Source organism: Mytilus californianus, unplaced genomic scaffold, assembly GCF_021869535.1.
Source record: "Mytilus californianus isolate M0D057914Y unplaced genomic scaffold, xbMytCali1.0.p SCAF_5, whole genome shotgun sequence".
NCBI lineage: Eukaryota > Metazoa > Mollusca > Bivalvia > Mytilida > Mytilidae > Mytilus > Mytilus californianus.
In genome coordinates, this window is record NW_026262701.1 from 91,730,301 (window position 1) to 91,874,479 (window position 144,179).

Genomic DNA, 144,179 nt, shown 5'->3' on the forward strand with positions numbered 1-144,179 from the left:
TTTGGTTCTGGGGTTCATGTTGCTCAGTCTTTAGTTTTCTATGTTGTGTTTTATAGACTGTTATTTGTCCTTTGGTCGTTTTTCGATTTATTTGCCATGGCATTATCAGTTCGTTTTTTACTTATGATATTGAATATTCCTTTGGTATCTTTCGCCTCTCATTGAAAAGAATTTAACACACCTGTTTATGTATTGAAACTCTCTGACAATATATCGAGACATAGTTCACAAAATGAAAACCAAAACAGTATAGAAAGGGGATGTTTTTATTTGTCCGTCACTTTTCAGTCTTTAGTTTTTGTATGTTGTGTATTGTTTACTGTTGTTTGTCGTTATTTTCTCATTTTTGCCATGTCATTGTCAGTTTGGCATCGACTTATAAGTTTGAATATCCCTTTTGATATATTCCGCCTCTCTTTTCGTGCAATTCGGAAATTTCTATCAATCCTATGCAGCATATCGTTGTTATGTTGAAAGGGGATTTTGTTTGTTCAACCAAAAGGGGAAACAAAAACGATGTATACAGTTAAAACATGGATAGATATCTTCATTGCTTTTATTAGATTTTAATGTTTTGATCCTTAGAATCAATCTTCAAACTATTCAAAAATGAATAAACACATTCCGTTTAGGTGTAAAACGTTATGTTTACTTTGGTTGGTAAATCTACGAATAACAGTATGTTGCCAAAGGCTCGGGATCCTACAAGTTGTCGGGTTTTTATTGATCCTAAAAGATTGTTGTTACATATAACAATATGTCAAGATCCTAACAAAGGCTATGCTTTTAGAACCTTTTCTAAAAAAAATCACATTTGAAATGTTTAAAGAAGTTCATCGACTACAAGTTAAAACTGTAAGATATGGCAAACCAAGAACTATAACACAGATGTCTTACATATGCATAACACCAATAAAGTATACTAATATTTTCTATTAAATTGTTACAGAATAATAGCAATCAAGAGGATGCTGATTTGTTAATTTTCCAATAAATTGTTCTTTTATTTAAACATTGGTGGACATATAGTGAAAACTAATGCTATCTGAATTATGACTTATATAAGTCAGCATGTATTCAGATTTCAAGAAACATCCTATTTACATAAAACTTTGTATAAATTAGCGCGACAGCTTGCATAGAAACAAAGTTCTTTATTTTCACTTCCCTCTTTAGAATATAGACTGAATGTTGCCCGCATATTTACAAGTCATAGCATTACAGTTTAAAACAATATGTTGGTGGTGACTCTCATTAAACTGTTATATAGCAATATACATTATTTATGTGGCAATATTTGCATCAAAATACTTCATTAGCATAAACGTTTTCTTTTGGTCCTGAAATAAAAAAAAAACAAAAAACTAGAAAATATGTGCAGTAACTGAAAATTGTACTACAAAAGTAAGCTTCTAGAATTGTCCACAAAACACAAACTATTATTTTAGGGATTATGAAAAAAAATGTCAAATAACGTTCACCATTAATTTTATAATATTCATATGTATAATGCCAAACGACTAGGACTAGATCTCAATTGAAATTGAAAACCAGGAAGAAAACTCGAATATTCCAAAAAAAAAAATTATGAACATTTGTCATATTTATATTCATCATTATACCCCGTCACACTAGGCCACGATCGCACTACGATCTCTGAAATAAATACAAATTTTGACGTTCGTAGTGAGATCGTCTAGATCGCAGTAAGGTCGTGTTACGGTCGTGGTGAGGTCTTCATGATCGTGATGAACATGGACCAACTTTGAACATGTTCAAAAAATCGTGGTGCGGTCGTGGCGAAATCAGGTTGTAGTAGAAGCGTAGTAAGAGCGCAGTGAGGTCGTGGTAAGACCGCAAAGGTCGCTGTACCAACGTAGCGAGAGCGTAGCGAAAGCGCAATTCTAGTCGGAGAGACTGCGCTACGATATCACAGCGACGTTACTACGACCTCACTACGACCATCACGTTCTCACCGCGACCTAACCACGCTTCTACTACAACTATACCACGTTTATACCACGCTGTTCATAGTACGATTCTAGCACCCTCATGCCGTCTTCATCACCCTTTTTTTACGCCCTGACTACGTTCATACTACGACCATTTCGATTTATAGTCATGCTCATTGTCATTGTCACATAAAATATATAAAAGCTCAAGGTTTTGTTTGAAGCACCAATTTCAATTGAACCATGGAAACACAAGACCATGTACATGTAGTAATGCTTCTACAATCATTAACACAGATACAAAATCTTAACGACCAGGCCATGATATTGTTATTGAGAGAGCGAAAAAGAAGAATAAGAAGAAATTTTAGACGGCGTAGGTCCTGTTTGGTTCGTCCTTGGTTATCAACCGAAAGGAGACTCCAGTTTGGTCATTATGATCAGTTGATGAACGAGTTACGAATTGAGGATGAACCTTCCTTCTTTATTATTTTTTTAGAATGCCATCAGAGATGTTCCATGAACTTCTTAACAGAGTTGGTCATAGAATCAAGAAGACAGATACTCTATTCAGAAGAGCCCTGTCGCCTGGTCTTAAACTTGCCATCACTTTAAGACATTTAGCTACTGGTGACAAGTATTCGACCTTGCAGTATGACTTTAGAATTGCTCGGAATACTATAAGCACAAATTTACCCGAGGTTTGCCGAGCAAAGGTTGAAGAATATAAAGATGAGGTGTTTTCATGTCCAACTGACCCAAATGATTGGAGGGCTATTGCAGACGAATTTCAGAAGAGATGGAACGTTCCACATGCGTGTGGTGCATTATATGGCAAACATGTTGCTATTAGATGCCCACCTAAAACTGGATCCCTTTACCACAATTACAAGGGTTTTTTCTCACTGGTATTCCTTGCCTTGGTTGATGCTGACTACAAGTTTTTAAGGATTGATGTTGGCGGATACGGTTCCAATTCAGATGCCCAAATATACAATGCATCCGAACTGAAGGAAGGTTTAGAAGATGGGACAATTGGATTTCCAGAACCGGATCCATTGCTTAATAATGATCAGAACATGCCATACTTTCTATTAGGTAACGAGGCATTTGGGTTGAGGACATATTTGATGAAGCCATATTCCATACGTGGAATGTCAAAAGAACAAGCAATAACAAATTACAGAATTTCCAGGGGAAGACGAGTGGTGGAAAATGCATTCGGTATTTTGGCACAGACATGGTAAATATTTCTTTTCACTTTGATGAAAGTACCAGACACAGTGAGTGTCATACTAGTAATAGAGACTTGTGTATGTTTGCACAATTTAATGAGGATGAGATATCCAAACCTGCAAAATGTCCAACTTGACATGGAAGACGACCTTCACAATCTTGTACCGGGTCTTCGGCGAGCTAATGCAAACATGCATGAGTTCAACAGTGTAGTAGGCCCAAATAGGGACACGGTTGCAGCAACCTCATGAGATATCTCATCCTCATTAAATTGTGCAGCAAAGAAACAGAGAGAATTTTTTTATTATATTTCAATAGCCCCGCTGGATCTGTACCATGGCAGGAACGCATGGTACCATCACAATAAATTTATATAACTTTTATCCTTAATTGTGTTTGTCATAATGATTTTTTGTTGTATTCAATAAATATTGTAATAAAGCTGAAACATATGAATACCTAAAAATATGAATAAAAAAATAGTTACTAAAATATTATCAAAACACATATGAATACTAGTAACCAAAAGAAATGTTCTTTACACAACATATCCTCTAAGCTTTATAAAAAAAGTACATACATCCGTCAATTGTATATCCCCCCAAACCCAAATAGAAGTTATCCCTTATAATATACACATCTTCATATAATTATCTAACATCTCAACAATTTTTATAACAATCTTCAAATTGTTTCTAATATCATTTATGGATAACACATTTCGGATAGACAGACATACAGACGGACGGACAGACAGATAGGTTTTAATCTATACACAGGAAATATCTTTTGCGGAGAAAAATAAAAGTTTTGCAATTTTTCCTTAACGGGAAACTGCGTGTACGTATATGCATGTGTGTGAGTGTTTTTGTTTGTTTAGTGATTGATAATCGCGATGTACGTTGAAGACCCATGGATGGTCTTTTACATGTATCAAATCATGGGCGTTGTTTGTATATCCCTTGATTATCTTTCCTATTGTATAATGTATATATCAGCGGATATCCGGGTGCTGCATTCGGTCATGTATACAAGATGTCTTCAAGATTATGTTGTGAAGTCCATTAAATATCAAAAGGTGGTAAATGGGGAATAAAAGCTAAATAGAATTCAACTTGTCAATTTTCAATCTAATCTGTCACGTAGTCACCGTTTTGATGTTATGGTTAACCCTTCTGTAAGTTGACACGTTTCTTTTTTTCTTTTCTTTAAATCATAGTATGCATCTCCGTAGTTTCGATAAAAAGCATACCATAAAAATAAAAATCAGCAAAAACCGTACACTTTATTTCTTTCTAAAGAATACACAATCAACTTTATGATTAATCCCAGTATAATGACTGTCTAGACTTTAAAGACTCTCTGTCTGAATGAATAACAAAAAATGAGATACTAATACAAATACATAGTATTGTGTCTAAGCATTGTCTGGATCCGGGTCTGAAATCATTCAGGTGAAAAGAAGACTGACTGGTGCGCGAATTATCTGCTTGTCTTGTGGGGGAAGGTAATACAATCATAGATCTGTTGGCGATACCATTCCATCCCGATACTGGCACACTTGGACCGGCGGAAGAAGATCGAATAGGCTGAAGTTGGGACATGTTTTGTCGCGGTTGAGGAAACTGTTGTGAAACCCAATTGACATCTTGTGACTGCCACACAGAAACGTTTGACGAAGGCTGAGCATGCCATTGAGATGTTGGTGGTTGTCATTAAGCAGATTAGATGATAGATGGTGCTTGCAGAGGTTGCATCTGTTGTCTTAGTTGCGGTTGTATCACTGGAGTCGGGACGCTTTGTGCTCTCTTTATCTGTAGAGAGTGTAACTGATGTCTTGCTGACATCGCCGCCCTACGAAGTGATCTAGCTCAGTAATTACCGTGCGTATCAAGTCAACAAATACGTCTCGTTCCCTGTCGGAGCTGACTGGTCGCAATCTCTCTGGCACTTGCTGATGGAGGGCCATCATCTTATTGCTGCGGTCTTCAATGCCAGCTAGAAGAACATCCTCAGTTTCTGATGTATCATGCGTATGTTTGTGAGCTTTTGCTTTCAGTCCTGTCGTTTTCGAAATGCTTGGAATATCACCTGGGGTTTCATCGATTTCATCAGCAGATGTGGCCGAGGAAGCACAGTTTTCAGCTGCTAGTAATTTTTTCTTCATCTTAAAAGGAAAAAGCAAAATCGATTAAAAACTTATCGAATTATTCGTTTAAACTATAATAATAACAGAGTCCCATCTTATTGCTCTATTCCTTGACATTTTTGTTGTCATATGGATTTGTAGACCGCATATAAATTAAAAACAAAAAAAAACAAAACAAAAAAAAACCTAGAAATATGACACTGCCATGAAGATCCACTAACCTCAGTCTGATTTCTCGAAAACGAAAATCGAAATTGCTCCCAGGGGAGTTTTCTCTAGTGGTAATTTATTTTATCTAATAGATATGAATTAAATCTGTCAACTTGAAAGCAAACTTGAGTTATCGTACAACGACGAAAGTACTGACGGACAGACGGACGAATGGATAAGGTGATTACTATTGGCCAGTACTCTGCAGGGCCTTAAATATGTATTATCATATTTCATGCTGATGCATTACGGCTTTACTAATCTCAATCGATGGTTTTGAGATGCTGGGCAGCAGACTCGGTAAGTAATGCATCGTATTGAACAACTTTTATATTTGAAAATAAGGCGTCTTAGATTTGTGCTTTTTTTCGATATTTGATTTTAAATAAATACATTTGAAAAAGAATTCTATGGGATAAGGAATACGTTGTCCAACACTTCAATGCATTCTTCTTTCTATTTTTTTTTTCATTTCGTTTGTTTTCCTTCGATTTACACTTCAAAAATCAATTCAAATCAATAAAGTCTTTACAATATCATTACTATACTTACACTTACTAATGTCTTTTCTTGTACCTCATGAACATGAGGATGGAGGATTTGAAGTTCCTTATCATCCAATCATCTCTCTCTGTTAATTCTTTGTCACCATCGCCGGATTTTGTTTTTTTTAAGTGTTCGTTTTAATGAGAAATAGAAGGAATGGAACAGTATTTATATGGAACACGATGTTGACTTTATTGCTGAGAGTGTAGTAAGATCGCGGTATGAACGTGGTATGATCGTAGTATGATCGTGGTAAGAGCGTGCTATAATCGCAGTAGAAGCGTGGTAAGATCGTGTTGCAATCGTATAAATCGTGGTATGGTCGTAGTAAGAACGTGATGAGCGTAGTAAGATCATGATAATCGTAGTGAGGTCGCAGAATAAGCGTGGTGAGAACGTGGTATAATCGTAGCGGGATCTTTGTAGAAGCGATATGAGGACGTAGTAGCATCGTGAAAACAACTGCTCATACCGCGACCTCACCACGATCTGAATTTATTTTAGATCGCGGTGAGCGTGGTGCGATCGTGGTCTAGGTTGACGGGGGCTATACGTTATTGAAAAAAATATATGTATTAATCTCTTCATCTTTAATAACAACAATGGTTAGATATTGTACGATGTATTTGAAATTGTATCTACTATGGCAGTATCGAAATAGAAATAATACACTCTGAATGCAAAAAGCTAATTCTGATTTTATGCATGATATTGTCTTGATTTAAAATTTAAAAACTAAAAAAAACATGCTTTTGAATATTTTATAACTTAATTGAAAAGACCGTTATACATATTGATTAAACCTCAAAAGTCTAAATAAATATCACCATTTTAAAAACAGAGCTTTAACAGATGTCGCAACGATTGACAGCTACGAAAGTAATTATAAACGTTCAATATTTTAAGAGCTTAGAGGACCCACTCTTCTCACTTTAACATTACTTTTGCACAAATCTACACTTACCTATAATGCTTATTCTAACACAAAATTCGCAAGAAAATATAAAAAATAGGTTCTACTATCTTTTTATTTTGATAATAGACATATGTTTTTGATTTCAAATTATATATGGCTACGGTAGAAAGCAATTCAAATTTAAGCTACAGAGATATAGTTCTTCGCTCCAATATTATCATTACAAAAACACTTACCTTGTGTTGTATTTAGTTTACGACCTTCTTTATGATTATTTGATGCTTTAAGTATATTTTTCTCTGCCGGTTGTCTACAACAAATAACACATGTTCTTTTGTGATAATCTATTGTATATGTACTTTAAATAGAAAACTTTTGGTGTAATCATCATTCTTTCAAATCTCTTCCGATCGTTGATTGAGATTATTCCTTTTAGACAATGTGCGATTTAGAAGTTAAATACTTTTAAATACCGGTACACTTTTTGACTAATAAAGACCTATTGCTGATCTGGTGGTGTCTTTTTGTGTCATTAAATTGCTGGCTCATTGGCGTATACCAGATATATCATGCATACTATTCGTTCTATTAAATAGTAAACATTCAAACAACTATAATTCTCTTCTCAAAACAGTAACACAAGAGGAATATATAATCAGCACACAATATCAAGATATACAAATCTCTAACAATAGTAGAAAAAGTTTGGATGAAAATAAGCATAAAATAAGATAAAATAGCTGTTTATTTTAGTATACTGTACATCTAAAAAAGTAATATGATTCAAATGTGTACATACTTATTTCATTGCCCTTACCTTAACGATGTTAATGACAAGGAGTAAATGAAATATGTATGAAAGGTATTTTGGACAAAAAATGCTTACACATACAATAATTTGTTTTGATACGATGTGTCGGGATCTCGCCTCAAGATAGACTTCTTTTGCAGTCTTATATCACAACTTGTCTTATCCTTTAATTGACCGATTGCGTCTTATTATCCATCGTTTTATTTTGAATGATTTGCATGGCGGGTGATACATGTATAGCAGGAGATGCCATGTCGACGCACCGGATTCATTCCCGTTTGGAGGTCATGCGAAATTCCAAAGACGCGTTGGAAATTTGTCAAAGGTTGCCAATATGAAACAATCTTATACGATTAAACTGGCACTTTATGTCAGTGTTTAATTAATCTGATACATATTTTTATGAACTAAAGGTATCGCAATCGCCAAATTCGAATGTTTGATCTGGTGTTGCAGAAAGTAAATACAAATAGTGTGTGTATAACATTTGCATTCCAGAATAATAAAAAAAAAATAACTGCTCAACCATAGATTAATACTAGAAATATATACAAAAATCAAAATGACAATATCTTGAAACTTTTTCAGACGAAATATAACTACTAAGATGCAAATAGTACTTACTCCTTTAGCTGTATCTCTTCTAAAATGATAACAAAAGTATCTCATTAATGACAACTGAAAAATGTTTTTGTCTTTATATCTTATTTCGTTTTAAAAGAATTTCAAGTTGAATATGCTACACGGGAAAGGAAAATGTCAAACCAAGCAAGTGTTATATTTAAACATGTTAGATATTATATGATTAGCAATTCTAAATACCTTTCTGGTTTTCTAGTTCAGAATAAATGCAAGGTTTATCTTGAATACCTAAAGCTTCGTAATGGTCCAACGAGCTAAAATAGAAAAAAAGTGAAAAATAAGGAAAAAATATAAATCAAACTAATAAACTTAATAATTTTTTTTTAACATGTAAGCTTCAGTTTTCATACATGTAAAATTGAGAATGGAAATGGGGAATATGTCAAAGAGAGAACAACCCGATCAAAGAGCAGACAACAGCCGAAGGCCACCAATGGGTCTTCAACGCAGCCAGAAAATCCAGCACCCGGAGGTGGTCCTCAGCTGGCCCCTAAATAAAATTGTGTACTAGTTCAGTGAAAATGGACGTCACACTAAACTCCAAAACATATAAATGTACATATTTCTTCATGTTTTTGCCTAACAATTTACATATCATTTGCATACATTTTCACCGTGTAGAAAACCACACGTGAGGGTGTCGGCTACATTTGACGCGGGGTGTCGACTGAGAAGAAAATAAAAAAGGTTTAAGGTAAGTCCAAATTTTCTGTTTTGAAAATTTTAACGCCAAATAATTTAGTGCACGGACAGTAGTCCATTCCGAGCAAGAAGAAGGAGACGCTCCCAAATACATCCCTCCCCAGTTTCTCATGTCGCAAATGCAAGTTTAAGGATAAATTAATTTTCCCAGTCAAAATATCTTGGTTTTAAAGATTTTTAAATATTTTTCATCGAAATGTGATGTTTTGTGCGGGGTGACATATTAAGTATCTCATGGTAATTAGGCATACCAATCATACCAATATTTCGGACCTAATTTCTATTTCAAAAAACAACGGCAGACATTATCTGTTAACAAAGCTCTGTTCATTACCGGTTAATAAGTTAAATAAAATTTTAGAGGATTGCAACACAATTTCATATAGCAGTCCTAAGTATGAAATCGTTCAAATTATAATGGCATATTGTTATTCTAAACTGTTTCCCAAAATTGATCGCCCTGAAGATCATAAAAAACAGTTTATTAAAATAAAGTATGTCAATAAAGGTTTTGATTTTGTAAATATTGCCGGTATTTTTAACGACCATTCTGTTAAAGAACAAATTCCGGGATATTTTGATAATACTGAGCTCCCTCTTATTTGTTATATTTACAAGAAATCTACCCGGAAATTTGTGTTTAATTATAGCCAATTGTGTAAAGATGTTAATGTCAGTGAAAATACACCTACTTCATGTAATTGCAGTAATTCCGAATACATTTATGGACCCATTTCCCATGTTATAACAGGAGATCTTAACATCGTTCAAGACCGAGAGTTAAAATCATTCCTCAATAAAGGACCTAAATATCGTCCCCCGTCAATTATTAATTGGAATGAGTGTCGTAATATCATCCACGACTCACTCCATACTTACTGTTTGAAATGGATAAAACGGGAAAAAGCTGACAAAAAATCTTTGGACTCTTTTTTTAAATCAGTAATGAACATAGTTGATATACGTATTCAACATTTTAAAGAACATTTTACTCTTAACAATAACCACAATAAACCTATTTCTCGTATCAAACATAAACTAAAAGATCTAGCCAAGGAATTTGTTTTTGTCCCGGCCGATAAAGCTGCTAATAATATTATTATTGTTTGACGTAAATTTTACATTGAGGTTCTGAAAATCACCAATTCACCAACATTCCAACTGACTCCATTTTCAGAAAACGACATCTGTAACAAACATAAACTTTTAGCTACCGCTTTACAAGCAGAACCAAATACAATGAAAGTCCCAACTATGTATCGGCTTCCGAAGCTACACAAAACACCTTACAAATATAGATTCATTTCGTCTTCAAGCCATTGTTCCACTACTACATTGTCTATTCTTCTTACCAGTACACTTGGTACAATCAAAAACCTGATAATAAATTGTTCAAATAAGGCCTTCGAAAATAGTGGAATTAATTACTTTTGGAGTGTCAAGAACTCGTTGGAAGTACTTGATAAATTGCATGCATATATTGGTGATTTTGAATCTGTTCAAAGTTTTGATTTTTCTACCCTATATACTACATTGCCTCACATTCTCATTAAGAAAAAATTCACACACCTAATTAAATGGGCATTTAAAAAGTCAAAATGTGAATATATATGTTCAAACTCTTTTAGGTCATTTTTTAGTAGCAAAAAACAAAAAAAACTATGTCAATTGGACATGCTTTGATACTATATATGCCCTTGAATTTTTACTAGATAACATTTTTGTTCGCTTTGGAGATTCCGTATATCGTCAGGTTATCGGAATTCCAATGGGGACTAACTGTGCACCACTTATTGCGGACCTTTTTTTGTATTGCTATGAGTTACAATTTATGACAAAAATCAGTAAAGACCCATCGAAACAACATCTGATACACAAATTTAATAATACTTTTAGATATTTGGATGATATTTTGGCTCTCAATAATGACGACTTCAGTATGTATACTAAAGAAATTTATCCTGTTGAACTTACTTTAAATAAAGCTAATACTAACAATGACCACTGCCCTTTCCTCGATCTTGATATCTATATCATTAACGGAAAGCTTAATACTAAAATATATGATAAAAGAGATGATTTTTCATTTCCTATCGTTAATAATCCATTTTTAGATGGTGACGTTCCCTTGTCACCATCTTACGGTGTTTATATATCTCAACTTGTACGATTCGCTCGTGTATGTAACAATGTTTTAGATTTTAGCGAGAGAAATTTATGTATTACTGAAAAATTATTACACCAGGGTTTTCGATATCACAAACTAGTCAAAACATTTGCTAAATTTTATCATCGGTATAAGGACATCATTCGTAAATATAGCTCAACATGCAGACTTCTTATACGTTCAGGTATTTCACATCCGATTTTTTATGAAAATATTCTTTATAAAGCACAAAAATGTCAGTATTCACCTCTGAAACTAACAAAACCTTTAAATAGACTTATTAAGAAGGGATATAGTTACGATACTGTTGTCAGGTCATTAAAGATTGCATATTTTGGCGTTAATATTGATTCACTTATAGGGTCTTTGCATCGGCACTAAACACATTTATTTAAAAACCAGTTGTTGGCATGACACGGGTTATGTTCTTCTCATATATGTTATGATGGTATGATACTAAACCCCTAACGGGAAGGACTGTGCCTGATACTCATATGATGAAGACATAATCTTTCAATCAGTTTAATTGAAGTCTGGAGCTGGCATGTCAGTTAACTGCTAGTAGTCTGTTGTTATTTATGTATTATTGTCATTTTGTTTATTTTCTTTGGTTACATCTTCTGACATCAGACTCGGACTTCTCTTGAACTGAATTTTAATGTGCGTATTGTTATGCGTTTACTTTTCTACATTGGCTAGAGGTATAGGGGGAGGGTTGAGATCTCATAAACATGTTTAACCCCGCCGCAATTTTGCGCCTGTCCCAAGTCAGGAGCCTCTAGCCTTTGTTAGTCTTGTATTATTTTTAATTTTAGTTTCTTGTGTACAATTTCGAGTTTAGTATGGCGTTCATTATCACTGAACTAGTATATATATTTGTTTAGGTGCCAGCTGAAGGACGCCTCCGGGTGCGGGAATTTCTCGCTGCATTGAAGACCTGTTGATGGCCTTCTGCTGTTGTCTGCTCTGTGGTCGGGTTGTTGTCTCTTTGACACATTCCCCATTTCCATTCTCAATTTTATTAGTTAAAAGATCCGAGCTGTTGCCATTACTTGGCGTCCGCCTTCGTCGTTGTGGCCCGTAAACGTTTCACATTGCAGATATTTTTTTTAAAAACTTCTGTACCAATTGTAAACAAATGTGGTATGAATTATGTAATAAAGTCGCCTTCAAGATTGGTCAAAACCCATGGCCACTGTAAATCTTTGATTTTGATTGACTAATTTTGAAAATTCGTCTCTCTTAAAAATTTTATATGAATTGCTTTGAAACATAAATGGATTGATGATTTTGAGACCAACCTACAACAGTTCTCATGTACAACTGATTGGGTGGCATCGGAGGCATTAGTGACATGTAACTCCCATTAAAACCATTCGGAAAATCGCAATTCCATCAAATGTTGGAATTGATAACATGCATTTATTATAAAAAAAAAAGCTTTTAAAAGACTTATTTGCAACTTCTTGTTTGAAAGTACAAGGCCAAAATTAACAACATTTATCAGGAATAATATGGGTGTCAAATCAATATTCCATTAAATTCTTTTATCAACATCCCAGTTACGGAATAGGCCACTTGTTGCTACTCTTAAATTTTCTTGTTTACAACAAAAGTAATGAAGTTGAGCCTCTAGTTGTTGTAATGGTTGATTGTTTAATTTTGCAGTTGACAATTTAACACTTTTAACTCTAGAGGTAATACATGTAAGTATGTGACATTCAGCTGTGATTGATTTGTTATTTTGACTTTTTTCATACATGTTTGCCTTTTTGTATCAGTTTTCATTTGCAGAAATAACATTTTTTATACATTTTGTTATTTTTTTCTTTTTTGCTGAGATGTTACAAATAGAAAATCTTGAATCAAAGTATCTTTCAACTCCTTAAAACATTTCTTTGGCAGAATTTATATTCTTCCTTGCGATGGTACAGGCGCATCGACAATACACCTCGAGCTAGTTGTATATGTGCTTATATTTCTGCGAATTTTATTTTTCGTGTTCTTGTTCCTATGGCTGGATGGTCAAATTCGACAACAACATTAACATCATTCAACTTAGAGAATCAGTGTTGAATGCATTAGTTCTTAAGTCTTAGCACGGTTTGGACGACAACTAGATATTAAATAAAGGTCATGGATTAAATGCATGTAAAATACAGGTGCCCATTTATTCTTGCTAATTAAACAATGAAACATAAAAACAGCAACAATGCCTACATGATCACCAACTATTCTACATCAGACCAAGAATGCAGAACAATTTGTCACTTCAAAATGTGACAATTTGTTTTACAAGATTTTTTTGAAAATTGGTTATTGCCTTCACGGCATTTAACCTTAAGGTCATGATGTTATGTCTATTACCTGTAGATGAAGACCGAATCAAAGGCAAAATAATTCTTCATTTAGTTAATGCCTCTCCCCGTGAGATGAGAAATTGACACCCCGTGCGACACATTACATAGGAATGAAAATTAACTTTAAAACTAAGAAATTTTGACTTGGAAGCTGGTATTAAGTCTAGATCTATGACATGAAAAATATATACGGTAATAGGTCGCCGAAAAGTAGTTTTAATCATGAAATTTGCATTTGAAGTCTCAATAAAAATCTGTGACTCAGAAAACTAGGGTGTCTTAGAAAAAAGAGCAGTGAGGATGTGCATATTTCATGTCTTCTCAGGTAGACTCTGTGGCCGAGTGGTCTGAGAAGTTCATCTACAGTGATCACAAGCCTTTTAACACTGATGAGGTTGGACATTCATCGACTAACAAAACCTAGATTATCTATAGGCTTTTCTGTGGAGCTGTATATGGCACAGAAATAGCCGTTCGAGTCCTGCTTAGCAAAGAACAAAAATTTTCCGTCTCAAATATGCAAATCTACCATTGTTAGGCTGAATTTAAAACGAAGTATTTATATATATATATATCAAATTTACAGATCTAACATTGTTGGGCTGATGTTTAGACGAATTATATATATATATATATATACAGATTATTTTAAATTTGTTTGTTGTGCAAATCGGAATAATTTCTTTCATTTTATCAATAGATATTGTTGCTTATTAAGTTACATTATGTATACTAGTTTACCATTAAGTGGAAGGTTAATTTGGTGTAGTTCTAAAGTTTCTGTACTAAGTGAAAACAATAACAGTCAATCGAAAATCAATCTTTTTTCGTCTTTTGAATAGATTGAAAATACATTGTTTTACATATGTTTATACAGGATATGATATTTCAAAATCAAATTAAACACCCTTCTTAAAGGCTTTCTTTATGTATACAGGAAAGAAACATTAATTAATATGCTCATTAATTTTCAGTCTTACATAGGACATCATGCTGAAACTTACGATTTAGATGGTGTCAGACCTAAAAGTAAAAAGTGTTATTAAATATATTACAACTTCTCGATCACATATAAAATGAGTTGTCGTTATAGATATCCATTGGACTGCAACTCATGAACGGAATCAGATAATCTATAAATCAAACTTGATGACACCATAATATTTGTAATCATGTACAAGAGTCCACACAATAGTAATATCTCTACGTTTTATGGAATTTTACACCAAAATAATGGCTGAAATGGACATGTTTGTTTATTTTGCATTAGAATAGAAATAACCGTATTGTATTTGAAGCTTGGCCTACCTAAAACTTGGTTTTGCTTTCACATATATCGGTTTACCAGCTCCGCTCCGCATTGCCAGGTAAATTCAATATACGACAGTAAAACCCACGTTTTACGTAGGCCAAGCTTCAAATACAAGACAGTTATCTCTTAAATAATGTGCACAGAAAAAATTGCCTTTTGCTGTCTAGAACAAACATTCAGTAAAAAATAAATACACAGTCTAGCTACCAACAGGATGACGCAAAGGAGCCTGAACCAGTCATCTGGTAAAAATATGCCAGATCGATATTAAAAATAAAATCTGGACAATCTGAAATATTTTATATAGCGGATGATTTTTGCTTTATTATTTTATATCTGATATATAAAAATATAAAATAAACGGCAAATAAGCTAATATTTGTCAAAGAAAACAAAACGTTTAACAATGGCTCATCATAAAATTTTAACATAATCGGGACAATTTTTGGGAGGCTATTAAATATCTTAAATCTTCAGACGTAAAATTTCTAGAACGATTCGGTTGTTACTGATTGATGTAGTATGAATCGCTTTCCAGTATATTCGCTATCCTTATTACACATGTTTTACCATGCCTGGCAAGTTTCTGCAGTGATTTGAGTTATACCACACTGCATAACCTGCATTTTTTTAAATGTCTTTTTCTTATCGATCATGTTATGCGTGGAATATTTATCACTGAAGAATTCAAACTCATTATAAAAGTTTCAAACTAACATGAAATTCCAAAGTAACGATACTAGTAGAAATCATATTCTAAAGGTTTTATTTCAAGAGTTCGTGGTTTAAGATCAGCTATTTGAAAGATAAAAACATCAATTAAAATGCTGTTCGTTTGAAATATTGGTCATTTGAATTATCTCTAGGGTATGATATATCCTGGACATTCAGTCAGTTTACATACATACAATGAATATTATAACAAATTAACAAAGACATATGATTATAAATACTGCTATCGAAATATTTTCTTTGAAGCATGCAATGATATTAGTCGATAGGTAACTAAATTTTGTTATCTAAAAGTGTTTGCAGCTGATACATCCTCTATCATTTACAAATTTGTATAATCTTTCGCACATTAGAGACATTTTTTTTTATATTTCAACACTGCCTTCAAAAAATGAAAATAACACAGTTATAAATTTCATGCGTCCGAAGCGCTTTTCTAGATTTACCTTCATCAGGAATGCTCAATGCCGAATATTTGAAAGCCAAGAAAGAATACTTACCTTTTGGATTCTCTAAATCATCATAAACGTTAATCTTGTCTTTGATACCAAGTGATTCGTAGGTTTTAATAGATCTGTTATACATAAATAAAGGCAACAGTAGTATACCGCTGTTCAATATTCATAAATCGGTTAAGAGAAAACAAATCCGGGTCATAAACCAAAACCGAGGGAAACACAGCAACTATAAGAGGAAAACAACGGAAAAACAGAAACACTGAACTGCAACAAAAATAAACGCCAACATACATAGAAACGGAATATTTGATAACAACTGCCATATTCCTGACTTGGTACAGGACATTTTAAGAAAAAATGGTGGGTTGAACCTGGTTTTCGGCTAGCCAAACCTCCCGCATAAAAACATAAAAAAAATAACATAAAAATTATAATTTTTTTGAAGATATTCAATATAAGAATATAGGGTTAGACAATTGATGTGAAAAGGAAAACTCGTATATGAAATCAAAATAAACTGAGAGAATGTAATCAAACTTAAGGTGATAAAGCATAGGGAATAACCGACGTGGAATTAAATATTGTCCTGGTATGCAAAATCAAAAGTAAAACACATCAAAGATACCATGCTTAAAATTTTGTATGCCAAACACGCGTTTCGACTACTAAGAATCATCAGTGATGCTCGAATAAACAAATTAATAGGCCAAATAAAGAACAAAGAGGGAGCACAAGGGACCTCAAAACTCCGATAGGCTTTGCAGAATACAGCTCAGGTTATATTTTCATATGCTAGAAAATCCTTAGAATTTCAAAATATTCAAAGTTTTGTTAACAGTTAATATCAATGATATTTCAGATCACCACAGAAGTTCTGACTACTGGACATGAAACACCCAGTGGTTGTAAAAAAACAAATAAAAACAGGCCTATAATTGTGTACCCCAGACGCACGTTTTGTCTACAAAAGACTCATCGGTGGAGTTTGAATCAACAGTTTGAAACCCAAATCAAATACGAAGTTGAAGAGTATTAAACATCCAAAATTCCGAAACATTGTGCCAAATTCGACGAAACGGACGCACAATAAAGTAAGAACAATCGGACTTAAAACAGAATAAAGTTAGGAATCAAAGCAAGTTTTCTTGATATGTCGTTTCTTGTCACAAGTTTTCTTTTGAGTGTTTTTAATTTTGCGTTTGGGTTTTTATTTGAATGCTTTTTTTTCTAAAATGTTATATCGTTTTGATATGTAAAATCAAAACATCGGAAAAATGTTATTTTCAATTTTGAAATTTAAATAGACTGAATAAAATGGAAAAAAAAAGATTTTCTAGTTTTGCTCTTATTTTGACCAAAGTGTCCATAAATTCTGCATAGAAAAATAGTTTCTTAACTTGTTTGTTGATAAGTGATAAAACCGTAAAAACTTGATGTGAATTTACACTTTCAATTAAATTCCTGGGATCATACTTTAGGAAAGCATCTTTTTATTTTTTATACATTAGCTTCCTGTTGCAACTATATATAGTTTTGTATATTATAATGTTAATATGTATATGCTTAGCTCGAACAATCGAGAAGAGGAAATTTGTGTGTGAACCTTTGGATCATATGTCATGCATATTGTGAACATTGTATTTGAAGTTAATTTTCTTCAACATCTCAATTTTTGTTAAACGAAGCACATCATTCACGAATACAGATGAACCATACATGTATATTTCAGACATTCTGCAAACAAAACGAAATACAGTTTTGCACTGCATTTAAATTTTTAAGATTTCATTTGTTTTGTTGTTAATCGGAAAAAAAGAGAGGCTGAAGATACCAAAGGGATAATCAAACTCATTAGTCGAAAACGAACTGATAATGCCATGGCAAAAAATGAAAAACAACAAAAAGACAAACAGCAGTCTACAAACCACAATATAAAGAAATAAGGACTGAGCAACACTACTCCCATCAAAAACCATGGGATAACCTCATTTATTATACTTCATGTCAAAATGTCAGATTTTGATTGGTTGATAAGAGGGAGACAATTTACTCTATGCCATGGCAAACACTTTATTACCCTTCACGGAGACGCTTGATCAAGTGTGCGCTTAAATGAATACGGATGATTGCTATGTACAAGACGTCACAGTTTGTTTCTTTGAATTTGAAATTTAATACACAGTAATAACAGAACATTTATTATATGTAATTAATTAAATAACACATATCTGAGAGGGTGATAGAGCAGATTGTTACCCCTCGAAAAGACATTGTCAACCTTGTCTTCGCCTCAGTTGACAATGTTTTCTCGGGGTAACAATCTGCTCTATCACCCTCTCAGATATGTGTTATTTATATAGTGCTCTGGAAGAGTAGGCAGATCCTGTTCCACATGTGGCACCATCGTGTTGCTCATTAAAGTACAAACCCGGTGATCAGTCTAATTGGGTAGGTCACATTCGATGAAAAGAGGACTGGATTGAGTTTACGACAATTGAAACAAATCTGTCGTCATCTGTAAAACAGATATTCCACAACGGTCAACCAACTCGTGATGGGTCTTTCGCAAAGTTCAATATTTGTTGAAATGTTTTGTAAACTTTAATACTTTAAATAACTGTTATTTTTAGCAACAAAATGATAAAAAAAACTGTAAACAGTGTGAAATACAAAAAAATGCCTGTCCGCAGTATTGGTTCATTTCAAAGTTGATTGAATCAAAGAATTCAATAGCAAAAGAAAAAAAGCAAGTTTGCAAGGTTCTTGTATAGTCATGTTTTTATATATAATTCTCTGTGCAGTGATGTTGGACATGTTGTTATTTTAACAAGTCAACAGATATTCAGATTGACCATTTCTGTTGATTTGAAGAGCAGATGACCATAGAATGAAGGTATAAAACAATGGAGTTAATCAATGTTTGCAAAGAACTGTATTTTCAGAAAACTGTTTGTGTTAAATAGGGCTTTTTACCACGAGGAAATGCATTACAAAATACTTTTTTGAGGTGTATTAATTTCACTTCGTACCCCGATTATTTAACCTCACATGTAAAAATGCCTCAGCTGCGAAATGGGCAATCATATCTATCAAAGTTAACGATATGGGCAGAGAAATTGAAAAAAAAATAATTATCATTATCGATTACGTGAAATGAATTGCGCATATTGACCCACTTCTAAAATTGTGTGTTTTCAAACGATTATAATTCTCAATCAAATATTATATATACTCACTGTTTTTGTTTTACAGCTGAAACAATAAACATCACTGAATGAATTAACATGTAATAGATAAAGTAGTGTCTTGAAAATAACAGAGTCGTGAACAAGTTGTTTTTAGTATCACTTGATTTTATCGAAATATTATCTAGTATTACGGATCATAATTTTGAAATCTAACTTACCACATTTATTTCCAACTTCTTCGTACTCATCCTCCTTTTGCCTTTCCTGGAAGCCAGTGTTTTCATAAGATTTTTCATTTCTTAAAGACAAAATGAACAATGGTCAAAGAAATAAGTTAGCACTGTATTAGTGAAGCCTGAATTTTTTTTTCAATGATAAATTATTTAGATGTGGAATGATTGCCAATGAGACGACTGTCCACCAGACCGAAGATCGTAAATATAAGCAACTATATGTCCATCGTTAGGTCTTCAACAATGAGAAAAAATCTCCTACTGTATAGTAAGCTATAACAGGTCCCGACATGACAAAATGTTAAACGATTCAAAGGAGAACCCAACGGCCTTATTCATGTTACTACAATAAACGACAGACAAATGTATGTTTTGAAGAAATCGAAGCAAAGTTTCAGTATGTGATAACTATAATGTGTACTTGTTTTCTGTTTTTTATGAAGTATGTTTCTACTTTTGCCGTAAATCTATCAATTAAGCGATTCTAGTATTGTTTTCATTATGAATATAGGTTTAATTTTTACCTGTCTTTGGAAATACAGTAACATCACTGAATAGTTTACAAACACAAATGAAGCAATCCATATAAACACGTTTCAAAATAATATAGTTTTCGACCTTTTATTTGGTAACTTAAAAGTTTGTGCATAAATAATAACTTACTTTTCCGTTTGATTATGTCCTGCAAATAAAAGAACATCAAAATACGTGTGTTAACAAATTCAACTTACCCTTTCATATTATAAATAGAAAACCTTCAAACAAAAATAATGTCGGCATTGAAGGCCAGCTTATTAATTGTTTTTTTTTTTCTTTTATATAAAGTGCATAGAAAGATTTTTTTTCTGTGCAATTTATACTTCCAAAAAATTATCTAGAACGTATATTATTACTCTCTCCGCTATTCCGTTATTCCATCATTCTCCTATTTCGTCTTTCCATTGTTGTAAAATCAAGCAGTTGTCCGGACATTTTTCATTATCGTTGCTTATATTGATATGATTGTATGTACATCACTGAAGTAAAAATCTCGAAAATAAACAACACATATCGTAGAAACTGTAAATTGAAGTTACTGTCGTTTTACTTGGATACGGCTGCTTAAAGATAACCAAAACACACTGCAAAATAATTATACCTCACAGCAAAGTCAAAACAGTCCCTAATGACGACTTAATATAAAATGAAGAGATGTAGTATTATTGCCTATGACTAAAACATGTATATATCCTCTAGAGACAAACAGACGAGGATGTAAAAATAAGTATTGGTCATCGTACAATCTTCGACAAAAGGGATTGCTGTTTTATTAATTTTTAGCTTATATTAACCTTTGCATACGCTCATACCTTTTCTTCTTCTGAAGAACACGAGCACCATAACAGAAGCACATACAATCCCTAACGAAACAACAGCACCTACCGTGCCACCAATAAAATCACTTGATGATGTCAAAGTTTCTGTAATGAATAAATAAGAAGTAATAAGTTTGTAGATATTGATTATTTTATGTCGTTGAAATGCAATGTAAGTAACAAATATTTCGATGAATTCAATTTGTCACAGAAACATTATTCCATTACCTTCTTTAAGATCAAATCGCAAATGTAAACAACTAGGTTATTACTTCCATTTTACAGTTGCCTAACAAAAACGTTTTATTTTCTGAGTAAAATGACAACAGGTTTTTCGCTAGGTAAAGATATGGCAATATTTTGAATTTATTTTGCCAAAATAGACCTATCCCTTACACTATTTAAACTAAGTTGTTTTCCTTGACTGTTTACAGCCATTTTCGTTTCACTGCATTTCAAAGGATGAAACACGTCTTTTGTAATGACCTGGAAGCAGTGAACAGTTAATAATACAACCCACATAATAAAAGTCAGATACATTCATGTTATTTTTGTAACGATCCTGAATATGTGTTGCAGGAAAAGGGCCGATAATGCCAAGCAGCAAACAATAGGGAACAAAGTCAACAAAATCACCAGAACTGCAAAACTGTAAGCCTTTATTGAACAAATGTCAATGCTATTGTAACGTGTACGCAGGGTAAGCGTGTTTATTTCTATTACGTACAAAGTTTGTTACCAGTTTGATATTGGACTCGAAATTTTCTATTTTCAAATTATCCAACAAGTAATCTTTATTCATAAATTGACATCAATGAAATAAAGTATGTACAACTGCTCTTTGCGTTCTCTAATGAACTAGCTATAACTATTCTATTTCAAATATTTACAACTGGTACAAATTTGTTCTATTACAAATGTGTCCTGGGTCAGGAACACACTTGTCCTTTTGGTACAGTTATGTACCCTACAAGCTATAACACTTGTCTAAATACGGTACAACTTTTGAAGCTCTTACTTGTACAAGTCCGTAAATTTCCTAACAGGCACCGAACTATTCTTTATTACACTTTAATGTTATAGTATCCTATATATACGAGACTTCGATCTCGAATTTCCACGTACCGTACCTTGGTCTTATGTCTCCGTAGACTTATGACAATGACAATGAGCAAGGAATCGCACCTCCTTATATACCACAATGGTAGCCGTACCATTCTTGAAGGAGGGGTGTTCTTCCAAAGTGCCTTATTACCCGTATTAGAGTTTCCTTTGGAACACCCCTTCACATTTGACCTGACCCAAGGTTTACCCACCAAATATCTTCTTCTTTTCTATGTTTTATTAAAGTATATACAAATACATAAAATTAGGCTTCTGCCGAACTGTAACTTAGGTAAACTATCTAATCTAAGATACAAAATCATCATACTATGCATGCAATGAGTCGTCCAAAAAAAAATTATCATTTAGTCTGTAAAATACAAATTGTAGTTCAACCAGATCTTGTCTTCCTAAGTTAAGTTGAGTTGATGTGTAAAATCATCTATAAAGTACAGCAACCGGTATTAAGTGCAGGACGTCATGATCTCCTATTGACATGTTATATACTTTGAGCTTGCTTTAAAAAACAGCAATTATTCTTAAATATCATGGCATTTATTTGATATTAATTTGTGTGTTTTTGTTACCTTTTATACAACTATGTAAGAAATAAATGTAATCACTCTACTGGGTTTCCCTCTGTTCTGTTAATCTACTGATCGATATTGAAAGGCTAGGGTAGGGATCTTAATCAAATACCCCCACCATATTTTCATGTGTACGTCACAGATGAATAATCTTGGTAAAAGATGTTGTTATTTATAGAAGTCGTTGTTAATGGCACAATTATTATTGTTTTTGTTAATTTCATTAAATTTTGTTAAATCTATTCAAATATTCTATAGAGTCTGGATGATCTAAAGCTTGCCATATTATATATATGTCTATTGTTGAAGACTGTGTGTTGGCCTCTAGATGCTTTTTGATATTTTTGAAGTAAGATGTCTGTCTCTTTGACGTTACCTCCACAGCTCCTTTGATTCAATTAAACAATTTATTCTAAAGTTACGAACAGTATGCAAAACTGAAATGTTTTACGTGCAAGGAGGTAGACATGTATATGTGTTTACATACTCCTTGTTTTATTCTGTTATGAATATTGTCTCATTGGCAAGCGTACCACATCACCTTTTCTTAATTAAAAAAGATATCATATTTGACAAACAGTAATATATGTATATATTCTTTTTAAGTGAAACCCCTATTGGCCAAAATAAATTAAAAGTACTTCCAGTGCCGACTTTTATCATCTACCTTGCAAGATATTAACACTGACTGTTGACCATTTTCTCAGTAAATCCATTAAGAAATTAATAAGGTAGAGACTTCACTTTCAATTTAAATTCCAATGAAGTTGATTTAATATTAGGACTTTAAGTTTAAGTATATTTCTAAATAAGGAGTGAAACACTATTTGCACAAAATTGTCAAGAAAATGTGTATAGGAAAAATGAAATTTAGCACATTAACCCTGAAAAACACAAAAACAACATAAAAATGCTGAATACATATAAGAGAAAAAAATGAAAAGATATATACATGATGTTATATGAATTGATTATTTGCCACTGGGCGTTACACTGGAGATTCATACAGGCATTTTTAATACAAATTTTGTACCTGAACTTTTAGTAAAGGCAGTCAACACGTCTGTGAAATTACTTCTTTTTCCTGCTGTATTCTCAGAAAACATTCGTATCTCATAGGTCTTTCCTTCCTGTAAGACTGTTACTTCATATGTTCTTCGACTCTTTGGTTCGTTCATACTTTTCTCACCAGCTGATACTGTAGTCCATTCAGAAGATCCTTGGACCCTATATTGTATGTAAAATGATTGTTTATAACCGTCACCACTTTTTGGATTCCATTGAATTGTTATACTAGTAGTTGATGTTGTTATCGTACTAAAATTACCCGGAGTCTCTGGTACACCTAGATAATAAACCGTTGAAATATTCATGTAGTTTACATTTGTTTTGTGTGAAGCAGTATGAAAAAATTAAGGCCACACCAATTTGATTATAAGTTTTTTGTATTTTTCCGCTTCTGTTTTGGAGAAATTGACTTTTCAATAAAATAAATAACTACCGCTTCGCAATTTTTTGGTCCGCATGCCGCTCCAAAATTAGTTTCTCCTTGATTTTTTTTTTTCACATAGACTTTTTTTTAATAATATTGCATATATTGCTCCGATCGATTCAAACGCACGTGTGATAAATCAATTCAAGAAAAGTAAATAAAAGGTCAAAAATCGGGATGTCAACATGCAGTTGTGTCAGCTCATTGCCGTGGACAAGTAGTTATTGAACACACAGTTATCCGAAATGCATCTAGTTTTACCTTTGAAGACCTGTTCCAGGAGGCAAAAATTAAAAATCTTTCGTTAGATGACCACAATCACATCAATATGTGTTAGAACCATCGTCACCCCGATCCTTGTTTCAACAGGCATAGACCCAGCTATCTAACTTGGATGAAATTAATTGTAAATTCACATGAACTTTTTTAAAAAATCACAGAATTATCTTATTTTGATGAAACCTCATTTTCCCTTGTTAGTCTATTGGCATGTAAGCAGAACTCTTTTGTAACGGGAAAGGAGGTCCAACGTTCGAAACCAAGATGGTGGTATTGTGATTGGCATGCTCATAATAATTAGGGATATTTAATTGGTTCAACCACTTCTAGTCAAGCTAAAGAGTTTTAAACGCATTGCATCTTTAAGGAGCAAAAGGAAAGAGTATTTTGCTCAGTCAGAATAATGCATGTGAACGTTCATTAGAGCATGTTTCTCCTCGTTTTTCTAGAAAGTAACCCAGTTATAACATGTACATAAATTCTAAATCGCACAATTTAAAAAAAATTATACCGCTCGCTTCACTTGTAGAGCACTCGCCTAAAAAACTCATTTCTAAGAAAAAAATAAAATAAAAAATATTTATTGGGCAAAGTAAGAAAATTGGAGTACAAATATTATCTGTTCAGTGTTTGGTATAACTAGTAGATCAGGGGCCTCGGTAGCCGGGTGTCACTAGCCTGTCAACGCTGAGGTTGTGAGTTCGAACTCCGTGGGTAGCACGTGGGTTCGCTCCAATCTTGATTGACCAGGATTGTATCAAAGTGCCTTTAACAGCAACAAATCATGTAGCGCTAAATTATATTTCAATTTTATGATACATACAAAATTGTTGAAAAGTGTTTTAAGTATTGATATGCTCTCAAATATTCAAAGGCCAGAATGGTTCGACAACTTTTGGCCTTGTGTGTGAAAGAAATACAGAGAAATTTGACCTTTAATACTTAACACAGCGGGGCCATGTGCAATAACAAATAAACAGTATGTTGGGGGAAAAGCCTTTTTTGAATACATAGAGGTTGCACTTTGTAAATACAGCTGTTTCTCAAACCATGCCTCTTTTGGGGAGATATAGAATATTCATAGATAGTTAATTTTGTTTACATACTTGTTCCCAGTTATGATCTCTAGGTTTCATAGAGACATAACTTGGGAATGTTACCAGTAAATATACATATGCATATTGTCTATATAGAAATTTGTGGTAATCCTACAGTCAAGGTAGGGATAGTTAAGAAATTTAGTGTTAGTGTTAGTTTAAACTCTTAGAAGTTCGGGGCATATACACGTTGAAAATATGCCGCACAGCCCTATATTTTGACCTTTGAAAAAAATTGTAGTGCATATGAACTTTCCATTCTAGGATATGATTTTTTTTAAACTTCATAGTAAAAATGGTACAGTTTTAGCCGTAAAAGGAGTTCCTATGGGAAATTGCATTGTCAATATTTACAGAAATGCAAAATCCATTCTTTCTCTTTGTCAAATGCTTCGTTTAGCTGCAATGGCATCCGAAAATACAAGTCTAAAGTGTAGTAATCCTGCATCGCTGAAATAACCTGAATATTTCTTTATTTTTTCGCCTATGCTTACGTTGTTGTAGTCTCCAATTTTTAAAACGTTATCTAACGGTGTCCTCCCTTCGAAGTCAAAGTACTTCAAACTATTTGCATCGCTTCTACAGAATTTGACAGAGAAATTTTCAATTCAATTTTAAGTAATATGCATGGAAAAAGAGGCGGGAGAGACCAAAAGGGTGTTCAAAGTCATAAGTTGAAGACAAACTGACATCGCCATGGCAAATAGATAGAAAAATGGAGAAAGACAAATAACAATCTTCAAAACTCAACATAGAAAACTAAATGTATTCACTTCAAATTACTTCTAGTTTACGGTAAACTGTTGTGAACATTTCTCATGTACAGTTAATTACACCTGGTGTACAGGTGAGAACAAAAATGTGCAAACAGTTTTCATTACATGAAACTGATTGTACAGGTTCACAGTCCGCCACGTCAGTTGTGAAAACGACCTAATATAATGTACATATAATGATGATTTTAACAAATGATTTGGTATATTACATTTTTCTTTACGTGAAACAACAGAAATCTAAATTTTTCGGAGTGGACGAAATAAGTATGATGATTAACTTGTGTCCAATCAATTTTACATTAAGTAAATAAAATATATTTAACCTATACAATTTCCACACCTTAAAAAGTAGACGGTTTTTCGTCCCTAACAATAGAAATGGTAATATTCTAACACACGCATTATCCAAAATATTATAATATTGACTATTATTATGCATTGATTGATTAAAGTAATATTCTTTCGACATTGAACCATTCGTGTACTACTCATTTTTCTCACAACTTTTATACATTTTTGTTAAAATAGGCAAAATGTTGCTGAACTGATCATTCATTTGCTAAATAGAACAGAAATAAATCAAATAATTTAAAAGATAAATAGGTAGTAAAACCACTTTAATTTAATTAAACTAAAAAGAAAATTATGTTTTTTTTTGCAGCTATAAAAAATTATACATGTGTATAAATGTCCTATATTTAGAAAGTATATCAAAACTGTCCTTTTCAAAGATTTGTACACTTAGAGCATTTGAGTATATAGAGAAGAGGATTAAAACTTAAATTTTAAGTATGATGGACGGATGGATAATATCTGAAAAACTTGAACGTTTCTTAAAATGAAGAACTAAGTTATACTTAACCAACATATTTACCGGCATATTCTAATACAATCGTGTGCTTTACAGTTCCAAATACACTGTTAAGTGTAACAGTATAATTAGCAAAGTCCTCTGCTATCAAGTCACGTATTGTCAATGTTACATTGAAACCATCTAGTTGTACTTCCTTCCCATGAACCTTATCCTTAACAATAGTAGGAAAACTTGATGTTTTATATTTTGCTGAATTTTGTGTTATTATTGATGTTCCATCACGAGACCATATATAACTGGTGAATTTTGGAACGCTATAAACATTAACATATATATCTACTGCTTTACTGATTTCACCAAACTGTTTGACCATGTCAATGTTATCAGATGTAAACACTGGCTGAGCTGAAATAATGCATAATATTATATGTATAATTTACATAAATAAATCATAATTAGAAGTGAACACACTGCCAGAAAATAGCAAACTATTTACCTTACTTAATATTTCCATTGCAATTATTTATAATTAATTGGTTTTAATAGATATTGGGCATGATTTAGAGTTATTTTGTTCTGATATTTAATTAACTCTTGAACATCTGGTTCTTTTACTACAAATGAAAAAGAGAATAACAAAATCTTGAACATCAAGTACTTTACCTCCTAAGGAAAGAGAGGATAACAAAGTATTGGCAATCTGGACTTTTACTCCAAAGGAAATGGCATGATATCATTATAAATGTTTGTGGCCCTATAGAAATGGTTCAGTCTCTTGATTAATGATTAGCCCTTCGTGAATAAACAGAATTTAAATGTACATCAGTGGACAAAACCAGTCATTTAAGACTTTTGAAATTATCATTGATAACGTTTACTTTGAAAAATAACAATTAGTTAGAACAGATAAATACAATATAACTTGCCTTATCAAATAATGATAATATATATTATTACCTTTCACAATTACATATCCAGAACCAGTCCGTTCAAACTTATTGTATTTGTCCTTTATACCATTATTGACTGTACAAACATATTCTCCACTATCCTGGTATCTATTCAACACTGAATCATCTGGTAACTTCAAGGTTTTATTCCCATCAAACTCTTGTATCAGCTTCCCATATTTGGACTTGTGTTGCCATTTTTGGTATGTATAACTGTCTGGGTTACCATTAGGATAACATGTTACTGTTCTGACGGCATCAGTCTGTATATATGTAGGACTGTTAACTGTTATGTCTGGAGCATCTGTCATAATAATTCATATATTCAGTATGCTAATAACTAGTTCATAGGTTTTTTAGCTAGTCTGACATTTTTTCTGATCTCATACTCAAAATATTTTTCTTTATACCTGAACACCCCACAAAAAAACTTTTCATGACAGCCATCAAAACTTAGAAAATAAGAGAGTTGTAAACTGACCCAAAGTGAAACTGTTATATTGTTCGGATGCAACCTTTTTATTGGATTATACATTCTTTTTTTCTGTCCTGAATTTTGGGGTTAAACTACTGTCCAATTCACGTTTCAAATGGAAATATGTATGATCATTTCTCCAAAGTATGCAAGCTATACTGCTTCATCAAATAAGAATGCTTTATATATATTGGTTACAGAAGTGGATTTTTGAAAATGTTTAACAATGAACAGACTGAAGGCCATTTGGAATAATATGGCTTTTCATGCCAGTCAAAGTATCAATGAATACTCTATTTATAATATGCATATAAAAAGAAGTACCAAAACACCAATGTTTAAATATGCAAAAATATGAAGAGAACAATAAAGTAAGAGTTAGGACTTCAATGAAGCCCAAAGTAGATCACTGAAAATATGCGCTTTACATGGTATGTCACTGTAATTAATGCACGTAAAGACATACAATACTTGACTGCATTCTTTGATAAAAAATGAATGCAATAACACATAGTTTGAATGTTAATATAAACTGATCTATATTGATAGCTTCATTTTAATCATTGATTGGAGGCAACTGTTACTATTTCTTTTGCAAAAAAGAGGAAATGCACAGTTTGAAAATTTTAGAGAAACGGTGCATACCATACCTTTACTTAAATTAAAGAAAAGACTCCTTTAAATCTCTTTGTATAATCCTCCTAATTTCAATCAGAAAATATTTCAATCACTTATAATTTTTATCTTTGCACAGTACACTTTTCTTGCAATCGATTGATTGATGAACGAAAAAGGATGTTGTCGTTGGTGCATGTCTGTCATATTTGTATGTCATAAACTAGGCTGTTGGTTTTCTCGTTTGAATTGTTTCTCATTTTTCATGTAGGGGCCTTTTATAGTAGTCTTATAGTATATCACTTCAACAAACTCATATCTGCCATAATGGATATTTGGTGTTCACGACGTTTGTAAAATTTACACAAAAAAGAAATCATTTGATGTCAATTTTAAGTAAAATATAACAGGAAACTTGAATTTCAGCTCTTCAAACTAGGCTATACGTAATACCTTTTATGTCAATGTTTTACAAAAATGTGAAAATTTGTAATTTTATCAAGAACATTTATTTTTCGCTATCATATGCAAAAAGTAAAATCACAAAAATACTGAACTCCAAAGAAAATTCAAAAAGGAAAGTCCCTAATCAAATGGCGAAATCAAAAGCTCAAACACATCAAACAAATGGATAACAACTGTCATATTCCTGATTTCGTACAGGCATTTTCTTGTGTAGAAAATGGTGGATTGAAACTTGTTATATAGCTAGCTAAACCTCTCGCTTGTATGACACAATAGGTAAAAATGTCAAAAATAGGGATACAGCAGTCAACATTGTGTTATCATCCTAATCACTATAAAAACAAACAAATGTAACAAAGAAACACAAAAAGGCATACATCAAATTTAACATCCTCATTTTGCTTTTTCATTATACGATTTTTTTATCTATTTAAAATATCCTTCTTTGACTGTACTGGATGTATATAAACAAGCAGCCACATCTATTTAGAATGGGGATGTTAAATCGGATGCATGGTGTAGAGAAAATGCCAAGCTCTCTACACATTAAGAGCCCTTGCAACAACTCTTTTGAGGGTCCGTTGGTGGCCTGTTGCACAAGAAATTTTCTGTCCCTATCCAATATATCCTCATTTTCCAATAGCTGTCCGAATCTCCCCTTCATTCCGGTCGATCCCTACTACAGGACCTACCTATTGATTTTATTGTTAATTTGTTTTAACCTGAACATGCATGAAATAATTGCCACTGGACGTAAATCAAACAACAATCAATAACTCATTCATCCTGTAATACGAATGAAAGGAGATATGTATTCAGCAACAAGACAGTAACATTACCACAAAAAAAAACAGAATCTAACAATAGAAATTTAAAAATAAACACAAATCTAGGCATGTTTCATCATATGCATTACGCACATAATTTGTTTTTCATATATTGCTGAGGAAATTCAGCAATGACAGCAGAGCCTTGAATAAAATGAATTGTATAGCTAGAGTTTTGTCACAACTAACATCTTATATCTTTGCCATTCTTTAAAAGTGTAACTTGATAAAGATCTCATTATTACATTTACAAAACTTATATGATTAACTTGTATATAATCCTATTCAAATATTATATATCTCATCAATTCTGTTTTGATCAGTGAATAAAACAAAGCAAACCAAAAGCTTTGAAAAAAAAGATATGTATAATTGCTTCAAGTTATGAGGGCCAGGATGGGGTTCTTCATTTCTGTATACTTTGATTTTTTAGGCCATGTTAGTTTATTTTTTATTTTTTCTCCCATTATTCTCTCATCTTTATATTTCAGCACCCCATTATTCTCTATTCTTTATTTTTGTCCTATTTTGCTGTATTCTTTATAATCTTTGGCCTTTATTCTGCATTTTGTGCCCATTATTCCCTATTCTGTAAACCCCATCCCGACCCTCAGTTATGATTCCTAATGCTTAATATATCTATTTTTACTGCCTCAGGTCTAGAAATCCTCAAGGTTAATGTAGAGAGCTTATTTTCTTTGATTTTATCTTATTAAGAAATGGAAGAAAGAAGGGGCAGTCCTTCCCTCCCAGACCGACCCACCAACTGCCTTCTGCATCCATAAAGTGTAGCCTTATTAAACACTTAATACACTTCTAAAACCAAACACTACTCTTTGTAGGTTAAAATCATTTGGTTAAATAGTACATGTAAGTAAGCAAAATCAAAATATTTGCAAATTTCGTTTCTCAATGTTTTGTAGAAATTGATAAAGTTTCTCATGTTTCCTGCCCTAAACACGATTTTGATATACAATTATCATACCGCGAGTCCGTATGGTTGCCTATAATTGCTAGCATCCACTTTATTTGAACTCTGGTAGATAGTTGTCTCATTGGCAATCATACCACATATCCTTATTTCTAGATTGGCATACACACTAGCCTTGTGGGCTAGGTGAGGGCCAGGTGAGCAAAAAAAAAAAACAAGAATGTGTCCATAGTACACAGATTCCCCACTCGCACTATCATTTTCTATGTTCAGTGGACCGTGAAATTGGGATCAGAACTCTAATTTGGCATTAAAATTAAAAAGATCATATCATAGGAAACAAGTGTACTAAGTTTCAAGTTGATTGGACTTCAACTTCATCAAAAACTACCTTGACCAAAAACTTTAACCTGAAGCGGGACAGACGGTCGCACTATCATTTTCTATGTTCAGTGGACCGTGAAATTGGGATTAAAACTCTTATTTGGCAGTAAAATTAGAAACATCATACTATAGTAAACATGTGTACTAAGTTTCAAGTTGATTGGACTTCAACTTCATCAAAAACTACCTCGGCCTAAAACTTCAACCTGAAGCGGGACAGACGGAAGGACGGACGAACGGACGGAAGAACGAACGGACGCAGAGACCAGAAAACATGATGCCCCTACTACTATCGTAGGTGGGGCATACAAAAAGAACCCAGAGGCTCTTAAGAGCTGTGTCTCTCAACTTGGTCTATAAGCATCTTCAACAATGGACACTCTCCAACATTGTAAACTAGAATATAATACATGACTAAAATTTCTTTTTTGTTGATCTTGTATTGCAGATCATTTTTTTGTTTACAGTTTCTCTTTATCTTTTATAGTTTTTGCCCAAAACACAAAATCGGTAAAAAATTGTCATTTAAGGTGAAAACAACTGACAAATTTCATCTATACTGACCTATTTGCAGATCTTGTCCTACTGATAATGTTTACTTTTAAAGTTTCTACCTATCTATAATAGTACTAAAATAATAGGCGCTTACACAAAACTAGAGGCTGTAAAGAGCCTGTGTCGCTCACCTATGTCTATGAGCATCCTCAACAATGGACTCTCTCCAACATTTTAGACTAGAATCATGAGAATGGAATTCATGACAAAAATCCTTTTTTTTTTTTTTTTGATCTTGTATTGCTGATATTTGTTCTGTTTACATTTTCTCTCTATATTCATTAGCTTTTGCCCAAAACAAAAAATGGTAAAAAATATCAATTGAGGCAATCACTCCTATAAAGAGTAAACCAACAATTTCGGCAAGATAAGATAGTAGGCAAAAACGTACAATGTTGGTAAAAATCGTCATTAAGGACCAAATACTCCTACAAGGAGTAAACTGATGATTTAGGCTATTTCACTTATTTGTAGATCAAGTCTTGCGAATCGTTTTTGCTTATTTAAGTTTCTATCTATCTATTATAGTTTTTCAGATAATATGCAAAAACGCAACCAAATGGTAAAAATCATTGTCAAAGGGCAATAAATGGCTAAACTGTAATGTACAGTACAAGTAGTTCCTTACCCAATTACATATTCATACAGCAGCAAAGATATGTATGAGACCTGTATCAAATATTATGTATACCTATTTGTTAATAAATAAAAATAATGTACACAGAGGACTAAGTTTAGAATATATGCATGCATGCATTGGTTTAATAGTTTCCCAAACATTATGATCACCAGAAACGTGTTTCATATGACTTCAATAAAGGAAGAATTGTTCAGAATCTACCTACTATAGATATAAGAAGATGTGGTATGAGTGCCAATGAGACAACTCTCCATAGAGTAAAAATTTATAAAATTAAACCATTACTACTGTCCATTTTCATGAAAACTGTCAGCCAACTTGTTTTAGAAACTATTTCCCCTAAAGAATTTTACCAATGTTTTTCGTATTTACCTATTATCTTGGAAAATATAATAGATATACAAAACACTTCATATAGCAAAATGTATCAGCAAGACATGATTAAAAAATTAGCAACATGGCTGAAATTATCTTGAAAACTATAAAAAAAAAAAATAGATTGAATTTTAAATAGCAAAAAAGACCAGCAAGACAAGATCTACAAATAAGTCAACATGGCCGAAATCATCAGTCGACTCCTTATAGAAGTTATTGCCCATACATGACCATTTTGACTATTTTAGCTCACCTGGCCTAAAAGTCCAAGTGAGCTTTTATCATCACTTGGCGTCCGTAGTCTGTCGTCCGTCGTCGTCGTCGCCGTCGTTAACATTTACAAAAATCTTCTTATATGAAACGACTGGGTCAAATTTAACCAAACTTGGCCACAATCATCATTAGGGTATCTAATTTAAAAATGTGTCTGATGACCCAACCTGCCAACCAACATCGCCGACATGGCTAAAAATAGAACAAAGGGGTAAAATGCAAGTTATCAAGTCGATTATCTTGAAAACCACATTGAATGGAGAAAATCTGTTAGGGCAAAAATGTTCAGAGTATTAAGATCTACTGTAACATATTGTCTATTTTCTTCAAAACTGTGAGATGACTTCTTATAGGAGTGATTGCCCTTAAATGACGATATTTATCAATTTTTTGCATTTTTGCCTGTCGTAATTTTATAATGACTATGAACATGGAAAAATAACGTTAAAAGAAACTTCAAGGTGGACTACAATGTAGAGGCTATGGTCAGTTTTTTTTTCTAATTTATCATGCAGACAAAACTGATTATGCGATGTATACGTTGTGCTCAGGAGATTGGTAACATTTTGTCTTCATTTGTTTCATCGTATTAATCAAACGTACCAGGTAATCAGAATTTTCTTTTTGATTTATCAATTTGCTTGTCATGATCATCACTATCGTTGACGTTGTCGTCATCGTCGGCGTCGTCGTCTTCGTCGTCGTCATCATCATCATCATTATCATCATCTTCATCATCATCATCATCATCATCATCATCATCATCATTTAGAAATCAGAGGTTTATATTTTTATCATTTATCGAAAGAGTGTTATGGTGTGCATCTTACAGGTTTTGTCCTAATATTTTAATTGATTTCATCATTTTCTTTATCTTATTATTTTTTATTCTTTAGTTTTATCTTCCATATATACATTTTAGATGTCAGGAGAGAAACATATGAAAACAGATCAGACATTACTCAAGAAGAAAGAAGATAAATATTCACTAGCACCAATATATTTTTTCGGACGCTGATTTGTTGTTTTCTTTCGAAATCTACGAAAGGTTCTTTTTTACGTGCGATTGAGCGTGGTATTCTTTTGATACACACAGATCCGCAGACAGACTATTCGTAATATAATATTACGGTAAACGAGGAACTCATGATGGGAACAAAGTAAAGATAAAACATTATAACAGAATTATGTCAACAGACATAAAATCAAAGTGAACGATCTTTCAACAGTTTTCAACTGTAACTAAGTACATACATAGACAATAATGGATGCAAATTTATACACTAACTATTTAAAAAATTCTCATAATAATTGCACATCTGCAGGTTTTAATTAGCCATCTAGCGTCATAAAGACTATCGCACATCAGCGAACGGACCATCACACTTCGGCGAAGACTATCGCACTTCAGCGTGACCATCGCACTTCAGCGTCCACATCGCACCCCAGAGTCCTACATATGTTTGGAATTATTGTTGAGTAAACAATCATAATTGTATAACACATGAAACGGCTGACACAAGTTTTCTCATGACTGAGACCATGAATTTTCTAAACCTCATGGATATAAAAGAAAAAGATACGATTCCCTTTTAAAACATTTCAACAACTTATTCAGTTATGAATCACCATTTCTTTTTATCGCACATAAAGTATACAACTTGATGCTTAACTTACATGTAACATTTAGTGTTTTAGAAGTCTCGACACTACCTCCATGTTCAGATGTTGCCTCATTACTGGCGCCACAAATCAGATGTTGACCGTTTTGTGTCCTATTAACACTGGATGTTAATGTAGATGTTACACTATATGTGTCAGTTGTTTGATCATGAGAGTGTGATGGTTGCGTTGCATTAGTTGTAACATTAGTTTTGCCATTTCCAAGTAACCAGTATATCGAAGCCGTTGGACGGCTTCCAGTTGGTGTACATGATATTACAAGTGGTTTGGTTTCCTCTGTGATTACTGATCCAGAGCTGAATATAGGAGGATATGGTTTTACTGAAAATAATAAGGATAAGGTAAGTAGATCAGAAAAAGGTGTAAAATTAACAAAATCTTTTTTTGCGACATAAACATGATTACTAAAAAGAACTTTACACTTTCAAAAAGTAATAACAAAAATACCAAATTCCAATGCAAATTCAAAAAAGGGGAATTACATAAAACTGACAAAAGCAAATGTTATACTTTATCAACCAACGGAACAAATCGAAAACAGCTGTCATATTCCGGACTTGGTACGTGCATTTTCAAAAGAAGTGTAGTTAAAACCTGAGTTAATAGCTAGCTATAAAACTCCTTCTTCTATGACAGATGTTTAAAGTTCCGTTATATTGAAAAAAAAATATTCAAAAGTATCTTTTATCTACATGTGTATTAAAGATTCTATACTTGAAAATTAAACTTCTAAAATTGGTTTCGGTCAATTGGTAGCTATTTAATCAAGGGTAATTGACGGTACCGATGCAGTCATAACTTTGAAAGTTTTATGGACACAAGCATGACTTTGCTGACCAATAAATGTCTACGACACCGATATGTGCTATTGTTCATGTCTTCTTTCCACTAGATACTTACACGTGCACTGATTGATATTTTAGTTTAGAAGAACATGATGTATTGGTTAGTTGTAAAAAATGAAAACAATACGTCATAAATGTCATGCGTCCGAAGCGCTATTCTGGATTTGCCTTCATCAGAAACGCTCAAAGTCGAATATTTGAAAGCCAAGGATGTATAAAACCGAAACAGTTGAAGAGATTTATAACTAAAAAGAGCTTACAAAATAGCCAAATCCTTCTAAGGCCAACTTAGCATAAGGGAGTTGAAACCTTAGTTTCTTTTTAATTTCAAAATTTATAAACAGACAATTTTAGAAAGGTTTGTTCTAAATCCTTCCAGTACCGAAGTACTGACTACTGAGCTGAGGATACCCTCGGGGACTGATAGTCACCAAGCAGAGGTATCGACCCAGTGATATTAAAAATAAAAACAACACGTTATAAATTTCATGCGTCCGAAGAGCTTTTCTTGATTTACCTTCATCAGGAACGCTCAAAGCCGAATATTTGAAAGGCAAGGATGAATAAAACAGAAACAGTTGAAGAGCTATATAACTTAAAAGGGCCTAGAAATAGCCAAATCCATCTAAGACCAACTTTGCCTGAGGGTGTTGAAACCTTATAAACTTTGTAACTGTCTTTGAACTAGCTTTCAGTAACTGCAAGATCCTACATCGGTACTTTATGTCTTTTGTTCTTTTGATTGTTGTGTTTGTGTTTCGTGTCAACTTGATGCTTCAAGCCATTTAGTGTAAGGTTGAGCTCTCATTCAAATGTTTTACCCCGTCTCGTTCTGCAGGAGCTAGTAATTCAGTAGTTGTCGCTAGTTGGTGTCAGTCATATTTTTTGTGTGTGTATTATTGTAGAAAAAGTCTTTTGGTTTAATTAACAATTATTCTAAATGCAAAAGAATGGTGTTTGACGCAAACATTGGTCACCATACGTCTTCAACAATGAGCAGAGATCAAAACATAAACTGTAGAGTCAGCTATTTAATGCCCCGAAATGAAGAAATGAGAAACAGTTAAAACGAGAAAACCAACTGTCTGATTTATGTTAAAACAATAAACGAGAAACAAATATGACAGACAACAAATAACGACAACCGCTGAATTACAGGCTTTTATAGTTTACATTTTTTGATAATGTATGTATATATTAGGTTACGTACTTTGATGTAACTTTCAGTAGCTGTGAGCATTCTTTAATATGGTGTAACTTGTTATTTTCTTCTGTGTAACCTATTATACTGTTGTTTTGGAGATTTGTTTTCATCTACTGGTTTTTATCTATCTTCTTTTGTGTACATTTTTTTTATCAACTGATAGGGATTAAAAAGGGATGGTTGAGATGATAATAAAAAAGATTTAACCAATCTAGATTGTGTGCCTTTGTTAAGTCCGAATGTCAGTATGTGTTGTTAGTTATATTGAATTAATGCTTTGTTATAAGGAGCATTGGGTTCTAAATCTTTGGGGTTTTTTTGTGCTAAATTTATTCACAACTTTAATAGACTCGGAATGATTTAATGATTTACATATCGTATAGAAACCTGTCTATTGCTGGAGACTGTATATTGCTCTCCTGGTGTCTTTTTGGTGTTTATTGTAGTTGTGTTATAGTCGGATTGGCGGATACCTTCACCTTGTACTCATCTGTATATGTATCATATTTATTTAGCTTACTGAAGTATGTTCACAATAAATTTGATTTATAATTTGTTATCAGAATCCACTAAACTTACTCACATTTCAGATAGATTCTTGCTGAATCATTCAGCGGAAAATAAAGAATCTCTTCATAACCTGCCAAACATGTAACATTCTGCCCATCATAAGATCTGTTTACTGATGATAATGTATACTGTACATATTGTTTGGCTACTTTAACGACAGTCTCTGATATCAGTAACTTCACATCAGGTGTGGGGTCTCCACCTACCACAAAACATCTTATATTCAGATTCCGTCCCTCTGTACTATTTAATTTCTTGTCCAACCCAACATTTTCTATAGCCACACTTGTTGGTATATTGGCTGAAACAGTAGTTATAGTAATTGATATTTTAAATCTAGCCTAGAATGCTTAAGATATTTTACTATCGTTTATAACCTGGAATACAGCACACGTTTTGGTGACCTCCAAAAGCATAAATTTAACCTGGTATACACATGCATGTATAAAAGTGCAGATTTTTGTGTCAAGAATGACCTTCTACAGGTAAGCTAGTAAGAGTTCATCGATATGTAACTAAAATGTTATCAGATGTGGAATCATGCTCATTGTCAACAACTTTTTTTCATGAAATCTAAATTAATAGAAAAAGAACAAATAAAAGTCTTCAAACGATACAAAATGTTTTATGACGACCTCTTTTTATAATTATTGTCTGTCCTTACATTTCAAAATCCTCAGATTACATATCAGCTTTAACCAACTCATCAAAGACACCATAATTATATTACAGTAAGCCAGACTTTTGTTTCGTCTACATAATATTAATCGATAGCGCTCAAATCAAAACATGGAATATATTAGCATGTCCTTCCTTTTGTTGGTGTTGAAATCAATTAAATTAATTGTATGAGATATGTACGTTGGTAAAGTTACACAAAACAATGCGTTCACGACAATTAAGGAATGGTTTTGCTTTGGCGTAAGTCAAGACAACAATATAAAAAGCCTTATATATTTTTTTATGTATCTATTTTCAAGGAGCACATGATCTTAGTAAAAACGTCCTCATTTTTCAGTGTCTTTTAAAATCATCGAGTACTTTGAATACCATGATTTCCGATGACTTGGTTTTATCAAACATATTAGTATAAAACAGCAGATATTATGTTCAATGATCAATTTCCCTAAACACATAATTTAATGGACTTCAATAACCTTGCACATGGACTAAGAATAAGACGTTTAACGCACGAAATTTTGCATACTTCATAATGGAAATTTAACAGACAGCTTAAATAGAGTTGAATATGTTTTATATACATTTATGTACTTGGATGGCTTATATAATATAAAACAAGTGTACGTTGACTTTTTTTTAACCGAAAGAAAATCCATTATCTAATCAAAATCTTTAAAATTGTACTGATAATTAATCATTGTCTTCCCGCTCTCTTATTCGCCGATTTATTTCCGTATGCAGTATTCTTAGCTACGAAATCTATCGTTAGGGAAAAAACGTGATGAAAGAATGCAAAAAAACGTGCAATGGGAGGTAAATAGAATTAATTCATTCATAAGGAACAAATCAGTTAACAACTGTTATTGAAAAGTTTAATTAACAAATAGGAAAGCATGGGAAAAAATTTACACCGCTCTATCAAATGATTTATTTACATTGTGCTCCTGTATTCTGTGTTGATTGTTTATGAATGTCACGATGCGGTAAACTTCGGCAACTAACTAGAAAGTTACTTAGCTTGTGGTCAACAATCACCGAACGAAATATCATTTGTCGATAGTCGATAATACGTCATAGATTCGTACTCATAACAACAAAACTGTTATATTTATATTTACATGTGTACGTTATTTTATTTAACGCCATTTTGTCCAAGGTTATAGTTGTCTTTTTGACTTTGTTTCTTGGATCAAATTTATTCGTTCAGTGTATTTTTGCTTTTTTTTTTTTTTTTGTTAATATGTCTTTTTGATTGAGTTAAGCCATTTCAATTGATATTTTATAGTGTGTCTTTCTATGTTATAATTTTACACTACTATTTTAGGTTAGGGTGAAGGTTGGCGCCTGTTAAAACGTTAAAACCCGCTGCATTTGTTTCCACCTGTCCTAATTCAGGAACCTGTTTAAGTGGTTGTCGTTTGTTGATTTGATTCTTGTGTGTTCCTCGTTTCTCGTTTTTTTATATAGATAAGACCGTTGGTTTTCCTGTTTGAATTGTTTTACACTAGTCATTTTGGGGCCCTTTATAGCTTGCTGTTTGGTGTGAGCTAAGGCTCCGTGTTGAAGGCCGTACTTTGACCTATAATTGTTTACTTTTTACACATTGTGACTTGGATTGAGAGTTCTCTCATTGGCACTCATACCACATCTTCCTATTTCTTGAACATCGATTAATCGTTTTAACATGATTATTCCAGATTCTGTATTCATCTATTATCAGCCCCAAATGTTTGGGCTACTCATCTTTTCTGATAAAATTATTATTCATATGAACTTTTTGGTGATGAGGCTTAGTGTGCCTCGTATATATAGTCATTAATTCTATATCAATGTGTATTGTTGAGTTGAAATTAATAAGCTATTAATTAGACCAAATATGTATCTTCTCAATATCTTTGTATAATTTTTCTGCCGTTTTATGTTCGTTATCAATCACTATATAAATTGATGTGTCGTCAGCAAAAAGGTTAGAATCACAAGATAGACTCCTGAGGTAACCAAGCTGATACATGCTCAGTGTTTGACGTTTTTTCCACAAATTACAATTTCTTGTCTTCTTAAGTTTCAGTAGCTCTCACACTATAATAACAACATTTCATTTTTCCAATTTTTTAGCTTATAACGTTAGCTTTAATACCAAACATGGTCGAATGCATGACTTTTGTCGCAAAGAACTAGCCTTACCAATTTTCCTGTATCCAATTCTTTACTAAAATCGTTAATAATATGAGCAGTTGGTTTCATATCGAATCACCAGTGATTAAACCAGACTGGTATTTTATTAGAGAATTTGTGATAATGAGGTTAAAAAGGTCTTTGAAAATGCACCTCTGCATTGTCATCCCAATATTTTGATACCAAAGATATTGGTTTATGATTCAGTAAAAATGTTGGGATACCCTTATTCGTATAAACGGATATAATATTTGCTAGTTTCCACACACACCTGCCGTATCAGCAGGGATAGATAAAAGAGTTTTGCAAACGGATACTTCAAGACAGTTGGTGCCGACCTCAGGAGCCTTGGGTTAATTAAATCAAGCCATGTAGCTTTTGCGATACTATGATCCAAGAGCACATTATTATCAATTCCTCTAGTTCATGAATTTCAACATAATATTCTAGTGTTGTTAATATATAATTTGAATCATCAGCAAGAGATGATGCACGCAGAAATAATTGTCTAAATTCTTAGCTTAATCGTTATCTTTTAATATCCAAAATATTGAATGTTAATGATTAAAAATTAAAGTAGAATAGATTAAATTTTATTTGGTAAACCTTTAAAATCTTTAAGAGTTTTTGTGGGTTTGTTTGAATACTTTCAACTTTTTTAGTTGCTTTTCTAAGAATATTTTTTACGTGATCGAACGTGTCTTTTACATTTATTCCTTGTTAGTCTAAAATTTATCCAATCGTTTTCTTTGTTAGTAAGTTTTGCTTTTTTATGTAACCTTTTACGTTTCCCAATCATTTTCCGAATATTGGAATTCACCCAGGGTTGACCATGTTCCTAACCTAAACCAGTTTGTTGGAAAATGATATAACTGCTGCTTCATGATTTTGTTGTAACATTTAGTGCCACAGTATTTAAGATTTGATTATCAATTCGAATATCTCAGTTTATTCAAAGAAGTTTGTTTTTAAACAAATCATAATTGTCTAAATTTTACAGCCTTTATTTTTAATTTTACAGGTTTTTGTTATTTGTTTCTCAATAGTTATTACTACATTTATACGACAATGATACAGAACAGAATTTTCAAGGTTTTTTTTCACCAACTTCTGAGTATAAAATTATGTCGGGATCACTGACCATTGTTTGATCTAGTCACGACACTGTCCTCTCACTAAAATATTAACAATCAGTAATTATATGATACATATAAAAATTAGGAGATGTAAATAATTGCCAATGAAACCAACTTTCCACCAAAGTTCAAGTGAAGTAGATGTAAGCAATAATTAAAGGCAACCGTACTGCCCATTATATGTTTTTGTTACATATTTTTCTTAGTTTTTGTTTTCCATGATTCAGTTAAAATCACCGTATATTATGATCTTTATCTGCATTCGAATTTATGGCTAGATCTATTGAGTAATTATTCTTTAATTTCCCAGATTTGATTATCTGAATCTGGCGGTCTATAAACATCTCAAGTCAATATATTAAGTCCTAATAATACATGATGGTCTTGAAGTATAGATTCTTGGTTCTGAAGTTATTTATTATCTTAATTACTAGTTATAGTGTTCTTTTTATTTATCGCTGTATATTTTAAAACTTTACTGTTTAGTTCTATTTTTTGCTAGTATACTTTTTGCGTTGCTCGGTATTTATACATCACGCCATTGTGTTATTGTAATATGTCATCTTTTGTATTGTTGTATTTCATTTTGGCTTATGTGCTTTGTCTATTGAGTGTCTATATGCCATTTTGTTTTTCTTTGTTAAAATAGTTACATGTATTTGTTTTATAGTGATTAAGATTATAACACAATGTTGACTACTGTACCCAAATTTTTGACATTTTTACCTATTACTGTATGTTTGTGTTGCTCACACAATGTTGTCAATATAAAGGAATTCTAGATCTATGCAACAGTTATACAAGTGAGAGGTTTAGCTGGCTATAAAACCAGGTTTACACCCTGCCACGACCTGTCTGTGTTTTTGTTTTTCTTTGTATCGATCTGATGAGTTAAGTCTCTTTTAACTGATTTTTATAGATTGTTCTTATGTTTTGCTGTTACACTACTATCCCAGGTTAGGTAGGGGGGGATCGAACGCTCATAAACATGTTTAACCCCGCCATATTATTTATGTACCTGTCCCAAATCAGGAGCCTGTAGTTCAGTGGTTGTCCTTGCTTCATGTCTGTCATATTTATTTATCGTAAATTGTTTTGTTATAACTTAGGCCGTAAGTTTTTTCTAAATTGAATGGTTTCATAATTTTCATGTCGGGGCCTTTTATAACCGACTATACGGTATGGGGTTTTCTCATTGTTGAAGGCCACACGGTTGCCAATAATTGCTTACATCCACCTCATTTTAACTTTGATAGATAGTTGTCTCATTGAAAATCATACCACATCTCCTTATATTTATATTAATCAACCATTTTCTACATAAGAAAAGGCCTGCCATCTAAGGTCAACTTTGCCCGAGAGAGTTGAAACCTTAGTTTCTTTATATTTTTCTAAATTTTTAAACGGACTATTTTAGAAAGGTTTTTTGTCAATCATGTCAGTACCGAAGTGAGCTCATGATACCCTCGGGGACTGATAGCAGTAGAGGTATCGACCCAGCGATATTAAAAATGAAAACAACACGTTATAAATTTCATGCGTCCGAAACGCTTTTTTTTATTTTTCTACTGTTTGTATGGTAAACAAGATTTAGATTAATAACAAAATATCTCTATCGCTAAACTCATGATCAACTTGAACTATATTTCGTTTCGGTCGGAGTCTTTGTGTATTTTAACATGTAAAGGTTCGACAAAGATTACCAGTGAGCAATGTGTCAGCATGTGCTGAACAACTTCTACAACTACTTGTAATTTTTCGGTTTAACTGGGATTTTTTTCACCGAATCTATACAAAAAAACACGTAGTATTAATTTTTGATTGAAAGTCGACAGTAAAGTCAAAAACAACTGATAATACTCTCTTTTTAATGTTATGACTAGGCAATTGGTTTGATTGATAATTCAATCTAGCATTTAATCAAGTGCAAGTTAGCTTTATTACTTGAATGGTGTATTTTATTCGACATAAAACATATATATCTACACCAAAATATCTATAATCTAAAATAAGGAGTAACACTACAAGTTGATCAAGGGTTAAATTAACTCATTTGCGCTTAGGTAAACAAGTAAACTGCAAGTAATTTTATCCTACGCGTGCCCTTAATGCACATTGTATTTTAAATACGGTCAACGTTTGGCATAGCGGTAAGATAGTATAATATTTTTCATAATACTGGACACGCTTTGGGATTCAGTGGGCACATAAAATACTATAAACTGATTTTTGTATATTTGTGGCAACAGTGACTGTCAGAAATCGAAAAAGATTATCTTAATTAATGCGTCTAAGCTGTTAAAGAGAGGCGAAAGATACCAAAAGGACTTTCAAAGTCATATGTCGAAAATAAACTAACAACGCCATTGCTAAAAACAAGACCAACAGACAAACAGACAAACAACAGTTCACAAAACAAAACATAGAAAACTAAAGACTGAGCAACACGAACCCCACCAAATAATATACATTTTACGCAGTTTTGTCCATGTTTTACCATACATTCATGGTCATTTTACTTATGTTTGATAACGTAGGTAAAACAGAAGTTTCAATTTACATGTACATAAGACGCTCGATCGGTGCTAATGTTAATTAACAAGCTTCTCCTGCATTTATATAGCCAGTTGATAGCATGTTTTAATGTGAACAGTCACCCAATTGCATCAAAAGCTAAGAACCCTGTCGTTGAGTTGGTTGCATTATATTTGCAAAATGGTTACATGATTTGAATAAAAGAAGTCTCAACACACTTTTAACTATATCCCAACTATTGAGAGTGAAAGGCCATTACTTACCTGATCAGAACGTTACAGAGATGTCATATATATTACAAATAATAATGAGTGATGTACAATTGGTTATCCCTCTGTACTTACTAATAACAGTAAGTTGTTGTATATTGCCACCAGTTGTACCAGACTGTGAACACTCGTAATTTCCTTCATCACTCTTTCTGACATCAGATATACTCAGATGGTATTCTCCTATAGTATGATCACCTGTGACTTTTAGTCTGAACTTTAATTCTGATGGTATTGTTGGGTTTATCTGTGTCGCAATTGTGTATATTATTGATGTGCCACCATCTTTTTTATACCAAGAGATTCGTTTTTCTCCAGAAGCGCTAGCCCTGTATGGACATTGTAACTGTATACCTGATCCCTTTACTGTTGAAATTGCTTCTACTTTATTATATCCTTAAATGACATCACATATTTTGAGGTCTTTACAAATATAAATATAAAATGTCTTAATTCAAGTAAATCTATTTAAAAAATATGTTAGAATATTATCGAAAATTATCGTCTAAAATATATACATGGATTCAAATAAAGTATCTTAAAGAGGTAAGTAAATGTTTTTACCATTTAGAAGCTATATCAAGAGCAGTGATCGATCACGGATTTACAGGGACGACCAGACACAATAGGTTTTCTAAATGTTTGCTTTCTTTCTTTGGTGACGTAAATAGGCATTGTCGAGAATTTTTTTCTACAAAAATCACGCTTATAAAATATTTTGTCAAATGCTCAAGAGTAATGATTGTATTCATTTTGGTATTGGCTTATTAATGTTATAGTTTTACATAATAATTTAATTCGGGAGAATTGTTTATACAAATTATGGACAAGAATATATTATCCATAACTTAGCTATTTCAGAGAACATCAATATGAATGAAAAAGAGAAACGAAAGATACAAAAGGGAATTTCAAAGTGGTGAAAACGTAGACTTCCGCTAGAAAAAATATATATATATGCTGCGTAGGAGCTAAAATTCAGCCTTCGAACAGCTTAGTAATCAAATTAGAAGGTTTCTTTTACTTATGTATATATATGTAAAGACCATGGACAGGACAATGCTGTGCATCAAAATAGGCTGCAATGCCAAACAAACGTTCGTTCAGCACGATTCTTCCTGCAGGAAAGAGAATGACAGGTTTAGATACTATCTTCATATTCAATTGTAGAAGCTATCTCTAGTACTTTAACAGCAAATCGAGGGGTCAGTGTAAGGAAAAGATGTTAAAAACAAATGGTTAGTATTGAATGCATATCAGGTCGATAACTTGTTAAGACTTTATGAATATGAACCGACACGCAAAGCTGGATTTTAAACGTGTTATCTCACAAGGAAACAGTTCGCAGGAAAACAAGTCATTCTATTCAGACACTTTATTATGACGCCGAACTTAGCAGTTGTTGTTTTTACTCATAAATGTTGTATACTTATCAGATAAGCAACAAACCAATTTTCAATATCTGGTATAACTCGGTCGTCCATCAAAATCATGACCTCTCGCTTTCGAAGCGAGCAAACTACCAAATAATCTCCGATACGGTTTCAATGATTAGTTTTTTTTCCTTGTATTTCAAAACGTTAGAATATACTGCGTCGATCACATAATAATATTTGTTATGATTGTATTTCATAAAAAATCTTATTATTAATATACACCTTCATTTTAAATCTCAAAAGCCAGTGTCATGAAATCAAAAAAAAAGTGTTGTGACTGTGCGATACTGAAAGAGAAAACAACGAAAAAGAAGAAATAGGACTAAGCAAACCAGTAGCCAGTAATTCAGTGATTGGTCTGTCATCCTTTTTTTTTTGCGTTTAAAAAGAATATTAACCAGGCCGTTGGTTTTCTCGTTTGAATTGTTGCACGTTTTGTCGTGCCGTGGCCTGTTATAGCTGACTACACGGTATGGGTTTTTCTCATCGTTGAAGGCCGCACTGTGAATTAAAAAAGCGAAGCAGAAGATAACAAAGGGACATTCCAACTCTTATTTTGAAAACAAACTGACAACAACGTAATCTTATTTACTTATCTTATTCATGAACCATCGATAACTATTAGTTATTTAACCCTACATAATAGTCGACAGCAGTTTATGGATGCCTAAACCTCGAAATACCTGAGAAAATCACATTAACTCCAATCTAAACCGACATGGTAGCATCTCATGCTATGCATGCTTCATCCGCCATGCTACTTCATGACATACTCACGTGCAGTCAAGAACGTTTCGACCGGGAATAGGACACAATCGTTAAATTTTATTCAAACATATTCTGGTGCCTCTATTTCGATTGATCATAAACTTTTCTCTCGTGGGCTATGATACAGACACATAATATCGGACAACCAATTTGTATTGAAGACACAACAGAGAAAACTAAAGAATTAGCATCATGAACCCCACCGACAACCGGGGGATCTCATGTCCTCCGGGAGGTTTCTCAGTTCTTGCTTCACATGTGACACCCGTCGTATTACTTTTTAAAAATAAATTGATGATGTATATCGCAGAATCGAATTAAAATGGAATCTTATCCTACCCAAAGACATCACAAAATTTGGAAACCATCGGTCATATAAATTTTCTAACCATGAAACTTGACGGAATGTGAAATTTTGAATCGAAACACGTTTTTCATGACAAAGCCACATCCAGGCCTGTAGCAAGGGGGTTCGAGGGGTTCGTAAGAACCCCTTCGAAAACAAATAAGTACTGTTAAAGTCGAAATTCTGTTTGAACTGTTACTATTAACGTTGAGATTTTGTTTGTCAGGAGTCGATGTAAACCCCCTTGAAAATTCCTGGCTACGGGTCTGACGTCATTAGGATTCTGGTGTATTGTTGTCTCATTAGCCATATCTCCTTATTTTTATATTCAAATATCATACGAATTAATTATCAAAACAAAACTGGTACCTCCTATTAGAAAACAAATTTTGACAGACGCTCTGATCATACGTATTGACGAAGAAAAGCTAACAAATACATAAAAAATTGTTAATGTGTACATATTTTACTTACGGAATACAATAAGACAAAAAGTTAAACAAATCGACATCAACACCACCGTTCTGTCTGAACTTCCTGATTGGACCTATATTTAACTGGTCTATATTTTTTCTAACTAAAACGGAAATAAAACAGGCTATTTGAAAAGATAGTAATAATAATATTCGATGTAAGTTAATAATGTAGAAAAACATGTATATCATAAATTCACATGCAGTTTTTTATAGATTAAAATACTGTTTTTAAGCATCTTTTCGTTGATCATTCCCATCCCTGTGAATTTCTTCTGGATTTAAAAGGAAATTGACCAATTAATGAAATTTTTTTATTCAATATTCAATACCCAACCGACTGAAGTTAGTTCGATATTCAAATGTTTCTTAGTCAGAAGTAATAAAAAATGAACCTTTTAATATGATGGTACATTACGTGTAATACACACACTGTACCACCAATTCAAGTATGTGAACTTTTAGCAATCATTTAGAATCCATTTCAAGTATTCTTTTTTTGTCTACTGTAAATAAGTTTCATTTCTGGAATAAATTATTAAAGTATCGTAATAAATCGTAATAAACAACACCGAAGATGTGTTTCATATAGTCTACTTTGTACTCAATGCTTATTGATTAATTTAGTTTTATGAAATATGGAGGATTGTACATTTTATTCCCTCTTTTCAATGTACATTGATTATATCACATGCAATTGTTATCTTTGAATTCAGAATTATTTTACCTTTGTTTCATTAAAGTTCAGAAACATGTTACTGTTCATGAAAACGGAAGGTGATATTCCTTTGGCCCCATGATTGTAGTGACGTTATATTTTAATGAACGTAATCTATGCATCACTGGTAAAGTATTAATTCGGGGATTTCGTTACCACAAATTTATAAAAACTTGAATTAAAACATAATAGTAACTAATTTATGTATTGTTATGTAGTTTTTAACACTTACAGTTCTACATCCAGTCGATACTTATATTTTGGCATTGTACAAGGTCACGTTTTCCAAGACTGTTTATGATGTATTTACACACTATTAATTGGATGTGTACTGATTGATATTTTGTCTTAAATACATATTTTTTTTTTATTAGTTCGTATTGGCTTTGAACTAGCTTTCAGTAACTGTGAGTACTCAAAGATCGGTACTTTGTGTCTTTAGTATTTTTGTTAGTTGTTTTTGTGCTTTGTATCGATGTAACCTTTTTCAGCTGATTTTTAAAGTTTGTTCTTTTGTTGTGCTGTTTCACTACTGTCCGAGATTAGGGGAGGGGCGTTGCGCCATCAAACATGTTTAACCCCGCCAAATTCCGCATTTTCCTGTTCATGGCCAGGAGCATGTTATTCAGTGGTTGTCGTTTGTTGCTTTATATCATATTTCTTTTCATTTGTTGTATTTTACATAATCAGGCCGTTTACTTCTCCCTTTCGAATCATTGTACATTTGGTCATGTCGCAGCCTTTTATAGCTTGCTATGTGGAATAGATTTTGTTCGTCGTTAAATACTATACGGTGATCTATTGTCGCTAGTATTTACGTCATTTGGAATCTGATGGGTAGTTATTTATATATGTTGTTTTTATTAAAAGTCTAAGTTTGTAATGGAATATGTTGAAATAATCCAATTGTGCAATATTAGTGACTGTATCGTTTCATGCATGGTTCTTTCATTGTTTAGTAAAGTACAAAATGAATATAAAAATAAGAAGATGTGGTATGATTGCCAATGAGACAACTCTCCACAAGAGACAAAATGAAACAGAAATTAACAACTATAGGTCACCGTACGGCCTTCAACGACGAACTAAAACCATTCCACATAGCAAGCTATAAAAGGCTGCCACATGACTAAATGCGGAATTTGTGCAAAGCAGCAAAAATAACTGGCTTAATAGCCTTATTTTGAGATATTTTCATTATCATTTAGATATGAGTAACAGCTTTACCCAAAAAGATATTTTGCTACAAAATGTATTATACAAAGATGTTAATTTGTGTAAAATATATTTTTGGGTTGCTCATATATGATCTAACCAAAAACTATATCCCAATGGCCATTTAGGGTCAAATACGTAAATTTCGTCATGTTTATGACGTCATAATGAAATAATAAGTGAGCTTTATGCACAGATGTGTCCAGATTATATCAACCTATTCATTTATATATAAAATGAATATCCTGGCCTGGAAAAAGCAAAAACAAAATAATCTTACTCAAGATAGTCTGAAAATGGAAATCCCTGTAAGCAGACGACCATATTATTTTCGGAGGTGTTTTGGGAATGCAAATATCTTGGCCTGGTAAAAACTAAAAATAACATCATCTTGACAAAGTCATCATGAAACTAAATAATCTGCAATAAATCTTGTCAACGAATCTCCTGTGACACCTTTTGAAAGAGAGCTTTCATACTTGGTAATCCTATTAGATCTCTATAAGATGAAAACAATCATGATAAATGTTTTCCCAGATGTCAACACTTCATCATGTCTATATTTTACTCATACCTCGCATGAAAACCATTCTTTGAAGTGTCTACTAATTGTTAAAAACAAACTCTTTGTACTGTCAACTTAGTTTGGTATATAATGGAATTTATGATTCAGCATAAATTCGGTTATTAGCGTAAGCATAGATTACTTGTGTTATTAGCTGTTTCACCCCTATTAAATGTAGGCTATCAGATGTGTGTTTGTCAATGCGCAATATGACTGCGCACGCGATCTTTTACATTTCGACATTTGAAAGAAACAGACGGAATATAATTTGGTGATTTAAAGACCCACCCACCCACCACTTTGTCTTATACTACCTAGCATAATATATCATGAACATATTCTTGCTGTGTCTTTATTATATTTTTCAGGATGATCCTTGTACAACAGTTCGGATGAACCGTCAACTAAGCAGTATATGTGGAACATCCGATTATTATCTACAGTGTACTTGTTCGTTCTTTGCTAGTATAGCTATGCCATCTCAACGTGTGTTGTGTTTTAAGACTATTTATTCTTAGACATTTATAAATACAGTAATCTGTGACTTCGTTCGTACATGTATCATGTAAGAACAATTTTTGTATGTGCCGGTTTATATGAACATTCCGTAGTGATATTTAGTTATGGGCACATTTTGCAGCGTTTCCTTTAAATATGCGTCATTTGGCGTCATATTTCATTTAGCATCCAAAACATTAGATATTGTGGGTCTCTGTATCCCAGGACCACCACACAAAAATTTACGAATCTCTGTTTCCCAGGATTCATTTAATTGGATGCTTCATTTATTGTAAATAATTTGTTATCTAGTTATCTATTTAGTTATCTTTTTGTAGTCTGCCAATATAAAAGGTGACTACGTTTAATTAATTATCTATATACTATATATATATATCTTAATTATTTATCTATTTAGTTATCTAGTTATCGTGTCGCAGTTTGCCAATATGAAAGGTGACTACGTTCATTCAAATATCTATTTACTATACATATATATATATATCTTAACTGTTTACCTAATTATATGTGTTTATAATTTTATAATAAATCTGTGGCCAAATACTGCCAATACCGTGTTTCTAATCATTGCGCATCAACAATAATAGAATTTATGATTCAGCATAAATTCGGTTATTAGTGTAGGCATAGATTACTTGTGTTATTAGCTATTTCACCCCTATTAAATGTAGGCTATCAGATGTGTATTTGTCAATGCGCAATATGACTGCGAACGCGATCTTTTACATTCCGACATTTGAAAGAAACAGACGGAATATTATTTGGTGATTTAAAGAATTATCCACCCACCACTTTGTCTTATACTACCTAGCATAATGAACATATTCTTGCTGTGTCTTTATTATATTTTTCAGGATGATCCTTGTACAACAGTTCGGATGAACCGTCAACTAAGCAGTATATGTGGAACATAAGATTATTATCTACAGTGTTCATGTTCGTTGTTTGCTAGTAAAGCTATGCCATCTCAACGCGTGTTGTGTTTTAAGACTATTTATTCTTAGACATTTATAAATACAGTAATCTGTGACTTCGTTCCTACATGTATCAAATTTTGTATGTGCCGGTTTATATGAACATTCCGTAGTGATATTTAGTTATGGGCACAATTCGCTGCGTTTCCTTTAAATATGCGTCATTTGGCGTCATATTTCAATTAGCATCCAAAACATTTGATATTGTGGGTCTCTGTATCCCAGGACCACCACACAAAAATTAACGAATCTCTGTTTCCCAGGATTCATTTAATTGGATGCTTCGTTTATTGTAAATAATTAGTTATCTAGTTATCTATCTAGTTATCTTTTTGTAGTCTGCCAATATGAAAGGTTACTACGTTTAATTAATTATCTATTTACTATATATATATCTTAATTATTTATCTATTTAGTTATCTTGTTATCGTGTCGTAGTTTGCCAATATGAAAGGTGACTACGTTCATTCAAATATCTATTTACTATACATATATATATCTTAACTGTTTACCTAGTTATATGTGTTTATAATTTTATGATAAAGCTGTGGCCAAATACTGCCAATACCGTGTTTCTAATCATTGCGCATCAACAATAATTCTTTAGATAACCAACATAGTTTTACTACTTCATTACAATAGTTTAAAGGTTATAAAAAAATTTTAAATTTGAGAAAAACATATTTGTCCACTTAATAGATATAAGAAGGTGTGGTATGAGTGCCAATGAGACAACTCTCCGTCCAAGTCAAAATTTATAAAAGTAAACCATTATAGGTCACAATACGGTCTTCAACACGGAGCCTTGGCTCACACCGAACAGTAAGCTATAAAGGGCCCCAAAAAATTACTAGTGTTAAACCATTCAAACGGGAAAACCAACGGCCTAATCTATATAAAAAACGAGAAACGAGAAACACTTATGAACCACATCAACAAACAACAACTACTGAACATAAGATTCCTGACTTAGGACAGGGGCAAACAAATGCAGCGGGTTTAAACGTTTTAATGGTACCAAACCTTCACCCTTTTTCCTGAAACAATAGTGTAACATCACAACATAGAAAGACACACTATAAAATATAAATCCAGTTACATGTAAAATGATGCATAAGGTGATAAGTGGTAAAACTAAATTTTGTAGATTTGGTCATAATTTATTTTCCATGCTAAGAGTTTCCATATAACAATGATATTTTACTTATATTCTATTTATGGTGTTGGACATGACACAAACTATCATTATATAATTACCTTCAAGGCCGTACGGTGACCTATAGTTGTTAATTTCTGTGTCATTTGGTCTCTTGTGAAGAGTTGTCTCATTGATAATCATACCACATCTTCTTTTTTATATCCAAGATTCATTTTTAGGCAAATTCAATAACGTTTTACGCGGTGTACTGATTTTTTGTACTGAAATCGCACAAATCCTGTATACACCTTTATATGAATGCGAGGGACATCCCGGGTTCTGTACCATTATCAAATGGGTTAATATGATTCAGAGATTGATTGCTTAATGTTTGCTTTATGCTGAATCAGCGCAAAAAGGCTATATTACGTTGAGACATGCTTCAGAGATCAGCAATACATATTTTCTAAGTATTAGTTTCGAGGAACTGATTATATTTCTGATATTGCACTTAAATACTCAAATAATATATATAGTTTTTTATATTTCACTTCGCTTTCTTAAAAGGTCCGTAAAGATTAGGCTCATTGACAAATATTCGTTTCACGACTAAAAAACAATGCACAGCATAAAATGCTTTGTACCTCGACCAAACTAACTATTAGTAGCTTGTCAACTGTAAAGCTTTTGACAAGAAATAAATATCATAATTATATAAATGTTTATATTATTGTAGTCCCCTTTTTAAAAGAATGTTGTTTCTTAATCAATAGTATATATCTCGACCCCCTTTCCCCGCCACAATATGCTCACAATTCGCTGTTTACATTTGGTGAGTATGCAAATACAACAAAACCCAACGAATTCAATGTGACATATATTACTTTGTTTTTACATTTTAAGAAAATATATATTCCTGTAACTTCAAAAAAGTAACACGCAGGATCTGCACACACATCATTAACTAATAACGACAAAACTCTCTCTTCAAAATGCAGTCCAACACAGATTTGGATTAGTTTGTATTAATGAACTATTAAATATATCTGTATCTTGCAATTGAATCAAAAATGTCAAAAATCATAACTTTTTCCGTATTCAAATATTGTTTTCAAACAAGTTTTATATAATCAAAAAAACTGCAGGAAATACGGATAAACATAGATAACGTGGGGTTTTAGTAATATTTTTATTCGTTTCTGTTAAGGTTACAGTGATATGCAATACATTGTTTCCGGGTTCAGTAGTTAAAAGTTATACATTTCAAAAGATAACGGGATATTTAGTAATTTTTTATCGTTGTTCGCTTCAGTTAAGGGTACAATTGCTTCCGGGTTCAATAGGTATATATACTTGTAGTTTATAACGTTATAATGCATATCACAAATGATTTAATTGCTACCATGTTTAACAATAACTCGGTACCAGACAAAAAATGTATTTCGTAAACGGGGAACACTAGTCATTTCAACTATGTCAACAGCAATTTGAAAACTGGAAGTCGCGAAACATTGATTCTCTTTTCAAGATAACTTTTAAGAACTACCTTTCCAGTGCTCCAAGGTTTGACTTACTATAGTGCTTTCTATAAAGATTTGATAATGGAATGTATCATAAAATTAATGCCTTGATTTTGGGGAAATAGTGTATTTCACATTCCTGGGAGGAACACTGTGTTCTTTATACAATGTCGCACTACTCGCAATAGTTCAGTGATTGCGAAAACTTGGTCTTAACCCTAATTTGTCATATTGTTTAAAATTTAAAATTACCTCAAAATGACCATGTGTACTAAGTTTCAAGTTGACGTGATAAACACAATTTAACCTAAATTTCAACATGATGCAGGACTAACGAATAGCCATCCTTATATGCAGAGGGACGATCCACCTACCGGACAACATAATGCGCCCCCTTACTATCGCGGAGCTAAAATAGACGAACAAGTTTTTATCAGTTATATCCTACGAACCTTAAAATTTTAAATTGTAGACATCATTTTAAATTAAAAAAAAACAATAATAGCTGAAACTAAGTTGTGAATAAACAAAACGGATTTTATCTACTTTTCAGTTGGATAAATTTCGTGTAGGTTACAATTTCAAAAGTCCTGAAAACAAATCGTTACCACTCAAGGATTCCGATGTCTGAAGCTATTGAGAGAAATCAAAACTCAAATGAATCTCCCTTTCACGCATGCGCGCTACTACTGGACACCCGAAGTAGAATTGAGATCGGGGATACTGAATTTACATCATTCTATGAAAAACATTTATCATTAGTTGCATTTGTACCATACCTCTGAAATCTAATGGAATCATTTTGAATCATTAATCAACTCAATTTTAAAATTTTGCAAGGAAGAAAATTGAAATATGTTATTGTTGTCAACCTTGTGAATGAATATTCCAATAGGGTCACCTGTTATGATTTTCTTTGCCAGATACGGTTTAAACTGATGGTCAAATGTACGCTTTGCCTATTGCAAATAATAAACCAATTTTGTACTGTAAAATATACATTAATAACGTAGCATTTTATGTGAATGAGTGACATTCAGATAAAATGAGTTATGATTTGTTGAGCTTTAATTGCATTTTATGTTTCTGATATTCATTACTATACTTGCCTCATGATGACCATGTGTGCAAAGGTTCTTCTACATCCTTTGCTTTTTTAATTGTCCGTTTATAAAATTATGAACCAATAAGAAACTAAAGGTTTCAACTCTTTCACATGTTTCATGCCAAAATGACTTGAGATGGATTTGGATATTATTTTTAGGTTCTTAATGGTCATGTAAGTCTTCAACTGTTTAAATTCTTATACATATTATGCTTTCAAATATTCAGCTTTGAGCGTTCATGATGAAGGTAAGTCTGGAAAGGCGCTTACTACACGTGAAATTTATAGAACTTATTAGTGCTGTTTTCTTTTGTTTACAGAACTGGCTTGATACCACTGATGGTATACAATCAGTTTTCGAGGGTATAATCAGCTCAGCAGACACTGGTACTGACATGACTTATAACAAACCTTTTCAAATTGTCAGTTATAACTTAAGAAATTATTAAGAAACAAAAGGTTTCATCTCCCTCAGGCAAGGTTGACCTTAGAAGGATATGGCTATTTTTTTAAGTCGTTTTTACTAGTATTCAAAATCAAGAACTTTCCTGAGATGCTTCCCTTAATAAAAAAAACATGTCAAACAAGTAAGACAGAAGTTAAAGTTAACCTATACCATCGACTAAGTTAGCGTGTATACTGGATAGAACTTTCCCTGAAACAAGCAAGTAGTATACATTTTGTATATATGTAAATACTTTAGCTTGTCTTTGGAAGTGTTCGCGATGGCAGTTGAGTGGTAGATTGCGGGTTCCTAGGCTAAATACCCAACTGGGTCAAACTAAAGAAATGTACTTCTCCGCAAAGCATGCGGCATTATGAAGTAATAGCATACACCGATATATAAGGTCGGAAGAATAGGTCCAGGTTACAATCAATAAATTTTCATCTATGATCAAAGATGGTAAACAGCAATTCATTGTAGTGTAGGGTTTTTCTGTGTTAAACAAATAATCAATTCAGTCAAATGTGTTGCTCGAGTTTCGATAGTCCTATAATACATTCTTATAATTTTTCTAATGTTGATATTTTCTTTTTTTGATGCAAATTCGGTTTGGCACATTGATAGTAAAATACAGAAAATAAAAAATAAAATGATTAAAAATAGCAAAATATGAAAAAAGAAAATATCAGAAATAAAAAAAAACAGTACCCCCGAGGTCATATGTTAGAGGACTAGAGTTCCGGAAATGATCGAATTATGATGAGATAATTTGTTAGATATCCTCTTTACGCTTACAAATATCATAAAATAAAACCTTCCAGGTTAGAAGACAGTGGTTGCTTTAAAGTGCTTTAAAGTGACCATGTCAGATTTGATAAAGAATGTAAATGTGTAAAAATTAAAATGTTGGATGTGACTGTCAAGTATTAATTCTTTGCTTTAAAATTGTTATATTCGAACCGAAATATATAACTATTACAACAAATTTTGAAGTGTATCTAATATTCGGAATAAACTCCTGACCATTACTTGAACATGAAGATATTTCAAGTCAAAAAAGATTAATGACAGCACAAAACGTATTAATATGCAAACTGAAAGCGTGCAGATTACCCCTCGATACCTTTTCTAGCATACTATATTGGTTTTACTGGTGGTTGAAAGCCGTGCGGTGACATGCAGTTGTTTACATCGCTGTTCTTTGTTTACGGTTAAACGTTGCGTCATTCGCAGTCTGTGTCAATATTTCAATTTTCATTTCTTTTTTAATGTTCAAAACATTGCTTATATTTTTGTCCTTTTAAAATTTTATGTGAAAAAATTAAAACTACTGTGTATTCCTGACCGTATTTCCTGTTTTGGTAAAACAAAAAGTTTTGTACCGCTTGTTGATATTGGAAAAGGTGCTTTCAGACACGTCCGTGTTCTAATGTTGTTAAAATTATTTTTAATAAAACCCCTCAAATCGATCGTTTCCAAGATGAAGAGCCCGCGCTCGTCGTAAGAAACATGCGTTAAAAATGCGCACTGTTAGAGTACCGAGCCACTTTAATCAACGTATTTTATAGAAGTAACGTATTAATATTTTATAGAAGTAACGTATTAATATGCAAACGGGTGTCACATATGGAGCAGAATCTGCTAGTCTTTTCGACCACCTGGGATCAACTCTGGGTTTTGGTGGAGTTCGTGTTGCTCAGTCTTTAGTTTTCTATGTTGTGTATTGTAGACTGTTGTTTGTCATTTGGTCGTTTTTCGTTTTTTTTTTGTTATGGGATTGTCAGTTCGGTTTTTACTTATGAGTTTGAAAATACCTTTGGTATCTTCTACCTCTCTCCTATCAGACAATAACACATCTGTTTATGATTTGAGACTCTCTGACTATATATCAAGACATATTTCACCAAGATTTTATTGGGAATGTTTTATTTGTCCGTGACCTTTCAGTCTTTAGTTTTCTATGTTGAGTTGTGTTTTGTATACTGTTATTTGTCTTTTGTTCGTTTGTCATGTTTGCCATGATATTCAGTTTGTCATCGACTTGAATAATCCTTTGGTATATAACGCCTCTTTTTTTGTACAATTTGGCAATTTCTAGCAATCTTAAGCAGCATCATGCTGTTATGGTGCAAGGCGACTTTGTTATTCAACCAAAACGGGACGCAGCAACGATGGATACAGCTGAAACATGGATATATACCTTCATTGTTTTTATTGGTATTTAATATTTAAATCCTAAGAGGGATGAGTTATGGCCCTTGAACTAAGGTGACTAGTGTTTCATAGCTCCGTAAAAAAATTGATATTCTGAAGATTTCAACAAAAGTATGGTATGAATTTTGTGTATCGTGTATGCAACATATAATTTCCGTACTAAAACGACTAAAACTTTCCATTTTGATAACCAATTGTAATACTTATTGATGTGTACTGACAAAGAAAACCCAAACGAAGAAAACAAAATGGCTGCCTCTTATGCTAAAGCAGCAAGTAGTGAAGACAAAAACGATGATTACAAGATTGGTAGTGTTAAACCAATATTTCTCTTAGAGTCCGATGTCTTTGGTGAAAATGCTACAAACTATAGAGGCCAGCGACTATTTCTGACACATCCTGAGGTGTACAGAGCAATAAATGAGCAAGTACCTGTAAAAGCCTTAATTGGGTTACAGAGAGTTCGTGGTACGTGGCGAATATATTTTGACAATGAATACGCACAAAAAGATCTACTGTCTGTAGGTCTAACAATCAGAACAAAATCTGTAACTTTGTACACCAGAAACCCAAATGTAACAATGAACGAGCAAGAAGATACAATTAAGGTACGCGTAAAAAATGTACCCCTATCAGCAGATGATGAGCAGATTATAAGATCCCTTGAGCTTTCAGCTAGCAAATGTGAGGTACTCAACCACTTCAGGGAGAGGCTAAGAATAGATTTCCTCCTCACAAATTGCAGGACAGGTGATCGCATTGTTGTGTGCAAACCATTTGATCCACCGCTTCCAAAGTCATTAAAGATTGGAAAATACTGGGCCACAATCAACCATTATGGTCAGCAACAAACAAACAGACCAAATATGAAATGTAGTAAGTGCTTATCCGAAGGTCATACAGCAAATGTCTGTCCGAATGGATGGAAGTGCAAAAAATGTGGTCAAACAGGCCATAAGCAGTATGAATGCGACGAAAACTCAGAAGGAGAATTTGAAGGTAATGATTCATATATGACTAACACTGATGGCGATAATAAACAAGATAATTCTAATGTTCACGACAATAGTGAGAATTATGAGCAGAATCAAGACCATGATGATATCGACAAGCCAAGTCAGGAGAGTGAGGTCCATTTCCGGAGTTCGACACAACCTCTCATGAGTACCGAGGATAAGAGTAGGTCAGAGAGTGACACAGAACATTCACAATCGATCCTCGATAATCACGATAGGGTGTCCGCCAGAAAAGACAATTCACCAAAAAAGAAGGAAAAACCAAAACATCCTAAAAGTGATGACAGGAGACCTGGCATCTCAAGATATTTAATAAAACCTGGTCATGAGCAGGCTAATGCAACAAACAAAACGCCTAACAAGTCAAGAACAAGAACTCAAAACATTGAAAAATCACCAGTAACGCCAACTGAAAATTTACACGACGCTACAAGAGAGGAAGCTGCAAAGAAGCAGAAAAAGAAACCATAAACTGTATATGTGTGTAAAGAACTACAAAAAATAAAGACTAAAATTTATTTATTATAACAATAATAAAAAAAAATAAAAAAAATCGAAAAACCAAAATGCATTATAAAAATCACATTCCTCACAATACTGTCTGTATAGCACTGTTTTTACTTATTTTTAACTGTATATATTATCCAGAATATCATTTAAACTGTTTGAGTGGTATAGCTGTTGAAGGTTATCCACAATCAATTCAGGTAGTTGTTATCCTGAAAAAGACAAATAAAACAATTAATCAATTTGTAAATGGAAATAAAAACAATATGTATGAAATTATGTATAAGAATGTAAAAATATGTAAGAAAAAGGGAAAGAAGTGTTACTCTGAAAGCCTAGCTAATAAAGTAGTATGCTGTGTAAAAGTAGTTATTTGTTTAATAACTTTGATAATCATGTTATACAAAATGTATGTGTGGAGTATATTGTATTTTAATGTACTAAATAGGTGTTTATGTATCATCTTACAAATAAACATAAAAAGCTCTATTCACAACAAATTAAGCAAAGTTAAAATGAACTCCTCAAAACTAGATGAAATAACATTGACCAGACAGGCTATAAATAGGATGAGGTCAAAATATAGATCGAATACAATTGTAAATAGAGAACTAGTATACCTGGAGAGCAGGTGTTTAAATTTCTTACAGAGTAAACATTATAAAAGTGATAAATATATTAATCACAGATTATCAAAAACTAAGTACAAAAAAAATCAAGTAAGATATGTTAATGCTTGTGATAAAGAACTGCTCAAAATATTAGACAGCCATTTAAAGAATTATATGAACAAAGATGTAGATTTCAACTCCACAGGTAAATATCTCAGATCTGATAATCTAATAGAAATCATCCAAGCATGTAAAGTCTATGAAACGGATAAAAGGAAAAAAATAAAAGAATTCAAAGTTAAAATAAATGTAGGCACAATCAAAAGTAATAAACAAATAATGCTGAAGATAAAATACTACAGAGATAATAAGAATAATTACTCACCATGCTTGGAGTTCAGGAAGATAAATAAATTTAACTATAATCCACCATGAATAAATATCTGCATATATGCACGGTCAATGCTAATGGCCTGCAGCAACCTGACAAAATAATTAAAATAGTTAGTTGGGCAAATCAACAAAAATGTGATATAATATTTATTCAAGAAACTCATTTCACAAATTTAATGCAAGATACTTTGAATAAAGAATTTGGTGAAAATCTTTTAAGAAGTGATGGAACAAGTAATTCGCGTGGGGTAGCAATATGGTTAAGGGATGGAATTCATTTCAAAATTATAGATGAACACAAGGATTCTGAAGGGAGATTTATCTTAATTAACATTGAAATTAATGAAAATATCTACACACTAGTTAATATCTATGCTCCAAATAGATTAAGAGAAAGAAATAGTTTTTTCAAAAAAGTTAAATCTTATATAAATAAAAATGGACTAGGCCAAACTATCCTTGGGGGCGATTTCAATGATATTTGGTCATTGACTGATACAAAAAACAAAACTAAATCCTCCAAAAAATTTGATAAACCAGTAACAAGTTTGAAAGGGCTGATAAAATCATCCAAATTAATAGATATTTGGAGAATCAAAAATAAAAACACAAGACAATTTACCTGGTGTAGAAAAGATAGATCAGAAGCCACAAGGATTGATTATTTCTTTATATCAAAAGAAGTACAAAAAAATTGTAAAAGTTGTGACATTAGACCTATAATCCAAAAACTAACTGATCATAATGCGGTATCATTAAAAATTAATACTGACAGAGGAAATAAGGGACGAGGCTATTGGAAATTAAATTCAAGTGTTTTAAATAATGAAGATTACACAATTTTAATCAAAAAGTTGATATCTAAATATGAAAAAGATTCATTCAACTGCAATGATCTGGGGATACTATGGGATAACCTGAAAATAGAAGTAAGGGATGCAAGTTTAGACTACTGTAAAATTAAAGCTAAATTAAAAAAGGATGAAATTAATATTCTAGAAAAACAACTGAATAATCTTAATAATGAAATAGATAATGGTATTGATAAAAGTCAAAACTTAAAAATAGAAATTGAGAAGGTTGAAAATAAGTTAGAGGGTTTGTATAAAGATAAAATTAAAGGGCAAAAAATTAGGTCAAGGGTAAAATGGTTTGAAGAAGGGGAAAAAAATAGTGCATACTTCTTGGGACTAGAAAAAAGTCGTCAAACAAAAAAGATCATAACTGAATTATATGATGAAAATGGATCTACGACAACTGACCAAGATAAAATTCTAAATTTACAAGTGAAATACTACAAAAAGCTTTACGAGTCAACTAATCCTAATGATAATGATGTTAAAATGTATATTAAAGAAACAGAAATACCAAAAAAACTAAAAGACTCGGATAGTATTCAATGTGAAGGGAATGTAACAGAAACTGAATGTACAGATGCAATATTTAAAATGAAATTAAATAAATCCCCTGGTCTGGATGGGCTGACAGTAGAATTTTATAGACAATTTTGGGGTAGTCTAAAGAATATTATGGTCAAGGTTTTCAATAATAATTTTGAAAAAAAAGAATTAACAAATTCTCAAAAGAAAGGTGCTATTTCGCTTATTTTTAAAAAGAATGACCCTTTTTCATTAAATAACTACCGTCCTATAACATTATTGAATATTGATACGAAATTACTAGCTTATGTGTTGGCACAGAGACTGAAAAATGTTCTTCCTTCTATAATTAGTCTAGATCAAACTGGATATGTCAAAAATAGGTACATAGGTTTTAATATTAGACAAATACAAGACATTATAGATTACTCTGAAAAATTTAATATAGAAGGAGCAATACTTTTTTTGGATTTTAGTAAAGCTTTTGACTCTTTGGAATGGACATTTATGACAGAAACGCTAAAAAAGTTTGGATTTAAAAATGGCTTTATCAGATGGGTGGAAACTATGTATAATGGCATTAAAGGCTGTATTTTAAATAATGGGTGGGTTTCAGGTCCGTTTAAAATATATCGTGGTATACGACAAGGGTGTCCGATTTCTGCTCTTCTTTTTGTCATAACAGTAGAATTAATGGCAATAAGGCTAAGAAGTAATAAAGATTTTAAAGGAATAACAATAAAATTAGATGGAAAATCATGTAATTTAAAAATTTGTCAATTAGCTGATGACACAACTCTTTTTTTTCAGTCACGAAAAGAAATAAGTCTGGCTCTTAGTATAATTGAAACATTCGGCAGCTTTTCAGGATTAAAACTAAATAGAAATAAAACAGAGGGGATATGGTTAGGAAAATTAAAAAGTTCAAAAGATAAATATGAAAATATAAATTGGACAAATAAACCAATTAAAAGCTTAGGTATTTACTTTGGTTATGACAGAAAAGAATGTGACACACTGAATATGGAAAAAGTCATGGATAAAATAGCGAAACTTGTAGATAGATGGTCAAAACGAAGATTAACCCAATTGGGAAAAATATTAATCGTAAAAGCTCTTTTGCTACCAAATATAACTTACATTGCAACTAATAGTATCATAAGTAAAGATAAACTACAAAATATTAATAATTTAATATATAAATTTATTTGGAATGGAGGAAAAGATAAAATAAAAAGGTCAATAATTACTAAAAAATTTTCAGAGGGGGGTTTAAATATGATTGATATCGAGTCGTATATAAAATCAATACATATAAAATGGATTATAAAAATAATACAATCAGGGAATGCAAATTGGGCTGTATTACCAAAGCTATACCTCAATAAATTTGGCAAAAACTTACTTATTTTCAAGATAAATTTGAATAAAATAAAAATGCTAGATAAAAAAATATGGAACGAAACACCAATTTTCTATCAAGAGATGATAAAAACATGGATAAATGTTAACAATTGTAACAATATTAATCATGATCAAATTGAGAATTATTTAGATATGAGAAAACAAATAATATGGGGAAATAGGTTTATAAAATTTCAAGGAAAATGTTTGTTCTTTGATAACTGGATTGACAGCGATATATTATATATTAATGACATAATCGATAAAAGGGGGAAGATATCAGAAGAAAAAATTATTTCAAAATTGAAAAATAAAAGTAATTGGATTGCAGAAATCTTAAAAATTAAAAATTCCATACCAAAACGATGGGTCAACATATTAAAATCAGAAGAATCATTCAAAACTAATGTTCATATTAACCGAACTAGAATCAAATTTCGAGACAATACTGATATCCTTACTATCAATAATAAAGACATATATAAAATAGTGCTAGGTCAAGTAATAACAGAAACGCCAATTGGATTTGCTAAATGGGAAAGACTCTTTGGTAATGGAAGTCTCAAAAATGAATTAAAAGACTCTATTAAATTCACTTTTGAGTATCTAAAAGATAATAAAATAAAAATGTTCAGATGGAAATTAATGCATTTTATTTTACCAAATGAACAGCTGCTTTTCCAGTGGAAAATTGCACAAAATGACCTATGTACTTATTGCAATGAACTAGATAACTATAACCATTTCTTCATTACATGTCAATATCATAAAATATTTTGGAAATCAATGAAAGATTTACTCAAAAGAGTTGGCATAGAAGAACATGTTATAAGTCTCCGTTCTCTTGTCATAGGATACAAAATTAATGATAAAGCTTACTTTGCACTTAATCATTTGCTTAGTTTAATGTTCTTTTCAGTCTATAAGGCACACTATGTTTCGAATAAAAAATCTAAATGGGTAGATACAATGAAAATATTTAAATATGAAATAAATAATATAGTAGAATTATATAGTTTGGTAAACATGAAGATAAACTGTTTATTAACAAAAGTGTATAACATTTTGAGAAAAAACTAAGGTAATGTTATAGAAATGTGAAAATATACATGTAGCATAAAGTATTTTGTAATATCAATATGCTGTCAATGTGCTTATAAATACACCTGATACCTTAAATGTTAAGGTATACAAGTACTTATTATCTACTTATAATATATATATGAAAAGATCTGTACTTGGTGTGTGTGTGTGTGTGTGTTGGTGTGTGTGTCTACATTGTACAAGTATGTATATATGGGTGTGGATACTTTATTTGCTTCAAAATAATTGGCTAAGAAATAAAGAAAAAGGGGTAAAAATAAAGAACAATATAACTAATACCATGTTACTGGGCAGATATAGTAACTAAGTGTACAGAATTTGATGCTATTCTTGAAAATTTGAGGCAATTAATATTTTATAGCCTATCTGCATATAATTTCAAATGTGATGCTTAAAATGTATAAAACATGCAACTATGAAGGAGTTTTGTGTGTGTATCTTGGATGTTTGAATCTGTCTGTGTGTGTGTAGTACGAATATGACTTCAGAAAATTCAAGTATGTGTATGTTTACAAAATAGCTGATAGGTATTTTAAGGTCACGACACGGGATCATGTTCAATTGTTCATAACGTTATGTAGGTCAAATAAATAACACATTTATTTCAAATCATTTGATTTATAACAGATAAAAACATATAATTAAAACATCTCACCTTTTCGTATTTTTATTCCAAATTACAAAACATTGCAGAATTGTGTAAATCCCAACTTGAAGCACAAAAAACGTGCGAGGTCATCGACCAGTGACCGCATTTAGTTTCTGGAACATTAGATAGTATACAAAAACTCATTCCGAAATAAATAGTGATAAATTCCGTAATATATTGACGAACTTGTGTGATAACGTGTGTAATGTTACATGAATATATAGTATTTTATATAGAAAAAAATAAACATATTTTGTAGTAGACTATTTAAAACAGCTATTTGTAATAGCTATTTATTTATTTAGATATTGATAGAATTTTTTTTTGTTAATTCTACTGAATATTCTCCCTGGATATTCGGTGGCACTATTAACAGGGATACTTGATGGAATGCTGTACATCAAGTGTTATTGTTAACAGCAAGTTGTGCAATAAAGTATCAATTTGAGTGTTAAAAAAAAAAAAATCCTAAGAATCAATCTTCAAACTATTTAAAATACATCAACACATTCCGTTTACGAGTATAACGGTGTGTTGGTTTTGGTTGATAAATCTATGATTAACAGTATGTTGACAAAATCTCAGAATCCCATAAGTTGTCGGGCTTTTATTGTTCAAGAAAGGTTATCACTCCATATATTAATATGTCAAAGTATTAATAAAGGCTGCACCTTTAGAAATTAACCTTTCTCAAAATTCCAAACTTGAAATGTTTATAGAAGTTCCTCGACTAACAAATTAAACATGTAAGATATGGCATAAGACAACCAATGAGGAGGTTAACTATTTAGAAATGCACATGGATATGTAATGGCGTTAAACTAGGTTTTCAGATATCAAACCACTTTTTTTCACTGTTGTTCAGTGTACTTACAATAGCTACATCAAACAAAGAACAATAAAAATCAGTACACCAGAAACACTTCAATGTAAAATAACGGTATGATAGATCCTAGCAAAAAGACATAGACATGTAAACAAAAAATAAACAATATTATACCGTAACAAATAATGCTTAAACTGAAAGCAAGGCGAGAGCTCTCAACCTTCTGATACATGTGATATGAATTATAACGTCTTTCACTCTAAACTTGATTTTTCTACTTAATAGAAATATTTCATACATCATTTTGTCCTTATTATGATAAACGAAAACAGACAAGAACTTGTTGCACAGTTATGGTTCATAGGCATGGCATCAATTAAATCAGATTTTTAAGATTTCCATTAAATAGGCTCAGATTTAAATTGTTTTTAACAATACACTGGTATGCCTCCAAGGGTTCCAGGACTACAAATACCTTTATTTCTGCCTAACTCCAAAGATCGACAATAAGAGTCAAATTATAACGGACCTTTTTCGGTAGATGAGATTAGATTAAAAACTTTTAGATTAGAAGCATTGTAATTTACCGATGTTCAGATCTCATAAATTCACTGAAAATATAAAAGTTACGGTAAACAAAACCTGATGTAATTGCATGAACTCCAAAAAGAGCGAGATGATGACAGTGTTAGCGTCTTCAGATATGTATGCATCACCTGTAATGCGAATAGACCCGAAACGTATACTCGACACAAGCCATTGATTTAAAGATAGCCAAGATTTTGAAAAATGTAATTTTTCCATGCATTTTTAGCTTGAGAGAGGATAAGGTAATATATGGCCACATTTTTGGTCCCATTATTCGAAAATGTATTATAAATCTAGCAAATAACATCTTCAAAAGTTAATAAGACAATATCCTGTGAGACATCAGTATTTTTAACATGAATGGTTATTTTATCTTTGTTCTTCGAGGGAGTTAACTTCTGTTATTTTTATAGGTTAGATCACTATCGAATCCCGCCGTTGATCGCTTCTCATAGAATGGGAGGAACTCAAACCAGTACAGTAACTTCCATATCAGAAGATGGCAACACACTGTCTGGCTGCACCTCCTTGGACTAGTATATAATGAAAGAGAAAAAATGTAATTAAAATAACCATACATTTTTCTACTGTCATTTAGGTTGGATATCTGTTTTTATCCTGTCAGAGTTAATATTCCGAAAATATATGTCACTAGATGTTTAGTCATATTCTCCATTTCAATTTAAAGGTAGAATTTCCAGCAGGTTGTCGGCATTCCTATGGGAACCAACTGTGCATCTCTCCTGGTCGACCTTTTCTTATTTTTACTCGAGTCGGAGTTCCTTCAGACACTTGTTAAAAGCAAGAAGATCAAAAAGCAAGATCATTTATTTTCACAAACAGGTATATGTATATTGGTGATGTTCTTTCCATTAATAATCCAAACTTGTCTGATTGGTCCAGTTAATATATCCTCCTATACTAGATATTAAAGAAACAACAGATACAGCTTCCTCCGCCTCATTTCTAGTCTTTTACCTGGAATTTGACAACAGCGGTCATGTCAGTACCAGAATCTATGACAAACAAGACGATTTCAATTTTGAAATTATTAAATTTCCTCTTCTCAGCAGCAATATACCAACTTCAACCGCGCATGGGGTATACATTTTTCAACTCATACGATTTTCAAGAGCTTGCAGCTGCTTTTCAGACTTTGTAAAACGTCATCAGTGTCGGAGAAAAGAAAGATGAGCCAGGATTTTGTCAAAGTACGTCTCGTCCTTTTTCACAAAAGGATCATTGGAAAGTACCAAGACCTAATAGATAGATATTTAGTGTCTACTTCGCAAATAATACAAGATAGTCTTGAGTTAAAGATTCTAGGTATGTATCTTTTTATTAACTTTACAGTTTTACCTATATTATATAGATATAAAAAGATGTGGTATGAGTGCCAATGAGACAACTCTCCATCCAAGTCAAAATTTATAAAAGTAAACCATTATAGGTCAAAGTACGGTCTTCAACACGGAGCCTTGGCTCCAACCGAACAGCAAGCTATAAAGGGCCCAAAAATTACTAGTGTAAACCCATTCAAACGGGAAAACCAACGGTCTAATCTATATAAAAAACGAGAAACGAGAAACACTTATGAACCACATCAACAAACGACAACTACTGAACATCAGATTCCTGACTTAGGACAGGTGCAAACAAATGCAGCGGGTTTAAACGTTTTAATGGTACCAAACCTTCACCCTTTTTCTGAAGCAATAGTGTAACATCACAACATAGAAAGACACACTATAAAATATCAACTGAAATGGCTTAACTCAATCAAAGGACATATTAACATCAGTGAACATACACTGAACAAATAATTTTGACCTATGATACAATGTAAATACAAAATAAATAAACTAAGGGAAGAATAATAAAAGTAACATGTTATACCGCTATAAAATGTTAAACAATTTAAGAAAAACAATATGCTCGAACAAAAATATTAGCCATTTGCAATTACTTTAAACAAAGGTAAATGAAAATAATTTTGTTGTTAGGTATACGTGTACAGTTCAAACAGAGAAAGGAAATATTTTTACAAAATAAATAAATTTGATGTTCATAGTACGAAGTGAAAATTAATAGTAATACCAACCACTTATCAAAGCTGCTATATAGACCAGATATAACCCTGAAAAACATTAAATAACAAAAAAAGCATTACAATTAGTATCAACAGGTCAAATAAACAAGAAAGTACGATCTGAGAGTACTCGCAGTTACAGACAGCTAGTTAAAAGCCAGAAACAATTAATAATAAAAAATCATGCATCAGAGACTAAAATCAACTAATACACATCCCAGGGATTTAGTATTTTAACTTCATGGACAGTCAAAGAAGACATGACTTGTGCAATGTCAAAAATAAATATATCGACAGGCAGTAGGATAGTTAGGAGTTTAACATCTTTATAGATCAAAATGAACGTGGGTGTGTCTTTATACATCCCGTTTGAAAAGAATACAAATTTAGTTATGTTTTAATTTGCTAATGACAAAATCGATATTAGTGCCAATGTAAACTGTTTTCAAAGATCTAATTACAACATTGGTAAGATAACCTTTACTAATAAGTTTGTTTAAAGGTTCGATGAGTTTACACGGATCACATAGTGATTTCCGCGCTTAAAGTACAATATTACCGTAAAATTTAGGATGTGAAATACCGTTTTTAATCAGTTTTCTACAGGTACAGCCAAATTTACTAATCAAATCTTTGTATCTATGAAAGAATTTAGTAAAAGTTTTACGTAATTTATGGTAACAAAATCCCTGACTTAATAATTTACCAGTGATGCATTGATTACGTTCGTTAAAATCTATGACATCACTACAAACACGGGCATAACAAACGAGTTGGGATATATAAACACCGTATGATGGAGCCAAAGGAACATCGCCGTCTAAAAAAGGAAAATTAACAATAGGGAATGAAAAGTCGTCTCTTTTGTCGTAAATTTTCGTATGGAGTTTTCCTTTAGAGATTGAAATGTCCAAATCTAGAAAAGGACAACTACTGTTGTTTATGTTAGATTTAGTTAAAGTAAGTTCTATTGGGTAAATGTTGGTAGTATATTTAGAGAACTCTGGATTATTTAACGAAAAAATATCATCTAGATAACGGAAGGTATTGTTGAATGTATCAACCAAATGTAACAATGACGTGTCTTTACTGAGTTTGGTCATAAACTGAGATTCATAGCAATACAGGAATAAATCTGCTATTAAAGGGGCGCAGTTAGTGCCCATAGGAATACCTACTACTTGTCGATACACTTTATCGCCGAAACGTACATATATGTTGTCCAGGAGAAAATTTAAAGCTTCAATCATATCTTCACATTTCCAGTAAGTGTATCTAGCATACTTTCATTTTTCGTTACAGAAAAAGGCTTCAAACGAGTTACAGCAAATAAATTTGTAATGAGATTTTTCAAAAGACCATTTAATTAAATATGAAAACTTTTTCTTGATAAGATTGTGTGGAAGTGTAGTATAGAGAGTAGAAAAATCATAGCTGTCAACAGAATTAAAAGGACCATCAAAAGCATGTATTTTATCTAAAACCTCTAAAGAATTTTTAACACTCCAAAAATAATTAATACCATTATTTTCATAAGCTTTATTACAAAAGTTAATAACAAGTTCTTTGATAGTAGTAAGGGAGGTAGTTAGAAGCACTGATAATTTGGTAGTAGAACACTTACTAGATGCGAAGATGAAACGGAATTTAAATGTTTGTTTGTGCTATTTAGGTAACTAGTACATAGTAGGGACTTTCAAATGTTCGGAAGAGGCTTTAAGCTGGGTAGTGGCAGCGATATGCTTGTTTACAATTTGACTCTCTGTGGAGCGTACGGACCTGAATGTAGATGAATTAGTAATTTCGTTTTGGAGAACTTCCGTGTAGTATATGCGTCACACCACCACTACATTATTTGCTGCTTTGTCTGCCGGTACGAACACAAACCGCTTTGTGAGTACTTGGAGTTTATTTTTTATTCTAGAAATGGGAATATCATGGACCCTATTACTAATTTCAGAATTGTTTTCAAAATGAGATATACGAATATTAACAGTATTCAAATAACTGTCTAGAGATTTTTTATCAGATTTTTCACGTCTACTGTAAGGACATGACCATAGGGAACATATCTAAAACTAGATGTTTCACAGTCTCAAGTGGAAGGAACATTATTTTCTATATTGACGTCTGATGTAACTGACGTATAATTAAAAATCAAACTTCTGCTGGGTTTTTTATAAGACTACGAAATAATAGTTGGTTCTATATTATCAAAATATGGAGGTATTTGGCTTTGGATGGTAGAGTCATTGAATATACTAGATAAGTTAATAAAATCAATACTTCAACTTATATATTTTAATTTAAGAAAATGCCGTTTATGATTTTCAGGTTTATCAATACTAGGAAATAGCCTATGATGACAAAAGGCTGTAATAATACGGGTGTATTCATACATTGGGCTAAAAAAAGAAGTTTTATCACACTCCAGAAAAATAGCATATAATTTACTTATTGGTATCTGACCCAGTTTGCATAATACTTGATGTCTGCCATTATTTTTTATTATAGATAACAGATCAGCAAGTTTATAATTTATACGATGTTTAATACGTTGATTACGGTTTTTGCGTTTGCCACGAGACCTTTTATTTCTAAGTAGTCTTCTTGCTATTACGTTTCTTTTGATATTATGACTTGACGTGACTCGGTATTTGTGCATCTCGCTATTGTTTTTTTTTTTTTTACTTTTAGCGTTCCTATCGCAGGTGGGTCATGGTGCGATTCGGACACAAGAGGTTTTTACAGTGTTGTTTTCTTTTGCTTACCCTTGTATTAGTATTTAACTTATCTGTATTTTATCGACACTGTATACTTCATCTGTTGGTAGATTCATCCGTTATCGGAGCACCCGTTTCACACGGTATTAAAAGCCCTTAATTTTACTAGATTAAGAATTAATATTCTATAATAAAAAGAGAATATACAGTCTTTCATCAAATATTCATGTCCTGAAAAAAATATACAGAGATGTACAAACCACAATTGAATCCTATTCAAACCTATTAGGCCGAGTGAATTATTTACATAATGCATATATATATATATACAAATAGAATCTCAGTTTAATCCCTGTATTCCTTATGGAATAGAGGTTTAGAAACTTATAAAACTTGGAGTTTGTTTATCTATTTCCTTGAATCATTGCCTGATACTTGATGCAGGTATAGGTTTATCATTATAAACATTTATTATACAGTCTTTATGGTTCTAAAATATATTCGCCATTTCATGTTTTAGTCTATTTAAACATGTTAAAAGTTAAAAGAATAGTTAAAACTTTTAAAATCGAAAATATCGTATTTGATTTAGATTTTGTATCCTTTAACAATACATTTTATGTAAGTGTCTTTGTTAGATTTTGGTTTTTTTACGTTTGTTTGAGTTTTTAAGTCAGTTATGTTGTATGTCCGTGATGTATGTTTACACAGTTTTGGCTGCTGGATCCTAATCATTGTCATATTAACCTATTTTGTCTGTTTGGGTTGCTCATCCAAATTTGTCAATATACATTTGTAACCGAGCTTTAAACAAACCATCAAACAAGTGGAAGGTTTAGTTAGCTATAAAACAAGGTTTAACCCACCATTTTCCTCGGAAAATGCCTGTGTACCAAGTCAGGAAAATGACAGTTGTTTTTCACTCGTTCCGTTAGTTGATAACGTTTTATTTTGTCAGTTTTTATGGACTTCACTTTTTAGATTTTACCTTGAAGTGCGGTATTTTTGTTATACTTTTTTTTACAAAGGTCTATCTCCGTGAATAGAACATGCTTCAAATATTTGTCCCTGAACCTTGTGCAATCAACAACTAATCAACTAACCGATCTGTTTTCAGTTGTTGGAAATGGAAGAATAATATAACCTTAAAAATTAGTTTCAAAATGTGTCCTTCTTATCACAATGTTTAAATTCTTTGAATCCACACATCCTTTTTGGGGCTCGAAAGCAGATACGCATAACAAAAAATTGCAGTACCCCCTTTTTCCCTTTGCTTTTCGTGCATTAAAGACGTTAATTTGTAAAAAGCGTGCTATATGTAACTTATTTGTAGAGGAGTGCATTAACTAAATTGACCTTTCGTTAGAGCAATATCGAATCCCGACTTTGGCCGCTTTTTATTGGTATAGGAAAGAACGGGAGGAGTTTAAACCAGCACTCTAACTTTTATCTAATAGCTGTTAATGCACTGCTTGGCTCCGCCTCCTTGGACTAGTAAATAATGAAAGAATAAACCAAAATATGATAAAAATTACCATAACTGTTCATACTGTCATTTTTGTTGGATACCTGTTTTTATCGTGTCGGAATTAATATTTCAAAAATATATGTCACTGGATGTTTAGTTATTTCTTCATTTAACAAAGACATGTTTGAAATATATGTCCCTGGACTTTACGCACTTTACGCACTCAATTAATTAACCGATCTTTTCCAGTTGTTGGGAATGGAAAGTATTACCATCATTATTGTTTTTAAAGCATGTTTCTTATCACAACGTTTAACTCCTTTGAAACTACATGTCCTATTTGGGTTCGAAGGCAGATAAACATGAATTCAATTTTGCATCTATCACCTCTCAAGAATTTTCGGGGAGAATAAACTATTCAATAACAGATTAGTAAATGGCTCTCGGTTCTGTAAACTTGCATCTGAAATACAAATCCTACTGACATCTGCTACATGTGTTTATTTTTCTGCAAATGAGACATAGTAATCACGCCACAATTTGATTGACATAGTAAATTCATGAAAAGCACTGTTAAGTTTTATTTGTCATCATTTAAACTTTGGCATGTGTCATCGATCATTAATGTTACAAATCAAAATAGCCAAGCCTTACTCATTAACATATTTTATCCACCCAAAGCTACGCATTTCGTGCATTAAATACGTTAATTCGTTAACGGCGTGCTATATATTTAACTTATATTTTGATTTTTGTCATACAGATTGGTATTAGGGTTTCAAACTTTTTTGCCTCATTTTCGAATCTTGCGTTTAATATCTAGATCTAAGCTTCAGCTTTACCCTAAAAATAATTTGCTACAAAATGTATTTTATTAACATATAATGGAGTGTACAATATCCTTTTGATTAATGCTTTTGCTCATTATACAACTATGGAGATGTGGTATGATTGACAATGAGTCAATTATCCAGCAAAGTTCAAATGAAGTGAATGTAAGCAATTATAGGCAACTATACAGCCGTCAACAATGAGAAAACCCATACCGTATAGTCGGCTACAAAAGACCGTGGCAAGAAAAACATGAAAACTAACGGCCTAAAAAGTAAAATAACAAATATACCGAGCTCCAAGAAAATTCAAAACAGAAAGTCCCTTATCAAATGGAAAAATCAAAAGCTCAAATACATCAATCGAATGGAAACAACTGTCATATTCCAGACTTGGTACAGGCATATCCTTATGTAGAAAATGGTGAATTAAACCTGGTTTTATAGCTAGCCAAACCTCTCACTTGTATGGCAGTCGCATGGAATTCCATTACATTGACCACAATAAAACAAACAGACATAATAGGTAAAAATATCAAAATTTGGGGTACAGCAGTCATCATTGTGTTATAATCTTAATCACTATAAAAACAAACAACTATGTCAACAAAGAAAAACAAAATGGAATATAGACACTCTATAGACAAAGCACATAAGCAAAATGAAAGAAAGGAATACAAAAAATGACCATAGCAAATAACACAATGGCGGGATGTATAAATACCGAGCCATGCCAAAAGTATATTACCAAAAATGGACTAAACAGTAAAATTTAAAAATATACAAAGACAAATAAAAAGAGCACTATAACACGTAATTAAGATGATAAGCAACGTCAGTACCAAGAATCTATATTTCAAGACCATCATGTATTATTTGTGAAGTTGATACGGAATATTTATCAATAAGGTCTTTGTATCTTCCGATGAACATTTTTAGAAAAAGGACGAGACGTTCTTTGACATAACCTGGTTCATCAACTTTCTGCGCAGTCTGGTGATGTTTTATAAAGTCTGAGTAGCAGCTGCAAGCTCTTGAATACCGAATGAGTTGGGAAATGTATATCCCATATGCAGGTGAAGTTGGTATTTTACTGCTAAGGTGGGGGAAATTTATAATTTCAGAATTAATATCGTCTTTGTTTGTCATAGATTCTGGTAATGAGATGACCGCTTATGTCAAATTCGAGGTTTAAATTAAAATGAGGCGGAGGAAGCCGTGTCTGTTGTTTCTTTAATATCTAGTTCTGGAGGATAAATTAATGGAACCTAATCAGAAAAGTTTGGATTGTTAATGGAAAGAACATCATCAATATATCTGAATGTGAAATTAAATGATCTTGCTTCTTTGATCTTCTTGTTTTTGACAAGTGTCTGAAGGAACTTCAACTAATAGGAAAATACGAAGAGGTCGGCAAGTAGAGGCGCACAGTTCGTTCCCATAGGAATGCCGACAATTTGTTGAAAAATTCTACCTCCAAATTCAACTTAAGGTTATCACTAAGAAACTCCAGCATACTGATCACTTGTTCCTCTGTTTAGCATGCATGTTTAACCTTTTTGTTCACTATTAACAAAATATGCCGTATGGTATCCCAAAGCAATACATGTATATCGTATGCTACCATTCTTATATTGAATAGCATTGTGGATTATTTCTTTTAGACGATTTTTCAATTTCAAATTGGAAATGGTGGTATACAGAGTTGAAAAATGAAAAGTTTTGATTGAATTAATTCAGAGAAAGATCGAGATTTAAAATAATCCAGAAGTTCTTTGTAGTTTTTTAAAACCCAAAAATGGTTAATTTGTCAATCTAATAGACAATTCCTTTGTAGAACATGCAAATGAGCCGGCAATGTACCGTTATTTGTACGGAATCTTATGAAGCTTTGGTATCCAATACATACAAGGTAAGTCCTCAGATTTGCTGTTCAATGTAATATTTTCATTGAAGCCATGAAGGACATATGATTTGCAAAAAACTCATCCTTGTCAAATGATATGTTTTTATATGTGGGATTACCTGAGTGCTCATTTATTCCTAATTCTTTTACACGACACTTGTAGTAGTACGATTTACAAACGAAGACAATATTATTTGAACCTTTGTCCGTAGGAACAACAACATATTTATCGTGAAGAGATGATAGACATTTCACAGCTCATTGTCTCTGAAAACAGACGATGATCGATCATTCACACAGTTTTTCAACTTATGAATTTGACGTTTTATCGGAGATCTGATTGTTTTGACCCATTCTGACAAAGTGTCCAGTTTAACTTCTTCTCGTTTAGCCCATGCTCTGGCGTAGTCCACGTTGGAATCCATAATTATTTTGATGTTATGGTTCCAAATGATGGGTTGGGGTTCTGTGAACTTAGGACCATGATATGTCACCTTTCGGAGATGTTAATGTTGACTTATGGTTAGATCCCCAGTTATAACATGGCTAAAGGGACTGTAAATATAAGCCGAGTGGGAACAGTCACATGTCAGGGTTTGTTTTAGGTATTCTCCCAAATCAAGGTCCTGTAATGTTTACTTTTAGTTTAATCAGTCTGTTCCTATTGTATTCTTAAGTATTTAATTGAAAGTAAACAAGTGGAATTTTAGATGTTACCTCCTTGTGATGAAGAACGTTGATGATGTTGATATCATCAATTTCTTTATTAAAAAAACTGAACTGGAAGGAATTTCCTCTTTTCGTCATGTAAAGGTTCCGATCTTACTGGTTTAAAAAGACGGAAAAGAACAACATCACAAATTATACTGACCAGTCTGTATATTGGAGACAATGTATTTATGCATCTATTGTCAAGTGCATAATCTCTCACACATTTTAGAAAAAATCTCCTAAAGGGCGATCTAGATTTGGAAGACTTTTTCACATTGGGCCGATGGTAATGTTTTCGCCCATGACTACGCTGGTGTCTTAAGTTAGTATTAAATAAGCTCATTACATTTACATGACTGCAGGTTGGACTTGACAAATTTCCTACTCCTTTGATGTTTTCATTGCAACCATATGGAATTGCAGTACCTGGTTTACTTTTCCAGATTTTTTTTTTATCTTTTCGGAAAGGAGTACTTAGTATAGGGCTATTGGTGTGGTGATTAAAATGGTTATAAAGAACCCTGAATTACGGATTTTTATTTTCTCAAGACTGGTGTTGATTCATCCTTTTACGCAAAGTTTGTCGAGTTTCACCAACATAAAGTAGCCCACACAAAGTACAGTCTATTCCGTAAACGACATTGTCCATGGAACAGTCCAGAGGCTCAAAAGGTTTTGTATAATAATTTTTTCCTGTTAAGTAACTAGTAAAGTCTGGAGAAGTGATTAACATATAACATGTCTTACATGTGTTCTTCTCTCTTTTTTTATGTTTACAAGAAGAAATGATAGAGCTGATGCACTAGTAGCGGGTGTCTTCAAACAGTCGAAAATATTAACAGTACATGGTTTTATTTTTTTTTTAAAGTATCTGTATAATTACCTTCTGGCTGTATATGAGTCAAATCAGGGATATCCCGAAGGATGTTCCGTGGAACACAAATCAAATGCTACAGAATTTCGTGAAGCAGAAGAGGACCTTGGTTACACGGGCGACCTCCTAGCCGGTTTGTTCTTTGTGTTGCTATTATTCATCATGCATTAAGCTACCAAGTTAATGATGCCCTCGGGGAATTATCCACCAGGAGTAAAGTTTCTTCTACGAAGATACTTGAAATCGACTTGGTTGTAGTGAAAAGTAAAATAACAAAAATACCGAACTCCAAGGAAAATTCAAAACGGAAAGTCCTTTATCTAATGGCAAAATCAAAAGCTCAAACACATCAAACGAATGGAAAACAACTGTCATATTCCTGACTTGGTACAGGCATTTCCATTGTCATGAAATCTTTGAATTGAGAAAAAGAATTGAAATACAACTTGAAAGATAACGGTTTTTAATTTCAAGTATTGTTATTATCATAAACAAATAAAAAATAATTTAATACAATTTATTGGTGGAATAAGATATTTCATCTGCCAGATAAGCTACTTAGTATACAATGAAAAATAATAGCGATTCCTAAAGATATCACTTAATTTAATGGATCACTAGATGTCAACAAATTATTTCAATTTAACTTAATGACTGTTGATTTAAAATAAACCAAAAAAATTGATGAACAAACGTAATGATGCAAGATTTTTCAGTTTACATATTTGTATTTGATTGCTTTCGAAATGACTTTTACTTTATGTGTTTGTATTCCAACATTGTTGACATATAGGGAAATATAATTGCTATTTGCATTATGACTTATTTAAGTCAGCATGCATTCAGATTTCAAGGAACATCATATTTACATATATACAGTCTATATATTAATTTGCGCGAAAGCTTGCATAGAAACAAAGGACTTTATTTTCCTATTTAGCATACTGAATATTTATTCATTAAGCATAGCATAACAGTAATAAAATATATTATTGAACTGTTATATTTTCTATACAAATTCTTCATGTTGCTATATTTTCATCAGAACCCTTCATTAGCATAAACGTTTTCTATTGGTCCTGAAATGAAATCAAAGCACTAGAAAATGAGTGTAGTGTTATTAAGATTGTTTTATCAGAGTACGCTTCTAGGATTGCCCCAAAATAATAAAGTAATTATTTTGAAATTGTGAAAAAAAAATGACAAATAACGTTCAACATAATTAATGTTTGGATATTCAAAATTGCAAAAGACTATGACTAGATCTACTGAAATTGAACATCGGGACGATAAGGTAGACTATTCCAACTAAAAAAATGTAACGAAATGATTATGAACATTTGTCATATTTGTATTCATCATAATGTTTTTGAGAATAATATGTATTAGTCTATATACTTTAATATCAACAATGGTTAGATTTTGTACGATTTATTTGACATTGTATATTCTCTGCCAATATTGACATAAAAAAAATACACTTTGCATACAAAAATTCTGGTTTTATGCATGATACCGTCTGAATTTAAATTCTAAAATACAAACAAAAAAAGCCTAAATAAACATCACCTGAATAATACAACTTGTACGGATGTCACCACGATCGACAATTACGAAACTAATTCTCAAATTTCGAATATTTGAGAAGCTTAGACAACCTACTCCTCGCACTTAAACATAACTTTTGCACATATCTACACTTACCTGTGATGTTATTTTTTACAAAAAAGTCGCCAAAAAATATAAAAAAAATAAACAGATTCCTCTTCTTAGTTTGGTATTATACATATGTTATTGGTTTCAAATTATGTAGGGCTAGAAGGCAACTCACATTAAAGCTACTGAGAGGAAGTTCTGCTCTTCGATATTATCATTATAAAACACTTACCGTGTGTTGTTTTTAGGTCCAGATATTCGTTAGGATTATTTGATGCCTTTAATGGATTTTTTTCTGTCGGTTGTCTACAACAATTAAAATAATGAGTTTTTGTGATTAAATATTATTGAATAGCAATCATTTCTGTGTTTTTTAAAAATCATTCGATTATTGATTAAAATGATTCCCGACCTTTAAGCCAAGGGGCGATTTAGAACTTGTATCTTTTTATATATACTTGTCGACTAATGAAGACCTTTCGGTGATCTGGTGGTGTCATTTAATTGCTGGTTCATTGGCGTATTCTATACTTTATTTCAACACATGTTTTTTTTTTCTATTTTGAATAACAATGATTAACAAATAAACAAAACTTATTATCTTCTCAGAACTTTAACAAATGAGGAATATGTCATCAACAGACAATGTCAAAATTTAGAAAAAATTACAATAATTGTAGTAAAAGTTTGCATGAAAATAAGATTAAATAGTGGCTGTATTTTAGAATACTGTACACATAGGCAAGTTATGAGTTTACTGACAGGGAGTAAATGAAACCTGTGTGGAATAGATTGTGGACAGAAATGCCTACACATACACTAATTAGTTTAGTACGATGAGTCTCCGGTACGATGTGTCGTGATCCCGCCTCGAGATAGGCGTACTTTCCGGTCGTATTTCTTAATATGCCAAGACATTCGTCTTATCCGTTGATATACCAGTTGGGTCCTATTCTATATTGTGATATTTTGAATTATTCTTAATTCGCATGGCGGATGGTGCATGTATAGAAAGTGATCCCATGCCGACGCACTCGATTCGCCCAGTTCGGAGTTTATGCAAACTTTGACACCATCTAATTCGATTAAATTGGCGCTTTTATGTCAGTGTTAAAACTCGTTTGATGTCACAATCCCCAAATTCGAACGTTTGTACTGGTGTTTCGAAATGTTGTGTACATGATATTTTTATTGAATATATAAAAAATAACTGTTCAACTATATTTTAATACTAGAAATATATGACAGATTCAAAATGAAAAGACATTTGTACCTTGCAATTTGAATAGTACTGTTTTAGACTAAATATATCTACTAAGATGCAAATAGTACTTACTGTCTTAGTTGTGTCTGTTCTAAAAGGATAAAGAAAGTATCTCATTAATGTCAACTGTACAGAGTGACAACCGTTTTACTATATATTATTTATACTTAATTAAACGAAACAACGACGACAAATAATTTTGTTTGTATAGCTAATTTCGTTTTCAAAGAAATTCAAATTGAATATGCCACAACGAAAAAGGATGAAGCAAGTATTAGATTTATACATCTTATATATTTTATAATTAGTAATTCTTGTCATAATTTTCTAAATACCTTTCTGGTTTTCTAGTTCAGAATAAATGTTAGGTTTATCTTGAACGCCTAATGCTTCGTAATGGCCCAACGAGCTAAAATTAAAAAAAAGTGAAAAATATGAAAATATGTAAAAATAACACTAATGAACTTAATATTATTAGCAAATGGAATTAATTTTTTTTTGTTACATGTAGCCTTCAGTTTCCAAAAATGTACATATTTTTCATTTTTGCCTTCCAATTTGCAAAATAATGTATATATTTTCACCGCGTAGAACACCACAAGCGGTGTGTTGGCTATGTTCTACGCAGGGTGGCGACTTCGAAGCAAAGAAAAATGTTTAAGGTGGGGAAAAATACCAATTGTTCTTCTTTGAGAAGAAATAATGTATTGTACAGATAGTAGTCTAGCGAGAAAAAGCAGAGGTCCCCGGTACTTTATTTTATCAAACACCCCTCCGTCAGTTTTTCATGTCGCAGATTTTGAGACTTCAAAAGCAGGTTTCAGGACTAAGGAATCTTTACAGTCAAAATGTATTGTGTCGCATATTAAATCTAAATGGGAATGAGGCATCTGTTAAAAGATCCGAACTATTTCCATTACTTAACGTCCGCCATCGTCGTTGTGGACCGTAAACTTTTCATATTTTCATATAGTTTTCCAAAGACCTCTGTATCAATTGTAAACAAATTTGGTATGAATTATGTTATAAAGTCGCTATCGAGATTTGACAAAAAACCTGAACGCTGCAAATCTTTGATTTTGATTGGCTAATTGTGAAAATTCGTCTGTCTTAAACTACTATGTAAATTGCTTTTAAACATAAAGGGATTGATGATTCTAAGTCCCACCTCAGCAGTCTTTATTTAAGTCTGATTGGGCGTCATTGATGGCATTGATGACATATAGCTCTCATTGAAACCGTACGGAAAATCAAAGTTTCCTTACATGATGACATTGGTATCATTTAAACTATCATAAAAAATCTTTTAAAAGACACATTCGCAACTATCTTTTAAAGTACCAGGCCAAATTTGACGACATTAATTTGAAATGATTCTACAAGGAAAGCTATAGGCGCCAAATTAATATTCCATTCATATATTCTTTTAATGGAATAAGCCATATGTTACTACTATTATATTTTCTTGTTTACAAACAAAGTAATGTAGTCGAACCTCTAGTTGATGTCTGTTGATTGTGTTATTTTGCAGTTGACGATTCAAGATTTCTAGCTGTAGAGAATTTACATGAACATGATGTAGGTATGTAGCATTCAGGTGTGATTTATTTGTTATTTGACTTTATTCATACAGGTTTTTTTTTTATTTTCTTTATCAGATCTTTGAAGACAACACATTTTTCATACATTTTGTTATTTTTTCCTTTGAATAATGCCCAGTCTGAAATGTTACAAATGAAAATCTAAGTACAATCATTGTATGTATCTTTCATGTCCTTAAATTCCTTTCTCACACGTTTTGTTTTGGCAAAATTTTTATTCCTACTTGCAATGGTACTGATGCACTAAATGCTCCTCAAGCTGGCCTCATATTACCTAATATTTCTTCGAAATTTATATTACGATCTCTTGTTCCTCTGGCTTGACGGTCAAATTTGTCGAAAACAACTTTAATATCACCCAACCAAGAGAATCAGTTTTGCACGTAGGTGTTCAGCAAGTCTTAGCAGTGTTTAAACAAAGACAGTCAATTTAGATATCTAATATTGGTAAAGAATTAGATCCATGTAAAATAAAGGTGCGTATTTATTTTTTCTAACGAGGAAACAAAACTTGAGGCTCTAAAGAGCCAGTGTCGCTCACCTAGGTATATGTGCATATTCAACAATGACACTCTTGAATTGTTGATTATTTTGTCTGTTTTGTTTCTATCTATCTTCTTTAGTTTTTGCTCAAAACACATAAGAGGGTTCCTCATTTAGGGCAATCACTTCTATAAAGAGTAACAGTCTACTAACTATATCGGCAAAATATATTTTTTTCGTAGATCTTGCCTTGCTGATCATTTTTGTTATTTAAAGTTTCTATCTATCTATTCTATATTTTAAGATATTTGGTAAAAATTGTCATCAAAGGGCAATCACTCTAATAAGAGGTCAACTGACGATTTCGAACATGTTGACTTATTTGTATATCGTGTCTTGCTGATCATTTTTTGCAATTATAGTGTCTTTCTATCTATTATAATTTTCAAGATAATAATAGGCAAATTTGAAAAAGAAAATGGTAAAATTTGACATTTAAGGGCAATAACTCATATAAGAAGTTGCTTGACAGTTTTGACGTAAAATACATAGTCGATAAAGTTCAACATTCTGAACATTTTTGCCCCTGACAGATTTATTTTAATATTTATAACGGTTTCAAAATAATAGACAAAACTTGCATTTTACCCCTATGTTTTATTTTTAGAATTTGGTTAGGTAGTTTCAGAGGGGAAGATTTTGGTAAAAGTTACCGGACGACGGACGCCAAGTGATGAGAAAATCTCACTTGGCCCTCTGGGCAAGGTGAGCTAAAAAGCAATGCCTATTTGCAACCAATATTCAATATTAGAGCAGGAATGCAGAACATCTAGTCACTTCAAAATTGATTCTTTTGCTAATACCAAGTCAGGAATATGACTGTTGTTTTCCATTCGTTTGATGTGTTTGAGCTTTTGATTTTGCCAAGGGACTTTCTGATTTGAATTTTCATTGGATTTCGGTATTTTTTTTTTATTTTACTTTTTGGTTATTATCTTCTAAGCATTTAAACTTGAGGTTATATAATCTTTACACATAGTTATGCATATTATTTTTAGTTAAAGATCGAATTAAATTAATGCCTATCCCCGTTAGATGCGACAGGACAAGATTCACTTAAGTCAAATATTATTGTCCTTGAATTTCAACTTTATAATAAATTTCAAAATCGACATAATTTCGTTCTTAAATGGGTCAATTTTAAAAGCCTTACTACTTGAATAAACAAAACTCTCATGAACTTACTTATTTAGCACCCCGTGTGAAACATTTCTTTTCGATACCAATTAACTTACAAAATAAGAAATTTTGACTGGGAAGCTAGTTTTAGGTCTAATTCTATGATATTCATACATTTCTATATAAAATATACGGTAATAGGTCGCCGAAAAGTACTTTTTATTCTGAAACTTGCATTCGAAGTTTCAATTAAAATCTGCTACACGGATATAAGTGAGGAGGGGTGTCTGAAAAATAGAGCATTTGGGACGTCTGCTTCAACCTGCTGGAAATAGATTATAAGTCGGTATCTTTTGTGCAAAATATTAATTTGGGCTATGAATTCTCAAAAAAGAACAATTGACACTTGTCCTTGGTTATTTTTTCTGTGCTTCGAAACCGCTTCCCCGTGTCAAAAAGAAACAACACACATAAAGCGTTTTACATGATGAGTTTTAACTGAACTAAACTGTCTGCCTGTCACAGTTTTATTTGTTATTCACGTATCACTAACACAGTAATATTTTCTCAAGCCCATATTTCAAGTCAAATACGGTGGAATCTATGTTCGATTGGTCTATGTAGTTTATCTACAGTGATTTTTATCTTATCAACACTGAGGTTTGGCATTAAACGAAAGCTAGATTTTATTTATTTTTGTTGGTCGAGTTGCCTAGGGCACATGAGCACGCGTTCGAATCCCGATGAGGTAAAAAAAATAAAAATGTCTCACTACAAATTTGCAGATCTAACATGGTTGGGCTAAATTTAAAACAACGTATATTTATACAGATTGTTTAGCTGTTTGTTGTGCAAATCAGAATCATTTCTGTCAATTTATCAATAAATATTGTAACTCATTAAATTCCATTCTGTCTAGTATACTTATGGATTATTAAGACGAAGGTTTGTTGGGGCTTTGAAATTCCTTTACTCAGTGTCGTAAATGTTAAATAATGCAGTAATATCTTTGAGTGAACGTAACGTTGTTCCCGGAAAAGCACTTGCAGATTTTGCGTTACGAACATGACGACATTCCGCCAACATGTGGCATTCCAATTTACATCTTTGTTTTCTAGCTTGTTATTACTGCTACATTTCTTTAGTTACTGCTACTTACATGTTTATATTGCTAAATCGGTGTCAAGACGGATGAAATCGTGCTTGCTTTCTATATAATCCAATATTAATGTATGTATTGACAGTGATTTACATGATTAACCTTGAACATTAGCGACCTATTTTCTTGCACGCAACATTATTGTGTGATTTGGCGTATTAAAGGGAATTTCCCATGGTAAACATGATTATGATTTGAATTCGAACTGAGCATCACAGAATATAGGTAAATACTTTGACATACAAGCACAGTGATATCATACTTTAACTTTGTTTAAACCTGTTTATTTACTTTTGACTTTAATTATTTATCCCTTGTAACTTTTTATTAACTGTGTATTTGCATTCAGGTGTCACAGGTCAAATTTATTCGTTCATTGTGTGTTAATTTACGTTTTTTGATTGAGTTAAGCCTTCCAATTGATATTTTATAGTGTGTTTTTCTATGTTGTGATGTTATACTATTGTTTCAGAAAAGGGAGAAGGTTTGGTACCATTAAAACGTTTAATCCCGCTGCAAATGTTTGCACCTTTCCTAAGTCAGGAATCTGATTACAGTAGTTGTCGTCTGTTTATGTAGTTCATACGTGTTTCTCGTTTCTCGTTTTTATATAGATTAGACCGTTGGTTTTTCCGTTTGAATGGTTTTACACTAGAAATTTTTTGGGGCCCTTTATAGCTTGCTGTTCGATGTGAGCCAATGCTCCGTGTTGAAGGCCGTACCTTGACCTATAATGGTTTACTTTTATAAATTGTAACTTGGATGGAGAGTTGTCTCATTGGCACTCATACCACATCTTCCTATATCTACATATATCAAAAAACCATTGAAACATATTTATTGTACTTCTATTAGTTGTCTTGATTTAATGATAATATAATTTCTATTTCCTGAAGATAGCTTAGTTATCATTTTGTAAGAAAATACTGGCAAAGGTATTTCCGCATTGATTGAATATATCTAAAAACTATTGTTGTCTTAAGTATGAGGCAACAATTATAACATTCAGTAAGAACAATAACAGTCAATTAAAAATCATTCCTTTGTCGTCGTTTAAAGAACGAAATAAATGCATGATTTTAGATATTTTTATACTTGTGATTATTTTTTTCAAAATACACACAAATAACATTTTAGGCTTACATAAATCATACATAACTTACGATTTAGATGGTGTCAGACCTAAAATTATAAAGTTCTATTATATATATAACAACTTTTTGATCACATATAAAATTAGTTGTCGGTATAAATATAAATAGCTGCCCATGAACGGAATTAGATATTGTAAAAGTCAAACTAGATGACGCCATAATATATGCAATTATGTACAAGAGTCCAAACCATAGTAATACCTTTGAAATCCCTGCAATCTGAAGAAATCTCTACTAAATGTACTCCAACATAACGACTAACAATTTGGTAGTCGATTTCCTATTTGCATGAAAGTGTTAAATACAATGCCCTTACGTTTGGAGGGTTCAAGAACCCTTCGCACAGCCTTTAAAGAAACCCTGAGTTGATGTATGCCACTCCTTTGCACACATTTTTATGCATTATTGACCATGTGTTGTTCGCTGTTTATATAGATATAGATATATGATATAACTAACAGAATCACATAAATTACTAGACATTTCAACAGACCACACTAACCGCCAACACCTGACTGCACTGAAAAAAATAGACATACACGCAGATGAAATTAATTAACAACGGACAACATATGGCTGAGATAGCCTGACTTGGTTAAGGCACAAACAATTTGCTATGCTTAACCAATTATGTGCACACAAATGTCCCAATGCCTGCCTAGAACTAACATTCAGTTAATAATAACCTTCACAGTCTAGCTACCAAAAGGATTACCACAAATTTGAGCAAGGAAATACAGTTAGGACATAGTTTTGAAAGAAGGGTAAAGCTATGATCGCTACTACAGAAAGTTAGCAACCTGTTGGTTGACAATACAAACTGGAGGCGCAAAGTAGCCTGAATCTGTTACGTGGTAAAATTATACCAGATTGATATTAAAATCAAAATCTGGACAAAGGAAAATTTGCATATAGTGGACCATTTTTGCTTTTTTAAGTTTCTGTCTATCTGTTATATTTTTCAAAATAAACGGCAAACATGCTAAAATTTGACAAACAAACAACAGAAGTGTTTTATGAAGGCTCATTATAAAATTTTAAGAAAGTTGGGACTATTTGTGAGGGGCCATTAATTATTTCAAATCGTCAGACGTCAATTCTTCCGAACGATTTGGTTGTCACTAATTGATGAGGTATACATCGCTGTCCAGTGTACATGCTATCCTTTTACTATTTCTGGCAATTTCCTGCAGTAATTCAAGTCATAACACACTGCAAAGCCCGCCTTTTGTTTAATGTCTACTTCGTTTCGATCTGGATATACGCGGAATATTTATCACTGAAGAAAATCTATCAGAGAGAATCCAAACTCAAGATAAAAGCTATGAAACACGAATGGTCAAATTACCGATATAAGTAATTTACTCGTTTTAAATATTGGTAATTTGAATAATCTCATAGGCTTGACATGTTCGGGAAATTCAGTCAGTTTCCATTCATATAATGTATGAACTGACAAATTAACAAAGACATATGATAATAAATACTACTATCGAATTTTTTTTATTAAAGCAGCAAAAAGATATTAGTCAATTGGCAAAAATAAGTTTGGTTATTTCTAAAGTTTTTGCAACTGCAATATCCTATCATTTACAAATTTCTATTATCTCTTGCACATTGGAGATATTTTTATCATTTCAACACTGTATTCAATACACACCTTTAGAAGTATCTAAACCATCATAAACGTTAAGCGTGTCTTTGGTACCAAGTGTTTCGTAGGTTTTACTAGATCTGTAATACATAAAATTCACTTGAAGATAATCCATATAGGAAACTAGAGTTTAAAAACTGATATAAAAAGGAAACCCGTAGATGAAACCAAATTATACTGAGAGATAGAAACTTCAGGTAATAAAGCATAAAAGTAGTAGACCTACGTTCACTTAAATCTTGTCCTTGTATGAAAAAAACATTTAAAAATACAAAGATACCAGGCTTATAATTTTGTACGCCAGACGCGCATTTCGTCTACCAAAGACTCATCAGTGAAGTTCAAATAACAAAAGTTAAAAGGCCAAATAAAGAACGAAGTTGAACAGCATTGAGGACCAAAAAATTCCAAAGGTTTTGCAACATAGAGCTAAGGTAATCTATTCCTGGGGTAGAAATTCCTTAGAATTTCGAACAATTCAAAGTTTTGTAAACAGCGAATGTATATGGTCCATATCAATGATAATTCATATCAACACAGAAGTGCTGACTACTGACTGGACTGGCGATACCCTCGTGGGGGAAACCGCACCAACAGTGCCATTAACCCAGTTGTTGTAAACAAAACTTATCAAAGATACTAGGCTTATATTTTGTATACCAGACGCGCGTTTCATCTCCACAAGACTCATCAGTGGCATTGGAATCAACACAGTTTGAAACCCAAATCAAATACGAAATTGAATAGAATAAAAAACCGAAAATGCTGAATAGTTTTGCCAAATTCGACGAAAATGACACATATTGCAGCTAAAACAATCAGACTACAAACATAAGAGGGTGATGCTTTATCGTTAAAATGTCTTGCTAAAACTACATTTTCCAAAATAACTCTGAACGAAGTTTTAAAAATAAGCGAGATTTCATCGTCGATGCAACTTAATAAAGAACGCGCAGATGATGGAAAGTACCTGCATCGGTATACAGACCTGAAATTCTGACCTAGGAATGACAAGTATTGCACGAACTTAATTTTCCAATGAATCAACACTCCACCAGAGACCAAATGACATAGAAGTTAACTACTGTATGTGCCCGTACGGCCTTCAACAATTAGCAAACCCATACCACATAGTCAGCGTAAAGAACACAGAAATGAAAAATGTAAAACAATTCAAACGAGAATTATAACGACCTAATTTATGTACAAAACAATGAACGTCAAAAAAATATAATATACAGTAACAAACGACAACCACTGAATTACAGGATCCTTACTTGAGACAGGCACATACAGAATGTGGCGGGGTTAAACATGTTTACGGGCGCCTAACCCTCCCTAACATGGGACAGTGGTGTAGCAGAACAACATATGAACAAACTATAAACATCTGTTGCAAAGGGCTTAACTCACCAGATCGATACAAAGCAGAAAAACTAGTAACAAAACATACACCGAACGTGTATTTCAAACACTTTACAAATATAAGAGATACTGTTTTTCACTGTATTGTCATTCTTGTAGATTTTATTTGTTGTAAATCGAGATAAAAGAGAGGAGGAAAATACCAAAAGTATAGTCAAAATCAAAAACAAACTGACAATGCCATGGCAAAAAAACGAAATGCAGCCAAAAGACAATTAACAGTCTACAAAACACAACATGGAAAACTAAAGACTAAGCAACTAGAACCCCACCAAAAAACAGAGGTGATCTCAGGTACCCCGGAAGGGTAAGCAGATTTTGCTCCATATATGGCACCCGTCGTGTTGCTCATGTAAGAACAAACCCGGTGATAAGACTAATTCGGTAAGCCACTTTCGAGGAAAAGAGGACGGGATTGTGGTTACGACAATTCAAACATATCTGTCGTCATTTGTAAAACAGCTATTCCTTCACGGTCAACAAACCCTTGGAGATGCTTTTTCGACATATACATGTATAAGGTTCACTATTTGAAATTTTTATAATTTTGTTAAAATGTTTTGTAAACTTTGATATTTCAATAACTGGTAGTTTTAGCAATATAATGATTATAAAAAACTAAAAAATAGGAAATAGGAAACAAATGCCTGTCCGCAGTATTGGTTATTTCAAAACTGATTGAACTTAAAAATTTAATAACAAAAGAAAAAAGGAATTTTGCAAGGCTCTTGTATTGTCATTTTTGAATACGCAAACAAAACATAGCTGTGCAGTGATATTGAACATGTTGGATTTTGAACAAGTCTTTAAGCTTAACCAGTTTTGTTGATTTGAAGAGCAGATGACCAAAGAATAAAGGTGTAAATATAATGGAGTTTTTAAATGTTTCAAAGAGCTGTATTTTCAGAGAACTCTTTGTGTGAAAATAGGGACTTTTTACCACGAGGAAGCGCATCACAAAGGCTTTTTTTGGGTGTGCAAAGTTGTTGGAAAATGAATCTCACTTCATATCCTGAATATTTAACCTCACATGTGAAAATGGATCAGCTTCGAAACGAGCCATCATACATATCAAAGTTTACGATATGGGCAGAGGAGTAAAGAAAATATTATCATTATCATAGTTGCGCATATTGATCCCTCTGTAAAATTGTGTGTCTTCAAAACGATTTTTAATCCTCAAGCAAATCTTACATATACTCACTGTTTTTGCTGCACATCTGAAACAATAAACATCAATGAATGAATTCACATTGGATAGATAAAGTATTGTCTTGAAAATTACAGAGTTGTGTACTAGCATTTTAAAGCACTTTTGATGTATCACTTTTATTTATCGATATTGACGGATTATTATATTAAAATCAAGCTTACCACATTTATTTCTAACTTCTTCGTACTCATCATCTTTTTGTCTTTCCTGGAATCCAGTATTTTCATAAGATTTATTATTTCTTAAAGATAAAACGAACATTGGTCAAGGAAATAAGTTAGCCATGTTTTAGTGAAGCATGCATTATTTTTTTCTTTAAAAAACAAGTAGAGATGTGGTAGGATTGCCAATGAGACGAATATCTACCAGACCGAAATTACGCGAATGTAAGCACTTAATGTCCATCGTACGGTCTTCAACAAAGAGCAAAAATCATACTGTTTACTAAGCTATAACAGAAAATTGCGAAACAATTCATACGAGTAAACCGACGGCCTGATTTATAATAAAGCAATAAACGAAAAGCAAATGTATTTTTTGAAGAATTCGTAGCAAAGTTTCAGAACTATAATGTGTACTTGTTTTCTATTTCGTATGAAGTTTGTTTCTATTTATGTCGTAAATCTATCAATTTAAAGTTTCTTGTATTTTTTCATTATGATTTAGGTATGATTTTTACCTGTCTTTTACAGCAACATCACTGAATAGTTTACAAGCACAAATGAAGCAATCTATATAAACCAGTTTAAAAACAACTATTACCATTGAACATAATATAGTGTTCGACCTTTTATTTGGTAACTTTATAATTTATAAACAACATTATAATCAACTTACTTTTCCGTTTTATTCTGTCCTGCAAATAAAAAAACCATCAAAACATGGGTGTGTACAAATTGAATTTACCCAATAATAGTATAAATTTTAGACCTTTAAAAATAAAAGATAATTAATGTTGGCATTGAAGGTCAGCTTTTTGATTGTTTTTTTTTTTTTTTTGCATAGCTTATTTTTTGTCCTTTTTATGCCTCCCACTAACTACCTAGGACGTATATAATTACTCATTCAACTTTTTCGTCATTCCCCATTTCGTTTTTCCGTCGTTTTGAAATCCAGAAGTTGTCAGGACATTTTTCATTATCCCTGCATCTATTGCTATTATTTTATAGTACATTAATGTAGCAAAAGTCTCAGAAAAAAAACAACATATATCATTGAAACTGTAAATTGAAGTTACTGTCAACCAAAATAGACTTTAAAAAAATCATACCTCACAGTAAAGTCAGACAGTCCATAATAACGACTTAATATAAAATAATGAGATGCAGTATGATTAATATATGTATATCCACCAATGACCAAAGGGCGAGGATGTAAACACATATTGGTTATCGTACAGCCTTCAACAATGGGCAAAACTAATACCGTAGAGTCAGTTATCAAAGATACTGGTATGATAGTTATAAAACAATGTCCAAGGGAAAACAAACGGCCTGATTTAAATTTATTTAAAAAACAATAGACGAGAAACAAATATAAAAAACAGTACCAAACGACAACCACTGGTTTACAGGCTCGTAACATAAGACAGGCAATTAAATATGGCAGGACTTAACATGTTTGTAAGCGCTAAACCTTCTTCCTAACCTAGGACAGCATAATGTGAGAACAACCTGTAAAAATCAGTTGGAAAGGGATAGATTCGTGAGATTTTTACAAAGCAGAAAACAACAACTAGTAAATAGAGCACAATGTACCCATCAAAGAGTACTCACAGTTACTAAAGCTGGTCCAAACCCAAGTTCAACTAATACATAAAGTATGTTGACAAAATAGAGAAAAAAAAACGGCAGTATTAAACAATTTATGACTTTTTTTCTTTTCTTGAACACAATTATACATGTATTCTTGGGTCTGTAAATTCCACATTAAACCGAATTTAATGTCATTTGTCATATTTGATGTATAATGTAAAAATAAGGAGATATGGTATAACTGTCAATGAGACAACCATCCACCAGAGTTCAAATGCAGTGATTGTAAGCAATTATAGGCAATCGTACGGCCTTCAACAGTGAGAAAAACCCATACCGTATAGTCGGCTATAACAGGCCCCGACATGAAAAAAATGAAACAATTCAAACAAGAAAATGAACGGCATAATTCATAACAAAACAATATACAAAAAACATGACCTACATAAACCAACGACAATCACTGAACTAATGGCTCCTGACTTGGGACAGGCACATAAAGAATGTGGCGGGTTTCAACATGTTTGTGCACTTTACCCTCCTACTAACGTAGGACAGTGGTGTAACAGCACAACATAAGAACAAAAACAACTAACATAAAAACAGTGGACACAAATCGCCGAAATAATAGTATTCGCAGTTACTGAAAGCTAGTTCAAAGCCAATTACATCTAATAAATTAATCATGTTCTCCCAGACTAAGAATCAATCAGTACACATCAAACGGAATTAGTGTAAAGACGTCATAAACAGTCTTGGAAACTCATTACCTCGTGCAATATAAGTAAAAAATATAAGTAAAACAGTATCAACAAAATGTAGGATAATAGAATATAGAATGGAAACGGGGAATGTGTCAAAGAAACAACAACCCGACCAAAGAGCAGAAAACTGTCCAAGGCCACCAATAGGTCTTTAACGCAGAGAGAAAAGTCCGCACCCGCAGGCGGACTTCAGCTGACCCCGAAACAATAATGTATACTAGTTCAGCGAAATGGACTCCACACTAAACTCCGAAACATACAAATGAACCAAAGTTAAAATTAAAAAAAACAACACACAAGACTAACAAAGGCTGGAGGATTTTGACTTGGGACAGGAGCAAAAATGCGGCGGGGTTTAACATGTTCTGTAAGATCTCAAGCCTCCCCCTAAACCTTTAGCCAATGTGGAATGAAAACGTTACACAGCAAAACACTTTCGTTATCGTGAAGTCGTACATGTACCATACCGTACGAGAAGAAGAAAAACACTTCTTTTTTTTCTATGAGTAAAACATAATTTTATTTAACAAAACATAAACGTATTTGATTCACCATTTTTTCACAATCTTGATAAAACTCAAAATATTTCTCACATATTTGGTGATAAAATAAGTATAATGGATATAGAAAGGAGCTAAATTTATAGTAATTTTATCCAAAACATTGAAGTGTTTTTCAATTATTTATACGTACTATTATTGAAGAAAACTACGGCAACTTTTTCGTTAACTTGAAAGTGTACCACCTTTGATATAGTGCAACGTCAGAAAAAGAGATCGCTGTATTTTATTGATTTTGAGCTTAAATTGAACTACTATTGCATAAGTTGATACCTTTTCTCCTTTTTAAGAGCACGATCACCATAACAGAAGCGCACACAATTCCTAACGTAACTACAGCACCTACCACACCACCAATAACAGCACTTCTTGTTGTCGAAGTTTCTGTAATGACAAATTAACAGGTTTGTCAACATTGATTTCGATTTGAGTATTCTCTGTTGGTAAAATGCAACATATCTCAATTAATAAGATACTCTTTGACTTAGAAAAATTACATCGTCAATTTGCTTTAAGATCAAATCATCAATGCATATCACAAGTTCATGTAACATTTCTTTCATTTTACAATTTTCCAACAACCAAAATGCTTTATCTTATGATTAAAAAGGACAAAGGAGTTGATCGCTATTTAAATTTATAGTCAGTACTCTATATTTTTTCTGTTAAATATATTAGTGTTTTAAAATTAGATCCATATATTAAGTTTTACATTTATTTACATTATCATTGTTTATGATAATAACACAAATACATTGTTCAGTACATGTTTATAGGTAATATATGCATTTGTTAATGTTATTTCGGGTCATTTAGAAGATCAAAAATAATTAAAGTCTTAAATATATGTTTAACAAATGAATGTCCATTGTCGGGCATTACATCAATCAGTGTCTCTGTCAAACCTCTTCCTTTGCATATGGCTTCAAAGAGTATTTTCCACAATTTTGTATTGATACTTCTTTTCACAGGTTTTTCAACAACCCGTTTGAATGGTTTTACACTTGTAAATTTTGGGGCCCTTTATATCTTGCTGTTCGGTGTGAGCCAAGGCTCCGTGTTGAAGACCGTACTTTGACCTATAATGATTTACTTTTTAAATTTTGACTTGGATGGAGAGTTGTCTCATTGGCACTCATACCACATCTTCTTATATCTATTTACTACAGGGTTGGTTGCTCGTGCTGTGTAGATGCAGTAGAATGTGTCGCCGTGCTTGTGGTGTATGCCCTTATATTATTCAATTATGGGTTGTTTGCCTGTGAGAGAGCTTTCACATGTTTATTATATCTTTGTTCTTAATTGTTAATTATATATTATGGTGTTTGGATGTATAAATACTCATCGCTTTTTTATTATTGCCCCCTGCTATGGTTTTACTAAGATTTCTTATAATCTCTGTTTTGCCCTGTGTATGCTATATGTCAGTATTGTAATACTTAAGTCTTTACGTAGGGCCTTTTATAACAGTTTTTGTAAGAGTTCTTTTACTGCTTTGCCTATTATTTCCTATTCCGTAATTGTGATCCTTATTCATTGTTACAACCTCCGGTCATTTTTATTTTTCCTATACCCCTATTTAATTATCATGATTTTACATAATGGAAAAAAAATTATAAACAACACAACTTCTAGGATATCCACGTGCTTAAGCAAACGTATTTGTAATGCCTCTACAGCCAGATTCTTTAGCAAAAATGCACGTGGATATCCACAAATTATCCCGTGCAATGCCAAAAAGTGACTAACCTGTTTTAGATTAACTTCACAAAATACTGTAAGGTCAACAGTGAACGGGAGAGCTTTTTCGCTCTCATTTTCCTGTGACATTACCTGAAAATCTCAAAACCTTATATATGTGGTAACTTGAACCCAACCTAAGTGTGGTATACAATATGTGGGACAGACGGGACGAGAGTATTACAAAAGAAATCAAGAACACCTTTACTGCTTTCGTAGACCTAAAAAAATTCAAAAGTTTGATATATCAACATTTAGATAAGTATAATCACAATCTAAGATTTATAAAATTCCAACCACTTGAAACCGTTCAGAAACAACCAGGAGAATCACACAAGCAATTTGAAAAATCACGTGAAGTTCGCGAATTATTTTGGATAAAAAGACTTCAAACAGCTTATCCTCTCGGTCTTAATGACAAAATATTAGGACAGGGGAATATAACTAAAACTTCAATCGATGTCATTAGTATTGTCGATAAACGACTTAGAAATAAAAGGTCTCATGGCAAACGCAAAAACCGTAACCAACGTATTAAACATCGTATAAATTATTCACTTGCTGATCTGTTATCTATAATAAAAAATAATGGCAGACATCAATTATTATGCAAACTGGGTCAGATACCAATAAGTAAATTATATGCTATTTTTCTGGAGTGTGATAAAATTTCTTTTTTTAGCCCAATGTATGAATACACCCGTATTATTACATCATAGGCTATTTCCTAGTATCGATAAACCTGAAAATCATAAACGGCATTTTCTTAAATTAAAATATATAAATAGAGGTATTGATTTTATTAACTTATCTAGTATATTCAATGACTCTACCATCCAAAGCCAAATACCTCCATATTTTGATAAATATAGAACCACCTATTATTTCGTATTCTTATAAAAACAACCAGCAGAAGTTTGATTTTAAATTATACGTCAGTTACATCAGACGTCAATATAGAAAATAATGTTCCTTCCACTTGAGACTGTGAAACATCTAGTTTTAGATATGTTCCCTATGGTCATGTCCTTACAGGAGACCTCAACATCGTCGAAGACCGTGAGATCATAACTTTTCTTAAGAAAGGACCGAAATATCGTCCTCCATCTTAAATAGATTGGAAACAGTGTCGTCAGGTCATTAAAGACGGTCTGTCTACTGTAAAAATTGGTGTAAACGTGAAAAATCTAATAAAAATCTCTAGACAGTTATTTGAATAAAATTATGAATACTGTTAATATTCCTATATCTCATTTTAAAAACAATTCTGAAATTAGTAATAGGGTCCGTGATATTCCCATTTCTAGAATAAAAAATAAACTCCAAGTACTCGCAAAGCGGTTTGTGTTCGTACCGGCAGACAAAGCAGCAAATAATATAGTGGTGGTGTGACGCATATACTACAGGGAAGTTTCCAAAACGAAATTACAAATTCATCTACATTCAGGTCCGTACGCTCCACAGAGAGTCAAATTGTAAACAAGCATTCACTGCCACTACCCTGCTTAAAGCCTCTTCCGAACATTTGAAAGTCCCTTCTATGTACTGGTTACCTAAATTGCACAAAAAACTATTTAAATTCCGTTTCATCTCCGCATCTAGTAAGTGTTCTACTACCAATCTATCAGTGCTTCCAACTACCTCCCTTACTACTATCAAAGAACTTGTTATTAACTTTTGTAATAAAGCTTATGAAAATAATGGTATTAATTATTTTGGAGTGTTAAAAATTCTTTAGAGGTTTTAGATGAAATACATGCTTTTGATGGTCCTTTTGATTCTGTTGACAGTTAAGATTTTTCTACTCTCTATACTACACTTTAACTCGTTTAAAGCCTTTTTCTGTAACGAAAAAGGAAAGTATGCTAGATACACTTACTAGAAATGTGAAGATATGATTGAAGCTTTAAATTTTCTCCTGGACAACATATATGCACGTTTCGGCGATAAAGTGTATCGACAAGTAGTAAGTATGCCTATGGGCACTAACTGCGCCCCTTTAATAGCAGATCTATTCCTGTATTGCTATGAATCTCAGTTTATTACCAAACTCAGTAAAGACACGTCATTGTTATATTTGGTTGATATATTCAACAATATCTTCCGTTATCTAGATGATATTTTATCGTTAAATAATCCAGAGTTCTCTAAATATACTACCGAAATTTACCCAAAAGAACTTACTTTAACTAAATCTAACATAAACAGCAGTAGTTGTCCTTTTCTAGATTTGGACATTTCAATCTCTAAAGGAAAACTCCATACTAAAATTTACGACAAAAGAGACGACTTTTCATTCCCTATTGTTAATTTTCCTTTTTTAGACGGCGATGTTCTTTTGGCTCCATCATACGGTATTTATAAATCCCAACTCGTTCGTTATGCCCGTGTGTGTAGTGATGTCATAGATTTTAACGAACATAATCAATGCATCACTGGTAAATTATTAAGTCAGGGATTTCGTTACCATAAATTACGTAAAACTTTTACTAAATTCTTTCATAGATACAAAGATTTGATTGTAAATTTGGCTGTACCTGTAGAAAACAGATTAAAAACGGTATTTCACATCCTAAATTTTACGGTAATATTGTAATTAAAGCGCGGAAATCACTATGTGATCCGTGTAAACTCATCGAACCTTTAAACAAACTTATTAGTAAAGGTTATCTTACCAATGTTGTAATTAGATCTTTGAATATAGTTTACATTGGCACTAATATTGATTTTGTGATCAGCAAATTAAAACATAACTTTTGTATTCTTTTCAAACGGGATGTATAAAGACACACCCACGTTCATTTTGATCTATAAAGAGGTTTACTCCTAACTATCCTATTGCCTGTCGATACATTTTTTTTGGCATTGCACAAGTCATGTCTTTTTTTACTGTCCATGACGTTAAAATACTAAATCCAGGGATGTGTTTTATTCAATTTTAGTCTCTGATGCATGATTTTTTTTATTGATTGTTCTTTGCTTTTAACTAGCTGTCAGTAACTGCGAGTACTCTCAAATCGTACTTTCTTGTTTATTTGACCTCTTGCTACTAATTGAAATGTTTTTTTTGTTATTCAATGTTATTCAGGGTTATATCTGGTCTATATACCAGCTTTGATAAGTGTTTTGTATTACTATAAATTTTCACTTCTTCGTACTATGAACATCAAAATTCTTTATTTTGTAAAAATACTTCCTTTCTCTATTTGAACTGTACACGTATACCAAACAACAAAATTATTTTCATTTTCCTGTGTTTAAAGTAATTACAAATGGCTGATATTTTTGTTCAAGCATATTGTTTTTCTTAAATTGTTTAACATTTCACAGCGATATAACATGTTACTATTATTATTCTTCCCTTAGTTTATTTATTTTGTATTTACATTGTATCATAGATCAAATTTATTTGTTCAGTGTATGTTAACTGGTGTTAATATGTCTTTTGGTTGAGTTGAGCCATTTCAATTGATATTTTATAGTGTGTCTTTCTATGTTGTGATGTTACACTATTGTTTCAGATAAGGGTGAAGGTTTGGTACCATTAAAACGTTTAAACCCGCTGCAATTGTTTACACCTGTCCTAAGTCAGGAATCTGATGTTCAGTAGTTGTCGTTTTTTGGTGTGGTTCATCGTTTCTCGTTTTTTATATAGATTAGACCGTTGGTTTTCCCGTTTGGATGGTTTTACACTAGTAATTTTTGGGGCCCTTTATAGCTTGTTGTTCGGTGTGAGCCAAGGCTCCGTGTTGAAGACCGTACTTTGACCTATAATGGTTTACTTTTATAAATTTTGACTTGGATAGAGTTGTCTCATTGACACTCATACCACATCTTCTTATATCCAATTAAACTATAGGCTCCTGGAAGCCTGAATCCCTCACCTGGGTTTATTTTGCCCCAAAACAGAAATAGGCTTTTAATAGAACACATGGTAAGTTCTTTCTAAAGATAATTTCTACATGTTTTGTTTTCATTTCCTTTCATCTGAAAACATATTTTCCGATATTGTTTCACTGTAAACTTTTACCTCTGGTAACCTTAATTTTATGACAGTCATTGAGAAGAGGGTCTTTGAAAATAATTACGGTAAACGTTGACAGACGCCAAGAATTTTAATAAAATGATCATCTTAAAATGTGCGCATCATATGAAAACTTAAATGCAAGCTTCGTGATTACACTAACTTTCCAAATAAGGTAAAAGGTGGGCAAGGCTAAATATTTGCATTCGAGAGACTATTGATGAATACTGCTTTCACTTGAAATATTCCTATTTATTGATGTTAAAGTACTAAATAAAATTAAGGCATCTTATGAGATCTGTTTTGACATGTATATCATGCATTAAACATATATTTGGTTACATTTTACACAGCATTTTGGCTGTTTAAAGTTCATACTTATCTATTATAATTTTCCAGATAATACAGATAAAATTTTCAAGCCGTTAACCATGGTGAGAAAAAATAAATACATTCTACTTAATAAAAAAAATCATACCCAGAATTTATCAAATACATGTACTAAGGCATACAGTTTTATACTCCGTTTTAAAAGAGCAGTATATATACGATTATGTATGTCTGTTTAATCGTTAATGCGTTGTTTGACTAGCTGGTACTTCAAGTATCAAAAACTATTTAACTAGTATCTAAATAATTTAAAGAATCATGCAATACAACTTGAATTCTTTAACTTTTTCATTATTATTTGTTTTTGTTGGTGAAAACTCCTAGCAAAAAGTTGATTGGCAGGAACTGTTTCAAATTAAATAAAAAGGTTATGAACACTGACTTCCTCAATCACATTTTGGGACATTTTACTAACTTCTTACGAGTTATTTTCAGTAATGATGGAACGGGCACTATAATTTAGACACAGTTTCGATGTAAGAGTGGAAATAGAATACACATTATATAATCATTGAATAGCAAAGAAAAAGAAATTCTACAGCAAATAAAAGAAATTCTGGGAATTGAACATCTTCTCAAAGATCCGTATATTTTTAATTTTTAAGGCCTTTCCCTAATTTGGACGAAAGAAATAAAATTTACTAAGTCATCTAATTAGTCCCTTGAAACACTGATGCATTTGTTTTACTGTACGTGTTTGCCAAAAGTTACTAAATAATGACCTAACTTTACTATTATTTTTTTGGGGCGAAGGAGATGAAGTTTAGGGGTGCATCTAATCAGTCTATCTTCAATACAGAACAGTTATGAATAAAAAGAGATGCGGGGTATGCGTCAATAAGACAGCAAGCAAACAACAAAATGACGAGTAAACATCTAGCAGACATGTTTAGTATAAACACAATATGTCATGCCCTAAATAAATTTTTCATCAATCTGATCTATTGTAATTCGCTTACTCTTATGAACATAACAAAATCTTGGATCTATGTTTTAATTTGATTGGTTTTTATATAGCAAATAGTGTTGTCCCCTTTATGTCAGATCTTACAAGAAAGGGGAGAATATTATATAAAGACAATTGTCACTTTGTATTTTGATTGATTGTTGCTTGATAAACGTCTATAGATATAAGAAGATGTGGTATGAGTGCCAATGATACAACTCTCCATCCAAGTCACAATTTGTAAAAGTAAACCATTATAGGTCAAAGTACGGCCTTCAACACGGAGCCTTGGCTCACACCGAACAGCAAGCTTTAAAGGGCCCCAAAAATGACTAGTGTAAAACCATTCAAACAGGAAAACCAACGGTCTAATCTATATACAAAACGAGAAACACTTATGAACCACATCAACAAACGACAACCACTGGACATCAGGTTCCTGACTAGTTTGCAACATACTTATTTATAGAAGATTTTTATGTCAAATTACTTTCGTTGAAAAGGGTCATTTATAATCATATATTCTTCAAATGTGGTCGCAGTGTGTATGTGTTTTAATATTTTACTTATCGATGTAGAAGGACGAGGAATTAGTATATGTATAACTCCCCACCCGTTTGTGATAGTTGATTACAAGTTGTCTTTACTAGGCGCTATTTAAGGTTTGATATCTTCTTGATGTTTGGTTATTGTACAAAAAAAAGGTATCAGGTTGAAGGCCGTACGGTGACCTATCATAGTTGCTAACTTCTAGGTCATTTGGTCTCTGGTGGGTGGAGAGTTGTCTCATTGGTAATCATGCCACTTCCTCTAATTTTTATTATGATTAAGTTGAAGAGCATTAACAAGAAAAAAGTAACATAAAGCAAATCAAATTCAAAACATAAAAATGCACTATTATCCATAAATTTACAGCCTGTACTGATTAGTTATTTATTTAGTATTTCTTGTTTACTCAAATCATTAGAGATGGAAACTACTAGTAAATCATATTTTGAAAATTCCTTTGTTTTTATATAAGAACTTGTGTCATTGATTCATAATGTTTTTTCTTTCTTATAATTTAGCCTTTTTTTAAATATACTGCTGAATTCTACTGTTAGTTTTTATTCTTTTTTTTTTGTCTTAAGAAGAACGAAAAAGTAAATACTGACTTAAATATCTATATTTTGGCCTACAAATATATTTTTTTCGAAGTTCTGACGATGTCCTGACATTGAATTTTCGACGATAATATTTTATTATTTTCGAAATGGAAAGTTAGGTCTATTTTAACATTAAAACCTCTTAAGAACCAGTTTGTCAAATTAAGATATATATGTTAAGTCACGGTCTTTGTGGTGTTAAAGATTTGACATTTCAGATTATTCAAAAAGCATGTTTTTGGTTATTTATTGAAAAAGCCTTATTGATTTTTCTTAATAAGCAATTTGAAGCTATCAACCAAATGAAGACGACGGTGAGTGCCCGACATTAATTTACGGCGTGATATTAGACGTCATTAAAACTAATTTCGTTGATGTCACGATACGCCAAAAACTTAGTACAAAATTTGTCAATATTCTTATTTTTTCAAACATTATACCGGGAAATATTCAAAAGCAAATACAGAATCTGTTGTTAATAAAATCAAAATCCTATAGTTTGCCGGCTTAAGAATAAATTACTTCACAGAATAAAAGTATAAATATAACTCGGATAAACATGAAAGAAAATGAAAATGAAATCAAGAAATGTAACAAAGTTTCAAAACATTGACAGTCTGTTTGATGTATTGCCCGGGTAGATTTGCACGAAAATACGTAGAAAATGGTGTGTAGTAAAAGGTTTTAAAATGAGAACTTTATAAGTTCTGTTGGTTTTTTTCCGAGTTCTACTCGATTGTGTTTCATAACGATGTGAATTGGACATATGTGTCCTCTTGGGACCCGGACAGTGGTGGACATATATGTCCGATTTGGACTCAGAGGATTAAAGAAGCGCTTGTTTTCATTCAAAATATTAATCTTGCATCTGCTTCCGGCAAGGAAGTCTATAAATATTTATTATTTTTTATGTTGATTTATAACTATAGATGAAAAAAAATATGAAAACCATATAACCAGTTCTCTTACAGATCCCGACTCTAAAGCTAGACAGATTTAAGCAGTTCATATAATAATGGTAGAAGGGAATCTGATATAATAGAGAAGCGTGAACAGCATAACAAAATGGCGATTTTATAGCTAGAATAATTCCGTCATTTTTTGTACCTGAAGTTTCAGTAACGGCAATGAACACTTCTGTGACATTACTTCTTTTCCCTGCTCTATTCTCAGCATAAATTCTCAGTCCATAGGCCTTGCCTTTCTGTAAGTTTATTACTTCATATATTCTTCGTCTCTTTGGCTCGTTTATATCTTCCTCACCAGCCAATGTAGTATACCACTCAAATGCTCCTTGGACTCTGTACTGAATGTAAAATGCTTGTTTGTGTCCACCACCAGATTTTGGATCCCATTGCATTGTAATACTAGTAGTTGATGTTGTTGTCATACTAAAATTACCCGGAGTCTCTGGTACACCTAGGTAATAAACCGTTGACATAGTTTACAAGTAGTTGTTTAAACCAATGCGATAAGATTAAATGTAAAATCTCGGAGATGGTATTCTATAACATGGGCAAAGTAAGAAAACCGGAGGCCAAACTGAGCTTGTATCGAATTTTTGGCTTGTATATAGAAATAAGTAGATGTGGTATAATTGCCAATGAGACAACTATCGATCAAAGTTTAAATACAGTTGATGTGTGCAATTATACGCAATCGTATGGCCTTCACCAATGAGAAAACCTCAAACCGTGTAGTCGGCTATAAAAGGTCCCGATATGAAAAATATAAAACAATTCAATTGCGAAAACTAACAGCCGAATTTATAACAAAATAATTCACAAAAACAAATATAACAGACATGAACAAACTACAACACTGAACTACATGATCCTTACTTGCAACAGGCACATAAAGAATGTGGCGGGATTAAACATTTTTGTGAGCGCTCAACCCTCCCCTAACCTGTGACAGTGGTGTAACATCACAACATAAGAACGAACTATAAAAACCAGTTGAAAAAGGTTTAACTTATTAGATCGATACAAAGTTGAAAAACATGTAACAAAATCACAGACCAGACGAGGTAGGGAATTTATACATCCATCACATCTTTTAGCACTGTTGACAATTTACGTTCGTCAAAGCATATATACAATAACTAAAGAGTTACGTGTTTTTGTAGTGTTTGAACAATCATATTTTACCGATTTTAAAAAAGAACTTTATGCTTATTTAGTTTTAAAACTGTAATAATCAAAATCTTTTCTGTGACACATACATACATGTGACTCTAACAGAATCCTGTAATCTTCTGTTAATGATAATGTCAAGAATGCACAATATCTCTATTGGTTATATTTTTTTACAGTTTTATTTTGCATCTTTTTTTACGTCTCATTTTACTGGATTTAGATTAATCTATGCTATACTTTAGCCGGCATGTATAATGCGCAAAATACTAGTAATCTAAGGATCACTTCCGTTTGAAATATTGTTTTAATATTTTATCACCCAAATTAAGAGAGAAATACCGTTCGCATCGATTCAAAAATTTTTAAGGTATTTTTTTTATTACGTCTGAACCAGTTTTTGTCGCAAAATTTTTCGTAGTTTTTTAAGTTTCAACCAAGGGTTTATTTATGACAAAAATGATTGTTTTAATTTGAAACAGCATTTTTCCATTTCCTCTCCATTTACCGAAAATCGCCAAATTTTGTGGTAAAATATGGCGACCATTGTACCAAATACCAGTACGCAGTTTTGGTTGGGGTAAATTCATCAATTTTTCTTATCATTTTTATATTTGAGGTAAGCCATATGTGAAGTCTACAAACTGTACTTTCAAATGTCAGTCTCCCACAGTTCGATTGTAATGACCATTTGTGGATACAAAAATCAGCTTTAAGTCAGAACATTTGAACAAAGTCAAATTTTGAGGACCAGCAATTCAATTTCTTAAAAAGTTAGCATTTTCCCTTAATAAACAACACTAATGGTATAAGATAAGGAGTTTTGTAGATTGCCAATGAGATAACTATCCTCCAAAGAGAAAATGACGTTGATTTAAACAACTATAATAGGTTATGGTATTGTCTCCTAAAATGAGCGAAACTCATATCTTCATGACAAAACGAAATGAAATATAATTGACACAACCATGAAAACTAACGACCTAATTTATGAAATAAACATTAAACAAACACAAATATGATAGATAGCAACCATTGACAACTACTGAATTACAGGCTCCAGACTTGGGACAGGCAAATAAATAATGATGCGGGGTTGAACATTTTTGTGAGCGTTCGCCCTCCTCAAAACTGGGACAGTAGTATAAGAGCACAACATAGGAACAAACCGTAAAAATGATTTAAAAATGTCTTTTCTCATCATAAAGTGTAGAACAAAACTCCGTTCAAATCAAGACTTTTTAATGAAGAAACATTGAAATGAAATACATACTAACTTCCTGGCATGCTTTTTAAGTAAATACTGCATGGTGCATGATCGTAGCCGTTGGGTGCTGTTTTAAATGATACTGGTCGGTTGAACGTTGTGATATTTAAATGTCTGGTAAGAGTAACCAAAAACATGTTTCGTATGCACAGTATCACACTTTTTTATTTTTTTTATTTTTTTTTCCAGATAAAATTATTTTTATTTGTTTTTATTTCAAACTTTTACATCTGATCATAAGACAATGCACATTTGATCATGATATTAAGATTTTGTTAACTAACGTTTTCTGTGGATTATCAACACTAATCTAGAAGGACAACGCCAAAATAAAGACTACTCGGATTCTAACATCATTGACAATACAAGTGACACAAGATAAGCAGTGGAACTTTGCTCGCCCCAAAGAAAGAATGGTAAATATTTTAAAAGAACCAATATCTAACAAATCACACATGAAATAATGTTATTGACGATAATTGTGAACTGATTGTTCTTAAAGTAATATATATTCCTTCGGCATTAAACAATTCGTCTACATTTTGCATACGTGCAGATGAAAAATCTGTGTTAGACAAATATGTCCATTCTAACATACATTGAAACTTGAATAAACATCTTGGTTAAAAAGGCGAAAGGTTGCTGAATTGAAACTTAATTTGCTTGACACATATTAAATTAAGATTGAAGTGTAATTATAACGTTTTGACTAACTAAAATAAACAAAACCGTATATCAAGGGTTTTATTTGTTTTTCTTTGATTTTTTTATAGCAGTTTTAGGAGTTACATAATGTGACTTTAACAAGTAAAAAAGTATACACATAATATATAAAATTTCACATCTTTAGAATTTATGCCAAAACTGTCCGTTTTAATGAGATGCAGCAATAGTTTTGTATATTTTGATCTTTTAAATAGATCGAAAAAGGGATTTTAAAAAACCTGAAGTTTTCGTTATCAGTATGTAAGATGGACGGATGGATGGATAACATCCTAAAATCAATCTTGAACTTTCATTGAAATGTAGAATTAAGTTATACTTAATCAGCATACTTACTGGTAGATTCCAATACAATAGTGTGCGTTACATCTGCAAATCCACTTTTAAGTGTTAAAGAATAATTATTGAAGTCCTGTGCTGTCAAATCGCGTATGGTCAGTGTTACTTTATAACCATCTAGGTGTACTTCCTTCCCATGAACCTTATCATAAACAATAGTAGGAGAACTAGATGATGCATATTTTGCTAAATTTTGTGTTGTTATTGGTTTTCCATCGCGAGTCCATATGTAAATGGCGAATTTTGGAACACTATATACATTAACATATATATCTACAGCTTTACTGATTTCACCAAACTGTTTGGCCTTGTCAATGGTATCAGATGTAAACACTGGCTGAGCTGAAATAATACATGTAACAATATACGTATGAAATCAATAGTTAATCATAATAAGAAAAAAATATACATGCCAGAAAATCGCACAAGACTTACCTTGCTTAAAATTCCATTTAAATGATTAATTAATAATTGGATTAAACAGATGTTGAGCATGATTGAGAGTTTCCTTTGTTCTAGTATTTAATTAACTCTTGAATATTTAATACTGTTATCTCAAAGGAAACAGAAAATTACAAACTCTTGGACATCTAACACTTTTATTCCAAAGGAAAGAGAGAATTTCAAACCCATCAGCTGGTAACTTTACTCCAGAAAAAAGAGAGAATTACAAACTCTTGAACATCTAGTACTTTTTCTCAAAAGGAGAGAGAGAATTATAAACCCCTTGAATATCTAGGAGTTTTACTTCTGAGAAGGTGAAAATTGCAAACTCTTGACCATCTGGAACTTTTACTCAAAAGAAAAAACAGAATTACAAATGTTTTAACCTATAAAAATGTTTCATTCTCGTGATTAATTGTTAGTCCTACATTGAAAAAAAAAACCTCACAAAGTTTTATCGTGTATCGTTTATCAGTGGACACAATCATTCATTAAAAACTTTTGAAATCATAGATAACGAAAAAACATAATGCATAGAACAGATGAGAACAATATAATTCGCTTTTATCAAATTTTAACAATAGTGCATTACCATTCACGATTACATATCCAGAACCAATCTGTTCAAACATATTGTCATTATCCCTTATACCATTACTGGCTGTACACACATATTTTCCACTATCCTGATATCTTAACAACACTGGGACATTAGGTATCTTCAAGGTTTTATTTCCATCTAACTCTCGTATAAGATCTCCATATCTGGACTTGTGCTGCCATTTATGGTATGTATAACTATCTGGGTTACCACTAGGATGACATGTTACTGTTCTGATAGCATCATTCTGTGTATATGGAGGACTGTTCACTGTAATGTCTGGAGCATCTGTCGTAATATTATAATGATCATTTATGCACTTGGGAAGAGCAACGTGAACAGAAACTGCAAGTGGTCAGTACATATAGATATATTTGCTGTAGTGCCACTAAACCGATTTTTGTTCTCAGGAAATTGAAATATATTAACAGAAACAATCTTAATAAGATATATCTCGCATACGTACTTCCACTTTTAGAATATGCATGCGAGCTATGGGATGATGGGTATTGTGTTAGAGATTCTGAAAAAATTGAGCCCTCGCAGGTTGAGGCAGCAAGAATTATTACTGGACTTCCGAAATTTGCAAGCAAAGAATCCATTATTTTTTAAACTGGATGGGAAACTTTGAGTTCAAGAAGAAATAGACGAAAATTATGTTTATTTCATAAAATTCATAATAATAATGTTCCAGAAGATCTTATGGATTTTGTATCTCAGATTATGCAGATGATAATTATTATAATACTAGAAACCATTCTCACTATAGAGTACCGATATGTAGAATAGAGATATTTTCAAAATCATTTTCCCATCCTCAATTCGTGCATGGAATTTATTGCCGTTAGATATTAGATCCATTCAATCATCTCCAAATTTCAAAAATACAATCCGGCGAAATGACATTTCATTTTTGGTACCTAAATATTACCTTATTGGAAATCGGATAGAAAGAAAACATATTGCATACACAATTACGACACAGATGTAGTCCCTTAAAAGCTGATTTATACAGAGTTGTTATAAATTGTATCCAATCCTATTGTTTATTTAGACAATAAAATATAAGGTAATATTTAGGTACCAAAAATGAATGTCATTTCGCCGGATATGTATTTTTTAAATTTGGAGATGAACTCAAATAGTTGTTGCAACGGTTCTTTACATGCAGCGAGCATGGTACTCACTATACACGAGGCAGTCGAATTTAATGTTCCCATTCTGACCGGACGTGGCCGAGTACTTGTACATCCCGCACAGCTAAACGGACGCCCCACTTTGGTAAGGGTTCTAATGCCGATCGGAAGAAGACCTAATTGACCATATTTCTAGTCACCAGTCACCCCTGGGATGATTTTGGAAATCGATATTCTGGACTGGGACTACTGTGACTGTTAACAATTAACCTTGTCCAAAAACAGGATGCAATGAATATTTTGTCCTACACTAGTTGTGTACCAAGCATGAAAATAATTTTCGCGCTAAATAAATAAGCCGTACTATAAACAGGTGTAAAATGAATATTCCATCAGCCAAAAAAAATCCCTCCCACTGAAAATCACATGGTCCACTAAAACTATTTGAATTTAATCATGCTATTAACTGGGCAATTTTGGAGTTTTTGACATATAAATAGGTAAATAACTTAATTCATGATATTATTATAATCATTTTTACTCAATATATGTAACTTCCTTAAATATTCATAATAAAATATACGTTCTTAATATCTAGTTTTTTGTACACTTAAGTCACACAAGGTCTACATTGAGTATCGACTGCTTGTGGTCAAAACCTGTTTTAAACTTCATGTAAACATTGATTTTTATCAATAGGAACGTAATGGACTTTAGTTTAAGTTATAGTTATACACCGAGGGATAGGTGTGTCTGGATAAGAAAACCCGACGGCCGGAGGCCGGTGGTGTTTCTTATCCAGACACGCCGTATCCCGAAGTGTATAACTAACTTACACCCAATGCTAAACCCTATATTTGTTAACATTGATTTTTAAATGAAAAAGAATGGATAGCATATTCATTGACAAAATCGAACCATGAATTGTAAGAAAATTTTTTTTTTACATGAAACCCCACTAGTAACCTTACTTTGGCTATGTTCTTTCAAACTTTGACAAGTGAGTAGATTTTACAAATGTCAAAGTTGCTGTTTTGCATATTCCCGTTACATCCTGGTGCTAATATGGATCAGAAGTTCAAGGTTGACCGTTTCGTGCATTCTTATCACAAAAAAAAATACATCATGCTCCTTGTATGCAGTTGTCAATATGGACGGGTATAAGACGGACGACATTTTGAGTCAAGCGTTGGATTTGGTAGAAGAGACTAAAGATAAAGGCAATATTATAACCCAAAGTACTTACCTGTATCAGTTTAATGAAGGTAATCATAAATGTATTTTGTATGTTACGGTTTTATAGAGAAGAAAAAAAGAAGCCCCCCCTTCTCGAGAATAAACAAACATTCATATTTGGACAAGGAGGGGGGTGGGATGGGGGTTGGGGAGGGGGGTGTCCGGGAGTTAGAATCCCTGTTTTTTTTTAAAGATCAATGTTTTAGAATAGAGACATATGACTGGGATCAAAAAATTTACCTTCAAGCAAAGGAGTATTTAGGGAGCAGCCATTTTAAATCATTTTTCCCTTGAAGGATTTTTTTTTATTCAAAATCATGAGATGCTTAATATTATTTTCGCTATTGGAATTTCCTAAAATGTGTTTTTTAATATCTTGAAACAACTTGTAGTGAACACTATAAGTAATTTCTTATGTTCATGCTATTTAAAAAAAATCAACTTCTATTGTAATGAATAACAATGGACTTTGTTTTCGGGATGTAGAAGCAGGGGTTTCCAGAAACCCCGCTCGTCACACCCTGTGGTCAAAATACATTGTTATTCGTAACAATAGATCTATTCAATTTACACTTGTTTCAGAAATAGAAACTATGAATTATAACAATAGAACTGGGGTGTAAGTGTTCAGTACACTTACACCACACCGAGATTAGCTCAATGTGAACACGACCATAGATATCAGGAAAGAAACATATAAATATAACTAATGATAGGTTCACTCGAACAAATATATTTTTGTTATCAGTATAATTAAAGATTAGAATAATATATTTTTGGAATTAATGTTGAGTAAACAATCATAATTGTGTGACACTTGAAACGGCGAATTCAATCTTGCACATGCTTGAGGCCGTTAAATTTCTAAAGGTGTCCATAAACTTCATGGCGATTAACGAATAATAAGCGATTACCTTTTCAACAGCTTGTTCGTGTATGTAACTACACGATTTCATGTCTTCTACATACAGTATAAGATACGATTCTTAACTTACATTTAACATTTAGTGTTTCAGACGTCTCGGCACTACCTCCAGGTTCAGATGTGGCCTCATTACTGGCTACACAAATAAGGTTTTGGCCATTATATGACCTATTAACACTGTATGTTAATGTAGATGTAACAGTATATGTGTCAGTAGTTGGATCATGAGAGTGTGGTAATTGGGTTGCGTAAGTTGTAACATTAGCTCTACCATTTCCAAGTAACCAGTATATCGAAGCCATTGGACGGCTTCCATTTGATTTACACGAAATTACAAGTGGTTTGGTCTCCTCTGTAGTTACTGAGGCAGAGCTGAATATAGGAGGATTTGGCTTTACTGAAAACAATAATTTAAATGATAAGATACCTACTTCATAAAAATGATGTAAAATTAACAACATATCTTTTCATCAACATTAACATGCCTATTATGTGACGCGCAGTTTATATATTTCGTTTGTGGTGTGCTGTCGTAAATACATGGGAGGTGTCCGTTGTTATTCTGCGGTTTCGTGTTGTAATGTTCTATTATATTATTCATTTATGTATTTCTCTGTGCTGAGTGTTCTTGCGTTTGTTTGTATGTATTCCTGTCACGTAGTGTTGTCATTTTAACGGTATTTTTAACATTGCCATATAAGCGGGAGGTTTGGCTAGCCATAAAACCAGGAACAACCTACCATTTTTTCTAAAAATGTCCTGTACCAAGTCAGGAATATGGCAGTTGTTATCAAACAGTCCGTTTCTATGTATGTTGGCGTTTGCTTTGTTGTAGTTCAGTGTTTCTGTTGTTCCGTTTTTTTCCTCTTATAGTTGATGTGTTTCCCTCGGTTTTAGTTTGTTATCCGGATTTGTTTTCGCTTAATCGAATTATGACTATTGAACAGCGGTATACTACTGTTGCCTTTATTATTTTAACGTCAGGAAAAAAATTGTAGGAAATCATGGCTTATACGGTATTTAGTGGCTATTTTCAAGGAGCAATAGATCGTAGTTAATAAATCCCAATGTTTCAGTTACTTTTTAATTATAGAATTGGTTGGATGTCATTTTTGCCGATTACCTGTTTAATTCGTTTTTGAAATGTTAATGTAAAAAAAAATCAAGCCGGATTTGTTTTCGCTTAATCGAATTATGACTATTGAACAGCGGTATACTGCTGTTGCCTCTATTTACTAACTTGAACTTTTTGAATGATTTGATTGACCAATTATGAATGTCTGCGACACTGACATGTTCTATATGACATGTCTGTAATAAAATACTTTTTGCTTAATGTATGCCTTAATATCTTTAAATCATGCTTTTTCGCAAACTGTTTTTGACGTATTTATTCAAAATCCTTTGGATGTGCAATAATTGATATTTCAGTGGCTGTCGTTGGTTTATATCTGTCATGTCTAATGTTTGTGTTTTGTTTTAGTATCAATCATGCCGTTAGTTTTCTCGGTTGAATTGTTTTACATTTTGACTGTCATATCAGGACCTTTTATAGCTGACTATTCGGGTTTTTTTGTTTGGCTCAGTGAAGTTCGTACGGTAACCTTACATCAATATCATTAAGACTCTAGCGGATAGTTGTCTCATTGGAAATCTTACCACATTTCCTTATTTATATGCTTATCATCACATACGACTTGTCTCTGGATTAATTCTGACATGAATATTTTAGCAACAAAATGTCCATTTGTTTCCATATCATTAGTTGGTGAATCTGTCGTTTTAAATGTAATGTTTTATGGAATACTTTTTATCTTCTTTCAATTATTTTTTTTCCTTTGGACATGCTGTTGTATGTCCTCTTTTAAAGTAATATAATACTTCAAATTAAAAAAAAGTTGAATATGTTTTATATACTTGAATGGCTAAGTTTTACTATTACACAAGTGTACGTGGAATTCCTTGTAAAAGAAAATCCATTATCTTATAAAAATCTTCAGAAATGCACTGCTATTGAATTATTGTCTTCCCGTACTCTAATGTGCCGATATTATTCCGTATGCAGTGACCTTAACTGCGAGACCTCTCGTGAGAACTTTGACCCCCGCAGAGCGCAAGTGCGAGGGAAAAACCGTGATGAAAGAATGTAAACAAAATTGCACTGAAAGGTAGATAGAAATAATTCATTCTTAAAGAACAAATTGAATACATCAAATTATTTAACAACTGTTATGGAAAAACCATCAAAAGAATGTATACAAATGTGAACTTGAAGGTAAGAAATAATATTTCATTCAGTAATTTGTTGATTTATAGAATAACTAATCAAAGAATTTAAATATCGAAAAATATTCAACTCGTGACCGAACAACACTGATAATTAACTCATGCGCTACGCATGTTGCTCGGTCACTCGTTGAATATTATTCTATATTAAAATTCTTCGATTAGTTATTCTATAAATCAACAAATCACTAAATGAAATATTATTTGTCGATAATTCGCCATAGATTCGTAATAAATGTTAAAAAAACGTGCATAGTGGACTAAGTTTAGCATAAATGCATACATTGGTTCAATAATTTCCTTACACTATAGTGATAAAAAACTTGTTGCATATGACTTTAATGATTTTGACTGCCCCTTTTAAAAATAAGGAGATGTGGTATGATTGCCAATATGAGACATCTATCCACCAAAGTTCAAATGAACTGGATGTAAGCAATTATATATAGGCAACCGAACGGCCTTCATTAATGAGAAAAACCCATACCGTATAGTCGGCTATAAAAGACCCCGACAGGAAAAATATGAAAAAAATCAATTGAGAAAACTAACGGCCAAATTTATAACAAAACAATTGACGAAAAACAAATATGACAGACATGAACCAACGACAACCACTGAACTACAGGCTCCTTGGGTGATTTTCCTTCTTTTTTTTAATGCTTTTATCATGGTTTTTTTCTAATATGATAAACTTACTTCAAATCAACTTTGATAGACATTTTACGAATACGTGTTCAAAATAAAGTGATGTCTTATGAAGGTAAATCAACATATATACAATAAAGAAGAATTGGTCCTTTAACACTAATTATGTCACCCCAAATATTTGATAATAGGCAATTGCAAAACCAAGCAAGGTGATAAAAGGAGATATGTATGTCCAATTTTATTTGAAGTGAAAATTATATCTCATATTTACAAAGAAAAGTAACTTTGGAAGGACGTATATCAAATCTTCCTAAAAGTTTTATTTAACACTATGCTGATACAATGAATATCAAATATGTTGTACAATTTTCGCAAGTGGCATACACGTGCATGTAGATCAAGATCAGAAAACATCAAGATAAAATGAATCGCAATCAATGTTGACCTGTGATCAACTTCAGTTAGTTTCCAACACTGAGCTTCATCGTTTAAACATGGTCAAGTTATTCGAAAATACCTTTGTTAGTCTACTTCAATAAAAGGAGATGTGGTTTAAATGACAACGAGACAACTATTATCCCAGAGCCAAAAAGGTGTTAATGAATGCAAATATAGGTCACCATACCTCTTCAACAATGAACAGCGAGTAAAATTCATACTGTAAAGTCAGTTATAGAAGGCCCGGTTATCAAATAATGTGAAACAATTTAAACTAGAAAACCATGGTTGAGATAAAACAAAGTTGAACACATTCACATATTGATGTGCTTGTCGCAGGTCAGAACGTTAGTAGTTGTTGTGTGTTATATTGAATTAATGTTTTGTTATTATAATGGGAATCGGGTTTTTATGGCATATCTTTGATTATTTTATCTTAAATTTATAAACAGTTGTTTTTAAACTGCATGTTGCTCTCTATATGTAATTTGGTTGTTTGTGTGTTTTTCTCATTGACGCAAATTCCACATCTCATCGTTTCCACATGTTTATAGGATATTTATTGAGCTTACTGAAGTTTTTTAAACAGCATTTAGAAATTTTAATCAGTATTCATCAAATTTACTCACATTTCAGATAAATTCTAGCTGAATCATTCAGTGAATAGTAAGCAATCTCTTCATAACCTGCCAAACATTCAACATTCTGACCATCGTAAGATCTGTTTACTGATGATAATGTATACTGTACTGATTGCTTGCCTACTGTGACGACAGATTCTGATATCAGTAACTTCACGTCAGGTGCAGGGTCTCCACCTGCTGCAGAACATCTTATGATCAGATTTCGTCCCTCTATACCATTTAATTTTTTCTCCAACCCAACATTTTCTATACTCACACTTGTTGGTATATTGGCTGAAATATTAGTTATAATTAAATAGAAGGGGAGAAAGGTGGTGCTCATTTCTCCAGCACCGCTTTTTTGTAACTTTTTCCCACTTCCCACTTTTTTTATTCTTTTTCCAACATCCCTACCTTTTTGTAACCCTTATATCCCATATCCAATAGCGAATCATTCCTCTAAATTAATAGTTTTGAATATATGTTTGAATGCTTGTAATATTTAACAATAGCTGAGACCAATATCTAAACGTATTAGTCCCAGAAAAAAGGAAACAAGTTATTTTTTCGGAAAACAGCAAACATCTTTTGACCACAAAAAACGTAAATTTAACCTATTATGTATACATAGTGCTGATGTTTGTGTACATAGCGTATTTCTCTATCTATAGCTGAATGAGGTTTTTCATGAAATTGATTTCAACAGCTATATTTATAGAAATAGAAATAGAACAAATAATAGTCTCCAGAATTCGAAGAATAATAAATGCCTAAGATGACGAAGAAGTTTAAGTTATTGTTTTAAAAATCAGAAACGGTTAATAACTACCGTTTTATAATTACTGTCTGGCCTGCAATATAGGAGAACATGAATATGATATCTGTCATTAGAAATCATCAAAATAAGTATCTGTTCAGTTAAAACAAATCGTCAAAACTATTAGACTTATAATTCAGTTACCTAAACTTTCGTTTAGTCAACATAATATTTCTTAGTGACGCTCGAATCAAAACAAGGAACCTTTAAGAAAATTAGGTTTCAAAGGGTAAGCAGGTTTGAGTTGATACTAGTATAGAATTAACACATGACAGGAAAAATCCCTTTGATCGTATTGTGGTATAATCTGGATAATGCACATCTAAGGTGTGCATTAACTACCAAAGAAATACCGCACAGTTCAAGTGCACTCTTATCTTTAAGGGAAGATCCAGGTTTTTCAAAGGAGGCGTAATTCAATAAAAAAGAAGAATACACACAAAAATTTGACGATTTTATGCTAAAAAAATACATATTTTCAAATCAAAGGGTGGTGTACGCTCTCTACGCCCCCCGAATCTGCCAAAGACCTTGCAATTACGACATAGTTGATCAATCAACAACTTTTACTAACTTCGTCATTTCAAAATATGAAATATAAATTGTTTCTCATTCCAGGACCCTTAAACTGGAAATGTTTATATATGATAAAATGTGTTTACAATGTAAAGCTTAAATCAATGTTTCAAGGTCAAACTAGATAATTATTTTTTTCAATAATTTCTACCCAAAAATAAATATATTTTAGAATATCCAAATAATTGAAATCTGAATTTATTACGACTTTTTTAAATATTTTTTCCTTTTTAGTGACTATTCACGTTTGGGTCGAATTTAAAGAGATTATTAATAATTCAATTATGACTGCGCCAAAACAGGAAAAATAAAAACTGCAGATCAATCAGATTTCGTTTAGATGCGACATGTTTTCAACATTAAACACCGAATACAGTTGAAATAATATAACAGGAGAAAGCCTGAATGTACAAAATAGTTCATAATTTAAAATTTATCAACCTTTTACTATTTTTCCCTTTCTCTGCCCTACAAGGGAACTTTCCCAGGAGCCGTTAGTTGAATATCGTCCGCATATTACCAAGACGTTCATGTAAATTGATGGCGTCATGTATTTAAACAGTTATTGGCCAATCAAATTGGTATAATTATGTCATTTAATCTGCACACTCGGGACGATCCTTTGACCCGAACTCCTACGTCGTTCGGGATATAGGTAAGGTCACTCGAGCCGTGCAGATTAAATGACATATACCGATTTGCTTACTTTGAAATGTTGATGTAAAAAAATTTAAAAAAGTGAATAAGACGCTTAAAACAATGAATATAATTTGCAAACCTATATAATTTTATTTGCCCTTGTGTAACTGTGTTAAACGTTTATTTGTAGTCGATTGATTGCTTGCTTGCTTGCTTGATTGATTGATTGATTGATTTATTGATTGATTGATTGATTGATTGATTGATTGATTGATTGATTGATTGATTGATTGATTGATTGATTGATTGATTTGCTAACCAATCATTCAATCGACTACAACTCAACGTTGTTAAAGTTGTGGTTGAACATTGTCTGGATGTTTTAATGGGCGATCTAAATGTTTTCTATTTGAAAACTAAACTGCATATTCCTTTTTTTAAATAGGGCAATATACCTTTTGTTAAACCTTCTTAACCGTAATTACTAGTTTATAAACTTTTTAGAAACATAAGTTTCGGTCGATATGGATGAATGCATCAATTTCGAAATACATTTAAATACTTAATCACATTTCAAGCTTATTCGTTTTAATAAAGCTAAAATAGGAAAATCAGATGCCATTTTGACATTCAGGCAAAGAAAAAAAATTGAAGCATTGTGTTTGTTTGTTTGAATTCCATTCAAGTATTGATATTCATATTCTATAGGACGAAAGCGCGAAAACGCGAAAACTCGAAGTCGAAAATGCGAAAACGCAAATTTGAAAACTTGAAAACTCGAAGTCGAAAACGCGAATACGCAAAATGATTTCACTTCCCGATTTCGCGTTTTCGACTTCGCGTTTTCGCGTTTTCGCCCTATAGATTATGAAAGGCGAAAACGTGAAATGGCCTTAACCGGCCACCATAGGAAAGTGAAAGGCCAGTCGTCATAGGTATTATGAATAACAAGAGTAATACACAATTAAGGATCTCTCTATACTTACTTATAACAGTTAGTTGTAGTAAATACAAGGCTTTAACTGTACCAGAAGGTGAACACTGGTAAGTCCCTTCATCACTCTTTCTGACATCATATATACGCAGATGATATTGTCCTCTTCTATGATCACCTGTGACTTTTAATCTAGATTTTAATTCTAATTCCAATTGTGGATGTATCTCTGTCGCCTTTGAAAAAGTTTGTAATGTACCATTAACTTTTTTAAACCACTTTACGGAATTTTGTGGAGAAACGCTGTATGGACATTTCAACTGTATGGTTGATCCCTTAAATGCAGAAACTGCTTCTACTTTATTAAATCCTGAAATGACACCACACATGTTGATGTCTGTACAAATATAAATATATGATGTCTTAATTCATGAAGTTTTTAGTTATTTTACAAACCATGCGAGAATATCATCCAAAATTATAATTTTAAATATAAAAAAATATTATCGTATGCAAAATAATGAACATACGTTTTGTCGTACAAATTAAAAAAATAAACATTTAGAAGCTTTATCAAGATCAGCGATCAATCACGGAATAACAGGGAACAGACACAATATTTTTTCTAAATCTTTCCTTTACTTCTATGGTGACGCAAATAGGCATTGTCGTGAAAGTAGTTTCTACAAAAAGCACGCTTATAAATTGTTTTATCAAATATTCATGAGAAATGACATTTGTATTGGCTTAGTTATGTTATAGTTTTGATTTAACTTTAGTGGAAATTGCTCATTCCAATTCTGGACAAGAAACATATTATCCATAAACAAAATATGTTCAAAGTGACTAAACCTGAATAAAGTGTTGAAAATTTAGCCTGCTACTAGAGATTTACAATAACTGTCAGACTCGGAGTCTGAGTACGAGTACGACTACAAATCATACAGGCTGAGTACGAGTACGACTACAAATCATACAGGTAAGCTATAGGGTTGATCTCAAAATACTGTGTACGCTAATTATTTTTACCGTCTTCAATCTCTGTGTGGTGATAGGACAAAACCATTTAACAAATTAATTTACTTTTTTTTACTGAAGGGTAGAAAGTGCGCTTTTTCGTATAAGCTCGCTTACAGATATGTTCAGAATTTAAAAGATTTTGCAACAAATATTTATTGCTCCAGTCATATGATAATTTTTACCGATTACATTAAAAAAAAAACTTTTCAAGTTTAAAAAAATGGTCCTTTCATAACTGACGAATTATCTAAAAAAAATTAAAATTGTTTGTTTTGTTTTGGTGCTAGATGTTTCCACTGTGTTAAGTCTTGGAGACTAGTACGGTGCCCCTTAAGTGCTATGTAAATATCAATATTTTCGTTCGCCGGAGATTTAATCTGGTGCTCACCAAATTGAAAAATCGTGCGCACGACTTTAAAAAATGGTGTGGACAATTTTGAAACTCGTGTGCACGACTTTCAAAATGGTGCGCAAGTTCGTATAGAGTCCGCCAAAAAGCTATGCTCATGAGTTTGAAAGTCGTGGGCACGAGTTTAAAGTCGTGCGCACCAGCTTTGAAATGTCTTGCGCACGAGTTTCGGAATTGTGCGCAACAGTTTTAAAGTAATACGCAAGAGTTTCATAGTCAAGCGCACGAGTTTTAATGTCGTGCGCACGATTGTTAAAACTGGTGCGCACCAGATTAAATCTCCGTCAAACGAAAATATTTATATTTACATGGCACTTAAGGGGCTTCGAAGTAATGCATACTACTTTTCGCATTGATTTTGTTGAGAATAAAAGAACAGAGTTCCAATGTCCCCCGCATTTCATATATTTTATCTGTCCAAGAGCAGTACCAAATTTTATAAATTCCTGGCAAGAATTGTTCACGTGAGAGCATTTACTTTAATAGCAATAGTTGATCAACACTGAAATACACCTTTGATGTAAATTTTATAAAAACCTGGCAAGAATTGTACATACAGACAAAGAAAATGTTAATTTATTTTTGGAATAGACATTAAGTTTTTTTGTATGATTATTTTATGGGTGCCAGAATAATCTAAATCAACTCCGAGGCTTTTAAACAATTTTGGAACCTATTTTGTAATAAATGTTTCATATCTTTCATTATTACTGCGAACTGATTGCTTTAAAGATTCTTTGTTGCATTTTTTTTGGGGGGAAGGGTTCTTGAAGCTTCAAGATTTACAAGAGCATCATAAATATTATCTGCAGTTCTGGCTGTAGTATTATCTGTGGCAATTTCTTCAGCTTTCGCTGTCGGCCCATTATTCATTTTTTGAAGTTCAGGTTCCTCTACTGCTCATACATGAGTGGGTTGCTCCGGATCCTCGTCGAGAGAAGAGGTTGAATTATTTCATCAGCCATACACGACATACACCGGACAGTAGAGAATCAGAAAGCCGGAATACAAAAAAAGAGAAAGTGTAGGAGACTCAACAGATTCATTGCAGAATATAGAGTCTCCGTTGAACATGTTATTGGCGAATTGAAATGTCATAAAGTCATTGGAACTCGTTTGAGGCTTCCTCGTCTCACACTTAATGCCATAGTTAAAGTTTGCGGAAGTCATTATTTTGTCAGTCAGCGAAATCAACTTTTCAATTAATACTATAATGATTAAAGTACAATGTTTTGAAATCGCCCCCTAATTTAAACTGTCTTACTCTGACTCGTATTCGGACTCGGGTCGGAGTCCTACATTTATTGTAAACTCTATTAGCCTACACCCTAAAGCTACCTACCAAAATTAGAGTATTTCTTTTACTTACATATATATATATATATATATATATATACGTTTAAATATTTAACAACTGCACGACAGACGTTGTCCATTGAATAACCTGTGGTTATACAGGGCTAAAACTATTATTTATATAATACTTCGTCTCAAATTTGGCCCAACAATATTGGATCGATCTGCAAATTTGCGTTTGGAAGTTTAAGTTCTTCCCTAAGCGGGATTCGAACCCCTGAATCTGAGACGTCGTGGCAATATGATGTCTCAGATGTAGGGTTTCTAATACCGCTGAGGGAAGAACTCGAAACATCAAATGCAGTATTTTGATTGGTTGAAATCATACTCAAAATCAGGGCCTGAACCAGTTAGATTTTAGAAGTTTTGATACCTACATGCATTGCTGAGATCACGAACATGAGTATAAGCCGTCTTGCGTCTTTGGTTTGTAAAAGAAACCATTTTGGAACCACGATGTTTGACATATGAAGAAAATACTATACACAAAGTAATAAAACACCTAATGGGATACTGAAAACATATTTGATTCCCATTGTCCTTTTTAAATCTGAACCATAATGGAATGCCTATAATGATTTTCTACTTTGCACTTGCAGTTAAGCAATTGTATACTTGCTATCAATTAATTCCTACCACTGAACGGTTAACAACCAACAATCATTCAATCAATCAAATTCAATTTATTCTGAAAAAATGGAATAAACGTATCCAGCAAAAACGACATAAAAAGGATTTTAATTATTTTCTTCTTCACAAATAGATCATCGTATTGAAGTTCTGTTAATCTTTAAAAACCAACATTATGCTCAACGTCATATGAAATATCTGTAGCTGGTTCCTTTCTCTTGATTCGATAAGTAACTGGCTAACTGGCTAGCATGCCGCTAAATGATACAGTTTCTTTGGCTTGAAATTATCTATAGAGATTGAATCGAATTCGGCATATGCATGAACATGGCAAACTTTATCTTGTCGCACATGTATTGCCTCTAAAAGTGTATTTATTATTCCTCTTTTCCGTTGCCTTTGTCAAATTTTAAATGATAGCAATTTAGCAACAAATGCATAATTGCCATTATATTTTGGGTGAACAAATCTAACAGAAAAGCTTAACATTTTCCGATGTGGAATAGAACGAATATCTCCGTAAAACTCGAGAATAGAATAATTCAAAATCTAGTAAAATTAAAAAATGAACTGAGGTCACAAAATTAATGCACATTTATATTCTTATTTGCAAACATCAAGACATGATAGCTCAATTTAATACAACTATACAACTATGCAATTTTGAGTCGGGCGAAAAAGGAGATGGGAATCGATAAGTATTTCTATAAGGCTCGTAAAAGTGAAATGTGTATGTTCTGTCAAACTTTTATATATAAAACCATTAGAGCATTAGTTTTTATGTTATTTTTTGTGAAAATTGACTGCAGATGCAATATGAAAGAAATTTAATACACTTTCAACTTGACAGACGGTAAAATTGAAAAAAAAAATGCAAAATCCGATTGATTCAATATGTACTATCATATGATTTTAAGTTTGATGTTGAATAGCTGACACATTGTGGTTTCATTTTATAGCAAAACAATTGTTGAAATTAGTTATAACTGTTCCCGTGTCAGATGATGAAAAACAAAAACAAATCGGATAGTCACACTTATCGGGTGCTAAAAGTCGGAAACGGAATATGGAACGGAAACAGAAACAAAATTACATCTTTCCTTTTTGGTTATTTATTTTCATAAGCATGTTGTACATAGTATATCACATGTTTACAAGAAAGAAAAACAGAGGAATAAGCTTAAGAAAAAAGATTTGAAAGCATAAAGTATTGAACTAAATGACAGGAGATGATGAGCCTATGTTTTTAAAATATTTAATAAGGGCATGCATATTGTACGCAATTTAATTGCGTTAACCACTTGCAATTGTTCCATTAGTTTATTATTTTTTATTCTAGTTTGGCACTGAAGACTATGACCGTACGTCGTTCATGCAATTCACTATAGCCTGTTTGACTTTTCTGATTTTCAAAAAAAAATAAATAAATAAAATAAATAAAAAGAGATGTGGGATAAATGTCAATAAGACAGTAACCCAACAACACAGAATTAATCTACATACGGCCTAAAACGTTGGACAGTCGCCTCGATTCTAGATAGGTTGTGAGGTAATTCATTTTGGGTGGACAATTTTTTTCTTTTTTCTAGTGTAATTGTTTTGAATTATGGTTAGTGATGTGGTGTATCTTGTTGTGTCATTTCTGCATAGGTGATTTTCCTGCTATCTTTTCTCATATAATGGAAAGAAAGCGTAAGAGAAACTCAATGTGACAATCAAGTATGGACAACAACAGATGTGGAAACCTGAAGACTAGACATAGAAACTTTATTTTTATGTAACACATGACAGAATCACTCACTATACTAAGCCTTTTTCACCAAATTATAATACTGAATAAAATTAAGAATGGAAACGGGGAATGTGTCAAAGAGACAGCAACTCGACAAAAGAGCAGGAAACAGCTCAAGGCCACCAATGGGTCTTCAACACAGCGAGAATATCCCGCACCCGGAGGCGGGCTTTAGCTGGCCCCTTATCATAAATGCATACTAGTTCAGAGAAAATGGACGTCACACAAAACTCCGAAACAAAATTTAAAAAAAACATACAAAGGCCAGAGGTTCCTGACTTTGGGACAGGCGCAAAAATGCGGCGGGGTTAAACATGTTTTGTGAGATCTCAACCTCCCCTATACCTCTAGCAACTGTAGAATAAACAAACACACAGCAATACACACGTTGTTGGTATAAACATTCGAAAAGCATTACCTAGACTTTAATATCAATAAATACGAATTAGTGGAGAAAAAAACTGTCGGAAAAACAGTACATGGATATACGATTTGCACAGTGCCCTTTTCAAGCTAGCCGCGATTTTACAAAAATCTGCACAATAGAAAAAATCAAAACTGTACAAAAATGATAGTATAATGTTAGCCCTATCCTTATGTGGTTTTTCAGCCGTGAGGTAAGTCGGTCCATTAATCTCTTAGAATAAGCGACTTTTTTCTTGACTTGTCACTGCTCTAAACTGTGTCCATCACATAGTACTATTTCCTATGATTGACTGTATATGTACATGTATAACACAAACTTCATGTTTGTATTGCAAACGACTGACAAATCAAAGATTCTGCTTTGACATTTCATTTCTTATTTTATGTTTTTGTTGTTTTAATGAAAAAATAATACAGCAAAATTATCATGGACTTTTTTAAACATCTCAGTTTTATTAGCCAACATTATACATGAAGTAAATGTATGTGATAGTCATTTCAATAACGGAAAAACATTACCTAGCATTTGTATACTTTTTCACGAAAATATGTATACCATATGTCGTTTGGAAGCTATATTAGTCCCCAGATGGTATTATATTCTTTAACTCAAGTGAAAATGTATTCATATTTTACTTACGGAAGACAATAAGACAGAAAAATAAACGAATCGACATATACATGTACACCGCCATTCTGCCAACCCTGAACTTCCTGATTAGGTCAATATTTAAACGTTGACTATTTGTTTTGTAGTTTTTACAACTAAATTACAAATGTAAACAATCATAACTTTTTTCACACCATCACAGTGTTTTTGAACAGTTTTTGAATAATCAACAGGATTGCAATATACATTGCAAAAGATAACGTGAGGTTTAGTATTATTTTTTAATTGCTTTAGTTCAGAGTACAGTGATAACCAGGTTCAGTAGTTATATGTAGTTTATTACGTTATTAAGCATATCACATATTGTTAATAGTATAGGAACTACGTTTCCATGGTTTGACTTGATATAATGCTTTCTGAAAAGATTTAATAATGATTTAAAAATATGAGTGTTAACCATAAATAGGCAATTTTGTTTTTATTTAAAAATTACATCAAGTTTCTAGTTGATGTGATCAACAAAATTGAACCTAGACTTCAACCGGATACAGGAATAATGAAAAGCCATCCTTATAAGCAGAGGGACGAATCACCGACAGGACAACATAATGCCTCCTTACTATCAGGGGGCTAAAACAGACAAATTATGTTGTATTCGTTTTTCCAACAAAACTTATAACATTAGTGTGAGTAGTAAGTAAACAAATTGGATTTATTTATCTTTCAGTTAGATACATTTTGTGTATTTTGCAATTTCGAAAGTCTTGAAAAGCAAATCGTTATCAATCAAGGATTCTGGTGTCTGAGGTTATTGTGAGAGAAAAATCTCCATTTAGTTTTGATGAGTTATGATTTGTTGAGCTTTGATTGCATGTTTTGTTTCTTTTATTCATTACTAAACTTGCCTCATAATGACCCCGTGTACCAAGTTTCAAGATTACAGGTTTTTATAAATCTTTAGCTTTTAAATTTTCCGTTTATAAACTTAGAAAATTAATAAGAAACTAAAGGTTTCAACTATTTTAGGCAAAATTGACCTTGATGGATTTGGATATTATTTTAGGTTTTTTTTTTGTCATGTAGCCTCTCAACTGTTTCGGTTTTTTTACATCTTCGGCTTTCAAATATTCGGCTTTGAGCGTTCCTGATGAAGTTAAATCCAGAAAAAAAACTCTTCAAATGCATGCAATTTATATAGTGTCGTTTTCATTTTTGACAGCACTGGACCGATACCACTGCTGGTGGTCTATCAGTTCTTGAGGGTATCATCAGCTCAGAACTCAAAGCTTCGGTACTAATATGATTTATATCAAACCTTTCTTAACTCTCCGTTATCAATTTAGAATTTTTTGAAAAACTAAAGCTGTCAACTCCCTCAGAGAAAGTTTACCTTAGATTGATTTGGCTATTTTTAGGTCCTTTTTGGGTATACAGCTTTCAAATATTCGGTTTGAGCGTTCCTGATGAAGGTAGATCAAGAAAAGCACTTCGGACTCATGGATTTATAGTGTTGTTTTCATTTTATGCCTTTACTGAATCTTTGAAAATATGCTACACACAATCAAAATAAATGTAATATATGATTGATTTATTATTGTTTGTAACGTGTTTACATGCTGATATCCTCCTAAGGAGAGGTTAAAGACCGAACAGCCGTATCCTAAAGATATATTAAAGACCGAGTAGTCATATTTCCAATTGTCAAGATGTTGCATAGTCAACAAAGTCAAACTGACATCCTCGTAAGGAGATTTTAGAGACGGAGTAGTCATATTCCTAATTGAAAACATGGTTTAAAGTCAACACAGTCAAACTGGCATATTCTTAAATAAGGAGACGTTAAAGACCGAATAGCCCTATTCCTATTTTCCTACATGGCGTACAGCCAACAGTCAAACTGACATCATCCTAAGCAGAGATGAGAGACTGAATATTCAAATTTCTGATAGTCTACATGACGTACAACTATCACAGTAAAACTACTATCTTTCGAAAGAAAGGTTACCGACAGAGTAGTCATATTTTTGATTGTCTACAGCCAACACAGTCAAACGCAGATCTTCCTAAAGAGATACTAGAAATCGAGAGCCATATTCTTATCTTCCTACATGGGTACATCCAACACAATCAAACTGACATCATCCTAAAGAGATGCTAAAGACCGAGAGCCATATTCTTATTTTACTACATGGTGAACATCGAACACAGTCAAACGAAGATCCTGCTAAAGAGATGCTAGAGATCGAGAGCCATACTTTATTTTCCTACAGAGTGTACCTCAAACACAGTCAAACTGACCTCCTCCTTAAGAGATGCTAGCCAAAACTTGCAAACTGTTATCTTAAAAAGGAGAGATTAGAGACCGAGTAGTTGTATTCCTGGTAGTTTAAATGGTGTAAAGCAGTAAAAATCGTATCCTCCTAATGAGAGGCTATACACAGAGTAGTCATAGTTCTGATAGTCTACATGGTGTAACTCTAACACAGTCAAACTGACGTCCTCCTAAGGAGATATTATAGACCGGGTAGTCATATTTCTAATTGTCTACATGATTTTAAGAGAAGACAGTCAAACTGACATCATCGTAAGAAGAATTTAAGTACCGAATACCATGATTCCTATTTTCCTACATGGTGTACAACCTAAGGAGAGGTTAGACATGACGTACTACCAACACAGTCAAACGGACATCGTCCGAAGGAAATGTTACCAACAGAGTAGTCATATTTTAAATTGTGTCTACATGGAAAACAGCCAGCACAGTTCAACGGAGATCCTCCCAAAGAGATGCTAGAGATCGAGAGCCATATTCATATTTCTGATAGGTTACATGATGTACTGCCATCACAGTAAAGCTGACATCTTTCGCAGGAAATGTTAACGATTCTTGATTGACTACATGATGTACAGCCAACACAGTCAAACAGAGATCCTCCAGAAGAGATGCTAGAGATCGAGAGCCATATTTCTATTTTTTGACATGGTGAATCTAAACACAGTTAAGCGGACATCCTCCTAAAGGGATGCTTGAGACTTAGAGCTATATTCCTTTGTTTTACATGTTGTACAGCCAAAACATTTAAACTGTTATCCTCAAAAGGAGAGGTTAGAGATCGAGTAGCCATATTCTTAATTGTCTTAATGGTGTCAACATAGTAAAACTGACATCATCATCAGGCGAGGCTAGAAACTTGCATTTGCAGACGTCTAAGTGTATAAGTATATACTTATATTGACATTATTGCTGTAATTGCCCAATTCCGCTTAATTCGAACTCTGTTGGATAGTTTTCTCATTGGCAATCATTCTACAGCTCCTTGTTTTTAATGAAAGTTACGCAACTGAATTTAAATGACAAATACATTTTTTTGGCTCATATATTAGTATATTGTTTTTGCTATTTTTTTAGTTGTAATCTAAATATTGATGTGACATTTTTCCAAAATAAAGCATTTTTTTAATTTTTTTTAATACCATTACAATGAAGTATACATGGTATAATCATATTTTCATATTTAACTAAAATTTCCAAATCATTCGAAATATGATAATTGATATTTTGACACTTCAAAGTCATATTCCGACAAGACACGTGTTCCATGAAACCTGAGACTAATTGTTGTCTAACCTAATGTATAAAATAATAGAGAGCAGGGAAAAAAGGGAACCAAAGCTGACAGTAGTAGTGAAAGTAATCTAGCGTGCATGCGATAAAATACAACTTTCATCTTTTACTGAAGTAAATTTCAATAGATATAAGAAGATGTGGTATGTGTGCCAATGAGACAACTCTCCATCCACATCAAAATCAGTATAAAAGTAAACCATTATAGGTCAAAGTACGGTCTTCAACACGGAGCCTTGGCTCACACCGAACAGTAAGCTATAAAGGGCCCCAAAAATTACTAGTGTAAAACCATTCAAACGGGAAAAACCAACGGTCTAATCTATATAAAAAACGAGAAACGAGAAACACTTATGAACCACATCAACAAACGACAACTACTGAACATCAGATTCCTGACTTAGGACAGGTGCACACAAATGCAGCGGGTTTAAACGTTTTAATGGTACCAAACCTTCACCCTTTTTCTGAAACAATAGTGTAACATCACAACATAGAAAGACACACTATAAAATATCAACTGAAATAGCTTAACTCAATCAAAGGACATATTAACACCATTGAACATTCAAACATGTTTGATATTTAATGTAATTTTTATTTAACATTTTCAACAACAACACATACACACAATAATAATGCAACATACATTACAAGAAAACTATTACTGTTGGACTTAAGAAATTATAGACATTTGTCTTTTAATCACCTGGAATAAACAACAAATATTTTGGTATATTCCTCCATTTTATAGAGCTTAATCTTGAATATGCAAATTTGTTTTCCTACTTCCGGTATGAATGCATAAATTGAGAGTATATTTGTACGGCTGCGGAAAAAAATTACCAATTGTAAAAACCACTTTCAATTTTTGGAATTGTTGCACCACTTTATAAACTAATCAACGAGTGTCACTTAATTTCAAAAGACATTTTATTACTATATATAGAATGTATTTATTTTTAATTTCACGCCATATAAGATTTGTGACATCTGATTAAAACCAGATGTATCGCTCTGCTCCGTAGCTCCGTTTCGTAGTGATTTTGAAACAAAGAGAAGCTGCATGTGTTTTGTTATTTCGTAAAAGGTATATCAATATATATACAGCGTCTTACAAAAGCAAATTGATTTACATTCACAAACCGACAAATTAATGTTACACTAGCAAAAATAAACATACCTCACAAGTAAAGCCATGAGCAATATTCGCATAATAATCATACACTTAAATATCACAATAATTCAAAGAATCTTGAATCAAATACATTCTGGACTGAGCAAGTTCATATTAATTCTATTTAATGTAAATATGCAAAATATTTCATCGGAGTGAGCTCCGTATGTCCAGACTCCAGTAATACTATATATTTGAAATTCAACAGAAATTATAAAGATAAAAATGTCTTTATAAGAAGTACGATTGCATTCTGTTTTCCGAATCGAAAAAAAAATCTAGTAAAATATCACTATTACTTTCAAGCAACATTTCAGATGTTGAATAAGGAAAGATAGAAATAATTTTTAGTTTACTGGAAAGAGAAAATCAGAAATTTTTTGACATGTACAATGTACATCTTGTGTACTATATTCGTTGTATATAAAAGTACACACTTGGGTTTAAAACAATTCGTCAATATTTTACATTTTTTACTTGTATATGTCTATGTCTCTGGGACAACTTAATTTGTGTCTTTGTTCCCTATACATGGAATGTATTTATCAGTTTCGAGAGAGGTATGTAACTTTTGGTTTTCTGAAATATAAAAATTATATTATGTTACCAAATAAAATGACATTTCCCCGTCAAAAATGATGTAAATGATGTTTCTACTCGGAAACAGGAAGCATGCACGTCTGTATTATGTAAACACGTATTTATTATATTTGCGTTTAATTATTCTGCACAGAATGAATAGATTTATTTTGTTATGAATATTGATTTTTCAAACAATAAATCTTTAATTATATATAAGCACTTGAAATAGGATTGTTGGTCGTAATATTAATTTTCATGTGAATCCCAGTGTGCTCAGGGCTCAAAATATCACAATCCCCTATAGAACCATTGTTCATTCGTACTTTCGGTGTTGTCCGTCTTTTCGACATATCAGTTTTGACTACCACCTTGTAGAATTATTTATCGAATGCGGAAAATGGTATAACTTCCCGTGTTTATACATGTGAATGTTTTTCAAAATCATTGTTTACTATAATAGTTGTCCTCATGGTTAGCTCCTATTGAATGAGCTAATGAGTAATCAACACTGCTTTTCCTTTTTTTTGACTTTCGCATATATACAAGCACTTACTTCCTTATTCGAGGATTCTGATTTGTTAAACTCTAGTACATGTATGTTTTATTCGGAATTTTTTTTTCTAGTAAAACAAAATCACTCGTTATCTTACAATTTTATATATTCTTGCTTATGTCTATAGTAGGGATGCTACTTGATAGCAGTCCATTGAAATGTACATATATTAGATATGTTCATATGTTACAGTGTTAAAACAAATCTTTCACTTTCGATTTCCAAGCAAACAAAATTAGCTGTGGAGGTGATTCAAATTTGTTTTCCTATTCTACTTATTCAGTTAATCTATTGATATGTGTTTGTTTTTTTTCATTTTTGAACAAAAACAGTTATCTATAGCCTTTTATTGTATAATTAAACTTACCCAGAGCCATCCTTGGGCAATTTTATTACTCTGAAACAAACATACATTGCATTAAATTATTGTAGGAAAAACATCTGTTCATAATATTCGTCTTATTCATTGTGATAACTCTATTTCTGGTTATTGCTAGTTATTTCTGATTATTTCAGGTTGTTTCCGTTTATTTCACTTATTGCTGATTTTTTATTGTATATGTTTGTTTGTTTTATAGTATATGTAAATGAATGAAAGGAGACGGACTGGTAAACGTTAACAGCAACCCAAAAGGACACAAAACTGCGACATGAAAATATATCTATATTCAAATAAGGCCTTCAACAATGAATTAGTGTCTATACAATATGTCAATAACATTGAAGATGACAATTTCACTGCACCAGATGCGACTTTCGACAAATATTGTATCTTCAGTGATGCTCGAGGCCAAAATATTTGAGAATGCAAAATCACCACGTGGAAGAGCTGATCAAACCAAAATAGACCGAAAGTAAAGCCAAACCCGTACAAGAAATCGATCTAGTTCTGAATCGCTCCGAGTCTAGAAATGTGATGAATTCAAAGTTTATTCCGTTCCAGAAACATAGACCTAGTAATTCAGTGACAAGGTTCCAGTTTGTGAAATTTAAAAAAAAATGTTTTCGTTGACCTGTGTGTGATTTAATATTCAAACCACCGTAATTTTCTTTATCGTTGGTCTTTATGTGTCACTACAAACGTGTTTATTCACATTATGACCCTGTTTAATTTGTTGTACTCCAATAGTTTGCTCAAAGATGTACTGTTTTAGATAGATCCGTGTTGGTTTTGAATTTGATCTGTTGTTCAGTCTCGAGTTTTTTTTTCAGATTTTTCGATATGTATTCTTGGATTTGTTGATCTTTATATTTCATTGACTTTTGATGTAAATAAAGTAGAAAATGCAAGGAACTGTATCTTTTTCTCCGCGTTCTAACATCGGTTCGATACAACACCTACTGTTATATGACATCAGTGGAGTGAAATTCGTTCACATGGAGGAACATAGGGTTTCATTTGAATGTAAAATCACGGTATTTCATGACCAACATTGAAATTAACAGACATAATATATAAATATGTGTACTGAATATTTTCCACTGGACGTTAAGCAAACAACAGTTAATTACAATTTTTGAAGGAATCACAACGACTTTTTAAATTAAGTTACCAATGACATACTTGAAATTATAATTAGTTAGATAAACAACAATCAAGCAATCAATCAATGTATTACAGAATGTGTACTGTATGATATAAGACATCACATCATTACTAAAATGTCTATCCATACGTAGCCAATTTGTGAATTGTAGTAAGTAAGAACAGTCTTCGAAGCTTGCTTACTATACATTGTCTCAACATGTAAATTTGATTGTACAAGACTTAGAAACAAGTAGAATGGAGGTAATACCGAGCATTTATATCCTGTGTCTTTATTATCAATCTCTGTGGTTTGTTTTCCCCCACCTTTTCCCCGTTGGTACACTTTTTCATGAATTTAAAAAACATTTTTTTTAGTCTTGCAATGAAGAAAAGAAAACAGTGAGGATGAATAAGTCTGATGTTATAAGCCGATACCATAGTTTTAATTTTAAACTACTGATTTTTTTCTCCGTAAGAACACTACAAAATAATTTTAATGCTAACACTTACATTTTACATCTTCCTGGCTCTGTATGTATCTCTATCCTATCTTTTTCTACTGTGTACTTATAAAGTGGACATTGGTCTTTCGTCTTCGGTATCTTTTCTTTATTTAGCTCCGGGGTTTTGTTTTCAAACAATGCTTTAAAGTACGGATTTTGTCTTTTTGATGACTTTTCTTTCTCTCTTTGAAGCAGTTTTAGTAATTCCAGTTGCTGTCTTTTAATCTCCAATAATTGATTTTCAGTGGGTAGACGTTGTCTTTTTTCAGACTCTTTCATATAATTGTATTCTGCTTTTACAGTAGCTGATGGTGCATCCAATGGCTTTAAATAAGCGATATTTCCTGGTGGTTTTCCTTCGGATTTTTGAAGATATCTACTTTCTGACGCAATTGTTTCTGTACCTATACCGTAGTCAGCAGCTTGTCGACTAATGTCTGTACGTATTTCAGAACGTCGGGGAATATCTGCTGCACGGCGATAACTTATTGAATCTGCAGGTCTTTGTTCTGCCTGGTAGTAACGGCTTTCCGCAGTTGGTGCCTCGGGTTGCCTGCGATCTAAAGTTTTAACGTATACAATATCTGATCTAGGTTCTACGTAACGGACGTCAGGTGATTTTTCAACGGGTCTTCTGTTTACTTGGCTATCTCTCACAACTTCATTATATCGAACGTCTTGTGATTGTACACTAGGTCGTCTGTCTATTTGGGTGTCTCTTGCAACTTCATTATAGCGAACATCAGGAGATTGTGCAATTGGTCGATTATCAACTATGCCATTGCTGCGGCTTTCTGGTAAAGGTATTGGAGCAGATGGTAAATTACCATCAGCTTTGTAAGATCTTGGTCTTTCATATCTGGTTTGATACTTTTCATCTAAAACTGGCCGGCTATTCACAGATTGTGTCTGGCGCCTTCCTGAAGACGCCTGTGGTGGAAGACTGTTAGCCGGGGGAGTTGGTAAACGTTGAGGTGGATTCTGTCCTTTTGGTCTTGCTGGAGGTCCTGCAGGCCCAGGTTGATAAGCTGGATCTGGTTGTTGATTGCTGGTCTGCTGATGTCGACTTTGTTGTGAATGGTAATCTGCTTGAGTTAAAGGCTGAGCAGGAGGCGGTTGTTGGTTATTGCTCTGTTGGTATTGATTTTGCTGAGGATAGTAATCAGGCTGAGGTTGAGCAGGATTAGGCTGTTGATGCTGTTGGTGATTACTTCTTTGATCAGGTGGGTAGTAGTGGGTGGCGGATGTTGGTGTTGGTGGTGATGCGGCGTAATGATCGTACTGGGGGTAAGAGTTTGGTTGCGGAGCATGTGCAGCTGGATGTTGCTGAGGCTGAACATAAGGAGCGTGGGCTGCAGGTGGCGGTTGAGTGGCAGAATATGGATTATTTGGAGGATGATTCTGGTGGTAAGGATATGTCGTGGGATGTGGTGCACCTGTTACATAATTGTATGCAGGTTGATTCTGTCCCGGACCTGCAACATAAGATTGTCCAGAGTAATATCCAGAATTGTAGCCTTGAGCTTGGTTGTAATATTGATTCTGGTCATATGGTTGTCTATTATAATTCTGATTTTGGTCATATGGTTGACTATTATAATTCTGATTATAGTTATATGGTTGGCTATGCTGAGTCTGGCTAGACGGCTGTCCACTGTTATGATAGTACTGGTTATAGTAATTATATGGATATCCGCCCTGATGATAGTGTGCTGCTGGTTGCTTAACAGTCGAAGGGGCTACTGTAGTACTATTAGGTGCGAGTGTTGATATTTCCTCTAATTCTACTTCTACTTCCGGTGCCGGTGTGGTAGTAGTGGCAGTAGTGGTAGTAGGTTTAGGGGTTGTAGTTCCTGAGTTATATGTAAATATGAACTATATAAACCACCTTATGTACAGAATCATATATAACACAAGCTCAGGTCCAAACAGGTTTGTTATAGTAGATTTGAAAATACTTATGATTCCTTTTTGTTATTAGCGAATGTGCGAATGTTGTAAGCGCTTAAAAATCGACATATGTACACCTGAAATTTTGAATATTGTGGAACATCGGCTGCTGTAAAAGTAAAATAATATTTTTGTCTTTTCTCACAATGTTGCAAATATGATTTCCACGAATCGTTTTATTTGTAAAGGTTAGACAATGCTCACATACAAACATAAGTAACTTTTCTACTATAACATACATGTTCTAACCAAATTTGATTGCGACATACTTCACTACAATGTGTATTAATGTTAATGGTTTGTTCTCCATAGCAGATAATTTGCACTTGTGTTCATTTACTCTAATTTTACCCATTTGTATCGTATCAGTTCAGTGCAAATTTAGCTGTCTTTTCACTATTGATAATTCAAGTCCACTTAAAATGTATAATTCCTACCGTTTATTTCCAAACAGTATTCATAAAAACAACTTTGAATATAAAATATTCATTCATGCATTTTTTAAACTTGAGGTTACATCCTGTTTTGTTTTTGCTTCTTACATGTGATGATGGTTTGTTTTAAAAAGCATTCAAATATACATATGTTCAATACAAAAAGGCTTGACCTATGGCATATTATAATCATTGGTCATGAACATGGTAGATATTAATAATTGAGCAATAACTAAAGACACTGATGATATGCATGCTACTAAATTCATGTCCACTTAAGAACATTAATGGGTCATTTGTTCACGCCTCTCTGTATTTCTGGCAATGAAATCTTTCATCCAATAGCTATTTATTGTCTTATGAAAGATATTTATTACCAATAGTAATCATTTATCAAAATCTAAATATTTTATTTATAGATAGGAGTTTTGTTAGAGATTACGTTAGAAAAACTGCAAAGGGTGCATTTTTAAGGACCATTCATACGTGACCTCTTAATGGTGGTTTTGTTCAAAGAGATATTTGTTTAAAAATAGATATCACTGGAATCACAATTTTCTCAAGTTTATAGTAAAAAAGGCGGTCAAATTAAATAATGAGGCAGGGGTTGTACATAATATTAGTATTAGTTCATACTCTTAGAAGTTCGAGGCATATAAATGTTGAAAATATGCCACACAGCCCTATGTTTTGACCTTTGAATAAAATAGTAGTGCATATGATTTTTCCATTCTAGGACATAATTTTTTACAAAACTTCAAAGTAAAAGTGACATAGTTTTGGCCGTAAAGGGAGTTTCTATGGGAAACTATATTGTCTATATTTACAGAAGTGAAACCATCTATTGTAGGTGAAAAATAAGTATTAAAATGAAAAAAAGGCAAATAAGAGTTTCATGACTTGTTTAAATTCAAACAAATATGGAGAATCTAAATTTCACATCAGAAATGCATTAAAATAATAATCATGATAATAAATATTTTCGTAAATTCAATTAGAATTGATGGAAAATTCTAAAACATTCGCGTGAAACGGGTGTAAGAATTTAAACCTAAAGAACAATACACAATCATATCAAAAATCTAAATAAAAAAGACAGGGATGCGGCGGCAAACGAAGAAACATATAGACTGACGGAAAACCATTAAAACTAAAACCGCATTATCTAAATTTGTGATAAGTTAGATTAGTTAGTTTGTAGGAAAAAGAGTTGAACTTCTAGCCTTCGAAATCGACAACCGCTGATTGTTTTCAATGAGATCATTGATAAAAGCTGATAAAGGTCATTTGATTAAGGTTGATAAGTGTTATTCAGTATGTCACTTTCGAAGAAAAGAGGACGGGCTTGTGGTTACGACAGTTAGAACATATCCATCGTTATCTGTGAAACAGATATTACATAACGGTCAACCAACTCGTGATTTCGTCCGTACAATTTTCGTAGGGATGACTTCAATTTCACAACTTGGAACCTTTGGTTTAATAATTTCCTTGTAAACAGCAACTCTCTACCGTGGGAATCATGATAGGAACAACTGCAAGCTCTGGAATATTGTATCAACTTGGAGATATATACTCCATATGCAGGCGATGCTGGAATGTTAGCATTAACAATCTTGGTGAATCTTACACTACAGGAATACGTTGAAACATGTTTTGACATTGTCGTCTGTTTTAAGCGCTATGGTAAATCAGCCAACACTCATAATTTTGTCATGTCTAGTAGAATGCATATCGCCAGTGTTTTAGTTATTGATAAATTATTGATACCTACGTGTATCATATGCATGTCCAGAATTTGATGAAAAATGATTTGAATATGTCATAAATAAGGTCATTTTATAGCATATGTACTTATAAGTTATTCAAATGATTTAAAACAAAACAGCATGCATAACATATACGCCATAACAACACAGAGGTAAATAGGAGTTTTCAAAATGTATAAATAGAATATTTTATATTCAAAATCGTTTTGTCATGTCGGAATTTTTTAAAAGCTGACTCTACGGAATGTGTTTTGATTATTGTTGAAGACCATGCGTATACCTATATATTGCAGTTGCCTACATAAATGCCATTTGGACCCTGGTGGATAGTTGTTTAATTAGCAATTATACCACATCTGCTTTTTTTATAACGTCAGCTGAACACTAAATATTGTTTATTTTGACGTTTTCTTTTTGTAAGGTCTACGTTAAACATGGCCTAAACAACACGACCTTAAATTCCATCTCTAATTTTCTTAAATCGAAATTAAACTCGAATCTTTAGTTAGTTAACTTGAACTGTTACTCAGAATTCAACTCTTAATTTGAAGAGCATTGTGGCTAAGTAAACACAGATCAGATACATTGACCAAAATATTGTTTTGCAAGCAAACCGAGAAAAACAAAATCCGTTTTAATATAGCTGATGACAAGAGATGTGCTCCATACTATTTCTCAACATCTAATCGCCAATCCGTCAAGAATGTGCTTAAATTTGTAAGACTGCCATTTCATGACTGATATAACGTACTATGATATATATTAAACAAAACCTGTAATGTTTATAAAAGTACATAGATTCAACATTAAATTATAAAAATTTGAAATATTTTGAAGAAAACAAATTACTTTAGGGGCCATTTGACCCTTAACGTGTTCTATATCCATCTAGTATCAGTAAAAACTCTTATGATGCAGAAACGGAATTAACATGTACTAAACTGGTGCCATTTCAAAGTTGAAAGATACCGTTGACTTAGATGCTACAATGATTGTGATTGAATCGGTTCAAAATTCTTTTGTTGACACAATTCCTAAATTTTCATCAGTTGATGAATTTAGCAGAGACCTCCAAAGATCTGCCAATAACGCAAATTAATTCTTATAAGTTATTAAAATTTCAGAGCCTGCTTGGTTTATGCATTTAGCAGTTGGTGTGAAATTCCGTGCATTCAAATAGATTCATTAATTCTTCGACACTGAACCTCGTAAAGGTGATAGGACTTTTTAAACGTTCTGAGTAATTTTTTTTTTTTTCTAATTGAAGAAGCGCTCAACAAAATTTTTATTTTGCACTCAATCTGTAGCACCGATGAAACGTTACTAAAAGAAGATATGTTGTCCCCTTGTCATAAATAATAAATTTGGTATAAAATCCTCCCATTGGAATATCAACATCCAAAAATAGACACCGATATCTTTTTCTTCGGAATTCAAATAGATTCGCTTTTGCAAAAATGTAGCCTTGAATTTTAACTTTATAATAAATTATCGAAATGGTCACACTTTGGTTCTTAGAGATTGTATCTAAACAGCCTAAATGCCAAGTAAAACAAATCCCGTCATAAAAGTACATATTATGCTTCATAGTCAGAACAGTTTTGACATGTCTTACATTGTAACAAAACGAAAAGAAAACCTTGACCACAACCTACGATCCAAAATGTTTTGAACCAAAAGGTCATCAAGGTATTTTGATCCGAAAACCTAGACACAACACTTTTTTGGATCGCTGATTGCAGTCAAAATGAACTTTCTCGTTTCTCGTTTTTTATATAGATAAGACCGTTGGTTTTCCTGTTTGGATGGTTTTACACTAGTCATTTTTGGGGCCCTTTATACATTGTAGCTTGATGTTCGGTATGAGCCAAAGCTCCGTGTTGAAGGTCGTACTTTGACCTATAATGGTTTACTTTTACAAATTGTGACTTGGATGGAGAGTTGTCTCATTGGCACTCATACCACATATTTTTATATCTGTTTTGCAAAAACTGTAATAAAATATGAAAAATTGCACCAAAACTGGCGTAACAAAACAAATAATGCATAATTGACTTCGTAATGTATAATGCGATGTGCAAAATATGTGTTATAATTTGAGGGCCAATTTTAACCCTTCTTGAATCTATTACTTTGTTAGTACATTTATAAAAATCTGAGTTATTTAGAAAAATGTGTCGTTTATCTTCGGTTACACTGTCGCTGCTGTTAAACATATGATTATTTAAGTTGCGTTAGACACTTTGTCATCTAGTTTGTAATCAATTTGTTTTCTGTAAGACATCTGTATGCGATCATTCATAACTGGATAAGTTTTATATGCGATCATTCATAACTGGATAAGTTCTATATCAGTAAATGTAGACATATTTTATTAATGATATTTGTCAGAAGAAGATATTAAAAAAAAATATATATACCCATAAAAACAGAAAATAAACGTTTGTTACATTTGTAATTTCTCATCATACGTTTCTAATGAAACGACTGTCTAGAACGAGCGCGCAGTAGATCCTTCAGTAACTGGTGTCTATCAATGTAATGGTTGAAAACGTGAATTTTAACCAATTAAAAACTGTGAATATTATATATACGCTGTCTGATTTCGACACGAGGTACTATTTACATCAAAAGTTTTGTAAACATTTGCAAATTTCTATTTAATCGAGGAGGTCATTTTCTAAAATTTAGTTAAAAATAATAAATTTTTCTTTAGATGTGTGTTTTTTTTTTCTTCAAAAATTATTTATTTTAATCATAATAAATAACATCGAGAGAAAAAAAATTCAAAAGAAATCCTTTCTGAGTCGTATGTAATGTGTAATACGTGATGATCTTACCTGGTGGATTTGGTGGTGGTGGTCTGGGTGGTGGTGGTCGTAGGCGTTGTGGTGGTTGTGGCGGTGGCGGACGTGGATGGTGATTATGCAAGCCAACAGCAACACTTATGATCGAAACCTCTGAAAAAGAGTATGGTGGATTTTTTTATTTCTGTTTATGGACATTTTATTTGATGAAGCGAATCTTAAACCCTTGCCATATGTAATAAACGTAATCTTCAAAAATATGTGTGCTGAGTGAGACAATATTGGTGTTTGTGTCTGATAATCATTACTTGTAATTGTCCATCTTATATTGTTGTTAGACAGGATTACGAAAAATCGTGGAAACTTTTTATTGTTGAAATAGTATATACCCACTTCTCTTTTTATTCATATTTGTGAAAGTAAATTCTCCTCCCTTGCAGCCAATTCAAATTATATAAGTGCTATTAATGCTTATATCCACTTACTCGAACTCTTGTGGATAGTTGTCATATTGGCAATCATAACACATCTCCTTATTTTTATATTGTATATTGTTTTTATAAGTTTACAATACCTCTCTTTTATCAATGTTATTACTGAAAAATTGAAGTTATTGCGTTATAAGAAACAAGACAATGTGAGGATCACTGTGACACTTTGATGAATGGTGGCTGTACATTAAAGATACCGCCAGTTGCATCCTGTGTTAGACTTAATAAACGAGACATTTATACCGTAAATGAAATATTCATGGATATTTATAGTATGACAGAAATGTTGTACATAAATATACACTCGAACATATTATTTTCGATGGTTTTTTTTATAAAGAAATGGTATTTTATGGAAATCATATGAAGAGATGGACACGACATACATGCGTCTATGTAGTAGCAATGCATTGCTTCTCCATCTCAGATATTTTATACTATTATTTTATCTTTCTTTTGTTTAATTTTATCTTTTAATTATTTCATTTTGCTGCATAGCTAATAGTTGTATTGACATCTTTTTAACAAAAATACATAGTTTTTACACATATTTTGATTCACAAGTTATACATGTATTTTATTCCTGAAGGTAAGGTTTCGAAGAAAATCCTGTCGTAGTTTTTGGTTATCTTAAAAAATCGAAAATAATGTATAATAACTGTATTTTTAAGAATATTGTTATTACCTATTACTTTTCTGAATCTTATATCTGACCGGTGACGTATTAAATTTGAAGTTGGAAAAAAATGGTGTGCGTATATGCATATAAGGAATGCACTCGCCTTATTAAGGTTGAAATAGTAAAAAGATGTTGTATATTTATGAGAATACTGTTGTTTGTTATTGAAATTGAGAAGATGAAACAAACCTGAAATTGATGTGCTTAGTACATTTTGACTTTCGTTTTCTCGTTGTAGGTAATCGGATTTCAACATTTGATCTCCAGATCAACGGACCATTGCCTCGATAAATCAAATGGTGACTGTATAATGTATATCAGACTTGAGTTGTCTTGTTACAAATATTTTTAATTTTGATAAGAACGAGACTGTTTTGAAAATTCTTTTGTAATCATGATCCCGGTTCTTTAAATGTATTAGCCTAAGGTTACAACAATGCTTTCTAGTTTCGATAAAGCTATGCATGTACTAGTATTATAAAAATAAGAATTTCAAATGTACGGTTGTTTTGGTTTTTTTTAGGGGGGGGGGGGGGGGGGGGGGGTATTCACATATTATATTTAAAATACATTTCGTTTATAGATATATAAAAGACATTTTAGGTAATTCTATACAGTTTGAAATAAGCGTATAAACTGAATTCTTTCTATCTAATTCGAAACATTTTGCTGTTGGTAGTTCGTTGCAAATACAGCAGGCATTTGTGCATTATCTGGTTACTAGACTGGTATATAACATGTATAAATCAAAACTGGACATACAACTGTGTCAGTCTATATATTTAAAACAGAATAAATTACTACAAATTAACTGCATTACTTGTTGCATGTACTTACAGTCAATGAATTATGCAATTTCTACTTAACATAATTGAAACACTCCTCAATGTGTTTCTGTACATGCCATAATTGGTTTACTTGATCCATTATATATACATGTAATATATATCTTGGTTTTCTTAACGTCTAGCGTCGTCATACGTAAATGATGTCTTAGTGGACTTTATAAACTTTTTTGAATCGAGCGTCATTGACGAGTCGATCGTCTGGCGTACAACATTATAAAGCTTGGTATCTTTGATGAGTTATATATTCATATCAAGCATTTATAGGTTTAGCGAAGTATTGATCTTATGACATACATTTGTTTTTTACAATTCACTTGTCTATGGAATAATACGTTTCTCATCATATTCACATAATGATAAATGATTTATTTATAAAGTTCATGCATAGGTCAATATTTACAATCACATATATAGTTTTATGTGATAAAAATTCGTAGGTGATACTCAATAGAATAACAAACAACTAAATGATATGATTTCTACAACACGTGTTTCTTGAAGAACCGTCATTAGTCAAGAAATTTTCGAGAACGCAGACTCAGAAATCAACCAATTAAAATATTGAATTTTGTGTTTAGAGCACCGTACTTCCTAGTACTGAGTAAAGTTTTATGATTGAAAGGCCAGGTACATGTTTCTGCATTATCAAATATTTGGACCGCCAAAATACATAACGTTTGAGAGCATACACACGAACAAAAAAAGGGTCTAAATAAAACAACAAAAATCTTTAAGATCAACATTGTATTAGGAAGTTTAAGCACAATAATATAATTGTAGAAACTGAAGATTTATAAACTAAGTGTTTGTTCAAATCATGCCAATACCGACGCACTTGCTTCTGAACGGCTTGTACTATGGACAACAACCATAAATACAAAAAGTTTGAGTCTAAATAAAATATCCAAGATCGCTAAATTCAGCTTTGTCAGTTTTTTCATAATTGTATGAACTATATATTTACAAACGTATCAGTTATAAAATTTCAATGATCCGCCATTCTACATGGTAAAGTTTTATATTATCAGTGATATTTGTGCATTATTTTCTAGCAAGTACATTTTACCACAAAAGGAAAAGCAGTAAAAACTTAAAACAAACAGCAGTGTTTTTAATCCATCGAAACAATGAACTTTGGAGTGATGCGATACAATTCTTTGATGATATTTCGCATCAGTTAAAAGACACACGACAGGATGAATTACAGAGATCAAGATGAATAAAACATTTGTAATATATTACATGTATTTGAATATTCGTACTTATAAATATAGCATAGTTGCAATACTACTCGATACATTATTTTTATCTTTTCTTTCTTTTTTGTAGAAATTGCATCACTTTATTCAGTAGTCGGTCTGTATGAATGATTGTCAAGCAAGCGTTTACCCACCCGACATTCACCATATTATAAATTTGTTCATATGATCTAAACTTTTCTCTCATATAACCTTTACAAAAGAGAATTAAACACAACAAGTCGGATTATATAATTTTCAAAAACATTATAGTATGAACTACCCTGAAAAATATCAATACAGAAAGTAAAGATCCTTTTAATAACCAGACTATACTATTTACTTTATGAAAACGGACATAAAGTACTAACTAAATGCTGAGTCGTTTGTATTTGAACATCGTGCATAGATTTAACCCACGAAGAGTGTGTTTGACATTCCCTACATAAATATGACAAAATCATTTGTAAATATCATACGAGTCATTCTTGCGAAGTAAAATGGTCAGTGAATTGACAGAGGTCATGAACTTGTTTTTATATAAAAGACAAATGTTACTGAAGAGGAGAACATTTATCCCCTAACATTACGATTGTCCGATATCCAGCATGATTACGGGGAATGAGATTAATAGACATATTTTTTATGTCGAACTAGGTTAAGTCACTAAATAGAGTGACCGAGGTTTTTTTTCACTCATTTCCAAAACATTCACGTCATGCATAAAAGCGAGAGAAAAAATCCCCAACACTCATTGAAAAAATATCAAATAAAAAGAACGACAAAATATTCCCTGACTAAACTCTCCAATTATAACTTTTTTTAAACGAGTCATTTAAAACTTTAATATTATTGTTTTGACCGTTCACTGTTATAAATTTTATACAAGTATGTATACCCTGACCAGGGACTGTTAATCCCAGAAGTTATTATCCCAAGTCATACAAAGGACCTGTGTTTTAGTATTTGACTGATTCATTACAAAAAATTTGACTATAAGCTGACAAAAAAAACTGATAAAAAAAGCTAAGGTAAAACTTGTCCGTGTAAAGTTGACCTTAACCACTTTTGGTTTGATTAATCATAAGGATGTTTGGTTATAGCGTTTCATTTATTTATATTTCACTTGCCTTTAAATCTGTTGACCCGAATATTTTTGAAGATAGTTTGTTGGACACTTGGTATTTACGGGGTTGGACAGGGAATTATTAAGATTTTAGAGGATTTGGCTTTTTACTTATTTTTTATAATTATTTCAAACATTTCCTATGATGCATACTATAAAATATATACATGTAGTATATGCTTATCGTTTACCATAACTAATATAAGTGAGGTAATCAATTAGCTACAGTTTTCGCAGGAAAAGTAATCTTCGAAAGTTAGATTAAACAAAAAAATATTATTTTATGTATCAATTTCAGGTTTTTTAAATGCTTTATTTATTTGTCGCTTTAATTTCTTTGTTTTATTTTTTATTCGTTAACTTACTTTTGCCTAAAAATGCAGTACGTATCAATAAGACTTCAAAGAACAATGTATTTGCTGTCTCATTGATATGCATTTGAATAAAGACGTGGGTGTACGTCGACTATAAAGTACACCAATTTAACTAAAAATTCTATAGACATTGTAATTTATGTTTCCATCCATTTATAAAACAATCAAAACGTTAACATGGTTCTATAGATTCTCTCCTAAAAGCAACATGGTTTGCAAAAAAAAAAATAAAAACATCTTAAAAAAACCAACAAAACAAGATACAACTTGGTTATTTTAAAAGGCCAAAAAATCTTGGGCACCATGAAAATGATGTGAAGCACTTGCTTAAAGCCTGTTACAACAGAAAGCTCAAACTCTACATATTTATCATTGAGTAGAAAGACATAAATCGATACATCTTCAACTTATTTTACAGTTTTACAGGATAATTTGTATACTAATCTAAAAGAAAGGCTTGCATAAATTATGTTTGGTACTTGTACATATATTATTCAGTCAGTGGAGAGGGACATCAATAAGATTCCATTAAGATACCGAATATCAGTTTGAATTTTAAATCATCAAACTCCAAAAGTTTTCTGTAGCTTTAACATTTTATTATGAAGTCATTCTGATACTTAACACATAAAGCAGTATTTTTGTTTACCTATGTCTGTGTCGACATGTTGGCAGAAGGATGATAGTTGTGGGGTAATGAGAAAGATCTTTTAATCTTGAATAAGGATAGTAGTATGGAAAGATTTTTAATTTTGCAAGACCATTGTGACTGTGATAAGAAACATTATAGTGAGAATAAAACTTATAAATGGATTAAACTTCAAGAAAGCGTATGAATCGATAGCTCAAGCTCACTAGCAAAAACGGGAACACGCCATAGAACAAATGACAAAATAGTATCTTTACTTGGTATTTGCCAGATTAAATAAGAATCCTCGTCTGATTGACATTCCATGTACAGTACACATATTTACAATTTTGTAATACCTCTTTAGACCGTAGCAAAAATTATCGTAAGAATCCCGGAAAGGAATAGTACAACTTTATAAAGATACATCTATGTAGTGCCCTTGTAAAGAATTTTTGTGTATTTTGATATCAAAGACCACAAATGGAGATCGACATTTGCCTCTTATTTAATATTTAACCAA

At 32.4% G+C, this 144,179-nt stretch overlaps 2 protein-coding genes and 2 long non-coding RNA genes across 6 annotated transcripts in view; all 4 read right to left on the minus strand.

Annotated features, from left to right (window-relative positions):
- Window positions 1-542: 542 nt before the first annotated feature.
- LOC127703268 (neural cell adhesion molecule 1-like) lies at window positions 543-110,530 on the minus strand. 3 transcript variants are annotated; one of them, XM_052207785.1, is made up of 14 exons: window positions 110,208-110,530; window positions 106,832-107,128; window positions 105,793-106,137; window positions 102,439-102,750; window positions 93,360-93,470; window positions 90,846-90,864; window positions 90,170-90,249; window positions 90,000-90,015; window positions 87,377-87,450; window positions 85,726-85,744; window positions 8,643-8,716; window positions 8,445-8,463; window positions 7,246-7,319; window positions 543-1,340 (listed from the first exon to the last, which is right to left on the minus strand). In XM_052207785.1, exons 1-14 carry the CDS (start codon window positions 110,437-110,439, stop codon window positions 1,303-1,305), a joined length of 1,710 nt encoding a protein of 569 aa, XP_052063745.1. In that variant the 5' UTR covers window positions 110,440-110,530; the 3' UTR covers window positions 543-1,302. The 3 variants fall into 3 exon arrangements, with proteins under 3 accessions (XP_052063745.1, XP_052063746.1, XP_052063747.1); XM_052207786.1 differs by lacking the exon at window positions 8,643-8,716 and adding an exon at window positions 80,476-80,549; XM_052207787.1 differs by lacking the exons at window positions 543-1,340; window positions 7,246-7,319; window positions 8,445-8,463; window positions 8,643-8,716 and adding exons at window positions 78,204-78,299; window positions 79,109-79,182; window positions 80,213-80,231; window positions 80,476-80,549.
- Window positions 19,597-21,077, minus strand: LOC127703270 (uncharacterized). The gene is made up of 3 exons (XR_007982886.1): window positions 20,964-21,077; window positions 20,278-20,296; window positions 19,597-19,679 (listed from the first exon to the last, which is right to left on the minus strand). It is a non-coding gene; the product is annotated as an uncharacterized LOC127703270 (long non-coding RNA).
- Window positions 110,531-114,281: 3,751 nt separating the features above from the next.
- LOC127703271 (uncharacterized) lies at window positions 114,282-117,465 on the minus strand. Its single transcript, XR_007982887.1, has 2 exons — window positions 117,154-117,465; window positions 114,282-114,429 (listed from the first exon to the last, which is right to left on the minus strand). It is a non-coding gene; the product is annotated as an uncharacterized LOC127703271 (long non-coding RNA).
- A 10,081-nt stretch (window positions 117,466-127,546) lies between these two features.
- Window positions 127,547-144,179, minus strand: part of LOC127703269 (uncharacterized) — a 21,782-nt gene continuing 5,149 nt past the window's right edge. Inside the window, exons 2-5 of the mRNA XM_052207788.1 lie at window positions 138,306-138,425; window positions 131,320-132,787; window positions 129,649-129,678; window positions 127,547-128,725 (exon numbers count right to left, since the gene is read on the minus strand). Of these exons, the coding sequence (XP_052063748.1) occupies window positions 128,692-128,725; window positions 129,649-129,678; window positions 131,320-132,787; window positions 138,306-138,425 (1,652 nt within the window). The 3' untranslated portion in view covers window positions 127,547-128,691. The remainder of the gene's footprint in view (window positions 128,726-129,648; window positions 129,679-131,319; window positions 132,788-138,305; window positions 138,426-144,179) is intronic.

Coding starts and splice junctions, on each gene's coding strand:
- LOC127703268 (XM_052207785.1), bottom strand. CDS start 110,439: ATGGCTTCGATATACTGGTTACTTGGAAATGGTAGAGCTAATGTTACA. Junction 102,751..105,792: donor TATTGTATTGGAATCTACCA/GTAAGTATGCTG, acceptor TTTATTACCTAG/GTGTACCAGAGACTCCGGGT. Junction 1,341..7,245: donor TAAACTAAATACAACACAAG/GTAAGTGTTTTT, acceptor TTTTTATTTCAG/GACCAAAAGAAAACGTTTAT.